The sequence below is a fragment of the Saccopteryx leptura genome, chromosome 4 (genome assembly GCF_036850995.1).
Source record: "Saccopteryx leptura isolate mSacLep1 chromosome 4, mSacLep1_pri_phased_curated, whole genome shotgun sequence".
NCBI lineage: Eukaryota > Metazoa > Chordata > Mammalia > Chiroptera > Emballonuridae > Saccopteryx > Saccopteryx leptura.
This window is the reverse complement of record NC_089506.1, coordinates 191,650,463-191,793,379: the sequence shown is the minus strand read 5'-3', so window position 1 is coordinate 191,793,379 and position 142,917 is coordinate 191,650,463. Positions and strand designations below refer to the sequence as shown.

At 44.7% G+C, this 142,917-nt stretch overlaps 4 protein-coding genes and 1 long non-coding RNA gene across 7 annotated transcripts; 2 read left to right on the top strand and 3 right to left on the bottom strand.

The window, feature by feature from the left end:
• Positions 1–33,311: 33,311 nt before the first annotated feature.
• Positions 33,312–69,942, bottom strand: FKBP6 (FKBP prolyl isomerase family member 6 (inactive)). Its single transcript, XM_066379954.1, has 9 exons — positions 69,892–69,942; positions 69,729–69,846; positions 68,835–68,924; positions 67,482–67,684; positions 65,112–65,231; positions 59,034–59,228; positions 58,815–58,924; positions 55,555–55,650; positions 33,312–33,373 (listed from the first exon to the last, which is right to left on the bottom strand). Exons 1-8 carry the CDS (start codon positions 69,940–69,942, stop codon positions 55,557–55,559), a joined length of 981 nt encoding a protein of 326 aa, XP_066236051.1. The 3' UTR covers positions 33,312–33,373; positions 55,555–55,556.
• Positions 69,943–72,490: 2,548 nt separating this feature from the next.
• On the top strand, positions 72,491–82,349 carry TRIM50 (tripartite motif containing 50). 2 transcript variants are annotated; one of them, XM_066382375.1, is made up of 7 exons: positions 72,491–72,610; positions 73,309–73,725; positions 77,242–77,337; positions 78,247–78,477; positions 78,602–78,621; positions 79,648–79,772; positions 80,575–82,349. In XM_066382375.1, the coding sequence occupies exons 1-7, from the start codon at positions 72,500–72,502 to the stop codon at positions 81,162–81,164; spliced, it is 1,590 nt and encodes a 529-aa protein (XP_066238472.1). In that variant the 5' UTR covers positions 72,491–72,499; the 3' UTR covers positions 81,165–82,349. The 2 variants fall into 2 exon arrangements, with proteins under 2 accessions (XP_066238472.1, XP_066238471.1); XM_066382374.1 differs by having other exon boundaries at positions 78,599–78,621.
• A 7,826-nt stretch (positions 82,350–90,175) lies between these two features.
• Positions 90,176–93,809, bottom strand: LOC136403548 (uncharacterized). Its single transcript, XR_010751150.1, has 3 exons — positions 93,736–93,809; positions 90,640–90,819; positions 90,176–90,532 (listed from the first exon to the last, which is right to left on the bottom strand). It is a non-coding gene; the product is annotated as an uncharacterized lncRNA (long non-coding RNA).
• A 47-nt stretch (positions 93,810–93,856) lies between these two features.
• On the top strand, positions 93,857–103,338 carry NSUN5 (NOP2/Sun RNA methyltransferase 5). Of its 2 annotated transcripts, none has more exons than XM_066382370.1 (11): positions 93,857–93,966; positions 94,057–94,179; positions 94,699–94,873; positions 94,964–95,072; positions 101,432–101,570; positions 101,656–101,771; positions 102,084–102,222; positions 102,544–102,632; positions 102,709–102,849; positions 102,918–103,035; positions 103,145–103,338. In XM_066382370.1, exons 1-11 carry the CDS (start codon positions 93,874–93,876, stop codon positions 103,154–103,156), a joined length of 1,254 nt encoding a protein of 417 aa, XP_066238467.1. In that variant the 5' UTR covers positions 93,857–93,873; the 3' UTR covers positions 103,157–103,338. The 2 variants fall into 2 exon arrangements, with proteins under 2 accessions (XP_066238467.1, XP_066238466.1); XM_066382369.1 differs by having other exon boundaries at positions 102,084–102,262; positions 102,422–102,632.
• Positions 103,339–103,609: 271 nt separating this feature from the next.
• Positions 103,610–135,691, bottom strand: POM121C (POM121 transmembrane nucleoporin C). The gene is made up of 13 exons (XM_066382368.1): positions 135,129–135,691; positions 133,591–133,806; positions 133,118–133,273; positions 129,664–129,744; positions 128,005–128,176; positions 113,869–113,960; positions 112,962–113,035; positions 112,368–112,492; positions 112,142–112,244; positions 111,719–111,895; positions 109,142–110,791; positions 106,426–106,548; positions 103,610–105,830 (listed from the first exon to the last, which is right to left on the bottom strand). The coding sequence occupies exons 1-13, from the start codon at positions 135,683–135,685 to the stop codon at positions 105,733–105,735; spliced, it is 3,624 nt and encodes a 1,207-aa protein (XP_066238465.1). The 5' UTR covers positions 135,686–135,691; the 3' UTR covers positions 103,610–105,732.
• Positions 135,692–142,917: the final 7,226 nt, after the last annotated feature.

Here is a 142,917-nt window from a genome sequence, read left to right as displayed (position 1 = left end):
ATGAGAACAAGTGAAATGTCCATCAACTGATGAATGAATAAGCAAAATTTGGTAGCTCCATACAGTAGACTATCATTCAGCTACAATATGGCTGAACCTTGAAAGCATTATGCTGAGTGAAACAAGCCAGTCACAGAAAGTCACATATTGTATGATTCCATTAAATGAAATGTCCAGTATAGAGAAATCTATAGGAAATACAAAATAGATTAATTTTTGCTTAAGTCTTGGAGAGATGGGGTTTAGGGGTGCAATAGTTAAAGGTTACAAAGTTGTAATTTTTTTTTTTTTTTTTGCAGTTTTGGAAATGTTCTAAAGTTGGCTATGGTGATGATTGCATATTCTGTGAACATACTAAAAAGTATTGAATTAAATATTTTAAATTGTATATCTTATGAATTATATCTCAATGAGCTGTTTTATGATGCAATTCCTAGTAAGATTTTTATGAGATTCTCAATACACAGAACAGAGAGAAGTGGCCTTTTATTAGTATACTTTTTATAGTGTCAAATTATTTACTTATAATAACAGCAGTTATTTATTAAATTAACTTTAACCATAAGTCTTGCTTTCTGTAGTCAAAAATGTTACTTTTAAACAAATGTGTCAAGCATTCAGAAAAGGAGTCAGAAAATAAATTATAGAACCAACAGCTAACATAATCCATTTTATTAAATTGGCACATTTTGCATGATTTGCTTCAGATTTTTCTTTTAAGAAATAAAATATAGCCTGACCTGTAGTGGTGCAATGGATAGGGTGTTTACCTGGAATACTGAGGTCACTGGTTCTAAGCCCGGGGCTTGCCGGATGAAGACACATATGAGAAATAGTCAATGAATAACTAAAGTGAAGAAGCAACTACAGGTTGATGCTTTTCACAGCTCCCCTTTCTAAAAATGAATAAGTAAAATCTTTTTAAAAAAACTTTATTTATTTATTTATTTATATTTTACAGAGACAGTGAGTCAGAGAGAGGGATAGACAGGGACAGACAGACAGGAACGGAGAGAGATGAGAAGCATCAATCATTTGTTTTTTGTTGCGTGTTGCAACATCTTAGTTGTTCATTGATTGCTTTCTCATATGTGCCTTGACCGCAGGCCTTCAGCAGACCGAGTAACCTCTTGCTGGAGCCAGTGACCTTGGGTTCAAGCTGGTGGGATTTTGCTCAAACCAGATGAGCCCGCGCTGAAGCTGGTGACCTCGGGGTCTCAGACCTGGGTCATCTGCATCCCAGTCCAACGCTCTATCCACTGCGCCACCGCCTGGTCAGGCAATAAAATCTTTTAAAAAGAAATAGCCTGGCCTGTGGTGGCGCAGTGGATAAAGCACCGACCTGGAATGCCGAGGTCACCGGTTCGAAACCCTGGGCTTGCCTGGTCAAGGCACATATGGGAGTTGATGCTTCCTGCTCCTCCCCCTTCTCTCTCTCTCTCTATCTTCTCTCTAAAGTCAATTAATAAAATCTTAAAAAAAATAAATAAAATTTAATAAAACCAGTTGAGGCTCTGGCCGGGTGGATCAGTGGATAAAGCCTCATCCCAGTGCACTGAGTCACGGGTTTGATTTTCTAGTCAGGGAAATTTTGAGAAGCAATCAATGAGTGCACAACTAAATGGAACTAAGTGAAACAACAAATTGATGCTTCTCTCTTTCTCTCTCTCAAATCAATAAAAACAAACAAACCCAGTTGAAGTCTTTGTATAAATCTCCTATCCCATTTCTCTCTCTCTCCTGAAGTTGATGCTTATCACTCCCATGAATTATTTTTTACCACACACATATATGTGTCACTATGCAATATAAAACAGGGTTTTGTGTGCTTTTTAATTATGTAAACACTATAACTTTGAATATATTATTCTTCACCTTGCTTTCTTTTCATGCTATGTTTTCCCCCCAAATGTTTACAAAAGAACAGAATATTAAAATGAACCTCCATGTGAACAAAAGCTCCATATCCACACATGCTGCAAATGGCTTCTCCAGTCTACCTGAATCATTACTGGCTAGAAGCAGCAGTCACTGGAACTTGGACATGAGCTGCAAAGTATAGAATGGTGACAACAATTCCAGTGCCATGCGGATTTTTCCTGGATGTGGACTTTTCCTGGACTCCTGCTCCTTGTGACAGATCCTAACAGACTGAACTGTGGTTGGGTTGCATTTTTCAGAGATTTGACATGGTGATGGGGCCAACTTGGACTTGGTGAACATGTTAAGGACACTACTCTTTTATGGATTCTTGCTGTATTGGCCAAGAGTTTGCTTAAAGGCTTTTAATTACTGTAAAAAAAAATAGAAGGCTGGATAAAGAAGATGGGGCACATATACACCATGGTATACTAGTCAGCTAGAAGAAATGATGACATCGGATCACTTACAGCAGATTGGTGGAATCTTGATAACATTATGCGGAGTGAAATAAGCGAATCAGAAAAAAACAAGAACTGCAGGATTCCATACATTGGTGGGACATAAAAATGAGACTAAGAGACATGAACAGGAGTGTGGTGGTTACGGGGGGTGGGGGGAGGGATGGAGGGAGGGGGGAGGGGGAGGGGTACAAAGAAAACTGGATAGAGAGTGACAGAGGACGATCTCTCTTTGGGTGATGGGTATGAAACAGAACTAAATGACAAAATAACCTGGAAATGTTTTCTTTGAATATATGTACCCTGATTTATTGATGTCACCCCATTTAAATAAAAATTTATTTATTAAATAAATAAATAAAAATAAAATGAACCTCCATGTATCCATATCCTAGCTTTGACAATGACAAGTTATGGCTTCACATGCTTCGTTAAAACTCCTTTCCATTTTCTCTCACTCCTCTGAATTATTTTAAAGCAAAACAGACATCATGTAATCTAATATGAAAAAATTGCAATATGTATCTCTAAAAGATAAAGGCACTTTAAAAACCAACACTGTATTTTAGATCTATCTATGTGGATGTGGAGCTCTCCTGTATCATTTTAACTGTAAAGTAAAATTCCTTAGGTTGATTCCACATTTTCATCAAAAACAGTGATGTAGCCTGACCAGGTGGTGGCGCAGTGGATAGAGTGTTGGACTAGAACACAGAGGACCCAGGTTCGAAACCCCAAGGTCGCTGGCTTGAGCATGGGTTCGTCTGGTTTGAGCAAAGCTCACCAGCTTGAGCCCAAGGTTGCTGGCTTGAGCAAGGGGTCACTCTCTCTGCTGTAACTCCCCCTATCCCCCATCAAGGCACATATGAGAAAGGAATCAATGAACAACTAAGGTGCCGCAACAAAGAGTGGATGCTTCTCATCTTTCTCCCTTCCTGTCTGTCGCTCTCTCTGTCTCTGTCCTCCCCCCCCCCCCAAAAAAAAGGGATGTTTAAAAAAAACCCACACACACAATGGTGTAATAAATGTTCTTGTACATGTCTTCTTATGCATATATACAAGAGTTTGGTTACTTATCTGAAATTGCAATGGCTGGGTCACAGGCAGGGAAAACATATGATTCTCTTTCATCCTGAAGAGTATCAGAGAGAGAAAGAGAGAGAGAGAAGAAGGGAGAGAGATGAGAAGCATCAATTCTTCATTGTGGCACCTTAGTTGTTCATTGATTGCTTTCTCACATCTACCTTAACTGGGGGGCTACAGCAGACAGCAGAGCGAGTGACCCCCTTGCTCAAGCCAGTGATCTTAGGCTCAAGCTGGTGAGTTGTGCTCAAACTAGATGAGCCCATGCTCAAGCCGACGACCTCGGGGTTTCAAATCGGTCCTCTACATCCCAGTCCAACGCTCTATCCATTGCGCCACCGCCTGGTCAGGTAATCATGTATATATATATTTTTTACAGAGACAGAAAGAGAGTCAGAGAGAGGGACAGATGGGGACAGACAGGAAGGGAGATGATAAGCATCAATTCTTTGTTGCGGCAACTTAGTTGTTCGATGATTGTTCACTGATAGCCTTCTCATATGTGCCTTGACCAGGGGGCTACAGTAGTGTGAGTGACCGCTTGCTCAAGCCAATGACCTTAGGCTTAAGCCAGCAACCATGGGGTCATGTCTATGATCCCACGCTCAAGCCAGCGACCCCGTGCTCAGGCTGGTGAGCCTGTGCTCAAGCCGGCGACCTCGGGGTTTCGAACCTGGGTCCTCCATGTCCCAGTAAAACGTTTTATCTGCTGCGCCACCACCTGGTCAGGCGGTCATATATATTTTTATTATCTTACTGCATTGGCCAGGACTTTCAGTACAATCCAGAACAGAAGCTGTGGGGGTGGATGTCTTTGTATCATTCTTGATTTGGAATGAATTTTCTGATTTTAAGGTAATATTTCTAATATTCCATTCTCAAGTACAACAATTATTTTAAGCTTTTGGAAGACATTCTTTTTCAGCTTTGATCATTTAGGATTAATTTCAGCTGTAAGTAACAGAAAAGCCCCAAGATACGCTCTTATTTCTCTTTGATTGAAACAGTTCAGATGTAGGCAACCAGGAGCTGGCATGACAACTCTTCTACACGGAGTCCTGAGACCCTGAAGCTTCTTCCAGCTCACTGCTCCTGTCTTTATGGTGTGGCCCTTGTCCTCATGGTTCAAGGAGCCTCTGAATTCTACACAAGATGAAGGACAGTATGGTACAGAGGCAAAGGATGCACACCAGTTATCTGCTAAGGAAGGCTCTGGAAATGTGCCCTTGTCCCCCATTGCAACAGAATTTCGCAGCAAGCCTGCGAAGGAAGCTGGCAAAGTTGGTCCTTATGCTGGTGGTGCATGTACCCAGCTAAAAATTCTACAATCAAAGTAATAAAATGCCCCCAATCAAAGATTAAGGAAATGTCCTTGTGTTGGTAGTTTACTGAGAGTTTTTAAAAAACATAAATGTTATTTTTATCAATTGCTTTTTCTTCATTTTTTGGTATCATATGGGTTTTCACCTTTAATCTGGTAAGATGGTGAATTACATTAATAGATTTTTCTAATATTGAAGCATCTTTGTATACTTGGTATAATTCTCAAATTGGTCATAGTGTCCTATTTTTTTTAGCGTCCTATTTTTTAATTGCTGGATTTATTATGCTAAATTTACTTAAGATGTTTGCGTTTGTGATATAGTCTATGCTATTAAGATTGATTTTTCATTTACTTTTTTTTACTACTTTATCAGCCTTATAAGATGCACCAGTAAGCACTTCCTCTTTTTTTCTTCTCCAGAATATTTTGTTCACTATTTGTATTTTATGTTCCTTGAATATCTGAAATGACTCACCTAAAAAAGCCACTTAAACCTAGTGTTTTATTTATTAAAAATTTTTTAAATGTTTATTTATTGATTTTAGTGAGAGGAAGGGAGAGAGGGAGAGAGACAGGAACATTGATCTGTTCCTGTATGTGCCCTGACTGGGGACTGAACTGACAACCTTTGAGCTTCCAGATGATGCTCTTACCAACCGAGCTATCTGGCCAGGGCCCCAGTGTTTTATTTTTGAAGATTTGAAACTTCCAGTTCATCTTATTGCATGATTAGAGGTCATGGAGCCTTCCTGTTTGGTTTTTTTTTTTTGTATTTTTCTGAAGCCGGAAATGGGGAGAGACAGTCAGACAGACTCCCGCATGCGCCCGACCGGAATCCACCCGGCACGCCCACCAGGGGCGACGCTCTGCCCACCAGGGGGCGATGCTCTGCTCCTCCGGCGCATCGCTCTGTCGCGACCAGAGCCACTCTAGCGCCTGGGGCAGAGGCCAAGGAGCCATCCCCAGCGCCCGGGCCATCTTTGCTCCAATGGAGCCTTGGCTGCGGGAAGGGAAGAGAGAGACAGAGAGGAAGGAGGGGGTGGAGGTGGAGAAGCAAATGGGCGCTTCTCCTATGTGCCCTGGCCGGGAATCGAACCCGGGTCCCCCGCACGCCAGGCCGACGCTCTACTGCTGAGCCAACCGGCCAGGGCCGCCTTCCTATTTTTTCAGGCATCATTTTTGCCTCTAATTTTGGCTATTATAAGTAATGCTGCTATGAATACTCATATACATGTTTTTGTGTAAAAATGTTTTCAGTTCTCTTGGTTCTACAACGAGGAGTGGAATTGCCGGGCCTGTGACAACTCTACGTTTAACTGTTAGCAAAGATGCTACACCATTTTACATTCCTACCAGCCATGTATGAGGGTCCAATTTCTCCACACCCTTGCAAACATTTGTTCTTTTCTTTCTTTTTAAATTATAGGAAATGAGTGTGAAGTGGTATCTCCTTGTAGTTTTATTTGCATTTCCTTAATGATTAATAATGTTGAGCATCTTTTCATGTGCTTATTGTGTCTTTGTATATCTTTGGAGAAATGTCTTTTTAGGTCCTTTGCCCATTTTTAATTGGGTTGTTGGTCTTTTTGTTGTTGAGCTTTTAGAGTACTTTATATCATATATTCTGATTATTAGTCTTTTTATCAGAGATATAATTTGCAATTATTTTCTTCTGTTCTGTCAGTTTTTTTTCATGTTTTTGGTAGTATCCTTTGAAACACAAAAGTTTTTAATTTTGATGAAGTGCCATTTATATACAGTATTTTTTCTTCTGTTGCTTATGCTTTTGGTATCATTTCTAAGATACCCTTGCCAAATCCAAGTTCATGAAGATTTACCTCCTTGTTTTCTTTCTTTCTTTCTTTCTTTCTTTCTTTCTTTCTTTCTTTCTTTCTTTCTTTCTTTCTTTCTTTCTTTCTTTCTTTCTTTCTTTCTCTCTTTCTCTCTCTCTCTCTCTCTCTCTCTCTCTCTCTCTTTCTTTCTTTTTTTTTTGTATTTTTCCGAAGCTGGAAACAGGAGGCAGACTCCTGCATGCGCCTGACTGGGATCCACCCTGGCATGCCCACCAGGGGGTGATGCTTTGCCCATCTTGGGGCGTCGCTCTGCCGCAATCAGAGCCATTCTAGCGCCTGAGGCAGAGGCCACAGAGCCATCCTCAGCGCCCGGGCAAACTTTGCTCCAGTGGAGCCTTGGCTGTGGGAGAGGAAGAGAGAGACAGAGAGGAAGGAGAGGGGGAGGGGTGGAGAAGCAGATGGGCGCTTCTCCTGTGTGCCCTGGCCGGGAATTGAACCCGGGACTTCTGCATGCCAGGCTGATGCTCTACCACTGAGCCAACCAGCCAGGGCCTTCTTGTTTTCTTATAAGAGTGTTATCATTTTAGCTCTTATATTTGATACATTTTGAGTTAATTTTAACTGAATTTTGTTTGTTGAACCACTCTTGTATTTCTGGGATAAATCCCACTTGGTCATAGTGTATCATCTTTTTAACATGCTATTGCATTCAGTTTGCTAATATATATTTTGCTGAGGAATTTTAAACATATTCATAAAGGATTGCAGTTTTCATTTCTTTCTTTTTTAAAAAATAAATAAATTTTTATTTTAATGGGGTGACATCAATAAATCAAGTACATATATTCAAAGAAAACATGTCAAGGTTATCTTGTCATTCAATTCTGTTGCACACCCATCACCCAAAGTCAGATTGTCCTCTGTCACCTTCTATCTAGTTTTCTCTGTACCCCTCCCCCTCCCCCTCCTCCTCTCCCTCCTTCCCTCCCCCCACCCCCCGTAACCACCACACTCTTGTCCATGTCTCTTAGTCTCGTTTTTATGTCCAACCAATGTATGAAATCCTGCAGTTCTTGTTTTTTTCTGATTTACTTATTTCACTCCGTATAATGTTATCAAGATCCCACCATTTTGTTGTAAGTGATCCGATGTCATCATTTCATATGGCTGAATAGTATACCATGGTGTATATGTGCCACACCTTCTTTATCTAGTCTTCTATTTTTTTTAATATATAAACACACCATAATTTTTTTAACTTTTTATTATTTTTTTATTTTATTTTATTTATTTTTATTTTTTTATTTATTCATTTTAGAGAGGAGAGGGAGAGAGATAGAGAGAGAGAGAGAGAGAAGGGGGAGGAGCTGGAAGCATCAACTCCCATATGTGCCTTGACCAGGCAAGCCCAGGGTTTCGAACCGGCGACCTCAGCATTTCCAGGTCGACTCTTTATCCACTGCACCACCACAGGTCAGGCTTTTTTTTTTTTTTTTTACAGTGATTAAAGCCTTTAAGCAAACTCTTGGCCAATACAGCAAGAATCCATAAAAGAGTAGGGTCCTTAACATGTTCACCAAGACCAAGTTGGCCCCAACACCATGCCAAATCCCTGAAAAATGCAACCCAACCCCAGTTCAGTCTGTTAGGAGCTGTCACAAGGAGCAGGAGTCCAGGAAAAGTCCACATCCAGGAAAAGTCCGCATGGCACTGGAATTGTTGTCACAATTCTATATTTTGCAGCTCACGTCCAAGTCCCAGTGACCGCTGCTTCTAGCTGGTAATGATTCAGGTAGACTCGAAAAGCCATCTGCAGCATGTGTGGATATGGAGCTTCTGTTCTCCTCTGCCTGGAGAGATGAGACCAGGTTGCTTTTCCCTGGAGCTCTGTGACTGTGGCTTGGTAAAGAGAACCTTGGGATACACTAAGTTCTCGCCACGCGAGTCTCTCCCAGCTGCCATTCGCTCCAGGGAGCTGGGCAGCCCTCTCCGCGCTTCCGCTTTTCCTACCAGTCTCGGTGTGGCTTCTTCAGTGTTCCTTGGTTGAAGAGTTGCAGTTTTCATTTCTTGTATGTCTTCATCTGGCTTTGATATCAGGGTAATGCTGGCCTATAGCATGAATTACGTATATTCAGACCCATGGATTATTTAGAAGTATGCGGTTTCATTTCCAATTGTTTGAATATTTTCCTGTTATTATTTTGCTACTGATAACTAATTTAAGTACACTATGGTCATACTTTGTATGGTTTCTCTTCTTTTATATTTGTAAAGATTAGTTTTATGACCCTGGATATAATCTATCCTGGTGAATGGGCACTTCAAAAGAATGTGTATTCTGCTGTTGTTGGTAGAGTATTTTACAAATATTTTTTTTTTTTTTTTTTTTTTCTGAAGCTGGAAACGGGGAGAGACAGTCAGACAGACTCCCGCATGCGCCCGACCGGGATCCACCGGCACGCCCACCAGGGGCAACGCTCTGCCCACCAGGGGGCGATGCTCTGCCCCTCCGGGGCGTCGCTCTGCCGCGACCAGAGCCACTCTAGCGCCTGGGGCAGAGGCCAAGGAGCCATCCCCAGCGCCCGGGCCATCTTTGCTCCAATGGAGCCTTGGCTGCGGGAGGGGAAGAGAGAGACAGAGAGGAAGGGGGGGGGGTGGAGAAGCAAATGGGCGCTTCTCCTATGTGCCCTGGCCAGGAATTGAACCCGGTTCCCCCGCACGCCAGGCCGACGCTCTACCACTGAGCCAACCGGCCAGGGCCTACAAATATTAGTTGGCTCAGTGGTAGAGCATCAGCCTGGCATGTGGATGTCCTGGGTTCAATTCTCAGTCAGGGCACACAGGAGAAGTGCCCATCTGCTTCTCCACCCCTCCCCCTGCTTTCTCTTCCCCTCCTGCAGCCATGGCTCTATTGGAGAGAGTTGGCCCTGGGGGCTGAGGGTGGCTCTATGGCCTCCACTTCAGGCACTAAGAAGAGTTTGGTTGCTAGGCAAAGGAGCAACACCCCAAATGGGCAGAGCATTGCACCCTAGTGGGCTTGCTGGGTGACCCCAGTCAGGGCACATGTGAGAATCTGTTTCTGCCTCCCGTCCTCTCACTGGAAAACAAAAAGGCCAGTTAGATCCAGTTGGGTGATGGTATTGTTCAGTTCTTCAATGGCCTTTCTGATTTTCTGTCAACTAGTATTACTTACTGAGAGAGAAGAACTATTAATATAGTCTCTAACTATACTTGTGAATGTGTCTATTTCTCCTCTCATTCTATCAGTTTTTGCTCCATGCACTTTGAAGCTCTGCTTTTAGGTACATATACATTTAGACTTAATAGGTCTTCTTGGTAAATTAACTTGTTTCTTGTCATTTTCTTTGTTGTGAAGCACACTTTGTCTTTTTTTTTTTTTTGGTATGCATACATGAGCATGTGAGAGAGAGAGAGGGAGAGAGAGAGGGAGAGAGATGAGAAGCATCAACTCGTTGTTGTGGCACTTTAGTTGTTCATTGATTGCTTCTCGTATGTGCCTTGATGGGGGGCTCCAGCTGAGCCAGTGACCCCTTGCTCAAGCCAGTGACCTTAGGCTCAAGCCAGTGACCTTTGGGCTCAAGCCAGCGACCATGGGGTCATATCTATGATCCCATGCTCAAGCTGGTGACTCGGTGCTTAAGCCAGTGACCTTGGATTTTCGCACCTGGGTCTTCAGCATGCCACACTGACACTTTATCCCCTGCACCACCGCCTGGTCAGGCGAAGCACACTTTGTCTTATGTTAATATAGGCACTCCAACTTTTGTTTGACTGTTTTCTGCGTGGCATTTTCCCCCATTATTCTACTTTTAACCTATCTATACCATTATATTTGAAGTAAGTTTCTTGTAGACAGCATGTAGTTAGCTAGGTCTTGTTTTTTTTGTTGTTGTTTTCATCTTTCCTGACAATCCCTCTTTATTGATGTGTTTATCTACATTTAATGTCATTATTTATCTATTTGGATTTAGGTCTGCCTTTTATTAATTTTCTGTTTTTTTCTTGTTTCTCTATTTCCCTCTCCTGTCTTCTTTTAGGTTATTTAAATGCTTTTTAGCATTTTATTTTAACTTATCTATTGTGCTTTGACTATATCTTTTTGTATAATTTTTTTCAGTGTTTTCCCTACAGAGCACAATATAAATACTTAACTTTACAAGTCTTCTTTTTTTATTGATATTTAGAGAGAGAGGAGAGAGAGAGAGAGAAGGGGGAGAAGCAGGAAGCATCAACTCCCATATGTGCCTTGACTACAAGTCTTCTTAAAATCAATATTTTACCACTTCAAGTGGAATAGATCCCTTTACTTTCTCCCATTATGTTGTGGTTATCATATATTACACTGATATATCAAATATATTGAAAATCTCATCAAACAACATTATAATTTTTTGCTTTCAACCATCATAGTTTTTAAAACTCAAGAGAAGAACAATAGTCTATTATATTTTCCTAGATGTTTACCATTTCTGTGCTTTTCTGTAAATTCTGATATTCCAAGTTTCCTTCTGATATTATTACCCTTCTGTCTGAAAAACTTTCTTTAGTAGACAGCAAGAAGGTATGCCGGGAACAAATTCTTTTTTTTTTATTATTATTATTATTTTTTATAGGGACAGAGAGAGAGTCAGAGAGAGGGACAGACAGACAGTAATAGAAAGAGATGAGAAGCATCAATCATCAGTTTTTCATTGTGACACCTTAGTTGTTCATTGATTGCTTTCTCATATGTGCCTTGACCGTGGGCCTTCAGCAGACCAAGTAACCCCTTGCTCAAGCCAGCGAACTTGGGTCCAAGCTGGTGAGCTTTTGCTCAAACCAGGTGAACCCACGCTCAAGCTGGTGACCTCAGGGTCTCGAACCTGGGTACTCCACATCCCAGTCCGACGCTCTATCCACTGCGCCACGCCTGGTCAGGCTGGGAACAAATTCTTTTTGTTTTCCTTCATCTGAGAATGTCTTCATTTCACCTTAATTACTAAAGGATATTTGCACTGGATATAGAATTATAAGTGGACAGTTCTTTTCTTTTCACACTTTATTGTTTCACTCTCTACTGGCCCTCAGGGTTTCTAAAGAGAAATTCTCAGTTTACTTAAATTGTTGTTCTCCTCTAATAATGTATGTTTCCTCTGGCTTCTTTCAAGTTTTGTTGTTGTTGTTGTCTTTCATTTTCAACAGTTTAATTAGAATATGTTTGGGTGTGAATTTGTGTTAATCCTGTTCGTGGTTTGCTGAGCTTATTGAATTTGTAGGCTTATATCTTTCACCAAACTTGGAAAGTTTCCAGCCATTATTTCTTCAAGTGTTGTTTTTATTTTTTTCAAGTGTTATTTGTTTTAATTTTATAGCTTTATTTTATGGAAGAGAGGGACTGAAGTAGGTTATTCCATCTTATCTATCATCTTATCTGGAAACAGACCCTTAAGCCAATTTTAATTAATATTAATATGACTACACCATCATTTTTATATTAGAACTTACCTAATAAAAGTTTTCCCATTCCATTACTTGCAATATTTCTGTTTCCTAATATTTATGTCTTTGTCTTTTGCTTAATTATTTAATCTGACACTCTCCTTTAACCTGTGAATTTTGCCTATTTACCTTTATTGTGATTAATTATATGTTTGAATTGTGCTATTTATTTATCTTCCTTTTTCTTTATTTTATTTTTTTCTTTATTGTTTTTCATTAGATTTTATTAAGTATTCTGCTTTCTCTTCTCCTCAGCACCAGTTCCATACATTGCTGGAAGTTATACATTCTACTTTGTTCCCTTTGCAGGAACAAATTTTAACTTGCATACTTGAACTAACAGTGTCTACAGTATATGTCTACCTTTTTGACTAATGTAAGAAACTTAGTCACCTCTTAGTGTCCAATAATTTAATTACATCTTTTTACACCCCTAGATGTTTACCATTTGTGCTTTTCTGTAAATTCTGATATTCCAAGTTTCCTTCTGATATTATTACCCTTCTGTCTGGTTTTTGTTGTTTTCTTTTTTCTTTTTTAAATTTTTATTTATTTATTTATTTATTTATTTATTTATTTATTTCAGAGACAGAGAGTCAGTCAGAGAGAGGGATAGACAGGGACAGACAGACAGGAACGGAGAGAGATGAGAAGCATCAATCATTAGTTTTTCATTGCACATTGTAACACCTTAGTTGTTCATTGATTGCTTTCTCATATGTGCCTTGACCGCGGGCCTTCAGCAGACCGAGTAACCCCTTGCTGGAGCCAGCGACCTTGGGTTCAAGCTGGTGGGCTTTTTCTCAAACTAGATGAGCCCGCACTCAAGCTGGCGACCTCGGGGTCTTGAAACCGGGTCCTCTGCATCCCAGTCCGACGCTCTATCCACTGCGCCACCACCTGGTCAGGCTGGTTATTGTTGTTTTTATTAGATTTAATCATGTTTACTGATTTTTATTTGTGTTTTTGTATATCATTACATCTTTCTTCTCACCATTTCCTCCTGGTTTATAATGTATATTATATATAGGAGATATATGTCATATATTGGATATATGCTACAAATTATATAAATAATAGATAGCTCTGTATATCCATATATATATATACCCAATCCATAAATGTCTCTCAGTTTTTATAAAAAATTACCTTTTTTTTTACCCTTGCTCTTCAATAATGATTTAGCTAAATAATTTCCATATCACTCTTATTTTCTCTTAACACTTTTTTTTTAAGTGAGAGGAGGGGAGATGGAGAGACAGACTCCTGCACACACCCTGACCAAGATCCACCCAGCAACCCTCAAATCAACCGAGCCTCAGTGCCTGGGGCCAACACTCAAATCAATCAAGCCACTGGCTGTGGGAGGGTAGGAGAGAGAAGGGGGAGAGGGAGGGGAAAGATGGTTGCTTCTCCTGTGTGCCCTGACTAGGACTCAAACCCAGGACTTCTGCCACTGGGTCAACCGGCTAGCACTTTGGAGATATAATACTTTCGAGGTATTCTTCTGACTTCTAATGATGCCAACAACAAATCAACTGGCAGTATAATTGTCATTTCTTTGGAGGCAATCTGTCTTTTCTCTCTGATTGCCTTTAATGTCTTTTTTATGGTGTTTGGAAGTTTACAGTGATTTATATAGGTGTAGATTTATCTTATATGGAACCAGTGCTTTTTGAAGATGAGATTTTACATTTTTTCACAAAAACTGAAATTCTGTGGACATTATCTCTTTGCATATGTCCTCTCCACTATCTACTATTCTCTTCCCCATGGAACTCCTTTTATTTATTGATTGATTGACTGACTGATTGATTTTAGTGAGAGAGAAAGGGAGAGTGAAGGAACATCAATCCATTCCTGAATGAGCCCTGATTGGGGTTTGAGTTGGCAACTTCTGTGCTTCAGGACAAAGTTCTAACCAACTGAACCATCTGGCTAGGGTATCTTGAACTCCTTTAGATGTATGTTCTCATTCTATTCATATTTCTTACTTTCTCTGTATCAGTAAGCTTTTGCAGTATAAAAAAATAATCCCAAAATGTACTGGCTTAAAATAACCACCATTTATTTAGCTCATGATTCTGTGTACCATCAATTTGGGCTAAGTTCAGTTGGGTGGTTCTTCTGGTCTTAGCTGAGCTTGCTCATGCACATGTGGTCAGCTAGGGAGTAGCTGGTCTAGAATGGCTTCAGTTGGCATGGCACCTCTTTGTTTCACATAGTCCTTTATCCTCCAGCAGACTAGTCTGGGCTAATTCACTAAGGTTTTTAAGAGAATGAATGAAAGCACACAAAGTCTCTTGATGCCAGAACTCAGAACTAGTATCATTTGTGCTTAATTTTATTGGTCAAAGGAAGTTGCAAAGGCAACCTAAATTAAAGAGGTAGAGGATGGAAGACTCTACTTCTTTTTAAACATTTTTATTAATTTTGAGAGAGGAAGAAAGAGAGGAAACATTGATTTGTTGCTCCATTTATCTATGCATTCGTCAGTTTATTCTTGTATGTGTCCTGACCAGGAATCAAACCCACAACCTTGGCAACTGAGCTATTGGGCCAGGGCACTATTCCACTTATTTATGTATCTATTGGTTGATTTTTTCTTTTTCAAAGATTTTATTTATTGATTTTAGAGAGAGAACAGAGAGACAGAAAGGTGGGATGGGGAGCATGAATTCATAGTAGTTGCTTCTCATATGTGTGTTGACCAGACAAGCCCAGGGTTTTGAATCAGCAAGCTCAGCATTCCAGGTTGGTGCTTTATTCACTGTGCAACCACACATCAGGCCATTGGTTGATTCTTGTATGTGCCCTGACTGGGGATCAAACCTGCAACCTTGACAAATCAGGATAATGCTCTAACCAACTGAGCTACTTGGCCAGGGCAAGACTCTATTTCTTGATAGTAGGAGCTGCAGCTGTAAAATCTCATGGGGGGAAATTTGAATTTTAGAAAATTAAAAATAATATTTATTATACTTCTTTATGCCTTGTATATGAGTAGTTTCAAGAATAAACTGGGATCAGAGTATAATAATTTTGATCATTTTTGCAAGCAATCACAATATTCCGTGTCATGGTTATTTTTATTAAATTCTGTATTTCTCTATGGGGATATTATCTAGTTCACTAAATTTCTCCTCAGCTATGGGTAATTTGCTGTTTAACCATCCACTGATTTTTTTTTATTTAAATGACTATTATTCCTTACTAGATGATCTATTTGATTTTTCTCTCATCTGTCTATTCTTTTTTCATAGTGTCATTTTCCTCTCATGTTTTTTACTCTTTCCTATTGTCATTTTAACTTATTTTATAGTCTCTATCAGATTGTTTTGAGGTGTTTAATTTTGCTGTTTGTGTGTCTTCAGACTTTTGATTATGGTTGAGTTTTCTTCTGTGTATGATTAACTTATCATCAGCGGGGCTTTGTCTGGGGAAGTCCTGTGTGGCCTCAGTGGAGAATCTGTTCCTTGAGAGCAAGTTTTGAGTTTGTTTCTGTTCAGTATCCCATAGATATTACTATGCTAATTTCTCAGTTTTAGGTCTGTAGGGTAGAGACAATTTGAATCTAAAATTAGTGTGAGCACTGGCTCATCGTAGCAAACTCTCAAAAGGAATTAAAAAAAAAATTGTACCAGCTGAGTTGAGACAAATTTCCTTCTTGTCTTTCTGTGGCTAAAGATCTATTTTTTTCTTTTCTTTTTTTTCCTAGCACATTATTTCACTGAGCATATAGTCCCAGCTTTAGTTGGGGTCTCTGTTTTAAGCTCTACTTTGGGTAAGTCCAAGGTCTCACCTTTGGATGACAGCTTCCTCCCATTTCATGCCTGTGCCTTCAACACAAGTCCCTTTCCTCCCCTTAGGGCAGCTGTGGCCAACTTATTCTCATCGCTCTCTTCATTTCTGGCTCTTGGAGATTTCTTTTTGTTTGTTGGAGGATTTTGTTTGTTTGTCATGATTTTTGTTATTGTTTTAATCTAGCTTCCCTACATGTGTAGAGTAGGACGGTTTTCAGGTTATCTAACCTACTGTATTGCTCAATATCGAAATCCAAATAGAAACAAATTATTCTTCTTCTCTTAAGAATCAGGACCATAAATCTTCAGAGCCCCAAGGCAGGCAGAAGTTCTGCACAACACAATTTGAAAACTGCTGGGGCAGAAGAGAGAACTGAGGCTTCCTGACACCTGTTTCCACAATCCTAAGCCCCTTCATGCTCTGTGACTTGGGGCAAGTTATTTAGTTTCTCTGAGCCTTCCTTTGCTCTTTTGGATGGATAATAACAGCTAACTCCCAGGGCCTGGGAGCATGTATGGAGAGCCCTGGCCTTGTGGTGCTTGAGGTGGGGGTCTCTCCAAATGGCAGTCTTTGGTATAATCTGGAAAATCACATTGGGTGTAACACCCCTCTGCCCAGCCAGGTGAACAGCTAGCTGGCTGGTGGTGACAGGTTTCCAGACTTGTTTTAAGCCCACACACAGGCATCAGTACAGAGTATAGTCTCTCCAAGCAGAACCTGGGATCCAAGGGTCCCCATCTTCTTTCCCATCCATTTCTGGGAGGACAGCCCTGGCGAGTCACATTTAATGACAGTGCTCTCTGACTAGCTCTCATCAGGGACCCCTCAAGAAATCACCCCACCCCCTCTCCACTGACTTCGATTTCCAAACTGCCCATTCATCCTGGGGTGGGTGTGCGGCCGGGGGGTTAGGATAGGGGACACCTCAGCCGAGGTGGTGACGCCCGGGGAGGCCCCTGCATAGGAAGGAGGCATTTCTGTCTCGCTCTGAATCCGCCTCGGGTTTCGCACTTTCCTTCCCCAGGACAATCTCGACCTTCACCGTGAAGGGCCTTTTGCAAACACACGCACGCACATGTATTTTTGGAAGAAGGGGAAAAATTCCAAGAGAACCCCTGCTCGGTTAAAAATGAAGTGAAGATTATATTAAGAATGAAAGCCGAGCGGGGCCGCTGGGGCGCAGACAGAAGGCCCTTTCATCGCGCCCGGCCGCGCGCCGCAGGCAGCTGCCAACACAAACGCGGGCGGAACAGAAGCTGCGGAGCCGCCGCCACGCTGCCAGGCCGCGTCCCCGCCGGGCCTGGCTCGAAGCCCGTTTCCGCTCTGCTGACGCGCCCAAATCACCCGGAGGACGCCGGGGACCCGGGAGCCGCGCGGGAAGAGCGCCCGCGGAGGGCGCGTAACTTCCATGCCCGGCTTCACCTGCGCGCCCCCAGCCCCAGGTGGGGCCCAGAGTTTCCGGTCTCCGCACATCCAATCACACCACTGCCTGCCACTCCTCGCTGGGACTGTCCTCTGCCCCTGGGATGCTCCTCCTCATCCCAGTCCCCAGAGCATCCTGGGTGCTCAGTGAGATGAAGGCAGCCTCCTGCGTGAAGCTTGCCTGGGTCATCCTGAGCTGTATTCCCACAGGCCATACCTGGGTCTTCCTAGAGTCCCCTGCTAGGCTGGAGCCCCCAGCAGGGTCTGGGTCCTGCCTGCAGCCCCTCACCCAGTGTTAGCCTCTGCCACACCCCAAAGGTGTTGTTGGGCAGAATCAAGGACCCATTCATGTCTGCCACCTGACCTGGACACCCAGTGCTGGCTTCTTATGGAAATCCCCTTTGGAGAATGGGCAGCCTAGTGGTTTGCCAACTGGGGACTCCAACTTCCATTAATGTTGTGAAAGCCATTGAACCACACCTGTAAAATGGGCACAGTCAAGTCATCCTTCCCTACTTCTGGGGCTTATGCGAAGCTGAGGAAAGAGGCTGTGGAGAGGTAAGGGCAGCTTGGCACTGCAGGGTGGCCAGCCTTTCTCTATGAGACACGTACCCCCCGGTCACTGCCCAGATCTATCCTCTCATCCTTTTCTTTCTTTTTTTTTTTTAAATAGTGAGACGAACATCAATATTCTTTTTTTTTAATTTCTTTTTATTTATTCATTTTTAGAGAGGAGAGAGAGAAGGAGAGAGAGAGAGAGAGGAGAGAGAGACAGAGAGAGAGAAGGGGGGAGGAGCTGGAAGCATCAACTCCCATATGTGCCTTGACCAGGCAAGCCCAGGGTTTCGAACCGGCGACCTCAGCATTTCCAGGTCGACGCTTTATCCACTGTGCCACCACAGGTCAGGCTCCTCTCATCCTTTTCCAAGGCGTTGCCTCCCACCACCTTACAGGAGGCTTAATCACTCTCTGTTCAGCCCCAAGACTCCTTTCTTGAAGTGAGAACGGTTATGTCAGTTGTATCTTGGCCTCTGAGGGTTCTACCTTGCCAATTCTTTCTCATTACTCTGCTCCCTCTCCAATGCACAAGAGGGTACGAACATGGTTGGCCAATTAGAGGCTATATCCATCTCCTGATTGGTTCAGGGAAGGGCAGTGGCCTACTCTAAGCCAATTGAAGCTTTCTGTACAGAGTCAGCAGTGAAGCTCTGGGTCTTGGAATCTGGAAGGGTTCCCTGGACCCAAGGGGGAAGCAGAGTGAGAGATGCAGTGGATGAGAGGTGAGAGAGAGGGAAAGAGAGAGGGAGACCCAGAGAGACAGACATAGGGAAATCCTGCTAGGTCCTCAGGACCCCACTGGCTGTAGTGCAGAGACAGCCACCTCAGGGTCACATGACAACAGCCAATCCATTCTCTTTTGATTTGGGCCAGTTCAAGTTGGGTTTCTGTCAGCTGGAATTTAAAAAGTCCCACCTAATAGCCTCACCATACCTGAAAAGTAAAGCCTGAGCCCTTGCACTTGGTGTTTGTGGCCTTCACAGTCTACATGCAGCCAGCTGCCTGTTCTGGCCTTGCACTGCCTTCAGCTTACCCAGCACTTTACCATTTACAAAGGATTTTTACAACCGCGATTGCAGATCATCCCCACCACAACCCAGGTGTCAGACAAGGAAATTGAGGCTTCTGTATTAGGTGCCATTTCCAAGGTCACAAAGGCATAAGGGATGTGGATGGGATGCAGCCACGTCATCTCAGAGGCCAGCTAGAGTCCCATCTGCACCCGGACATACTCCCTTCTGTCCTCCCTCCCACCTTGGCTAGGGCCGATTGCTCCTGACCCCCACACTCAGCTGTCTTCACGGCACAGGGTGGCTCTGGTCCACCCTCCTGCTCTCTGCTGACCTCAGTCATTCACAGCTCAGTGCGTGCCTGCTTCCCTCTGCCCCTGCTCTGAGCTGCAGCCTGCATTGGCCACTTGGCATTTGTGCTTTGGATGCTGCAGTCTGGGTTGCTGCACTCCCACCTTGCTCCCCATGCACAGAGTCAGGAGCTGAAGGCAGGAGCCTGCCCTACTTTTGAATATTTAGAGGGCAAGAGGAAAAGGATGTGGCACTGATGAGACTTCGGAAGTAAGGGCAAGAGAGGGGAGTCAAGCATGGTGACCCCTCGGTTTGCTTCTGGCTGGTGTGCTATCACTAACCAATCTCAGGAACACGAGAAAAGGCTCAGGTTTCTGAGATGAGAGGAGGAAGAGGTGGTCTCAGACCCCTGGGGGTACAGCACTGGAGGTCCAGAGAGGATGGGGTTGGAGGGGGAGATTTGGGAGGGTCAGAGGTAAAGATGGAGGCGGAGGCTTTGGGAATTGATGAGTTTACCGAAGATGAACTCATTCATGTGGAAGAGAAGATGATCAAGAACAGAAACCTGCCTGACCGGGCAGTGGCGCAGTGGATAGAGCGTCGGACTGGGATGCGGAAGACCCAGGTTCGAGACCCCGAGGTCGCCAGCTTGAGCGTGGGCTCATCTGGTTTGAGCAAAAGCTCACCAGTTTGAGCCCAAGGTCGCTGGCTCGAGCAAGGGGTCACTCAGTCTGCTGAAGGCCCATGGTCAAGGCACATATGAGAAAGCAATCAATGAACAATTAAGGTGTTGCAATGCGCAATGAAAAACTAATGATTGATGCTTCTCATCTCTCCGTTCCTGTCTGTCTCTATCCCTCTCTCTCTCTCTCTTTCTCTCTCTCTCTCTCTCTCTCTCTGTAAACAAAAAAAGAACAGAAACCCAACATATAAGGCACTGGGGGAAGGTGAGGGAGAGGGGAAGAGGAGGAGAAAAGCAGCAGGGTCAGTGAGGCATACAGACAGAACAAGGAGAGTGGTTTGTGAAAATGACACAAGAAGGAATTTTAAGAAAGAAGTGTTCATATGTGGCAAATGATCCCAGAGGACCATGGAAAGAAGACTTTTTTCCTGAAGGAAGGTGCTCACTGGGTCATCAACTAAGGGGCCCTGAGGACCTACGTCAAAGTAGTGTCCATAGAGTGGTGACAATAATGGTCCAGGGGCAACTGATGGAGGAGAAGCTGAGAAAGCAACTGCAGACAACTAGGCTAAAAGCCTGGCCAATGTGAGCTTGACAAAAAGGAGTTTTTACTGCCTTATGTTTTCTTACAGGATTTTTATGGTTTCCAGTCTAATATTTAAGTCTTTAATTTTGAGTTTATTCTTGTGTATGGAGTCAGAAGTTGATATAGTTTCATTTTTTTGCAGGTATCTGTAAAATCTCAGACACCTCTTGGAGCAATATTTTTTCCTGATATATCTCTTTGGGCAAGGGAAACAGGAAAAATAAACAAGTGGGACTAAATCAACCTAAAAAGTTTTTTCACAGCAAAGGAACCTATCAACAAAATGAGAAGACAACCCACTGAATGGGACAACATATTCACTCTTACATCTGATAAGGGCTTAATATCCAAAATTTATAAAGAACTTATAAATCTCAACACCAAAAAAACAAACACTCCAATTAAAATAATGGGCAAAGGACCTGAATAGATACTTCTCCAAACAGGACATATGAAACAATGCTCAATGTCACTAATCATAAGAGAAATGGAAATTAAAACCACAATGCAATATCATCTTTCACCTGTCAGAATGGCTATCATCAATATATCAACAAACAAGTGTTGGTGAGGATGTGGAGAAAAGGGAGCCCCTAAGCAGTGCGGGTAGGAATGTGGACTGGTACAGCCACTGTAGAAAGCAGTATGGAGTTACTTCAGCCTTATGACTCAGTGATTCTACTTCTGGGAATATATTCAAAGAAACCCAAAACACTAACTCGAAAGAATATCTGCATTCACTGCAATGCTGTTTACAATAGCTAAGATTTAGAAACAACCCAAGTACCCATCAGTAGACGGGTGGATAAAAAAGCTGTGGTACATATACACAATGGAATACTACTAGGCCATAATAAAAAGCAAATCTCCCTCTTTGTGACAGCATGGATAGACCTGGAAAGCATTATGCTAAATGAAGTAAGCCAGTCAGAGAAAGACAAATATCATGTGATTTCACTCATATGTGAAATCTAATGAACAAAATGAACTAACAAGAAAAATAGAGAGACTCAGAGATAGCAGACTGACAGCTGTTGTGTAGAGGGGGGCGTTGGGGGATTTGGTGGGATGGATTGAGTAAAAAAGAAAAAAGAAAAAAAAATCATGGACATGGACAACATGTGGTGATTGCTGGGGGAGGGGTGTGAGGGGAGGTGGAGGAGGACATGGGGGAGAAATGATAATGGAAGAAGACTTGACTTGGGGTGCTGAACATACAATACAGGACACAGATGATGTGTTGTGGAGTGGTGCACCTGAATCCTATATAGTTTTCTTACCTAGTGTCACCCCAATAAAGTCAATGAAAATAAAAAAAAGGAGCAGGATACACTGAAAACTACAATATCATTAAAAGAAATGAAAGATCTAAATGGAAAGGTATTGATGGTCATGAATTAGAAGACTTAATATTGTTTACATTTTTTTGTAGAAATCAACAAGCTGATTGTAAAACTCATAGGAAAAAAAATGCAATAGTTAACTAGAATAGTTAAGACAAAATGGGGGGGGGGGAGAACAAAGTTGGATAACTCACAATTCCTGAATACAAAATTTACTACAAGGCTACAGTAACCGAGGCTGTATGGTAGCGGCATAAGGACAGACACATAGATTAGTGAAATAGAACTGAGAGTCCAGAAATAAGCCCATACATCTACAGTCAACTGATTTTTGACAAGGGTGCCAAGCCCATTCAATGGGTCTTGAATAGTCTATTCTATAAATGGTGCTGGGAAACTAGATACCCCTATACAAAAGAATGTAGCTGAACTTACTTCACACCGTGTATAAAAATTAACTCAAAATGGATCAACAACCTAAATATAAGAGCTAAAGCTATAAAATTCTGAAAAGAAAACATAGGGATAAATCTTCATGACCTTGAATTAGGCAGTGGTTTCTTACATGACACTAATAGTATAAGTAACAACAAAAAAGAGATGGACTTTTGGACTGCATCAAGAAAAGGAAAAGGCAATCAACAGAATGGGAGGAAATTTTTATAAATCACAAATTTGATATGGGACTATTCCAGAATATATAAAGAATTCTTTTAACTCCACAATAAAAAGACACTGACCCAATTTTAAAAAATGGTCAAAGGATCTGAGTAGATATTTCTTTAAAGAAGATATACAAATGGCCAATAAGCACATGAAAAGATGCTGACTTAAATTGTCACTAGGGAAATGCAATCGAAAACCACAATCAGATAGCATTTTACATGCATTAGGATGGTTATAATCTGTGAAAAAAGAAAGTGCTAGGGTGTACAGAAATCAGCACACACATGCATAGCTGTGAGGATGTAAAATGGTAAAGCTGCTGTGAAAACCCTATGGCAGGTCCTCAAAAAATTACATATGGAATTTACCATGTGACCCAGCCATTCCATTCTTAGGTATCTACCCCAAAGAATTGAAAACAGATGTTCAAAAATATTCATAAATGTTCATAGTAGCATTATCTATAATAGCCAAAAAGTGGAAACAAATAAAATGTCCATCTACTGATGAATGGATCGACACTGGAATATTACTCAGCCATAAAAAGGAATGAAGCACAGACATGTGCTACCACATGGATGAGCATTACGCGAAGTGAAAGAAGTCGGACTGAAAGGACAAATAGTGTGGGATTCCACTTACAGGTGTATTAAATATCTAGAATATGCGAATGCATAGAGAGAGAAAATAGATTGGCGGCTGTTAGAGCCTGAGGTGAGAGAAGACTGGGGTATGACTGCTAATGGGTATGGTATTTCTTTTGGGGGGATCAAAATGTTCTCAAGTTATTTAGGGTGATGGTTGTGCAACTTCGTACATGCTAAAAAACTTCACTGAATTATATATCTTAAAAGAATAAAATTCATGGTATGTGAATTATATCTCAATTTTTTTTGTTTGTTTAGAAAATGGAGGATGAATATCTGAAGATAACCTCCTGTAAAAACTGTTAACTCTCTGGAAGGATTAAGTAGGAAACTGTCAACAGCGAGAGGGGACAAGGAATAGAGTGAGGAGCAAGGACTGACTGAATAGATTATATTTTCAAGAAGTAAATAAATAGACTACAAGAAAAGGGGTCTAGCTCGGGGGAAAAAGAGGAGTTCTATTAGGAAGGAGAGACTGGGCCATGTTTGGAGGCAGAAGGGAAGAAGCCTATGTCATGAACGGAGGATGGCTGATGAACCTGATGGGGCCAGGATCAACTGCACAGAATGTGGCAAGGGATGGGCATTTCTACCCCCAAGGACGCAGAGAAGGAGGGGAGGTGGGCAGATACAGAAGAGGTAGTGGTGTGGGGACCGGGAGCCTTACTTCATACCCAGTGGCCTTTCTTTTTCTCTGGTGGAGGAGGCCATGGCAATGGGCCTAGAGCAGGGGTTGGGAACCTGTGGCTCACGAGCCAGATGTGGCACTTTTGATGGCTGCATCTGGCTCGCAGACAAATCTTTAATAAAAAAAATAATGCTAAAAAACATTATAAACATTCTCATGTATTACAATCCACTCATTTCCTACTGCTCATGTTCATGGTTGCGGGTGGCTGGAGCCAATCACAGCTGTTCTCCGGGACACCACCAAATTTTTATTGGATAATGCATAACATACACGGGTCATTGTATGGCTCTCACGGAATTATGTTTTAAAATATGTGGCGTTCATGGTTCTCTCAGCCAAAAAGGTTCCCGACCCCTGGCCTAGAGAGAGGAGAGTGTGTGTGTGTGTGGGGGGGGGGGCAGTGCTCAGAGGGAAAGGGGACCTGAGAATCAAGGGTGAGGTTAGGAAGGGCCTCCTCATGGAATCAAAAAAAGAACCAGTGACGCAGGAAAGGGCTGCTGAGTAATTCTGAGGTTGGAAACGCAACTTGATTTTCACATCCATTCCATGGCGCCTGAGTAAGACTCTTTGTGTGCTGGGAGACACTGTGCTATTGATGGCTGGCAGCTATCGGCTGTGCCTACACAGGGCCAGCCCACCTCAGTGTCTGTTTTACACTCCAAATGCCAAGTGTGGTGGGGGAAGGAGGGCCCTTGAGGGGTGGGGCCCCTTGCAGGGCACGTGAGAAGTGGGGGTGGCGCCCTGGAAGAGAGGCACAATGTGAAGGCGCCCCCAGGAGTGGGACCATGAAAAGAGGTGGCTGACATCGCAGGGGTCTTCAGGCTTCCCAGGCACTTGAAGTTTTCTGACAACTATTCACAACTAAGTTTGACACCCGCACTGCGTTTCCAGCAAACTAGCTGCATTTGCTTTGGCCCCAAGGGCTCTCCTGACCCGGACGATAGGATTTGGCGTTCACAACCAGCCTGGAGAGAGGCTGCCTCACTGGTAGAGCGGAGCAGTGAGGCACAGAGCACAACTTGTCCACGTGCCCTCCGCCCTTCTCTGGGTCGGTGACGTTCTCAGATCTGCAGCCTGTCAACCTGCCTAGGGTCCTGTGACTGGGGCATAAGCCGGCCCAAAGCACAGCTCTCACCTGCCTTGATGGATGCTGTCCCCCAGCCTGCCCCCACCAGCACTTTCCCTGCCATTTTTATCAGTCACTGCACCTCCAGGCTCATTCTGAGCTCACGGTCACCCTAGGTGTGTCTTTTTTCTTTTTCATCAAGGGTCCTTGAATCAGACTTCCTTGACAGAGCAAACAAACGCAGACTTCATTCTAAGCCACTAATTCTGCATTTTTTTCCCTCTCTCCAGTTTATGCATGTATTTTTTCCTCTCTCCAGTTTTTGCATGTATTTTTAGCTGCCTTATATGTGTGGTTTTTATATAAAGAAATTACAGTGGTTTTTAAAAATGAGAAAAAAATTTTAATACCAGGCAAAAAGAAAAGTCTTTGATTTTGTTTGCTGGACTAGACACAGAAGTCACTCTTATAGTGGTCCATTTTGCATGATGGTTGGGACAGCCAATAGTTAGCTGGGGACATATCAGTATTTTGACTCCCAGTCCTGCCACTGTAGGCTTTGAGCTGTGGGGACTTCGGCTCAGGTGAGCTGAGCTTTGGAAAAGGAGTGGCAATGCAGCCCAGGCCCAGCACCTGAGGAGGCACAGAGGTGCGGATGGGGTGGCCATTTAGGAACCACAAGTGGCTTGGTGTGGCTGGAAGGCAGGGAGCCTGGCACAGAGTGGCTGGAGGGGGGCCAGGCTTTCTGTGCTAAATTAGGGAGTTTGAACTTTATCTCAAAGGCTACTGGGAGCTACAGAAGCGAGGGCAGGACAGGGCTGGTTGCTGGAGGAGGGCTGATGCCGCCAAGACCGCAACTGGGAGGCTGGCTGGAAAGGCGTGGCAGTGATCAAGGTGAGAGATCTTTCCTGATCCAGGCACGGAAGAGAGGGTGAGGCAGGGGTACGATACAAGGGACATTACAGAGGCAAAACCCTCAGCCTTGGTGACTGATGAGATGAGACTGAGTAGGAGGGGGGAGGACTGCTCGGGCCTGGGCAGGGGGACAGGAGCAGTGCCGCTTGAGGGAAGTGCCTTTCATTTTCCCCATGGGGAGGGCTTTGAGGTACACTGTGTGTGTGAGGGTTTCATATGCTATGTAAGAGTCCTCCCAATACAAACCAAACAAACACAATAGGTTTGGCAAGCCTATTCTTCAAGAACAGATGGTCCCAGCATATCCCCACCTACTTACCCATTTTACAGTTTACCTCAAAAGGTTCTTAGAAACCAATGTGAGATTTTGCATCAGGAATTTGAGTTCAGATTCGGCCTAGCATACAGGAACACCTATCACCATGTAGATGACCCCCTCTTGGCACTGGCCCCCGATCAGGTCACTGCAGGGATGCTCAGTCTCTTGGCAGGAGTAAGTCTGGGGCTCTTTCTGGGACATGTAGCCTCTTTCCCAAAGCAGGCATTTGGAGTCTGTCTCCTGCTGCTGATTTTGTTTCCTGGGATTTTTCAAAGAGCAACCGCAAAGCCACACTCACTCCCCCCCAACCCCCCAAGTCCTTTCCGTTTTTGGACAGTGAATTTTCTGAGTCTAAAAATCTCTCCTCCTTTGAAGGGCTTTTCCACCTTGATCTGAGGGATGAGGGCAAAGGGAGCAGGGGGGCGGATAATGAGGGTTGGACTCGCCACCTCCCACCCGCACTTTCCCGTGAAGGATTATGAATTAAGAATATCACATTCATAAAAAAGAAATCATTTCTTGGTTACAATATTTATATCATATTGTATTGCCATCTGCTGACATCTCTTTCTAGAATGTTTTCCTCCTAGGCCAAAAACATGAGTGTGTGCATGTGCAAATACACATAGGTGTTTTTGCTTAGCCTGTGCCTTGGGTAAGTCCGACTGTTCCCTTTATGATGTCACTATCATGACTAAACTGACCGAAGTGATGGGAGAGGTCAGGGTCAGCTGCCTAGTGAGGTCAGGAGAGCAAGCTGCGGGCAGAGCACAGCTGGCTCTGCAGCCAGCAGGCAGCTGGTGTCCAGGGCTGTTTCCACCTGGGGAGGAGCCTCGGGATGCCCCGGGCTGCCAGCAGGGTCTGATTCCTCAGATTGACACACACCGCCTTCTGGAATCTGTCCCATCTGCCCACATGCCCTCCACGTGAAGAGACATCATTTCCTCAAATGCACAGGCCTCTGCTCCCTCTGCTCTCCCCGCCGGAGCGGATACTTCAGACTATGTTGTGACAAGGCTGTTCAAGTCACCTCCCTGCAAAGCCTCTCCAGCCCCTCGCAGCCTTGTGCTTACGACTGACTCCTCTTGCTGCCTTTTCCTCCTCTTTGAGTACAAGGGCTCAACTCCTGAGGCTGGGTCTCAACACCCAGCACACAGGTCAGACTTTACTGAGGAACCATGTTGAGCACCTGAGTAGAGAGAGAAAGCCCACAAACCCAGGTCATTTGCTGTGGCACAGGTGAGCCACTTTCTCTGGGGCCACCTGGCTTGTCCAGAAAGCATCAAGTGGGTTATGTCGCCACCTATTGCTCAGTTTGCTCAGCAAAAGTCAGCCAGGGCCTTCTAGCCTTCCAGAGACAGAAGCTCAAATCTTCTTTCCAAAGACAGCAACTGGCCTTACTTAGGGGGAGGGACTTAGGGAGAGGTCATTGATGACTTAGTGGAAAGGACTTTGTTCTAAGTTCTAACCAGGTCTTAACTCAGCACTAACTGCATGGTCTGGGGCAATCCCTCCTCTCCAACAACCTTCTATCAAATGACACGGTAAATTGTCGGTGCTGCTGGTAGATGCCAGGGAGGGGGAGGGGGGAATAAGGAAAACAAGGCTTCCAGAGGGCAGACCACCTTTGGAGAGCCAGCGGCCCCATCCAAACCAGTCCTGGCTCCAACACGGAGAGCCAGGTGGCTCTATGTCAGTTTCTTACCCCCTCTAAGTCAGCTTTTCCCTTCCTTGGTAAGTGCAGGGCCACCACTCGCCTCAGAGTTGTCGGGAGAGTGAACTGAAGCAGTGCTGTCAGGGCCCAGCTGGCTCCACAGATGGCAGCTGGCATTACCCTGACACCACACTGCCCAAGGTGCCACGGGGAGGCTGGCTTCATAAAACCTCCCATCACACATTTTGTAGAAATGCATCTGTTGGTCAAATAAGTTTGTAAACTGATGTATGTTTGCTCGCTTATAGTTTGCATTGGGTGTGGGGGACAAGCTGTAAGCAGGCTGGGTTGTTATAGCCTGAGGCTTAGTTTTAAGACTAAGCTTTTCCCCACACCCTTGACTGTTGCATGATGTGGGTGGTACACTCTCATGAGGAATCCCATTATGTCTCAGATAAGTGACTTTGTATCGGAGACTTCCTTGTTTGTATATTGGATTAAAAGGTTTTGATTTCTATACTATAAAGTGGGGCAGACTGGGAGCCTGCTCTCTCTCAGTTCCTGCTATCACCATTGCAGGGGCCTCCCTGGTCCCTTCCCCTTCATGGGAAAAGCAGGTTTTCTGCTTTTCCCTTGGCTTCTCTTGTGGCTTGCCTATCTTGGTTGAGACACCAATAAACAGAATGGCCCACTATCTTCCGACTCTGCCATTTCTTTACTGTCTGCCTGAATCCAATGGGAACCTGCATGTGAACGGCCACGATGGCGGCTCCTGGCCATACAGCATCCAAGACAAAGACATACATGAAACACATTAACATGGTTGCCAGTGGGGAGATATGGGGATACAAGAGAATAAGTATTTAAAATAGGAGGCCCTTGCAGATTGGTGGTGACAACGGGCCATGACTGAGGAGCATAATTAACTCTATTTTCTGCACAAGGTTAAAAAGGGTGAATAAACCCCAAAACCCATTTATGGTGAAAAGTGGTTTACTGAGAACAAACTGTGTGAGGTGGCTAGATGAAGTCAGTGCCACCTGAAAGCCACCTCAGTTGCCACATGCTGCCCACCTGAGTGGGAAGCCCTTCAGAAGTTCTTTTTTGGAGATCATCAATAAAGAAGCTGGTTTCCTTGCTCTTTTGGGGCCACATGTCTTCCTGGCAGAAGCAAAAGACATCACTGTCCCACTCAGACATACATGTGGTGATTAGGGGGCGCCAGCTGGTCTTCCCTCAGTCTTCCTCGTATGCGCTGCCCATCATGTGCTGCAGGTCCAGCCCCGTCTTGCTCCTCCAATTCCTCTCCACGGTTTACACTGCACCCAGCTGCCTTTCATCTAAGTTTTAAATTGCACCAACAGCACACAGAAGCCCTCAGAACAAAACATGGGAGCCTCCTTTGTCTCCCATGCTGCATTCGCCAGAAGTAATCACTGTTAAGTTTGGAGCCCATTCTCCCAGTCCTTCTTCTATTTAAACACACCAGTATTCAGATCCCAGGTGTTACTCCCCAGTCCTATCTTAGCCCTTAAAAGCCATCACGTGTCCCCAGCACAGCTGTACTGAGATTTCTCTCACTGCTTCCCTTTGAAGTGCTTACAGTTATTCTCAACTTTGCCATGTCATCAACAGTGGTGCAATGCTTTTAGTTCACAAGTATAAATGGTTTTGAAGGACAGAGTCCCACAAATGGGTTGAAGAGTGTATATTTTTAAACCTTTAATTCTTTCAAACTGTCTTCCCCAAAGCTCGTACCCCAGAGTAATCTGCCAGAAACACCAATCTCATGACAATCCTCTGCTCAAGTTCCTTCAGCAACTTTTTTCCAAGATAAAGCCTGAAAAGGAGGCCAAACAGAGGGTGAGCAGTGATGGGTCAGCTCCCACCACTGGGGGGTAGTGTGTGCACCCTCCACTGTGTGTGTGTGTGTGTACGTGCATGTATGTGCATTTTTGGGGTGTAAAGCCAGTGGCCACGGCCAGGGCCACCATCAAAGCAGCCTGGCCCATGCAGGTTCGCATTGGATTCGGACAGTTGGTAAAGAAACAAAGGAGCCAAAAACTGATAGGCCATTTTCTTTAATTCTAGCTTGCACCCGGCGGGCAAGTAAAAACACACACTGGGCTCCAAAACCCAATCACATTCAGTGCTCACAAAGCCACTGACTTATCCGAGTTTCCTAGAATCAAAGGTTTCTAGCTCACCAGACTTATTCTCCTCAGTTCCCCATCTCCTTCCTTATCCCAGATACAAACTCTGCACAAACTGGCATCTCACTCAGCACTCCACCATCTTGGCTGCTTCTCCTGGCCACATGGCCTCTTTCCGCTGCTCTCTGCTCTGCTCCCTCTGCTCTCTCATGCTAATCATCCCAGGAACCAAGAGAGCAAACTCTCGTTCTGCCCCATTTTATATTGTAGCTTCACAACCTCTAATCCAATATACAAAATAGGGAAGTCTCTAATACAAAGTCACTTCTCTGAGGCATGATTGTATTGTACCACCCCACATCAAAAAGGGTGGGAAAGGCTTAATCCCAAAACCAAGCCCCAGACTACAAGGATTCTCAACACACAATAATATCACCTGGGCGACGGCCTCACGTGGGCAGCGCCATTTTTAACAAAGTGAGCATAATACATTTTATCTGCCCAACAGGGGGGTGGAGGAAAGGTTGAGGAAACAAGTCAAATGGCAAGAACTGAGGCAGAAGAGGTCAGTGAAGACTACGGTGTGAAGACACCCGAGTGCCACACAAGGACAGCAGGGCTGACTCTTGGGACTGGTTTGGCTGTAGGGCCGCATCAGAGGCTAAAGAGGAAAGAGACAGGCAGCAGTTGGGTGATCAACCTTGCCAATTGCTGAAACAAGACTTGGCAGAGCTGACTGGACAGTGTGTAGGGTAAGGAGATGGTTCTATCTGGGCCCTTGTTGGGCAGATAAAATGTATTATGCTCACTTTGTTAAAGATGACGCTGCCCACGTGAGGCCATCGCCCAGGTGATATTAATGTGTGTTGGGGCAGGCAGGATTGTTGTAGCCTGGGGCTTGGTTTTGGGATTAAGCCTTTCCCACCCTTTTTGATGTGGGGTGGTACAATCCAATCATGCCTCAGAGAAGTGACTTTGTATTAGGGACTTCCCTACTTTGTATATTGGATTAGAGGTTGTGAAGCTACAATATAAAATGGGGACGGAGCGGGAGCTTGAGCTCTCGGTTCCTGAGGTTAGCATGAGAAAGCAGAGAGAGTAGAACCAGCAGCGGGAGGAGGCCACGTGGAGGAGGCCAGGAAAAGCAGCCAAGATGGCGGAGTGCTGAGTGAGATGCCAGTTTGTGTAGAGTTTGTATCTGGGATAAGGAAGGAGATGGGGAACTGAGGAGAATAAGGCTAGTGAGCTAGAAACCTTTGATTCTAGGAAACTCGGATAAGTCAGTGGCTTTGTGAGTACTGAATGTGATTGGGTTTTGGAGCCCAGTGTGTGTTTTTTACTTGCCTGCCGGGTGCAAGCTAGGATTCAAGACTATGGCCCACCAGTTTGTGGCTCCATAGTTTCTTTACCGACTGTCCGAATCCAATGGGAACCTGCATGGGCCGGGCTGCTGTGATGGTGGCCCTGGCCCTGGCTGCTGGCTTTACAGCCCTCCAGAATCCAGAGGGACTGAGGAACGTCTGATCCTAGGGGAACCCGGGCCATGGTCATGGTCTGGAGGTGGACACGGAGAACCATCAGCAAGGTTCTCATGGCCTCTAAAAAACCACTCTTCTGAGGCTACCATTCTGGCAAGCCAGGTTGAAGGAATCAGCCAGGAAGGGCAGCAGGCTCCTGGGCAGGCCTCTTTGCACCCTGGCCCCGGGCAGCACTACCTTCACCCTCCTTCCCCAGGAAGAGGCAGGGCCTGGCCTGCTCCGGAAGGACTTGGTTTCTGCTCTCTAAGCAGACCCTGTCAGAAAGGGAGGCGCTGAAAGGTGGGGGCACAGGCCAGGTGGATGCCTTCCCAGTCAAGGAATATGCCCAGCCTTCCAGCAAAGCCCGAGGTCTGGGTTGGGTCACTTGTCTAAACCTCACCATTGAATGTCTACATTACATATGAAATACTCTGAAGTGCTTTTGAAGGGTGAGAGGTAGGAGAGGTGGCAACAAGTAGAGAGAAACCAAAAGGTGGCCCAAGGGGTAGAAGAAAATCCAAGAGTGTGGAAGATTGGAAACTCAGGGAAGATAGTGTTCCAGGAAGAAGGAAACTTCAAAGTACAAAAAAGATCAAGTACAGTAAAGACAGAGAACTTGATCAGGCAGTGGTGCAGTGGGTAGCGCATCGGCCTAGGATGCTGAGGTGCCAGGTTCGAAACCCCGTGGTTGCTGGCTTGAGCAAGGGGTTACTGGCTCAGCTGGAGTGCCTCCCCCCCCACCAAGGCACATATAAAGAGCAATCAATGAACTAAGGAGCTGCAACTATGAGTTGATGCTTCTCATCTTTCTCCCTTCCTGTTTGTCCTCTCTCTAAAAAAAAAAAAAAGAAAAGAAAAAAAATAGAGAAATGGCTGCTGGATCAGAGCCGAGGGGCTGTGGTGAGATGGCCTGAGGGCAGCGGGCTGAAGAATAACAGGCAGTGGGAGTGGGGAAAGCCAGTTAGGGAAGACAGGGAGGGGAGGGAGAGAGGACACGGCTGATAAAGGATCCAAGGGCAGTGTGGGTGTTGGGAAAGGATCAGGCAGTTTATCTGCTGATGGTAACACACAGCTGTGGGCTGGATGGCAGGATGGAAAGCAAAGCCAAGGGCAAAGGGTGTGCGGCCAGTGCAGGAAGAGGGCACGCAGCACGGGGTGGCACGAAGGCTGCCCCGCCAGGGAGTCAGGGCCTGGCCCGAGAGGTGCAGGAAGCCCTGGTGTACAAGTGCAGGAGGACTAACTCCGAGGTTTCCAATTAACTGCCCAAAACAGCTCCCACAGAAGGGAGCTTGGTTTCAAGGGAACCCCAATCCAAACACACAAGCATTTTACTGTTAGATAAATAGAAAGGAATTGCTCTGGCTCTAGAAAACAAACCTAAGAACTCCTCTTGCTGATCCAATAGGTCTTAACGAATGGCTGTCCCTCACCCCACCTACTGACTTTACGAGTTTAGTTGAATTCACACAATTAAATTTATACTGGATCTTGCAAGGACAAGGAAGTGTTTTATTTATTTACAACAAAAACACTTGTAACATAATTCTCCCTCTTCAAAACAGAGAACCCTATAAAATACACACAGCAATCTGTACTTGTATTTACCCAGGGACATTAGCAGCTGGAAGGGGGGGAGGGTTAGAGACTGGGAGAAAAGCCAAGGACTAATTCCATTAAAAAAAACAAACAAGAAACTACCTTTTAAAAAAAGAGCATTTTTCTACTTGTCAGTAGCAACACTTTCCCCAACTATGGGTATGAAAATGTAGAACAGAAAACAGCACCTGTGAAAACAGGGTTCATCAGCGGCAGAGATGAGGCAATGGCCAGGGCTGTGGATTCCAGCCACTCTTCCAAGCAGGCCACTGTGTGCCCTGAGGAGTCCTTTCTTTCCAGAAAGACCCCTCCCCCAGTACCAATGGAGAACTCCAGCAGCCTCACTCCTCTTGCTTGCAGTTAGTTGAAGAATCTAGGAATCAAGCACAGCAGTTAAAACACATGGAACTCAAGTCAACTACAATCTGAAGGTGCTGCCCTGGTCATAGCCACATGTCAGGGGGACCCAAGGCCACTTCTGGGTCTGCAGTGCCAGCACTAGATGGGAATCAGGAGACAGATGCCAGCACTGCACAGCCCCTACTGAATGAGTTCTGGGAATGGTTACCAACGAATATGGTGGCTTTGAAACTTCAAATCAAGAACACAGGACATGGCTGCAGAAAGTTAGAACAGAAAGGACCTAAAATCATCCAAATCAACTTCTCTTCTTCATTTTTCAGATGAAGCCCCAGAATAAGTGACTAATTTCTGAATGCAGATAAAGCTTTATTCATTAGTCTTTTTCAACTGTTCCACAAGGAGTGACTTCTTTAACCATTAAAAGATGTGAATGACACCCCCAAAGAGCCAAACATAAGCAGCTGCTTTTCAATGGGCTAGTACAAACACCTGAAATAAACACCGGGCAGCACAAGCCACTCAGGATGTAACCAGATGAGAAGCCTGGACAAATCTTTCATGGGCAACTCACATACAAGTGACATCTTACCATCCAGAGAGGTAACATATCCATATTGATGGCAAAGAAACAGCGTGGTGGTTTATCTAGAACCTGGGACTCCTAAGGCCTACTATGTATTTCCTGTTCTGTAATCCTGGGTGAGTGACACTCCTTAGTTTCCTCATCTATAAAATGTACACGATATGTATTTCACTGAGCTGTTACAAGACCAGTGTGACAGTTATCTGAAGGAGGGTTCATAGTGAAAACTATTATAATGACCTGTTGATGGTTCTGCAGTTATTGCCTGCCTACCACCTCTCCTCCCCAATTTCCTGGAGCCCAACACTGGCCTCCGAGCCATGTAACATGCTGGTACACAAAGGGCACTGGCTGGCTGGGCCTCCCCAGCACTGGCATACTGGTGAGTGCAGCTGTCTGGGCCATCCTGGGGGGTGGGGTTCTAAGTAAGAATACTTCCCTCCCCCTTCTTGCAGAATAGCAGTTTCTGAGGTAAGGAGAGAAACCTGCCCTGTGCCACTCCCGTCTCCTCAGCCCTGGGCAACTGCAGCAGGTAGGCCCAGTGCAAAGAGGAGGGGTGGGCAATGCTTCCTTCTCAAGTTGTCTATGGTGCTTATCACTTTAGCAGTTCACTGCTTCTCATATGTGCCTTGAGGGGGGGTGGGGGCTCCAGCTGAGTCACTGACCCCTTGCTCAAGCCAGCGACCTTTGGGCTCAAGCCAGCGACCTACAGGATCATGTCTATGATCTCACGCTCAAGCCAGTAACCCCATATTCAAGCTGTTCACCCCACACTCAAGCCAGAGACCTCGATGTTTCGAACCTGGGTCCTCGGTGTCCCTGGGCAATGCTCTATCCACTGCACCACCACCTGGTCAGGCCATAGTGCTTCTTATTTAAACCTAGTGTGAAGAGTTGTTTTTGTTTTTGTTTTGGTGTGCCCATAAATACTATGGTGCCCTGGCCTGACCTGTGGTGGCGCAGTGGATAAAGCGTCGACCGGAAATGCTGAGGTCTCCGGTTCGAAACCCTGGGCTTGCCTAGTCAAGGCACATATGGGAGTTGATGCTTCCAGCTCCTCCCCCCCCTTCTCTCTCTGTCTCTCCTCTCTCTCTTTCTGTCTCTCCCTCTCCTCTCTAAAATGAATAAATAAATAATTAAAAAAATACTATGGTGCCCTGCTGATTAAGCCTTTGTTGGCTGGTTTTTATAACAAATTATAGAAAAATGCAGTACCAGTGAAATTCATCTTATAAATCTCAAAGTCACCACTCTTATGGAACTCTTTTTAGTGGAATAAAGAGATGAATAAACAACAAAAAAATACATGCTATGAAAAAAAAGTAGGCTATGGGGACACAGAATGACATAGGTTTCTGTTTCACATAAAGTAACTGGGAAACCCTCTCTGCGGAGGAGAAATTTAAGTAGTTTGAACTCTGTGAATAATCAGAAGGGCTTTCTAAGATGTAGAAATATTGAGGCAAAGGCCAAGAGTCAGGAACATGATCAGAGTGTGTGAGAAACATGCAGAAGCCAGTGTGGCTGAGGCGGAGGGAACACCGGGAAGAAGGGAAATGACACTGGAGTGACAGCAAGGGGGTCTGGTCATGCAGGGCCACAGAGGCATCAAGGACTTTAGGTTTTGCTTGGAGCTCAATGAAAACCACTGGAGGTTCTGAATAGAGAGATGACTTTTTTTAAAGAATTTATTTATTGGTTTTACAGAGAGAGGAGAGGGTGGGGTGAAGAAATGAGACGCATCAACTCATAGCTGCTTCACTTTAGTTGTTCACCGATAGCTTGTCATATGTGCCTTGACCAGGCAAGCGCAGGGTTTCGAACTGGTGACCTCAGCGTTCCAGGGTGATGCTCTATCCACTGTGCCACCACAGGCCAGGCAGAAATGAATTTTTAAAACAAGATTTTTCTGGCTACTTTGTGAGAAGGATATTATAGGAGCACAAGAACAGTAGCAGCGAAAGCAGCCCCTTTAACCTGGGCAGGTTAATACAGTGCTCTGCCCAGTACATTAAGTTGTGATGCTGTGCCAGCTTCCCGGTCCAGGCTTTTGGAGACTGGCACCTCACTTCCCATTTATTCGTCTTTTTTTTTTTTTTTGTCTTCTTCTGAAGCTGGAAACGGGGATAGACAGTCAGACAGACTCCCACATGCACCCGACCGGGATCCACCGGCACGCCCACCAGGGGGCGATGCTCTGCCCACCAGGGGGCGAAGCTCTGCCCCTCCGGGGTGTCGCTCTGTAACAACCAGAGCCACTCTAGCGCCTGGGGCAGAGGCCAAGGAGCCATCCCCAGCGCCCGGGCCATCTTTGCTCCAATGGAGACTCGCTGCGGGAGGGGAAGAGAGAGACAGAGAGGAAGGAGAGGGGGAGGGGTAGAGAAGCAGATGGGCACTTCTCCTGTGTGCCCTGGCCGGGCATCAAACCCGCGACTTCTGCACGCCAGGCCGACGCTCTACCACTGAGCCAACCGGCCAGGGCCATCCATTTATTCGTCTTTAAACCCAAGCTGCCACGTAAGTCCAAGTATTCTAAGACCTTCATGCTACAGAGGCAATCTGTGGGCTCCAGCAGACAGTCCATTCCTATGCCTTCCTGACCAACTCCAAGCAAGCTCCTGGAGAACCAATGTACAGGCAGTAATCTCATGACGATTTGTGATGCAATTAGACTGAGAAATGTCCAGCCTTGGGGCCAAAACCAATTTGATATTCCCTTTGATCCCCTGAAACTGCTGTCCAGCTTGAGTTCCAACAGGACTGTCAGTGTTGAGACCCAGAAACTACTGGAGAACCAAGACAGAGCTCAAGCCACAGAGTCAGTATAAAAGGAGAGGGAGGCCCATCAGAACACGGTTGTGGAATCATCCTGCTATCACTAATGGGATTCAATTATTCCACTACTCACGCCAACGTGTTGTTACACAAACATGCAGTACTCATTCTATCATTAAAGTGAAAAAAATGAATTAATTTTCACCTATATAGATTCTAACCCTTTGTTCAGGGTGTCATATATGTTATTTTAAGTCAGTAAACAGGTTTTGATACAACTGTTTAAACATTTGAATAAAAGTTATCAAATTTTGCTTCAAATTAAGGATTTAACCAGACTGCCTATAGCTTAAAAATCTAAACACAAAAAATAAAATTATAAAAGTACTAGCAGGAGGGGGGGGAGGGGTTGAAAAACAGTTGGTCACTTCTCCTGTGTGCCCTGACCGAGCATCAAACCCAAGACATCCATATACTAGGCTGACATTCTATCACTGAGCCAACCAGCCAGGGCTCCTGCTAGTACTTTTATAGTTTTTTTTTTGTTTTGTTTTGTGTTTTTTTTTGTATTTTTCTGAAGTTGGAAACGGGGAGGCAGTCAGACAGACTCCCGCATGCACCCGACCAGGATCCACCCGGCCCACCCACCAGGGGGCGATGCTCTGCCCATCTGGGGCGATGCTCTGTTGCAACCAGAGCCATTCTAGCACCTGAGGCAGAGGCCACGGAGCCATCCTCAGCGCCCGGGCCAACTTTGCTCCAATGGAGCCTTGGCTGCGGGAGGGGAAGAGAGAGACAGAGAGGAAGGAGAGGGGGAGGGGTGGAGAAGCAAATGGGTGCTTCTCCTGTGTGCCCTGGCCGGGAATCGAACCCAGGACTCCTGCACGCCAGGCCGACGCTCTACCACTGAGCCAACTGGCCAGGGCTACTTTTGTAGTTTTATTTTTTGTGTACGATAACCATGAGTCTAGAACATCCAGGGAAGCAACTGACATACCTAACTGACATAACTATCAAAACACTAAAACATTCAGAAAGGTGTTTGGTTACAGAGAAACAGTCAATTTACTGACTCTGTAAGTGTGTGGAAAGATGACTGATCAGAAATATGTTAATTCTAATCATGAGATTCCATTTCAGATGCAGCCAATGGGCAAAGACTAAAATGTTTAACAGGAAAATGATGGCAAAGCACAGAACAAAACCTCTGACACCATAACAGAAGACAGAATGGTACAGCCAATTGCGAGATTGAGTCAGCAATAAATACGTCGTTCAGTTCAAGATACACATACCACCCAGCGGTATGACATTTAAGTAAATATCACAGAAAACTCAGATGTGCAGATAATAGCTATATTAGCTCCTATCTATTAATTACTGTTAAGAATACATATCATGATGCCTTCCTGGATGGTCTGCTCCTCAATCTTTTATTTTTCTTGCAAGAAATGGGGGAGCGGGGAGGGAGGGAGGGGGAGAGAGAGAGAGAGAGAGAAAGGGAGAGAGATGAGAAGCATCAACTGGTAGTTGTGGTACTTTAGTTGTTCACTGAATGCTTCTCATATGTGCCTTGACTGGGGCTCCAGCCAAACCAGCTGGACTCCTTGCTCAAGCCAGCCACCTCAGGACTTTGAACCTGAGTCCTCAGCATCCCAGGTCAACGCTCTCTACCCACTGCGCCACCACCGGTCAGGTTCAATCAATTTTTTTAAAATGAGGTCGTTCTTTGTGTACTGACTTAGAAAATACCCCAAATGTATTAAAAAACACATTATAGCCTGACCAGGCGGTGGCGCAGTGGATAGAGTGTTGGACTGGGACGCCGAGGACCCAGGTTCGAGACCCCAAGGTCACCAGCTTGAGCAAGGGCTAATCTGGTTTGAGCAAAGCTCACCAGCTTGGACCCAAGGTCGCTGGCTCCAGCAAGGGGTTACTCGGTCTGCTGAAGGCCCGCAGTCAAGGCACATATGAGAAAGCAATCGATGAACAACTAAGGCGTTGCAATGCGCAATGAAAAACTAATGATTGATGCTTCTCATCTCTCTCCGTTCCTGTCTATCCCTCTGACTCACTCTCTGTCTCTGTAAAAAAAAAATAAATAAATAAAAAAACCCCACATTATAGTACAATATGTATAAATCTACTTTGGGGAAGATTACATATACACCCACATTCTCAAATATTCATCAAAAAACCCTTCAGGAAGGACACATGAAACATCAACAGTGTTACTTCAGGAAGTGGGCTTGGGGACCCGGAAGCATTTACTTTTACCTTTCTTGTTTAAACTATAGGCATGAGCATTATAATTTTAAAAAATGTTTGCATGCAGCAATTTTATAGTTTAAATTTAAATACTCACAAAAAGTTGCAGGGCAGAAAGAGGAAACAGAGCAGCAGAATGCTGGTGATTCCAAGACGGGTAATGATTCCAAGATGGGTAATGAGTGCAAAGACAGTTAGGCAGGCTATTCTTTCTACCTCTAAGTACGTTTAAAAAGGTCCACGTTAAAATGTTTAATATTAGCCAAGTAAGAAAATAAAAGCTGTTTCAGTTTAGTCTGTGTTCCATGAACTTAGAAATAAACCTGCAATCAGTCTTCACTCAGCTTGAACACGTTCCCAGGAAGGCAGATGGGCGGAGATAACCTCCAAGATCAGACACTGGGATTTTATGAGGTTCAGTTAGTTGACTTTTCAAATTGAAACCAACAAAAAGTAACACATTAACATAAGTGAAAATGTATTAAAATAGAAAAGTTTACACTACACTTTGAAAATCCAATAATCTTAGCACACTGAAGTGCAAAGTCAGAGGACAAAAGCTGTCATGTATCTATAGCTCAAGGAAAGATAAGCCCGCAGAGCTACAAAGACAAAGGCAGTCAGACTTAGGCAGGGAATACAGACAAAGGTCCAACAGGGCAGATGCCAGCTGAATATATTAATACTAAACAAGCTGCTTCCAATGAGAGCAAACCCCAGGTCTGGGGAAAAGACACAGTCAATGTGAAATAGAAACTCATGCAATGATATGATCAGTGTCCACATAATGAGCAGTAATCAAAGAAGAGTGTGAAAATGTAACAGAGAAGACAGAGAAGTGATGTAATCCTGGAACCACAAGCCGGAGGCAGCAGAGCCCAGGATGCTTCTGTTGGAAATTCGAAGACAAAGAACTGAGAATCAGGGCAGGGTGAGCCGAGTTCCCACGGCCGGCCGTTTTGCAGCCCCATCCTACCGCACTTTGCTCCAGCCTCACCATATTGAACCAGAGTGAACTGTCAGACCTGTTCCAGAAACAGTGGAGTCTTACCTTTCTACAGTCAGGCAGCCCTTTGAAAAAACTGATGAAAGCTATGGATCCCTCTCCCAAATCCCAGAAAATGCACAAACATACATAAAGGCAAAGATTCATAGACGGTCCCTGAAGCATTTAACCGGTTCCCTTTCATGAAATGCATTATTCCATTAGAAGAACCTAGTCTCTCACGTAATTCCAACCGAGGGAGAATTCTAGGAGCCCTAAGCTCATTCACACTCTAGGATGTGATGTTCTGGTTACCCCACTAGGCTGTCTTCTGGTGGATCTGGTCCTCTATCGGAGTCTATCCTGCCCCTCCTGCCCTTGCCAGCCAGCCTGCTGTTCAAAGCTGACACTTGTGAATCTCTCCCTTCACCTGTCACTCTCCAGCTAGGCCCTGGTTCTCTGGTGGCTTGCTCCACACTGACTCACCCTCCCTGCACCTGCCCCTCCCTTGGCTACACCCCTCTATCTCTTCTTACTGTTGGCATGAGTCAGCCATCATACAGTGTTTCCTACCTGCTGGGAGCACACATCAAGCTTTCTGAGTGGTCCCCTAAAACCACCCCTTTCTAGGCTGAAAGTGAACAAAAGAACACTCCAGGCCTCTACCCGACTTGGGGGTTGGCAGGATTCACAGCACAGCCCTGCTGCACTTCCTCTGATGACCACTGTCAGATCGCCATTTGCCTCTTGCCACAGTGCTACGGTCAAGGCAGCAGGATATGCATATGGTCAAAGAGCGGTCACAAGTGTCACCAAACTGCCACCCTTATTTCAAAACAAGGTTTACATTATTTAATGTTTCTATGTAGTCACATCCGACCTTGCTGAATCTGAACCTCTAGGGAGAGACCCGGCAGCTGTTCTCCCAAGCCCCACAGGAGATTCTGATGAGGCTAAGATTCCAGCAGCACTGGCTTATACTTCCTACACCCTCACTTCCGGCTCACCATTCACCTAGGGCAGTCTTGTCTTTGTTCCCACCACTCCACTGTTGCCACAGGTCACCATGAGCTGCACACTGGCGAGTCCAGTGAATAATATTCAGTCCTTCTCTTTCATATCCTTGGTGCTGTTGGATTCGTCACTGCTGGTTCCTCTTTGAAATTTGACCTTCTAGAGATTTTTTACCTTTTCTGGTGCCAGAGACCCTACTTGGGAAGTTGATGGCAGCCACAGAATCTATATATATGCACAACTATTCAGGAGTTCATGGCTCCCTGAAACTCACCATGGACTCCCAATTAAACCTCCCATTCTATTTTCTTTTTATTAATTTTTTTTAATTTTTATTTTTTTTACAGAGACAGAGAGAGGGATACATAGGGACAGACAGACAGGAACAAAGAGACGAGAAGCATCAATTATTAATTTTTTGTTGCAACACCTTAGTTGTTCATTGATTGCTTTCTCATATGTGCCTTGACCGTGGGCCTTCTGCAGACCGAGTAGCCCCTTGCTCAAGCAAGCAACCTTGGGATCAAGCTGATGAGCTTTGCTCAAACCAAATGATCCTGTGCTCAAGCTGGCGACCTCGGGGTCTCGAATCTGGGTCCTTCCGCGTCCCAGCCCGACGCTCTATCCACTGTGCCACCGCCCGGTCAGGCGCATTCTGTTTTCCTGGTTTGTTTCCCTTCCCCTTCCCTTTCCTTTCCATTCTTTTCCTTTCCCTTCCCTGTGAGAGGTGGGGAGGCAGAGAGATAAACTCCTGCATGTGCCCCGACTGGGATCCACTGGGCAAGCCCCCTATAGGGTGATGCTCTGCCCATCTGGTACCACTGCTCTGTTACTTGGCAAATAAGCTATATTTTAGCACCTGAGGCGAGGCCATGGTGCTATCCTCAGTGCCCAGGGCCAACTTGTTTGAGCCATGGCTGCAGGAGGAGGAGGGGAAGGTAGAGGGGGAAGTGGGGAGGGGGAGGAGGAGGGGGAAAGGAGGAGGGGGAAAAGGAAAGGAGAAAGAGAGGAGGAGAAGGGGAGGAGGAGCGGTGGAGAAGCAGATGGTTGCTTCTCCTGTGTGCCCTGACTGGGAATTGAACCCAGGACTTCCCTACTTTCCTGATTTTCATGGTGGTTCATTCTCGTGGTTCCTGACCTCTTTTTTCAGTTCCATGTTGGTGTTCTCAAGGTGAGTTCTTATCCTACTGTCTTCCTCTTTCTACATTTCCTCCTGGGTGACTTCACTCACATTCCTAGATGTTACTGCCCTGCAGATACTCATGGCTGCTCCACACTCTTCAAACAGGCCTCTTCTCTGACCATCAGACTCATACTGTCTGCCAGCCATCTCTACATAAATGTCCTGCAGGTACCTCACGTTCCTTAAGCCCCAAACTAAACATACCTGTCCCAAACCTACTTCAATTAGAAATACCTCCATGGGCCCAGCTAGCAAACTGGAAATCTGGGGATCCTTCTGGATTCTTTTCCCTATCCCAACACCAAATTATAGGATTCTGCCATCTAAAATAGCCTCTGAATTTTCCCCTTCCTTTCCACTCACCCCACATCTGTGTTCAGCTCTTGAATGTGATAGTCTCCTGGGTCCAGTCCTCTCCCCTTCTACCCAATTATTTCTCCAATCACCAGAAGGAATTGCTACAAGAGGAAATATTCTAAAGAAAGCTGTTATGGCCTGACCTGTGGTGGCGCAGTGGATCAAATGTTGACCTGGAACTCTGAGGTCGCCGGTTCAAAACCCTGGGCTTGCCTGGTCAAGGCACATATGGGAGTTGATGCTCCCTGCTCCTCCCCCCTTCTCTCTCTCTCTCTCTTTCTCTTCTCTAAAATAAATAAATAAATAAAAATAATAATAATAAAAAAAGCTGTTATGTTGATCTTATTTGGGATAAAAAGGGATTAAGTAGAGAAACATTTAAAATGTATGGTTCTGGCCTGATCTGTGATGGTGCAGTGGATAAAGCGTCGACCTGGAAATGCTGAGGTCGCTGGTTTGAAATCCTGGACTTGCCTGGTCAAGGCACATATGGGAGTTGATGCTTCCAGCTCCTCCCCCCTTCTCTCTCTGTCTCTCCTCTCTGTCTCTGTCTCTGCCTCTCCTCTCTAAAATGAATAAAAAAATAAATAAAATTTAAAAAATAAAAAAAAATGTATGGTTCTAAGTTCTCTTTAATTAAAGAAATTTTAGTGCCTATAGATAGATGTTAATATATTAGGTATGATAAAATAATGTCCCCCTGTCCCTGCAAAGATGTCCATGTTTTAATTCCTGGAACCTGGAACTATGTTAGTATACATGGCAAAAGGGACTTTGTGGTTAAATTAAGGATCCTGAGATGGGAGGTTATCCTGGATTATTTGGGTGGGCCCAATGTACTCAGAGGATCCTTATAAGAGGGAGGCAGAAAAGACACAGAGAAGGAAGCATGATGTCAGAAGCAGAGGGGAAGGAGGGACTGAGGGAGAGACACTGAGGCAGGAGAGCAGGGGGGATATTTGAAGATGCTATCAGGGTCCACTAGCCAAGGCATGCAAGCAGCCTCTCCAGGCCATTTATTACAGCAGCAATAGAAAACTAGTACAGAGGTTCACTTACATTCATGCCTATTAACTAAGCTCACCAAAATATATGTATCAAACCCTACAACATCCCAGGGAAAAGGAATTACAAAACAAAGGCCTTCATCTGTCTCCCACAGCCTTTTCTGTTCAGACTGTGACAATGACTGCTGTAGATACTGTCACAATAACAGGGCAGACCACACCCTGAACATATACTTGTCCTCTGTGCTACAGACAATATTTGCTCACAGCTATTCACTCCCTTTGTCTAACAGATTTGAAAACCCTTCTCTGGGTTCTTTTTTTTTTTTTACAGTGACAGAGAGAGAATCAGAGAGAAGGATAGATAGGGACAGACAGACAGGAATGGAGAGAGATGAGAAGCATCAATCATTAGTTTTTCGTTGCGACACCTTAGTTGTTCATTGATTGCTTTCTCATATGTGCCTTGACCACGGGCCTTCAGCAGACCAAGTAACCCCTTGCTCGAGCCAGCAACCTTGGGTCCAAGCTGGTGAGCTCTGCTCAAACCAGATAAGCCTGTGCTCAAGCTGGTGACCTCCGGGTCTCGAACCTGGGTCCTCCGCATCCCAGTCCTATGCTCTATCCACTGCACCACCGCCCAGTCAGGCCTTCTCTGGGTTCTTGAAACTTGTAGGCTCATCGCAGTTCATTTCAGCTTCATCCTGGTCTGTGACCTCTCTGGCAGAACCATATACAGAGAGTGCTCAGGAAAACCAGGCTGACTCCTATCTCCTTCCTCATGTGTCTCAAGGCACTAAGACACTTAACTTGATGTTAATTCCTTGTTATGTAGGCTCACTTCCTTTACTATTTGCCTGTTCCCTGTTTATCGAAATCATGTCTGGGATTACGTACGCTTGGAGGCAGGGCTCATGCACCTAATTATAAACCCAAGAAATTAAAAACAGACTAAGTGAACATCTGATGGAACCTAAGGAAGTACAGAACCACCTTAAAGATCTGATCACTTCATCCTACAGATGATGAAATGAAAGCCCGAAGGCGTTAAATGACTTGGCTAAAGTCACAGCTAGAGAGTTAAGACTGGGAAACCGAATTTTCCATCTTTCAACCCTGTAATGAATGGTAAAGGGAACTTCAATAATCACTGATTTTGAAGTTTAGAAAAAAGAACCTAGTTATCTCCTGAAATTTAATTAAGTTACCCTCATTGATATCGCACCCACAAAGAACACAGACTCAGCTCCAGTAAACCTTAGCAGGAAGCCGATTTGGGCTCATTACGGCTACCAGGTGAGGATGCAGAGAGAGGTGAAGGGGCCAAAGAAACTCTACCAGGGGAAATGCTTTCCCTGGAAGGGGTACAATGAAAAAGTGCCAACCTTACTGAGGGTATTTATAGTCACACAACAAAGGGATGACTTCAATGACACCTCCTGAGCTGGGAGAAAAGGCATTTCACAGATATCCACATCAAGAGACTGTGTCTAAAAGTTTGCCTGGAAAATGACATGGCCCTCCTCTGACAACAAGAGAATGCCTGCCTGGCCCAGTTACCCTTGAGAAAGTACAACTCCATTCTGAGGAGAAAAAAAAAAAGAAGATACAGGGAAAGAAAATCGGAAGAATTAAAAATACATAAAATTTTAAAAAATACAATGAAAGAAATTATTTGTCCAGGATATTTTATGGAGGCATAAAACATCTTTATAGACTCAATAGTTGATCTAATAGTTCTACCTTTTTGGGCAGAGGGGATTAAATGGAGTCTCTGTTTAGGTCCAGTCACATGCTGTGAGAGATGACGATCTGCTCCCTACAGCTTCCTGGCAGCTGACCAGTTGGGCCCAGACGCAGGAGGGCTGTGTTGGAACGCAGGAACCCCTGCCCCCAGAGGACACCCCAAGCCGTAGCACTGGCACCAGCCGCTGCGGGCCCTACTGCTCCAGTGCTTACTCGGGCCAGCTCTTGGAACCAGGACTAGACCCCAGGATCTCAACGGCAGGAGTGCACTCTCCACAGCCTGGCCTTTATTTCCACCTAAGTCTCCTGGGAGCTGCTTTGACTTCCCAGAAAACATTCTTAAAAAGTCTGTTAAGATACTCTTTCCCTAAGGCTGGCTAAGCAATATGGTTCAATTCTCTTAAATTTTATAGCCCAAAGGCTTCAGTTTCTCTTAAATTGGAAAGGGAGTAAATTCCAAAACATCTAAGAAAGAGGTAAGAACCCATGGCCACATAGGGGTCACACTCCCACTGAAGAAAGAACCTGAATATACATATATAAAGCTTCAGATACCATCTGGGGTTTATATTTCAAACCAAATAAAAAGAGCCAGTTGTTTACATATATGCATAAAGACCTCCACAGTTAAAGGGCTTAATTCTCTGAGCTTTAAATTCCTTCTCCCAATCTGTAAAATGGAAATAATTATTTTTCCCTCAAAGAAATATTGGGGACTTTAAAAAATTTATGGACATTATAAAGCACTACAGACATGGAATGATGCTTAGACTCTAGAAGAACTGTTAAAAAAAAATTCTATACCACCTGACCAGGTGGTGGTGCAGTGGATACAGCATCTGCCTGGGACGCTGAATTCCCAGGTTCAAGAACCTGAGGTTGCTAGCTTGAGTGTGAGATCATAGGCATGACCTCAGGGTCGCTGGCTTGAGCAAGGGGCACTAGCTCAGCTAGAGCCTCCTGATCAAGTCACATATGAGAAGCAATCAATGAACAACTAAAGTGTCACAACTAAGAGTTGATGCTTCTCATCTCTCTCCCTTCCTGTCTGTCTCTCTCTCATTCACTAAAAAAAGAAAAGAAACTCTGTATCCCAAGCATCGTGCACTCTTTAGAGAGTATCTGCCTCCTCCCATGGATAGGTCAAATGGCTAGAACATGGACTCACCAGCTTGAGATGGGGTCTCTGACTTGAGCATGGGGTCATCAACATGATCCTAAGGTTGCTGGATTGAGCCCAAGGTCACAGGCTTGAGCAGGGGTCATTGGCTTGGCATAAGCCCGAGGTCAGATTCCCCACATATGAGAAGAATCAATGCACAACTAAAGTGAAGCAACTACAAGTTGATGCTTTTCACTCTGTCTCCCTTCTTCTCTCAAAAAAAAAAAAAAAAAGAGAGAGAAAATAGGCAACCAAGAAACACCAACTACTTATTGAAAGTTTGCAACATGGAAAAGAAAAAGGGCAAAACAAATAAGCTAAAGAACACATATTCCAGGGAATAAGTGAAAATGTGAAAGAATGGTCCTTCTCTTTTAGAGATACACAGGGAAATACTTGTGGATAAAATTATGTAATTACTGGGATTTGCTTCAAATTAATCCAGCAGTGCTGGGGGTAGGGGAGGAGTGGGTGGGGTCACAGAGGAAAACACTGGCTTTATATTAATAATTGTTAAAGCTAAATATTGAGAACATGGGGGAATCATGATACTATCCTCTACTTGTTTAAGTTTGAGATTTTTTATTATACAAATAGGAGGGAGAGCCTGACCTGTGGTGGCGCAGTGGATAAAGCGTCGCCCTGGAAATGCTGAGGTCTCTGGTTCGAAACCCTGGGCTTGCCTGGTCAAGGCACATATGGGAGTTGATGCTTCCTGCTCCTCCCCCTTCTTTCCCTCTCTCTCTCTCTCTCCCCCTCTCTCTCTCCTTTCTAAAATGAATAAATAAAATTAAATTAAATTTAAAAAAATGCCTGACCAGGCAGTGGCGCAGTGGATAGAGCGTAAGACTGGGATGTGAAAGGACCCAGGATAGCCAGCTTGAGCATGGGCTCATCTGGCTTGAGCAAAAAGCTCACTAGCATGGACCCAAGGTCACTGGCTCGAGCGGGGGGTTACTCAGTCTGCTGAAGGCCTGCGGTCATGGCACATATGAGAAAGCAATCAATGAACAACTACAGTGTTGCAACGAAAAACTGATGATTGATGCTTCTCATCTCTCTCCATTCCTGTCTTTCTGTCCCTATCTATCCCTCTATCTGACTCTCTCTCTGTCCCTGTAAAAAAATAAATAAAAAAGAGAAAAAAAAATAGGAGGGAAAGAGTGGGATATTATGAAAAAGAGATACCAAAAAAGAGCAACAAAAGACAATAGAAATGTGAAATCTGCACCAAATAAGAGGAAAACTCTCCCAGTTTCATACATATTCAGTGCAGTTCGATGTGGGCTCACGCACAGATTTTTTAGGGCTCCTTAGGTAGCTATCCCATATAGCCTCTACAGACTCGTCACTGACTGATGGCCTACCAGAACTGGGCTTCTACACCAAACTGCCGGTTTCCTTCAACTGCTTATCCCATCGAGTAATGTTATTCCTATGTGGTGGCGCTTCGTTATAAACATGCCGATATTCACATTGCATTTGGTCACGGATTCGAATTTAGAGAGCCACAGAACACACTGAACTTTCCTCTGTACTGTCCACATCTCGACTGGCATGGCCGTGGACTGCTCCGCTGTATACACGGTGTTAAGTCATCATCTGCGCATGCGCACATGCTGCCACACCATCCTACAGAAACTGGGAGGCTTTTCCTTTTATTTGGTGCAGATTTCACATTTCTATTGTCTTTTGTTGCTTTCCTGTGACCGGTCAAAAGTGCACCTTGACTTTACGGACACACTGTATATAACTATATTCTTATTCAAGTGTGAATTGGACATTTAAGGAGTTGGAAATTTTCTCTTATGCATCCAATTTTTGGATATTACTCAAAAATATAAGAACAAGGAAATAAACCAAGAAAAGGATCCAAGAAAGAATGGATTCAATCCAGGAACTAAAAGAAGTCCCAGAATGGCAGCTGTGTATCAGGCCTAAGGGACAATCTGTGCAGACTGTTATACGAATATGGAGATTTCCAAGAGGGAGGTCCCAGAAAAGAAAGATTCAGACTACATAGTACCATAGTTTTTGAAAGGATAAAAGCAAACAGGTCAAGGTAAAAAATAAAGAAAGAAAGAAAAATAAAAAAATGCAACAGATGAAGGAAAAAGAAAAGATAAAAAAAGAGCATAGCATTGGCTTTTCAGTTAGCAATAGTCTCATCATACAAAGTACAGTATCGAAAATAGTGTCTTTAGCTTATGAAACCAGAAACATCAACATCAATGAGTCTAATTTTTCATTACATTAACCTAACAGAGGGTCTAAAAGTAGTAACAGAACTATGAGGGGAGGAAAGAGATAGTGCTGTATCATATCACAGCAGGAAGTACAGAGACACATGTCCAAAACAGATAAAGATCGAGAATTGCCACTATCAACAGAATATTTAGCTATATGGAACATAAAGTATTTAGCTATATGAAAGAATTCCCAGAAGAAGCAAAAGTTAAAGTTGGTTTCTTCTGATGAACCCTTTTGTATTGATTGTTTTTCACCTTGGTGGCTCTGGGCCAAACCTCCACAGCTGGAATCCCTGGCTCTATCACTTGGCAAGTTAGCTTCTTCATATCGAATGCATCATCATACTATAGAGATAATATCTATATTATAGAGATGTTATATTAAAGACAATCCACATAAAACATGTAAAAGAATTTCTGGCATATAAAAATATATATATATTTGTATTTTTCTTAAGTGAGAAACAGGGAGGCAGGCAGACAGACAGACTCCTGCATGTACTTGACCAGGATCCACCTGGCAAGCCCACTAGGGGGCAATGCTCTGTCCATCTGAGGCTGTTGCTTTACTGCACTGGAGCCATTTTAGCACCTGAGGTGAGACCATGGGTGCCATTCTCAGCGCCATGGCCAACTTGCTCCAGTGGAGCCTTGGCTGTGGAAGAGGAAGAGAGAGATAAAGAGAAGGGAGAGGAGGAGCAGTGGAGAAGCAGATGGTTGCTTCTCCTGTGTGCCCTGACTAGAAATTGAACTCAGGACATCTACACGTCAGGCTGACACTCTACTGTTGAGCCAACCAGCCAGGGTATAACACATATTGATAAAAATTAATAATACAGCCTGACCAGGTGGTGGCGCAGTGGATAAAGCGTCAGACTGGGATGCCGAGGACCCAGGTTCGAGACCCCGAGGTTGCCAGTTTGAGCATGGGCTCATCTGGTTTGAGCAAAGCTCACCAGCTTGGAACCAAGGTCGCTGGCTGGAGCAAGGGGTTACTCCGTCTGCTGAAGGCCCGCGGTCAAGGCACATATGAGAATGCAATCAATGAACTAAGGTGTCGCAACGAAAAACTGATGATTGATGCTTCTCATCTCTCTCTGTTCCTGTCTGTCTGTCCCTATCTATCCCTCTTTTTGACAATCTCTCTGTCTCTGTAAAAAAAAAAAAAAAAAAAGAGAGAGAGAACAGATACTTTGTTTAAAAAAAAATTAATAATACACATTAAAAATAAAATGAATCAATGGTGAACAATGCTATTGAAATAATCTAGAAGAAAATTAAATACAACCAACCAAGAGCAAAAGCATTAAAACTCTGCCTAGGTAAGATGACCATGGGTGAGTTCCCTCTGTCTGTCCAAGCCTACCAAATAGCCTTATGAACTCACTTGAGTTCTGCCTTCTCCTCTGGAAGATTTCCGTCACTCCTAGTACACAGTGATCATCCCTAACTCCTAATCTGCACACTCTCCATTCCAAGCCACCTCTTTCCATTAGCAGATGCTTACATACACCACTTAAAGTTTCTCTTCTGCGGAATAAATAGCTTCAGTTCCTTCCACTATTGGCCATGAGTCACCTTGTATACCCTTTGGCATTATGGTCATCCTCTAATTCTCATATGCCACTAGAATTCTTTTACCTGAAAGCACCTTCTCATCCATTCCCGGTGGGAGGCCTCATGATCCTGTTCCCTTTCCACTTTTGCTACTGCCTTTACCTCTAGGCTGTCATGACCTCTCAGACATCTTCTACCCACCAGACTTGGCACCTCCAGTGTGCCCTCCACCATGCCCCTTCAGCCCCTTCTTACACAAGCCTGGCAGATCACTTTGGCTCCGATCACATCTTCCCTTCCTCTGGTGTCCACAGAACACAGCCCACACTCCAAACAAGACTGAAATGCTAGGACAACATCTGGTCTACATCTGACCTCAGCACTGAATTCCTCGTCTTCTCCATTCACCACCCCCTCCCTCCCTGTGCCCAGTGCTGCCCTTTGAAGCTTCAGGACTACCTCAGTAAAGCTTCTCTCTGATCAGGATGTTTCTCTCATGGCATCCTTCATGTGTACTCCGTGATTTAACCCTTTTAGTACAAACATTCACGTATGTCATCGTGCCTCCTAACCATCCAGAGTATGATCGAGTATTTTAAAAATGTGTAGGGCAACATGAAAAAAAAAGGCAAATGTATGTTCTTCTTGTATCCATAAATTGGTTATCAAACAAACATGATTTTAAGTTAATAAAAATGGAACTGGAACTAATTTCATTTTTTGAAGAGAAACACTCCCGGGGGGTCAGTGCGCATGGAAAAGACTCACTACTCAAAGGGTTAACCAATTTTCTTGTCCTCCCTAGAAGAGCACCAGCCCTGCAGACCAGCACTGCAGGAGCAAGGCTGGACTCCTCTTCACATGCCACACTGCACCTACCACAGCGCCTGAAAACCACCAGCTGTCAAGCGGCACTCAGGGAAGGGTGAGTAATGAAGGGGGCTGTCGGTGGTGGTGCAACGGGACCCTCTTCTTCCCTCGTCCAGGATGCTATTTTCTTTGGCACCCATGCTCTAACATTTGGTACATTCTGAACCAGCAGGCAACAACATCTTTGCTCCTAAGCCAAACCAGGTCCCTCCCACTTCCTGTCCTGTGCGGCTTTTCTGATGCCGAGTGCAGGACTTCATATTCCATCTCTACTAGAAGTGCTTTAGGATGGAAGCTGCCGCCCTCTGCAAGTCTGCAAGAGCCTGGTGGTAAAACGTTAGAACTGGAAGGCTCAGAAAGGTCATCTAATTTCACAGGTCTCTTTTCCACCTTCAAGTGGCCCTCTAGTTCTCAGAAAGACGCTAACAGCTAACAGGGAAGGCACCAGCTCCTAAGATGGCCCACATCTCTGTGGGACACAAAAGCTTGGCCCAGGAGTATATGCTCCCACAGGCCATTCTCAAAAAGCAGTCAGAAGTGGCACTTTTCTGTGTGCACTCCCAATGCTAGAAGAGCTTAATGTCACTTATGGTAGGACAATTAGTAAATCTTTCATATCAAACCAAGTTTTGTCTACCTATTAGATCCACTTGCTGGTCCTGCTCTTTGGAAACCACAGAATAAATTCACCTATTATATGTTAACCATTTCAATATTTGAAAATAGCTCTAGTGCTCACTTCACAGTCTCTTCTCCAGACACAAAGTATGGCAAGGGCCTCAGATACTAGCATGTCAGGATAGGAAGGACATAACTCGAATCAAGATGACAATGAAAAGTACAAGAACAGAATTAAGAAAAATGTTAGAACACAATTCCAAATGTTTCTAACTATGACAGCATCTGTTATAAAAGCTCTTTGGTGCCCCTGGTAAAATCGCTACTACTGTGTGTGGATGGAGCAATGTGAGGCCTTAACCAAGCAGGTAGTTAGAAAACATCCATTTATAAAGTTTGATTGTAGTATACATCATATATAAACACAGGAATACTACTTCCAATGCATCGCAAACCACAGGGAAAGCAGTTTCAAAGCAGCTTATCAAATATTAGCTTGGGGTATGCTATAAATCTCTAGGTCTTCTGATGTACGTAGTGAAAACATCGACTTCATCTTGACTTTTTAAGCTGATCCCCAAGAATACTCCCATCCAGAGGTGTGTATTTTTGCTATGCCCTCTGAAAATCCAAACTAAGGAAAAAGACTGTGTGGCAGAACTATGGATATATTTGCTCTTGCCACTATTGAGCCCTCAGCAGCAGGAGCTGCAAGAGATTCCTAATTCACCTAACCGGCAAATGACCCACTGCTCTGCCACAGCAAGACTCAAGCTGACAACTCAGCAGAACAGCGAGTGGCTGTAATAGCTAAATACCCTTTAATGAGCCTCTTCCCCTTTTCCCATTGTCTTCATTCTCTTGATTCTGGGGAACAGTAGCCTTCTTCTTTCGAACAATCATTGCTCCCCTAGTTCCTAATATGTGGCAATAGGAAGGGATGCTACACATGGGACTCCACATACCCCAAAGCAGGCCAGAATCCTGCCTTAGGATTTATTTTTCAAACTGGAGATATGCTTGGTACAGGAAGAGGAGGGAGGTGTGGGATAAGGAAAAGCCCTCCCTCAAATAGAAAGGCTGTGCAAATGGATGTCTCAGGATGACCTGAGCAGCAAAGAGACCAAGACCGTGAGGCCCTCAGAACTCGAGGAACCGGAGTATTTATTGCCTGTTCAACTCCTCTGATTCAGTGAGGTGCCCCAAGGATCCCTTCTGTCAATCTCTTTTTTGGCTGACACTAGATAAAGACGGGTTTCTGTCACTGGCACTAACAGTCCTGACTGCCAATACAAGAGCCAGCTTTTAGAGTATGGTTTCAGAGACTAGTCTATCATTTTGGCTATTTTACACTTGATTCAACCAACATTTACTGAGTGCTAATAATGTGCCAGCCATGGTCACAGATGCTAGAAAATACAAAGATGAACAAGACATCGCCTTTGAGCTAAAAAAAAAATTCAGTCTACTACAGTCAAAGGCCTAGAACACCCATCCTACCAGAAGTGTCTAACATCTTAGAAGACAAGATGAAGACAAGTCAGAAGTATCTAACGTCTGAGAAGAACACACTTTAAATGGTCCCACTTAGTCAAAACTAGGTTGCCAAAAGAATTTAAAAACATGGACATTTTAAGTGACTGAGCACAAGTTCAGAGAAAAAAAGGGGAGCAGAGAGAACACCCAAGACACAAAAGCCAAAATATGTTACAACTGCAACAGCACAGGAGTGTGACATGCAGGGCCACTGTAGACCCCAATACATTCACTGCTCATGATAAGCACTCAAGATTTAGAAATACACGGGAAACCATCTAAAAATCACTAGGCTCCAGCCTGACCTGTGGTGGCGCAGTGGATAAAGCGTTGACCTGGAATGCTGAGGTTGCCAGTTCAAAACCCTGGGCTTGCCCGGTCAATGCACATATGGGAATTGAAGCTTCCTGCTCCTCCCCCCTTCTCTCTTTCTCTCTCTTCTCTCTCTCAATCTCTCTCTCTCTCCTCTAAAATGAATAAGTAAAAATAATTTAAAAAAAAACCAACAAAAAAACCCCCCTGCACCTGTCTGGTCAAGGCACATATGGGAGTTGATACTTCCTGCCCCTCCCCCCTTCCTCTCTCTCTCTCTCTCTCTCTCTCTCTCTCATTCTCTCTCCTCTCTAAAAAATGAATAAAAAAATAATTTAAAAATCATTAGGCTCCAAAAAATCTGACAAACAGAGAAAACTAAGATGATGGAAAAGGAACTTGTTACCCTGCTGGGTTTTCCTAGATCTGTTTGTAGGACAGACCCTGGGAGAACTAAATATTCATTAAGTGGCAGGATATACCAGGTCACAGTCTAAAATGTCTGGCAAAAAGCCATCAGGCCTCCATTTGTACTGGACACTAACAGCAGCCAAATAAGGGAAGTCCTCTGGCTCACATCTCAGTCCAAACCCTCCAATGTCCCTGAAAGACCTGAAGGCCGGGGTCACAGGGTCAGGGTCAGTGATGAAGGCAACATTTATTTCTGATGCTGACAGGTTGTTTCTGACAGGGCGGCCAGCAGCAGTTTGTAGATCACCTGTGAAAAAGTCTGGGATGAATAGGCCTTTTCACTGCCTTCTTCTCTCAAGCTCTTTTGTAGAGGGATGTAGGTAGCAACAAAGGAGAGATTTATCACCAGGAGCCCGTTGGGCAGCTGTTTTCTTGTTGTCCCTTGTTTAACTTCTCTCAAGAGAGCACAGTTATCTACCCAGCTAAGCAGGTGTTTAAGGCAGGTGATTTTGTTTCCATTAAGTTTCTTAAGTAATAGTAAACCAGACCAGAGGGTTATCTCATGTATTCATGGGAAACCTTAACCCTGTGCCTGCTAAATCACAGGGCATATGCTCTGGTAGAAATGTTACCTTCTGTCCCCTGCTGGTTCTAAAATCTTCAAATCGTTCATTCTAACAGTAAGCAGAACTTGACAGTCACTGCCCATCCCTACCCCTCAACATCTGAATTTTGTCTGCTTGAACAATGTGTTAAGTGTGAAAGTGAAGATGCAGGCCTTTAGGAAAAACCAGATGAGAAGAAGGATCGCTCATTTCAAAGCTCAGATAAACCATCACACTAATGACTATTACAGTTTCATGTTCCAAGCTACTGTGAAGGAAAGGTTAACATAAAATTTGAAGAAAAAATTTGTTTTCATTTTGAAGCCTAAGGCTTCTAACCTCTAAATTTAGCCACTAGCTCAGCAGTAGAGTGTCGGCCTGGTGTGTGGAAGTCCTGGGTTCGATTCCTGGTCAGAGCACACAGAAGTGCCCATCTACTTCTCCACCCATCCCCCTCTCCTTCCTCTCTATCTCTCTCTTCCCCTCCTGCAGCCAAGGTTCCACTGGAGCAAAGTTGGCCCGGGGGCTCAGGACAGCTCCATGGCCTCCGCCTCAGGCGCTAGAGTGGCACAGGCAGCAGTGGAGCAACTCCCCAGATGGGCAGAGCATCGCCCCCTAGTGGGCTTGCTGGGTGGATCCTGGTCGGGCGCATGCGGGAGTCTGTCTGACTGCTTTCACTTCGGAAAAATACAATAATAATAATAATAATAAGTAAATTTAGCCACTAGCTCAAGACTGACTTTCCAATCTTCTCTATGATTTTCTCTATGAGAAGGCCCACAGTGTGCACTCTGCACTTGACTTGTGTTATTAGCTTTAACAGGAATTTTTCTACTGCCATCCATTCTCTACTGTGCTACCCACTATCCACTGGGGGGCCAAGGAGAACCACCACATTTTTATATATGCCAGACAAAATCCTGAAGCCTTTTATGCTTTAGTCCTTTGATTACCTCTAATTTCCTCCTGCTGTAGAGCCATTATCATCATAAGGAACGAACATCCGATGGCACATTTCTTTCTCTTTATCCATGTAGTTCTTGTAATGACTGTAAACAAAAACACACGGGAGTTAGAGAAGGTCTGTCTTTGTAGGAGGTGACATCTGGTGGCTGGAATTCACTCAGATCCTGAATTTTATTTATTTATTTAATTTTTTTTTACAGAGAGAGTCAGAGAGAAGGATAGATAGGGACAGACAGACAGGAACAGAGAGAGAGATGAGAAGCATCAATCATTAGTTTTTCGTTGTGACACCTTAGTTGTTCATTGATTGCTTTCTCATATGTGCCTTGACCGTGGGCCTTTAGCAGACTGAGTAACCCCTTGCTCGAGCCAGCGACCTTGGGTCCAAGCTGGTGAGCTTTTGCTCAAACCAGATGAGCCCGCGCGCGACCTCGGGGTCTCGAACCTGGGTCTTCTGCATCCCAGTCCGACGCTCTATCCACTGTGCCACCACCCGATCAGGCCAGATCCTGAATTTTTAAATAAATTTTTTAAAAAATTTTAAATTTTGAATTTTTAAATGAATTTTTTAAACTGGGCTTTACACTGAATCAGGAGGGGATAGAAGCAATACTGGAGGGGTAGGAGAGACAGTGGAGACTTCCAAGAACTGTTAAGAAAGCTCTTGGACAAAAAGCCCACTTCTGAAAAGATGGTAGCCTTGAAGGCTAGGAGCCAGTGATGTTGCCAGGTGGTCTTGACAAGTGACTCCTCACACTCAGTAGCTACTAACTTATCTTGAGACTTTCTTGCTAAAGAATGGTTACATTCCAAAAATTTTTACTTATAACCAGAGAGAATACTTATAAATACCAGAAAGGAAATTGCTGGGAAGTCCTAAAAGACTCAAAATGCAATAACTGGTATCAAATAGTATAAGAGGTGCATATACCTCAGACATTTTTTTCCTATTTTTTATAAATCAGTTTGTGGCCCTGGCCAGTTGGTGTGTTGGCCTGGTGTTTGAATGTCCCGGGTTTGATTTCTGGTCAGGGCACATAGAAGTGACCATCTGCTTCTGTCCCCCCTCATCTCCCTCTTCCCCTCCTGCAGCCAGTGGCTCGATTGATTCGAGTGTGGCCCCAGGCGCTGAGAATAGCTTGGTTGATTTGATCATTGGCCCCAGAAGAGGGTTGCCCGGTGAATCCTGGTTGGGGCAATGTGGGAGTCTATCTCCCCTCCTCTCACTTGAAGTGGTATATTCGTAGGATGGTTTCAAGTAGGGAGATTTTAAATTTTGCTAGTAAATAGTTGCTCCTGGATGCACTGATTTATTTATTTTAGAGAGAGAGAGAAAAGGAGAGGGAGGCAAGAGATGAGAACCATGAACTTGTAGTAGTTGCTTCACTTTAGCTGTTTATTTATTGCTTCTCATACATCCCTTGACTGGGGGTTCTAGTCACCAAATTTGGGTTCAAGCCAGTGATCTTGGGCTTCAAGTCAATGATCTTGGGATCATGTCAATGATCCCATGCTCAAGCTGGCAAGCCCACACTCAAGCCAGCAACCTTGGGGTTTTGAACCAGGGACCTCAGCATCCTGGGCTGATGCTCTATCCACTGCACCACTACTGGTCAAGCTTTTTAAATCATTTATTTTTCAATTACAGTTTACCCATAATATTATATTAGTTTCAGGTGTATTCCTTTATCAGGTTAGGAAAGTTTTCTGTTATTTTTTCATATATGTTTTCAATTTCTTGCTCTTTCTTCTCCTTCTGGCACCCCATGATGCATGTGTTAATACGCTTGAAGTTGTCCCAGAGGCTCCTTACTCTATCTTCATGTTTTGGATTCTCCTTTTTTTTTATGATTGGGTGTTACCTGCTTTTTTATATTTCAAATTGCTGATCTGACTCTCAGCTTCATCTACCCTACCGCTGATTCCCTGTAAATTATTCATTTCAGTTAGTGTATCCTTCGTTTCTGACTGGTTCTTTTTTTACAGTTTCTATGTCCCCAACTAACTTCTTTGAGCATCTTTATAACCATTGTTTTGAACTCTGTATCTGATAGTTTGCTTGCCCCCATTTTGTTTAATATCTCCTGTTCTTTCATTTGGGACATGCTCCTTTGTCTCATTTCTGCTGCTTCCCTCTGTTTGTTCCTATGTATTAGGTAGAGCTGCTACATACCTCAGACTTGGTAAAGTGGCCTTGGGTATGTGTCCTATAGGGCCCAGTGGCACAGCCTCCCCAGCCACCTGAGCTGGGCACTCAGGTGCGCCCCTATGTCACTGTGTGCACTGTCCTGTTACAGCTGAGTCTTGACTGCTATTGGTGTCACTGGAAGGTACTGACTGGCTGTGACTATAGTAGAGGAGCTGCTCTGCATGAGTTGATCCTATGAAGCAGAACTTGCTTCTTTGGGGCTTTGGTGCTCACGGCCCTGCTGGGGCCACCTGGTATAGCCAGAGTGATGTGCAGTTGGCTGCTGTTTATTCTGGGCTTGGAGGTACGCAGGAGAGGCCAAGCTGTGAGCCAAGGCCAGCTGCCGCCAGTGCCATGGCTGGAGCCACTTAGCAAGAGGAAGAGGGAACACAGAGGCCAGATGCTGCTTGAGAGATTTTTAAAAAGTCTAAAGCATAAGACAAGAGAGACCATTTGAATGGAAAAGCCACTGAAATGGCTTTAGTGGGCTTGCAGGTAGGGTGGGGTCTCAGAGAATCACCAGGACAGGCATATAGTGTGAGCTAGGTTGATGGGACTCAGCTATGGCGCCTGCCTACTGGCTGTGTGTGTGGGATTGGGGGTGGGGGACATCTCAGAAAAGGAACAATGGCCTCTGCCAGAACTTTTAACTGGCAGAAAGCTATTCTTCCCATATGTCCCTGGCTCTTTTTAAGTTTCTGCCCCAGTATGCTGGAGCTCATAGGGAGTGAGTTTTCTGTTTGTGGCAAGTACAAAAAATATCTGAATAAGTCCCTTTTGAAAAATTACATTAGCCCTCCTCCTTGGGGGGTGCTTATTTGCAGGGAAAGGGGTGAAATAGGGAGGTGGGAAGTGATCCAGACAGATGTAGTTTGGAAGTCTATCTCACTTTGCCACTGGGAGCTACTGGTTTAGAATTCCAAGGATTTCAAAGAACTAGCTCTAGGGGGTGCTGCCTTATAACATGTGCTGGACAACAGACCCAGGTGGAGAGACCAGAACTACAGATGCATCACATATCTCTTTCTCTGTTTGCAGGAGTACAAACAGAGGTCTCACCAGGCCAGTTTCTTCAACTCGTTATTGATGTCATGATTGAAGGGCTGTTCCTTCTGGGCTCGGACAAGAAAATCCCGGGCCTTCTCATACTCAGTCATGAAGAGACAAGCCTGTCAAAGAACAGAATTTTAAAGGCATACTTAGGAAAGAGCATTTCTCCAGTGCCCACTACCATCCCTTCTTAAGTGTTTGTTCCCAAGTCCCTGTCCTCCAACCGACCTGTCCACACCGGAAGAGGGCTTTGGCATTCTTCTGGTCAATGACCAGAGCCTGCTCTCCAAAGTGCAGGGCCCTGGCGGGTTGCTCCAGCTTCAGGAATGTCAAGGAGAGGTTGAGGAGAACAAGAAGCTTGGCGGCCTCCACCAGGTGCTGCTCTTCAGGGGGTGCTGATCGCTTGCGGAGTAGCACCAAGGCCTGTGAGGAGGAAAGACAGGTGGTCAAGAGGAGTGACAATCTTAAATACAGAAAACCCTAAGAATCCATACACATACATAAAAACCCCTTAGGGGAAAAAATCCCTTAGAGGTAAAAAATTAGTTCAGCGAAATTTCAGGACATAAGATCAATATGTGAGTTAGCTATATTTCTATACTCTAGCAATAAACAATCTAAAAAGAGGAATTAAGAAGACTCCCCTTACAGTATTATCAAAAAGTATAAAATAAGTAGCAATAAATTTAAAGTGCAAGACCTGTACAATGAAAACTACAAAACATTGTTGGAAGAAATTAAAGACAACTTAACTGAATGGAAAGACATCTCATGTTCATGGGTCAGAAGACAATGTTGGTAAGATATATTTCCAAATTGATCTACAGATTAAATGCAACCATACCAAAATTTCAACAGCTTTTTTTGCAGAAATGGTCAAGTTGATCTAAAAAGTCATATGAGCCTGACCTGTGGTGGCACAGTGAATAAAGCGTCGACCTGGAAATGCTGAGGTCGCCGGTTCGAAACCCTGGGCTTGCCTGGTCAAGGCACATATGGGAGTTGATGCTTCCAGCTCCTCCCCCCTGCCTCTCTCTCTCCTCTCTCTCTCTCTCTCTCCCTCTCTCTCTCCTCTCTAAAATGAATAAATAAAATAAAAAATAAAAAAAATAAAAAAATAAAAAGTCATATGAAAATTTGAGGGATCCTGAATAGTAAAATAATATTTAAAAGAGAAGTTGAAAGATTCATACTTTTTTTTCTAAATTTTTTTTTTTTCAGAGAGAGAGAGAGGGAGATAGACAGGGACAGACAGGAACGGAGAGAGATGAGAAGCATCAATCATTAGTTTTTCATTGCACGTTGCAACACCTTAGTTGTTCATTGATTGCTTTCTCATATGTGCCTTGACCGTGGGCCTTCAGCAGACCGAGCAACCCCTTGCTGGAGCCAGCAACCTTGGGTTCAAGCTGGTGGGCTTTTTGCTCAAACCAGATGAGCCCGCGCTCAATCTGGCGACCTTGGGGTCTCGAACCTGGGTCCTCTGCATCCCAGTCCAATGCTCTATCCACTGCGCCACCGCCTAGTCAGGCCTTTTTTTTCTAAATTAAGTGAGAGCTTGACCAGGTGATGGCACAGTGGATAGAGCGTCGGACTGGGATGCAGAGGACCCAGGTTTGAGACCCTGAAGTCACCAGCTTGAGTGCGGGCTCATCTGGTTTGAGCAAAAAGCTCACCAGCTTGGACCCAAGGTCTCTGGCTCGAGCAAGGGGTTACTCGGTCTGCTGAAGGCCCGTGGTCAAGGCACATATGAGAAAGCAATCAATGTACAACTAAGGTGTCTCAATGAAAAACTGATTATGCTTCTCATCTCTCTCCATTCCTGTCTGCCTATCCCTCTCTCTGACTCTCTCTCTGTTCCTGAAAGAAAAAAAAAACCCACTAAATTAAGTGAGAAATGGGGAGGTAGAGAGACAGACTCCTGCAGGTGCTCCAACTGGATCCACCTGCAAGCCCTACCGAGCGATGCTCTGCCCATCTTGGGGCCACCATTTTGTTGCTTGGCAACTGAACTATTTTAGTGCCTGAGGTGAGGCTATGGAGCCATCCTTAGCACCCAAGGCCAACTTGCTTGAACCACTCAAGCCATGGCTGCAGGAGAGGGGAAAAGGGAGAAAGGGAGAGAGGGAGAGAAAGAGGGTGAGAAAGAGGGAGAGAGAGAGAGAGAGGAGGGGGAGGGGTAGAGCAGATTGTTGCTTCTCCTGTGTGCCCTGACTGGGAATCGAACCTCTACCGCTGAACCAACTGGCCAGGGCTGGACTCATACTTTCTAATTTCAAAACTTATAAGCCCTAATAACCAAGCCAGTGTGGTAATAACGTAAGGACAGACATATAGATCAGTGGAATAGAACTGAGCGGCCTGAAAGACCGAAAACAAACCTAGACACCTATAGTCAACAGATTTTCAACAAGGCTGCCAATACCATTCAATGGAGAAAGAGTAGTTTTTTGAATAACTGGTGCTTGGACAACTGGATATCAACATGTAGAAGAATGAAATTGGACTCCTACATCTCACACTATCTATAAAAATAAACTCAAAATGGATCATAGACCTAAATGTAAGAATTAACTGTAAGACTCTTAGAAGAAAACAAAGATGTAAATCTTCGTAAACTTAGACAATGATTTCCTAGATAAGACACCAAAAGGATAACCAAAGAATAATTATATAAATTGGACTTCATCAAAATTAAAAACTTTTGGCCTGACCAAGTAGTGGCACAATGGATAGAGCCTTGGCCTGGGATGCAAAGGACCCTGGTTCAAAACCCTGAGGTTTTCGGCTTAAGCACAGGATCATAGACATTGACCAATGGTTGCTGGCTTGAGTCCGGGCTCGCCAGCATTAAGCATGGGATTATAGACATGACCGCATGGTCACTGGTTGAGTCCAAAGGTCGCTGGCTTGAGCAAGGGGTCACTCACTCTGCTGGAGCCCCCCAGTCAAGGCACATATGTGAAACAAATCAACGAACAACTCAGGTGCCACAATGAAGAATTGATGCGTCTCATCTTTCTCCCTTCCTGCCTGTCTGTCCCTATCTGTCCCTCTCTCTGCCTCTATCGCTTAAAAAAAACCCAAAAACCCTCAGCGGTAGAGCGTCGGCCTAGCGTGCGGAGGACCCGGGTTCGATTCCTGGCCAGGGCACATAGGAGAAGCGCCCGTTTGCTTCTCCACCCCTCCGCCGCGCTTTCCTCTCTGTCTCTCTCTTCCCCTCCCGCAGCCAAGGCTCCAATGGAGCAAAGATGGCCCGGGCACTGGGCATGGCTCTGTGGCCTCTGCCTCAGGCGCTAGAGTGGCTCTGGTCGCAATATGGCGACGCCCAGGATGGGCAGAGCATCGCCCCCTGGGGGGCAGAGCACCGCCCCTGGTGGGCGTGCCGGGTGGATCCCGGTCGGGCGCATGCGGGAGTCTGTTTGACTGTCTCTCCCTGTTTCCAGCTTCAGAAAAATGAAAAAAAAAAACAAAAAAAACAAAAAACAAAAAAAACCCCAAAAACCTTTTTAGACATGCAAAAGTGTGCTTTATCAAAACAAGGAAAAAAACTGAGAACAACAACAGAAAGTCCACAAAACAGTCAGCCCTGGGACAAGAGCTGTGCCGCAGGCCCAGAGAGCTCAGCCTGACATGGAGTTCCAATGGAGACATCCTGAGAAAATACAGAACCGCTAGATGATGAAGGCATGATCACATGCAAAGTAGAGTTGAATGAGGCTTTCTATGGCTGTGAGAATGTTTAGGAGAAAACAGTGATAGCTTTAGAAAAAACTATGTAAAAAAGTGGCAATTCAAGGGGCAGAGGGCACTGCTACACAAACAAGCATAATGAGAGCTTGGCTCAGCAGCTATACCACTATACAGCCTCAATAGTGTAACACTGAACACTGATTCTTAAAATTATGACAATACTGGGAAAGCAGAAGTAAGAACCAAAGCCTCATCTTCCGTAATGAGAAATTAAAAATGTCAAAAAAAAAGGCAACTAAAGCATATCATTTATAAATGCAGAATACCAGAAAAACAGCAGATAGAATAAAAAAGTGAATGCTTCAGGGGATCAGAGCTAGGAAATAGGCAATGGAAGGAGTGTTTGTTTTTTCCAGAGAGAGAGAGGGAAAAGAGAGCAAGAAGCACCAACTTGTCGCTTCATTTTAGTTGTGCATTGATTGCTTCTATGTGTCTAGACCAGGGACCACACCTCAGGCTTAAGCCAAGCCAACAACCTTTGGGATCATGTCAACAATCCACACTCAAGCCAGAAATCCTGTGCTCAAGTTGGTGAGCTCAGGGTTTTGAACCGGTGACCTCAGAGTTCCGGGTTGACGCTCTAGCTACTGTGCCGCCTCTAGTGAGGCAGAAGTGGTCTGTTTTTTATGGAAAAATATTTTTCAAATGAGAAGGCACTCAACAAACTTTAGCTTGGTTGAGTTTCGTCCCTGTGTACAAAAGTTGTGAGTTTGATTCCCAGTCAGGGCACATACAGGAACAGATTGATGTTTCTCTCTCTCTCTCTCTCCCACTTTCTCTCCAAAATCAATAAAAATATTTTAAAAGCATCAAAATAAATCTTAAAAAAAAAACCTTTATAAACAGTATCCATACTACAACCTAACCATAAGCCAAAATCTGTACTATACAAGTTTAAGGACCTGATTTTGCCAGGGTTCCCAAAGACACACACATGCATGCTGTCCATCTTTCTCTCTCTGAAGCATGCTCATATAAGCTAAATGTGGCAGATATTTAGATACTAACCCAATACCTATTCCCCTCCTCTTCTCTTAACTACTCATTCCATTTGAAGCAACAATGTACTATAGTAATTTAAAAAGTACATTTCCACCTGACCTGTGATGGTGCGGTGGATAAAGCATCAACCTGGAAACACTGAGGTTGCCGGTTCAAAACCCTGGGCTTGCCTGATCAAGGCACATATGGGAGTTGATGCTTCCTGCTCCTCCCCCTTCTCTCTCTCTTTCTCTTTCTCTCTCTCTCTATCTCCCCCCTCCTCTCTAAAATAAATAAATAAAATTTAAAAAAATAAAATAAATAAATAAATAAAAAGTACATTTCCCAGCTTCCTATGCAGCTAAGGGTGTCCACTGAACATGGTCAGTGAAATATAACACACCAGATTCTTCTCCGCTCTCTTCTTTCTGCTCAGATAATCGTATGATGCTACAAGATGAATAATCATCTTGGGGGGAGAAAAACAAAGACACTTTTTTTTTTTAGGTGAGAGGAGGGGAGATAATAAGGTAGACTCCCGCATGCACCCTGACCAGGATCCACCTGGTAACCCCATCTGAGGCCAATGTTCCAGTACTGAGCTATTTTTAGTGCCTGAGGCTGCTGTGCTCTGAGAAAGCTATCTTCAGTGCCTGGGGCCATGTTCTAACCAACTAAGCCACTTAGCTGCTGGACGGAAAGAGGGAGAGAAGGGGGAGAAGAAGAGGAGGAAGGAGAAGCAGATGGTCATTTCTCCTGTGTGCCATGGCTGGGAATCAAACCTGGACATCCATACGTTGGGCCAATGCTCAAACTACTGAGCCACTGGCCAGGGACAAACAAGGTCACATTAAGGGTAGCTGAGCAGAAAGACAGAAGGAACCTGGAACCCTGGTGGCTATGCAGAACTGCTATACAGCCTTGGACTGCCTCCCTTATGTGAGGAAAAATTAAATATGTAGTTTACTTATAGAACAATTTTTCAGGATACTGTTGCTTGCAGCTGAGTGCAAATGAAATGTAAAATCAGACTACCCCTAGACTCTATAAACGCTGTCCTGTTTGTGTCTGGCACACAGAAAGTGCTCATAATATTTACTGAATGAGTTACAAAGCACAGTGAACTCCTGTCAACATAATCTACACAAGAAGCCAAATCATAATCAAAAGCTTGGTGAAGAAAGAGTCAACTCAGAGTTATGAACCTCCACTGTCAGACAGGGTATGAAGACAGCAAACTTTACAGAGATGGGAGTAGAAAAATCAGTTGGTAGAGGACCTACCACTAAAATGAAAATTTTAAAACCTTTTTACGAAACACATATACACATACACAGGTAAGTATAAAAATAAGTGTACAACTTAATGAATTTTCACAACCTGAACAAACCCACGTAATCAGCTTCCAGTACAAGACACAGAATACCAGGCTCCCCCCAAATACCTTGTCCCCTCTCCCAGCTATCTGGCACAAGAAGGTTAGTGAGATTTTCCTTAATGGCTGCATATAAAGATTTGGGAAACCGAGCAAGGTTTTAAACAAGGAATTGTTCAGGGTTTAAACATACTTACCCGTTTGTATCTGTCTTTGGCACCATAGAAACGATTTTGGCGGAAAAGGTAGTTGCCAAACTCCCGTTCAGTAGCTGCCACTTTAAGGACCTTCTCAAGTGGAAATTCATCTTGTTGCTCCTGAGGACCAAAGACAAGGCTACCCAGCAAAAAGAAACTGAAAGCCACAATGCCATAATGCAAGTATAATTACACCTGTTCTGTTTTTATCCTTCAGATTACGAACTTTTGTTTACGGCTGTATGTGCACCAAGCATTGGGCTAGGTGCCTCTGCGGAGGTCATCTCTGTGACTACCAACAGAAGCCAGGCAGTCTGGTGTTATCACTGCCCCCATCTTTACAACCTGAAGTCAAAAGGTCTACTTCTATATTCTTCCCATGGATGCTCCCTAAAGCAGCCGTTTTCATGGAATTAGAAACTGATGGAACTTGTCAAGCACAAAAATCAGGACCACCCTGGCCGGTTGGCTCAGTGGTAGAGCGTCGGCCTAGCGTGCGGAGGACCCGGGTTCGATTCCCGGCCAGGGCACACAGGAGAAGCGCCCATTTGCTTCTCCACCCCTCTGCCGCGCCTTCCTCTCTGTCTCTCTCTTCCTCTCCCGCAGCCAAGGCTCCACTGGAGCAAAAAAATGGCCCGGGCGCTGGGGATGGCTCTGTGGCCTCTGCCTCAGGCACTAGAGTGGCTCTGGTCGCAACATGGCGACGCCCAGGATGGGCAGAGCATCGCCCCCTGGTGGGCGTGCCGGGTGGATCCCGGTCGGGCGCATGCAGGAGTCTGTCTGACTGTCTCTCCCTGTTTCCAGCTTCAGAAAAATGCAAAAAAAAAAAAAAAAAAAAAAAAAAAAAAAAAATCAGGACCAATTATGCACCAAAATTTAACAGGTCTTGGTCTGTCTGAGGCCCTACTGGTCTTTATGGCCACAGCGCACTGCCTTGGGCACATACCAAAATCACCCATACAGACTCTTTTTAAACACAGGTGTCCTGTCTCCCCCCAACCCAGAGATTCTAAATCAGTACACCAGAGGTGGGACCCAGGAATCTGCAAGAATCTCTGTCATGCCTAACCAGGCGGTGGTGCAGTGGATAGAGCGTCGGACTGGGATGCTGAAGACCCAGGTTCGAGACCCCGAGGTCGCCAGCTTGAGCGCAGGCTCATCTGGTTTGAGCAGGAGCCCACCAGCTTGAACCCAAGGTCGCTGGCTCGGGCAAGGGGTTACTCGGTCTGCTGAAGGCCCGCGGTCAAGGAACATACGAGAAAGCAATCAATGAACAACTAAGGCGCTGCAACGCGCAATGAAAAACTAATGATTGATGCTTCTCATCTCTCTCCGTTCCTGTCTGTCTGTCCCTGTCTGTCCCTCTCTCTGACTCACTGTCTCTGTAAAAAATAAAAAAATTTAAAAAAAAATAAAAAGGATTCTTCTAAAAAAAAAAAAAAGAATCTCTGTTGTGTGCAAAGATGAAAGGTAAGATCCATTTCACTTGGGGTACCGACGGTTTAGCTGGACAGACGTATACAGATACAAACAAAGGGTGAATGTCTAAGGTCACATATACAGTCAGTGTGATATAGACTGACAAGAGTGCTTAAGATGACTAATGAGGTTAGAGGCCCTTTCTCTATAGGAAGGGTTAAGTAAAGGCAAGGTTGCTGGCTTGAGCGTGGGCTCATGAGCTTGAGTGTGGGATCATAGACATGATCCCATGGTCACTGGCTTGAGCAAGGGGTCACTGGTCAAGGCACATATGAGAAGGCAATCAATGAACAACTAAGGAGCTGCAATGAAGAATTGATGCTTCCCATCTCTCCTTTCCTGTCTGTCTGTCCCTATCTGTCCCTCTCTCTGTCTTTCTGTCTGTCTCACACACACACACACAAATTATGAGAACAGAGGTCATATGTCCCCCTTTGCCTGGGATTATCCCAGTTTACACCTGATATCCTGATATTCTATCAAGTTACTAGCTCCTTTCACTCTCAGATGTCCTGGGTTGTATAGTGAATTATATGGTCACCCTAGTTATGAGCTACCAAGTCTTGACTTGTTAGAAACCAAACTTAATGTTGAGAAGCAAATGATCATTGTCTTGCAAAGAGAAGCAACAGGTGACTCAAAGATCAGCTCAAATTGCTGGTCCATAACAAACACACTGCCTGACCTTGGCCTAGAACAGTTACCCACACACAAGAGTCAATATGAGACAGACAGTACTAGGAACTGGGGGAAAACCACCACCATCACCACCATACAGGCAACTCGGAGATGGAACCTGGCCCGAGACTCATCAGTAGTGTATGATAATTACCAAAAAACACACCCAACACTCTCTCCATAAAGTGCTGACATTTGTGCTCCAGAACTTACAGCTGATAGGGCACAAAACTTGTCTGATTCAGCAGAATCCAGAAAGTCAAGTAGCTCAATCTCGAACAAGACTGTGGTGTTTGGGGGGATCAAGGGCGGGCAGCCCAGTGTTCCATAAGCATAGGCCGGTTTGAACAGAAACCTGGCCAGCTCTCCCCTCCGCATGGTCAGAAGACCCAGCTCCATGCCCCAAAGTGTAATATCTGGAAGAAGGGACAAAAACTTGGTTGAAGCTTGCTCAGTAACCTATTTCAATGCTATCAATTTCTTCCTCTTTACATCCAAATCTCTCCACATGATATTCCAAGCCTTCTGCATTGTGGTCCCAACTCACTTTTTAGCCTTGTTTCTACCAACTCCATGATTCCAACTCTGACTTCTCTAGGCTTTGCAGTATTCTAGCCTCTACATCTTTGTTCACACAGTTCTTTCCTCCTGCAATATCTTCATTCTTACCCTATGCCCAACTTCTGCCCTAATTGAAATTTTAGTCAATCTTCAGGGCTCATTTCAAATGCCCTTTCTTTCATAAAGCCTTCCCTCATCTTCCCAGATGGAATTAACAGTGCCTTCATTAAGTATGCCTACAACACTGCTACTATCTCCTAGGAACTTATCGGATTCAACCAGGTTAGGGTCTGAACAGGTCAATCTCCTCTACCATATTGGCTGAGATGTTCTAATCATCTAATCTAATACACCATGCACTGTGGGCAGTAAGCATTCAACAGATGTTTACTTAACAAACAAACACACAATGCCCAATGGTTAAGTCAAGATGTCAGCTAGGGCCCTGGCTGGTTGGCTCAGTGGTAGAGCATCAGACCAGCATGTGGAAGTCCTGGGTTTGATTCCCAGTCAGGGCACACAGGAGAAGCAACCATCTGCTTCTGCACCCCTCCCCCTTCTCTCTCTCTCTTCTCCTCCTGCAGCCATGGCTTCATTGGCTTGAGTGAGCTGGCCTCAGGTGCTGAGGATGGCTCTATGGCCTTGCCTCACTAAGCTCCAGTTGCAGTGGAGCAACGGCCCCAGATGGGTAGAGCACTGCCCCCTAGTGGGCTTGCGGGGTGGATCCCGGTCAGGGAACATGGGGGAGTCTGTCTCTCTGCCTCATCTCCTCTTACTAGAAAAAAAATAGAAAATTAAAAAAGATGCCAGATATGACATCTCCCAAATACCTAAGTCTCAAGGGAAAACACAGGAGAGAACTGGCTGGTTTAGCAAAACCCAACCTCAGAAAAACTGACTCAAAGAACTGTCTGTGCCCTGGATAGTTTTCCAGTCCTAGGGTATTGTCCCTCAGTGATTCTCCCGAACAATCCCCTTCTTTCCCAGCTCCTAATATGAGCTTACCCTTTCCAAGCTTCATGAGCCGAAGAGTTTTCCTAGAGCAATTAGAATCGAAAGGCTTGTCCATGTTCGCCAGATACCCAGAATATTTCACTAGGGCAGAGGAAACAAACAGAAAAAATGGACCAATACCCTCCCTTCTGTAACTTTACATCTCTTTAATTATCACATATGAAAAAAATAGGCCCTGGCCGGTTGGCTCAGTGGTAGAGCATCGGCCTGGCGTACAGAAGTCCCGGGTTCGATTCCCGGCCAGTGCACACAGGAGAAGCGTCCATCTGCTTCTCCACCCCTCCCCCTCTCCTTCCTCTCTGTCTCTCTCTTCCCCTCCCGCAGCCAAGGCTCCATGGGAGCAAAGATGGCCCGGGCGCTGGGGATGGCTCCTCGGCCTCTGCCCCAGGCGCTAGAGTGGCTCTGGTCGCAACATGGCGACGCCCAGGATGGGCAGAGCGTCGCCCCATGGTGGGCGTGCCGGGTGGATCCCGGTCGGGCGCATGCGGGAGTCTGTCTGACTGTCTCCCCGTTTCTAGCTTCAGAAAAATACAAAAGAAAAAAATAGACTCAGATGCCCTTCAACTGCCCCACTTCCTGGGTGATAGCAACAATTTTTTGTTTAACGTTTGGATGCCTGCCCTTTGGCTCTGAGGTTGAGAAACTGGGCCTCAGAGTGTTTCTTACTGACAGCGCCATCATGCAACGGGGACATGGCGTTCCCTCGCTTTCCCTTCAAATCTTAACTCTAACAAAGCACATTCTACCAGATAAAAATGCTACTGTATATATTTTTTTAAACATAGCCTTTCCTCCCCCCAAAGTAAAGAACCACGAAACCTCGCCAGTCCTCTCCCATGGCCCGCCAGCTTCCCGAGGACAGACGGCACCGGGCCACGGCCGTACCTAGCACCGAAGCGTCCTCCGTCACCAGCTCACCGACACCCTCTCGGATGATGTTCTTCAGCACGCCCCGGTCCCCCGAAATGTCAATCATCCACTTACTTAACTTCTCGTATGGAGACTTGTGGGGAATGAAACAGAACAGACCCGGAGCCCTCAGATGCACCTCGACTCCGGCGCCCCGCTTGCCTCCCGGAGCTCGCGCGTTCCCTCCCATGTCCACAAGGACAAGCCCGGCCACCCTCCCTGTGCGGGAGACGCCAGGGAATTCCCGAAGGCTGCAGTTCAGCCGCCCCTTCTACCTGTTTGTTTGCTCTGGACCTCGGCATTCTGTTCAGAGGCCGCGACGAGGAGATCACGGCTTCTCTCCAACAGCAGCCAGGGACCAGGAAGGGCGTGGCAGGGCACGTGACTGGGGCGCGCAGAGCACCATGGGTCACATGCTGGGGACTGTTAAGTTGCAGCACGTTGTGGGGCACGTGATGGGGGCGGGCCACTCAGTGGGTCATGTGCCTGGAGCACCCGTGAGCCAGTGGCTCCAGTTTTTGAGTTATTTCCACCGTCCTTCTTTCTCATTTGTTTTTTGGGTTGTTTTTTTTTTTGTATTTTTCCGAAGCTGGAAACGGGGAGGCAGTCAGACAGACTCCTGCATGCGCCTGACCGGGATCCACCCGGCATGCCCACCAGGGGGCGATGCTCTGCCCATCTTGGGGCATCGCTCTGCCGCAATCAGAGCCATTCTAGCACCTGAGGCAGAGGCCACAGAGACATCCTCAGCGCCCGGCAAACTTTGCTCCAATGGAGCCTTGGCTGCGGGAGGGGAAGAGAGAGACAAAGAGGAAGGAGAGGGTGAGGGGTGGAGAAGCAGATGGGCGCCTCTCCTGTGTGCCCTGGCCCGGAATCCAGCCCGGGACTCCTGCACGCCAGGCCCACGCTCTACCACTGAGCCAACCGGCCAGGGCTCTCATTTGCTTTTTCAAGAAGCCAGGACAGGACTTTAGAATCAAACTACCTAGTTCCTGAGAAAATAAGGTGATGTCCCTCACTTTTCCATCAGCAAATCAACAAAATCTGCTGCACCTGTGCCCTCTTGGTGCAAAGGAAGGATAGTCCTGTGTTGGTAAAATAGCTGTGTTAGGCTTGCTCACTTATACTTTGCCCCATTAGTGCATGAGCACATGGCAGCACCACGTGTGCAGAGTCTTGGTAAGGCTATGGGTGCATGCCCTCAGGGCAGCGGGTGCAGAATGGCCCTAACACCTTCTGTCTCCACCATCTGCCTGGCTCCAGTGTGGACCTACCTGGCCTCGGCCACTGGCATTACATCCTGGGTCCCGTCCCGCACTCTTGGCTACTCTAGCACTTTAGGTCGCCCATCTCTCCTGCACCACTCTTGCCTGCATTAGCAGATCGGTTCCTTCTGCTTATGTGCTGGAAAATGTCCTAACAGCAAGGTAGTGAGCCTCCCTTTGTCATCTCAGTCCTGCTACAAGTGGCTCCACTGATCCTCTTCACAGAAAAGCATTTCAGAAGAGTGGCAAAAGCTCTTTCAACTACTCTTTTTCTCTGCCAGTGCCCCAAACACAGGAAGAGCTCACTTGTTGCTGGGTTTCTTAATTCCATCTGTGGCCAGGGGGCCTTTCCCTACAACCTTCACTTTTAGTTCCTTGAGTTTGTTCTGCTCCTCCTTTTGCTTTTGCTTGAATGCCTTCTCTTCCCTGTCCATCTCCTTGGGCTGCTTCTTGCCACCTTTGAGGCTGGACATGGCACCTGCCACTCCTTCCTGAGAGCCTGCCACCAAAAACTCCAGAGCTCCTGTTTCTTAACATTCCTGGAGAGCCTCTCCAGCCTGTCTTTTCCAATCAATAATTTCCCACCACACTCCTGGGATATGGATAGTATTTTATGGCCTGTATCTTATATATTCAACATAGGTAGTATATTGTTAACTGTGAAGCAAAATGCCACTGAATTTCTAAACCTTTGAAAGACTTCATATAAAAAGTTATTTTTTAAAAATTATTTTTATTTATTCATTTTAGAGAAGAGAGACAGAGGGATAGAGAGAAAGAGAGAGAGAGAGAAGGGGGTGGAGGAGCAGGAAGCATCAACTCCCATATATGCCTTGACCAGGCAAGCTTAGGGTTTTGAACCGGTGATCTCAGTGTTCCAGGTCGATGCTCGATCTACCGCGCCACCACAAGTCAGGCCATATAAAAAGTTCTTAATGTGATCATATTGAATAAAGAAATTAGACACAAAAGAGTACATACTCTGTGATTCTATTCATTTGAAATTCAAAACCAGACCACATTAATCTACAAAAATATAAGTCATGAGATTTGCTCTCCTTGTTACAGATCCTGACTAGGGGACAGCATGAGGGAGGCTTCCTCGTATTAGAAATGTTCTGTATCTTGATCTTGAGAATGTGTATATAGAACGTGTACATTAAATATGTGGTTAAGATTTGTGCACTTTTTAGAAGATATAATCCAATTTTAAAAATCAAAGTAAATAAAATTAACTTTTAAAAAGAGAGAGATTCAGAAAGATTGTGTCAAAGCATAAGTTCATTCCCTTTTGGGGTTTGTAAGGTGTGCACGGGTACCCAGTCGGACTCCACCCCTTCCCCTTGCCTGGCCAAAGCAAGTACCTACATGTTACAGTTATCAGAGCCGGCCCAGCAGAGGCTGCCACCCCCAGTCCCGTGATGTGGCCCGGTTTCCACTTGATTCTGGGTGACCTTGAGGACATGGGGGTGTTGCTGGGAAATGGGAGGAGGAAAGGGGAAGAGATTAGGTGGTGGAGCAGGCATTCAGCTGCAGTTCCCAGGTCTCTGCTCCTGCTGTTCCATCCTGGGGAGAAGAGGCCAAGCCCATCAGGTCAGTGATGCTGGTTTGAGGCCCCAGAGGGAAGTTCATTGGACCCTAAGAAGCCAGATAGCTCCATGTGGGGCGCTTCCTGGGTCTGCTGCCTAATTCTAGCTCGGTGCTTCTCCTTTCTCAGTTCTCAAAGGAGAACGGGGTGGGAGATTAAGCTATAACTCTCCTAAATCTCAGACTTTTCAGAACAATGTTGTTCTAAGACAACTCTCTGCTTTAGAACAATCTGGCAGTGTCTATTGTAAATGTAGATTTCTGGGTCTCCATGGAGATGTGTGAAGTGGTGACTCAGGAATCTTTGTTATGACTGTGATTCCAACACTTGCTTGCCAGTTTGAACACTCATCTAGAAGGAAGAAACTTTGCTTGTTTTTGCTGCCCCGTTCTAGGTCAGGATGCCTGCTGAGGCTGGAGTTTGCATTATCTGTGTCATTGCAAATGATATTAGAGATGACCCCTTTCAAGTTTACCTACAAATCTGAGTTAAAATGTAGAATCATGTATCTCGAAGTGAACTTTTTTTTTTTCATTTAACTCGTTTTTTTAAAAGATGGGAAAGAGGCCCAAGGTCATAGGGGGTCAGGACTGGAATCCAGGACTGCTGTCTGTAAGGCCCTCTATTTCCAGAGGTTCTTTCCATGTGAATGTGGGCAAAGGGAGTGGCAGCAGCAGGCTCAGGAAGGCGTCCTGTGTTACAGCCTGCACCGTGGTTGGCCTGGAGGGTGAGCATGGCCGAGCTGGAGGACCACCTTCAGTGCCCCATCTGCCTTGAGATCTTCAAAGAGCCCCTAATGCTGCAGTGCGGCCACTCCTACTGCAAAGGCTGCTTAGTGTCCCTGTCCTGTCACCTGGATTCCGAGCTGGAGCTGCGTTGCCCTGTGTGCCGGCAGGAAGTGGATGGCAGCAGCTCACCACCCAACATCTCCCTGGCACGAGTGATCGATGCCCTGCGGCTCCCTGGGAACCTGGAGCCTAAGATCTGCACGCACCATCGGGACCCGCTCAGCCTCTTCTGTGAAAAGGACCAGGAGCTCATCTGTGGCCTCTGTGGCCTTCTGGGCTCCCACCAGCACCATCAGGTCACACCTGTCTCTACCGTCTACAGCCGCATGAAGGTGGGTAGCCAGGCTGCTGGAGGGCGGGGAGCCAGGCTACCCTGGGGCCTACGCAGCCCAGCTCCTGCGCTCTCTGGCACCATCACCCAGCACAGAAGGGTCCTGGGACAGGACTTGAGTTCTCTCCGGCCCTGGAGCGGAACTCGGGGAACTTTGAGTTCTTAGCAGGTGCTGGGGATTACAGTGGAATGTGAGATGGAGAGTGCCTCTCATCACGTGCTAGCCCTTCCCCCGCTTTATTTTTCTTTGCAGCGTTTCTTGAGGAGTGATTCTGGGACTGCACTCTCAGGTACATGAGGACAGGAACTTTATTTTGTTCCTTGGGGTTTTTTTGTGCTTGGAGCCCTGCCTGGCATAGTAAATATTCAAAATGTATTTGTGGAATCAATGGATTCCTGCCCTTCCGGATCTTGGTCTCAAGTCTAGGAGATCATAATTTAAGATAAGTAATAATACTAATAATGATACCATTTTAGGTTAGTTAATATGCTGATCTAAGGTTTATGAAGGGTGGAGTTGTTATTGTATTTTACAAATGAGGAAACTGAGGCTCAGAGAAGGTAAGGGTCTTACCCCAGGTGACACAGCTTGTCAGTGGCAGAGGTAATACTCAAACCAAGGCCAGTTTTCTTTCCACTGACAACAGATAGAGAAAGGGCAGGAAGGGCCCTTGGAATGGCCTGGTATTTGAGGGGAAGGGGGCATAAAGGTTAAGAATGACAAAATTACAAGTGAGGAGCCAGGAAAAGGAAAAACAAGATCTGCAGACGGAGGGGCCCTCTGTAAGTTGTTCCCAGGGCCTCCTGGCTGAGTGCTCTGGGCAGCATTTCTGTGCTCAATCCTGGGAAACAAGTAAGATAACGAGCACAGGGCCGGCCAGGTCATCCACCAGCCCCTCCTCTCCACAGCTGAATCTGTGCGAGTGTCCATGGCACAGTAGTGGGGAAGAGGATCTCCCTACCCTGAGCTCACAGTCTGGGGGAGTGACAGAGAGTCCTGTGTGTCAGGTGCTGCTGTCAAAGTTAAATACAGTCTCCGGGTGACATTACCTGGAACATGGCTGCTACGTGGTCTTGGGTGGTCAGGGAAGGCTCTACTGGAGGGAGAAAGACTGCTAAGCCAAGACTCAAACCACCAGGAGGATTTGATAGAAAAAGAAGGGAAGGGAAAGTCATCCAAGTATAAGGACAGCACGTGCAAAAGACCAGGAGACAAACAGCATGGTACAGTTGAGGATTTATAAGTCATTCTATAAGGTCTACCGGAAAGTTCTGTCCGTTTCTATCACAACAAGTTTCGACATGTAAGCACATGTTTATTTGGCGCATGTGTGCCTCTCTATTTTTATCATTTAATGTATACATACTGATGTAGCAAATTAACTAAAACAAAGTTGATTCACGTTAGTCTTATGTGTGAAGCGATAGTGTACCCATGGCTACTGATAAAGTTCATTTACTCCACTGTATTGTATATGAATTTCAACAAGGAAGAAATGCTACAGAAGCATGTAGAAATTTATTGAAAGTGTTTGGTGAAGGTACAGTTTCTGATAGGACATGCAGAAGATGGTTTGAAAAATTTGAAACAGGTGATTTCAACCTTTCTGATAAGCCACATTCTGGGCGACCATCTTTGATCGATGACGATGTTGTTAAGACCATGTTGGAACAAGATCCTTTTCTGACAACATCGGAGATCGCAGAAAGGCTTAATTCAGCTCAGCAAACCATTTCGGACCATATTCGGAAGATAGGATTGGTGTGGAAATATATTATTTAATAAAGTTTATTGACGGTAAGAAAAATTTGTATTTTGTTTTATTCCAAAAACGGACAGAACTTTCCGGTAGACCTTATATTAAGCTAAAGGAAGAATGAGGTAGGCAGGGGCTGGGTCATGGAAAAACCTGTGTGACATGTGTTGAGATTTGTAGTTTATTCAGAGAACTATGGTTGTACAGGGGTGGGCACTGGAGGTTTTTTAAGCTGATTTGTGATATATTCCTATCCATCTGCCGAAGGGGTAGATTGGAGAGTGAGGCTAGGGATAAGAGATTGGGAGTAGGAGTCTGCAGAGTGGTAAGGGAAGAAACTGATGGGGCCCCAAGGAGTACCAGTGTGTAAAGTTTGGGTAGAGTGAGAACCCCAAAAGGGGATGGAAAGAGTCAACAGAGGGAGCAGGAACACTGGCTAAATGTGGCCTCCTGGAATGCAGAGGAGCGGAGCGTTTCATCAAGAACAGGATCAGTTGTGTGAAATGTCTGCTGGGGGTTGAAAAGCCTGTCAGCTTTTGAACAGGGTTGAAGAATGGGTTACCTTGGCAAGGGTAGTTTTAGAGGAGTGTGAAAGGAGGAAGCCCAACAGCAAGGCAATGAAATTGAGCCCACACTTTATTCGCAGACAGCTGCTCAGGAGAGAAGGAGACACTGGGAACTTGCTCATCATTTCTGGCAAGGAGCCGGGGCCCTTGGTCCTGGTTCCAGATGTGGTTCTTTTTGGATTCCCAAGATTCTTCTGTGTGATATGACTAAACTACATTTGTTGATCAGATCCCTGTAATGCATTCCTGTCTTCTCCTATTGATTGAGATCTTGAGATGCTTTATTTATTTTCATAATTCTGTTTCCTCTCACTGTGGCTCAGTTGCTGAGAAAGAACTAGTCCCATCTCCGCCTTATGAGGGTTACACCCTTTGTTGGGCTGCTGTGAGAGCTGATGCCTCCTTATCCAGAGCAAGGACTCTGTGTCCATTTATTCTTCACCCAGGTCCCTTCCTGAAAGGCTCTTGCAGCTGACTTCTCCTTGGGAACTTTCTAAACCCGAATTGGTACACTCCATGGGCATAAAACCACAGGGCCCCGGTCAAATAGTGCAGGCTGATGGTGGTCGGTAGTCCTGCTTGGACCCCAAAGGATAGGTCAAATTTGGGGCCAGGGCAGCCTAGGAGAAGTGAGTTTACTTCATCCTTGGGAAGGGGCAAATCTAGTCTGGGTCCAAGACTGCTGTGGATGGATTCAGATCTTTAAAGAGTTTGGAGACTCACCAGGTGCAACCTGGGCCACCACAGGCATCATGGCCTCACTTGGGGACAGTACTTTTGTAATGACTCTTGACCTCCTGGTGACTAGTAAGAGTTCACTTGGTGGGTACCCTACAGGCAGCGTTCCATGCAAGGAATATTGGCTTCAGACTGGCAATCACCTCTCTTGGATGTTGTGTGGTGACATCCAGGTGGCTGTAACATTTAGCACTTTCTCCATCTCTTGGAGAGGGATGACTTGGGATTCCTCTTCTACCTGGGCAGTTCCTACCATCAGTGTGGAATATTCTTGAATAATCTTAACTATTTTGAGGTCAAGGGCACATGAGTAGCTCTGGTGCCTATCCTGGTTCCACCGAGAGCACCAGTGGCCATTGGGATGCTCCCTAGATATGTGAGGCCCAGGGCTGGCCCCAAGAAGTTAAGACAGTAAAGGGGTCAGCCACTCACAGGACCATGGCACGCTGCCCGCAGGAGGAACTTGCGGCTCTTATCTCTGACCTGGAGCAGGAACAGAAGAAGGTGGATGAACATATCGCCAAGCTGGTGAACAACAAGACCCGGATTGTCGTGAGTGCCCTTTCCCTCTGCCCCTCCTCTGGGACCAGCCCCCTTCCTTTTCCTACAGAGTCCGGTTCTAATTTGTCCTCTACAGGAATCCACGCCTGCCATAGAAAGCCAGAACTCAAAGCATTCCAGGGCAGGGTGGGGAAGGTGCAAATCTTCTCCAGGGAATTCAACCCAGTTGTCGGGACTGTCTCTAAGTTGGCTTGTGTTCCCCATGTCCTTGCGACTGAGATAACCCAGAACCTAAGTCCCAGAGGTAAACAGCCCAAAGTATGGGCATGACTCGCCAGCCCCTGCCTCCTGTGTCTGCTTGACCTTGACAGTCTGTGTGGTGCCTGCTGAGTACCTCACAGCACAGGCTCGGAAAGGCCTGAGGCGCCCCCTGGCTGCCTACTTTGCTCAGTGAGAGGCCCATTAGGGCTGGGAGGATATGGAGACCAGGCCCTGTAGGTGATTGTGAAACGGCAGGGCACACTACCCTGTCAGTCCCCCTCAGCCCTGAGAGGGAGGCAGCATCACCTTGCATAGTGAAGACAGAACTCCAGTCATACGGGAATCCTGGTTATCTCACTCCAAAGCCTGCCCTCCTGGCGCTTTTCAGACTTTTTTCAGTTGTGGAACCCTGTGATAAAGCAAAATCTTACTTGCACATTTAATAGTTGAAACAGGTGATAGCAGAGCTACTGCCTTGTAATGGGACCCGGCCTCTGCCCACCACTGTTGCTCACTCCTATTGTCCCCCACGGGACCTCCAAGCACAGTGTAAATGCCTGGGCAGGACTCAGCCCTGGGACTCAGGTACCGGGACCAGCCCAGTGAGGAAGGCTCAAGCTGCCGGGTCTCTGGAGACATGGAGGTCAGCCCTCACCACTCCAGTGTGGCTTCGGCCATGACCGGCCCTCTCTGTCCTAGAACGAGTCCGATGTCTTCAGCTGGGTGATCCGCCGTGAGTTCCAGGAGCTGCACCACCTGGTGGACGAGGAGAAGGCCCGCTGCCTGGAAGGGGTGGAAGGTCACACCCGTGGCCTCGTGGCCTCCCTGGACATGCAGCTGGAGCAGGCCCAGGGCACGCAGGAGCGGCTGGTCCAAGCCAAGTGTATGCTGGAGCAGTTTGGTAACAAGAATCACCATGACTTCATCGGCGTAAGTGGACAAGGGAGTGTCCCCCATGCCGAGGCCCCCAGGGCCTCACTAGCCTCCCCTTTCTAATGGCTTTTGCATAGCCTCTGCCAAGGCCCTAACCTATCTCCCTCTTGTCTTCCAGAAGTACCACTCCATGGTCTCTAGGTAAATAACCTGGGAGCTCTCAGCGTGGGTCTGGTGGTTGTGGGCACAGGCATCTCTTCTCTACTAGTTCCTCCCTTCAGTTTCACTTGTGCCTCAGGAGCAGCTGCCCACATCTGGCTCTGTACTGGGGCCAGGGGAAACAGGTGAAGCCATGTCCCGGCCTTCAGGGCTTTTGCAGACAGTGAACTGTGGTTACCTACTGTGAGTACCTAGGACAATAGAAGGTGACAGAAGCTACAAAAATAACACAGAGGAGGAGGTAACTGTGGGAGGCGATTAGCAAAGACAGTGTATGGGGGGGCATAGCTGAGAAGAGAGAGCATGGGTTTGCCAGGCAAGCACAGTAATGTGAAAGTATGTGGACTTGGGAGTATTATGAGTCCAGTATTGCTGGGCTGCGAAGTATGACACAGGGTAACACAGGAAATAAACTGGGAGAGGTAGGCAATGACCAGAATGGGAGCTTTGCTCCTGCACTTTGGCTTCTGGAAAGGGATTGGACCCATGTTCTAGTCTCAATAAGTGAACAGTCTGTGTAGGTCCTTCAGCTTTCCTCAGACTCTGTTTATGAGACGTCTTTTCTCAAATTTTCTTTCGTCTCAGGGATAAGTTGATTAGGAGCATTGATTTAAACGGACAGAGAATTTGATTGGCTCTGTACCAAGGTCACAAAGTACAAAGAAGTAGTCTTGAAACATTAGTGTGCATCAGAATCAACAGAGGGCTCATCACTGCGCCCCAGTAATCAGTTTCTGATTCAGCAGGTCTGGGGTGAGACCCAAGAAAATGTGCATTTCTAATAAGCTTCCAAGTGCTGCAGCTGGTCTAGGACCTGTACTTTGAGAACCACAGCTATAGAGTATGTCTCCTTCCAGGAAGGAGGGAGGTCCCCTGAGAGGGGGCTGGAGGGGAGGAAATGATAGCATCGTGAGTGCAGTGTTCTGGGCTGTGGATTGTCTGACGACTTGCACATGGGTGGGGCACACAATACGCTGCTTCAGCATCGCTGCCAATTGTTGCCTTCAGAGCAGAGCACCAGCAGGCCCGACCTTTGGAAAGCACGTTCAGCCCCATCTCCTTCAAGCCAGGCCTCCACCAAGCCGACATCAAGCTGACCGTGTGGAAAAGGCTCTTCCGCAAGGTTCTGCCAGGTGAGGCCTCACCCCATCCTTGTTCCTGAGGGCTGCTGGTATAAGGTACAGAGAACCAGAAGGGGGGCATGCATAGGCTTGTGGTGAGAGCACAGAAGGGCCGGCTCAAGGTCAGCTCCATCTCCTACTAACCAGGGCAATTTGTAAATTTCTGAGCCTCTGTTTTCTAATCTGTATAGAGAGGGTATTAATGCCCACCTTGCTAGGCTGCATATTTATAAATGGGTATGTGTGTATATATAGTTTAGTGCTTAATAAATGTAGCTGTTACTCTGTTAAAAAATGCTCAAAGATATCTAATTAACTCCTTCATTACTGGCATATAAGAGAGCTCAATTAGTAGACCAATTTCATCCAACAAAGATAAAAACAGGGTTTATATCAGTGGTTTTCAACCTCCAGTCTGCTGGGCCAGTGCCTGTCCACAAAAGAGTTAACCACCTTGATGTTAAATTTCTGGTGGACTGGTGGTTGAAAACCACTGGTTTATATCATAGAAAAACAAGGAGAGAAAAAAACATATTCTCTGAACCATGAATGTTGTTTGCACATTTTTTGTGTGTAAACTGATTAGCTGGCAGCTCGCAGAGGTCACTTAGGAGTTTGTCCTTGAATATGCTGCTAGGGTATCGAAAGAAACAACTTCAGTTGTTATGGATTCTCCAAACACCTGTGGAGTATAGCTGTGGGGCACACATGGCAGCTGTCTTCCCAGTCACCTCCTCCTCAGGCAGCCTCCCTTGGGGCAGGGTCTGCTGCCTTCTGTGTGGCTTGAAAACAGGTCTTCTCTAATCTTTCCTAGCCCCGGAGTCACTCAAGCTGGATCCTGCCACAGCCCACCCTCTCCTGGAGCTCTCCAAGGGCAACACAGTGGTGCAGTGTGGGCTCCTAGCCCAGCGGCGCGCCAGCCAGCCTGAGCGCTTTGACTATAGTACTTGTGTCCTGACCACCCGGGGCTTCTCCTGTGGTCGCCACTACTGGGAGGTAGTGGTGGGCAGCAAGAGCAATTGGCACCTGGGGGTCATCAAGGGCACAGCCAATCGCAAGGGCAAGCTGAGCAAGTCCCCAGACCATGGCATGTGGCTCATTGGCCTGAAGGAGGGCCGGGTATATGAAGCGTTTGGCTGCCCAAGGGTGCCCCTGCCTGTGGCTGGACACCCCCACCGCATTGGAGTCTATTTGCATTATGAGCAGGGAGAGCTCACCTTCTTCGATGCTGACCGCCAGGATGACCTGCGGCCGCTCTACACATTCCAAGCTGACTTCCAGGGCAAGCTCTACCCCATCCTGGACACGTGCTGGCATGAAAGGGGCAGCAACTCACTGCCCATGGTGCTGCCCCCACCCAGCGGGCCCAGCCACCTCACCCCTCCACAGCCCACCAAACGGTAGGGGTGCCCACAGGCCTTCCCAAGTGGGCATGGGGACTTGAGAGGTTCTGCTGGGTAGAGCAAGCAGAGGTTACATCTTTACTGTGTCCTTCGAGACATTAAGTGATAAGGCGAAGAGGGTCACAGTCCCTTCCCCACCAGCCAGAGTGTGTTTATTAGCTTACTGACAGATAATTAGCCCGCTTCTCAACTAGCAAAACTAGGCCTTGGTGCCGTGGGCTTCCCTGGTCCCTCCTAACCATGCTTGTTGCTTATTCTTCCAACTGAGGGTGGAAACATTCCCATCCATAATTTTTCATTATTGTGAACTTAACATAACTTTAAGGGCAATAAATTTAATATTATTTCTTTTCTCTTTAAATGATTTACAAGTATTAATTGCTGTACAGAACTGTACAAAGCTTGCTTCCACCCACTGACCACTGGTCTGTGGTTAGTCTCACATCAACCACTCCATTAACTGCTCTGTCCCTAAAGACCTTTCCTGACTTTCCTCTCCGTTAAATGAGATGGAAAAGACACCACTTTAAAGCAGAAGCGAGCAGGGGCCAGACAGGGGCGCAGCCCATCTGTGAAAGCTGCCACGCACGTGAAGGAGGGCCCAGAGCCTGTGTCTGTTCATGGTGAGCCTGCCCCTGGCCACAGCTAATGGTGTCCATCCCAGACCAAGGCTGCGACAGCTTAATTCCCTCCCAAGGGTCTGAAAATTAGAAGAGAAAGAATGGTTGGGACCCAGTCATGTAAGACTTGGTGCTTTAGAGAGCCCCTCAGCCTTGTGTAGCTGAAGTCTGTAAAGCCACCGAGAGCCTTCCAAGGGGAAGAGCTCCACACTGGTCCCCTGGCATGTATCCACATAGGCCACGTGGGCAGAGGCTTGGCTGACAGCCTGAGTGAGCCTCCAGCAACAGGAGAGGATGGGAGGCTTGCTACCTCAAGGCCATGTGTACCCACCTCCTTGTCCCACGGAAGACTGTCAGAAGGCATCAGCTCCTAGGCTCTCTGATAAAGAGGGAGGCTTTCTCCTTCCAGAGCGGCAGACTGTGAGACAGGTTAGCTGCATTTAGAACAGGCTCCTCATCAATGGGAGACCCCACGACTCATGCTGCAGTCATCAGTCCCTTGATTTCCACATTATCCTTTTTGGTGTATTCAACAAGGACCGCGTGGACCTGGCACCTCTGGCTAATCTTCCTTCTGTCTATGTAAGCAATAAACTGTCTGAATCAAATGGCGCTTGTTTTATGTTTACTGGCTGAATCTGTCAGGCCTTGGCTTTGGTGGTTGTGTGCTTGGCACAATTCAGACCTGGTTTTTGGTTATGCAGCAATTCCTTCAATCCCAGGACTGAGCTGAAGAGTGTCTCCCTTCTCTCTCCACTCCCCACCCTTCTTCATCCTGCTCTGTGTCCTGGGAGGCTGGCCCTGATGGAACGCAAAGCAGAGTCTGGATTCCTGATGGGTTCAGCTGATGGGAGGGACTGGCAAGAGATCCAAGGACAGGAGATCCCGGGAGTCTGAGGTCTTCATTTTCCTGGTTTCCTGCCTACTGGGCTCTGGGTTGGCAGCTTCCCTCTACTTCAGACTCCCAGCAGGTGACCCTCTCCTTCTGTTACTGTTCCCTTATTCCTCAGGCCTGGCGGTGAGCAGTGCTGCTGCTGGCCCTGAGGACTGCACCGTCCCCTGGAAGGCCCTTTAACTCTGACCAGTCCCTTGTTGTTAACGTCCTCAACTACTTTCGTTCTTTTGTGTGTACCTTCCTCTCTCCAGCCAGACTCTAACAGACACAATGGCATACTTCTGCACCCATTTAATAAATTCTGCTTGGCTAACCAGTTAGTGTTTGCAACCAAAATATTTTTATTTTATTTTATTTATTTTTTACAGGAACAGAGAGAGAGTCAGAGAGAGGGATAGACAGGGACAGACAGACAGGAACGGAGAGAGATGAGAAGCATCAACCATCAGTTTTTCGTTGCGACACCTTAGTTGTTCATTGATTACTTTCTCATATGTGCCTTGACCGTGGGCCTTCAGCAGACCGAGTAACCCCTTGCTTGAGTCAGCGACCTTGGGTCCAAGCTGGTGAGCTTTGCTCAAGCCAGATGAGCCCACGCTCAAGCTGGCAACCCCGGGGTCTCGAACCTGGGTCCTTCCGCATCCCAGTCCAACGCTCTATCCACTGCACCACTGCCTGGTCAGGCGCAACCAAAATATTTTTTGAAAAACTTTAAAAAAATGTAAATCAAGGACATTCTCTTACATAACCATATGCAAATGTGTCAAAATCAGGAAATTAACATTGATAAAAAGTTATCCAACCCACAGACATGAACAGATTTGACCCCTTGTCCTATGTGTCCTCTGTAGTATGGGTATTTCATTCAGGTCCTGGAGCCAGTCCAAGACCACCGGTGACATTTTAGTTGTCTCGTTAGCCTGTCTTCAACTAGTTCAGTCTTAAGTCTTTCTCTGTCCTCTCTACTTTGACATTCTGAAGAGATGGGGCCAGTTATTTTATAGAATGTCTCTCGCTTTGGTTTCCTCTGCTACTTCATTCGCTGCAGGTTGTGCAGAGAGGGCAGGAATACCCCAGAAGTGATGCTATGCTCTTCTCATTGATCCTGCCAGGTGCAGGAGACTGTGACCTGTTCCCATATTGGTGATGACAGCTTTGATTACCAAGTCCTGGACATGTCCTCCAACTTTCTCTACTGTCAGGTTACTATTTTCCCCTTTGTAATAAGTAACTGACCTGTGGGGGGATTATTTGAAGTTATGTGAATATCTTGTTCCTTATAATCCTTGATGGTTCTTACCCGAATGAAATTACTATAATGAATGCCAGAGAGTGATTTTAAAAGTCTATCATTCCTTCTGCATTTATTATTTAACATTTTACTCTAAGGCCTTTTCTTCTCCCTTATTGACCTGTCAATATGGATCCATGGATTCTGACTTGATTCAATGGGTTATAATCCATCACTATCATTACTTACTTGGATGCTCAGATGGTCCCAGATTTGGCTAGTGGGAGCTCCTTCAGGCTGGCTCCTGTGCCTGCCGTTCCCTGAGCACATTCTTACGTCTGGTACGAGACGGTCCAGGTTTACTCTCCCAGCCCCAGACTCAGCCATTTTGCTGAGGACCCCTGACTCTTTAGTGGGGAGTGATATTAGAACCCAAGATCTGGAAGCTAAGTGTGCTCACTGCCACTGAGGTGTCATCACAGAAACCAGAGGACAGACGGGAAGAGAGCCATTTCATATCATTCTTGCCTTTCACCATTTTACATTTGTAGCTTCTTTCTCTCCCTGTGAAAAGCCTGCCTCCAACATCCATATATTTACTCCTTTGCTCAATTCTACAGTGTACATAAACTTGTTTCAGAATTACTTCACCCACAGCACTATTAACAAAAAGCCTACTGCCTGACCTGTGGTGGCACAGTGGATGGAGCGTTGGCCTGGGATGCTGATGTTGCCAGTTCAAAACCCTGAGCTTGCCCAGTCAAGGGACATATGAGAAGCAACTACTGAGTTGATGCTTCCTGCTCCTCCCCACCCTCTCTCTTTCCTCTAAATCAATAAATAAAATCTTTTTTAAAAAACCCACTAACATATTAAGTCAAATTTAAGTTTTCTTTTGGTCTTTTTATCTTCAGATGGGGAGGAGTGAATGTACTGTAGCTAAAAGTTACTTGGATACCTTTCCCATTTTCTTAATATGGTTGTTACCCATTTAATATATAGTTAATTTATCTGTTTCTGTTTGTTTCCAACTTTGAAGTAAAAAAAAAAATCCTTGTTGATTTCACTTTTTGCATTTTAATTATGAGGTGTCTGGGTGTGGGTCTCTTTGGGTTCATCTTGTTTGGGACTCTGTGCTTACTGGACCTGGAAGTCTGTTTTCTTCACCAGGGTGGAGAAATTATCAGCCATTCTTTCTTTTTCTTTTTTAAAAGATTTTATTTATTCATTTTATCGAGAGAGGAAGGGAGGGAGCCAAAAGTATCAATTCATAGTTGCTGCATTATCACTTTAGTTGTTCATTACCTGCTTGTTCTATGTGCCTTGACTGGGCAAGCCTAGGGCTTCGAACCAGCAACCCTAGCGTTCCTTAGCATTCCAGGTCGACGTGCTAGCCACTGCACCACCACCGACCAGGCATTTTATTTATTTATTTATTTATTTATTTATTTATTTATTTATTTATTTATACAGAGACAGAGAGTCAGAGAGAGGGATAGATAGGGACAGACAGACAGGAACAGAGAGAGATGAGAAGCATCAATCATTAGTTTTTCGTTGCAACACCTTAGTTGTTCATTGATTGCTTTCTCATATGTGCGTTGACCGTGAGCCTTCAGCAGACTGAGTAACCCCTTGCTCGAGCCAGCGACCTGGGGTCCAAGCTGGTGAGCTTTGCTCAAAACAGATGAGCCCGCGCTCAAGCTGGTGACCTTGGAGTCTTGAACCTGGGTCCTCCGCATCCCAGTCCGACGCTCTATCCACTGTGCCACCACCTGGTCAGGTCCATTATTTCTTTTTCTTTTTTTTTTTTTTTTTTACAAAGACAGAGAGAGAGAGAGAGAGAGAGAGAGAGAGAGAGAGAGTCAGAGAGGGATAGGTAGGGACAGACAGGAATGGAGAGAGATGAGAAGCATCAATCATCAATTTCTCGTTGCGACACCTTAGTTGTTCATTGATTGCTTTCTCATATGTGCCTTGACCGTGGGCTTTCAGCAGACCAAGTAACCCCTTGCTCGAGCCAGCAACCTTGGGTCCAAGCTGGTGAGCTTTTTGCTCAAGCCAGATGAGCCCGCGCTCAAGCTGGCAACCTCGGGTCTCGAACCTGGGTCCTCCGCATCCCAGTCCGACACTCTATCCACTGTGTCACCACCTGGTCAGGTCCATTATTTCTTTAAATAGATTTTCTACCTCTTTCTCTCTTCTCCTTCTGGGACGCCTATGATTTAAATATTGTTTCTCTTAAGGTTGTTCCAGAGGTCCCTTAAACTATTCTTATTTTTTGTAATTCCTTTTACTTTTTTGATGTTCCAATTGGATGTGTTCTGCTTTGTCTTCTAAATTGCTGATTGGATTCTCTGCCTCATTTAATTATTGATTCCATTTCATATATTCTTCATTTCTGACTGGTTCTTTTTTTTATGTTTTCTATCTCTCTGTTGAAATTCTTACTGAGCTCACTGAGCATCCTTATAACCAATGGTTTTGTTTGTTTGTTTGTTTTTTGTATTTTTCTGAAGCTGGAAATGGGGAGAGACAGTCAGACAGACTCCCGCATGCGCCCGACCAGGATCCACCCGGCACACCCACCAGGGGCGGGACGCTCTGCCCACCAGGGGGCGATGCTCTGCCCCTACGGGGCCTCGCTCTGTTGCAACCAGAGCCACTCCAGCGCCTGGGGCAGAGGCCAAGGAGCCATCTCCAGCGCCTGGGCCATCTTTGCTCCAATGGAGCCTCGCTGCGGGAGGGGAAGAGAGAGACAGAGAGGAAGGAGAGGGGGAGGGGTGGAGAAGCAGATGGGCGCTTCTCCTGTGTGCCCTGGCCGGGAATCGAACCCGGGACTTCTGCACGCCAGGCCAACGCTCTACCACTGAGCCAACCGGCCAGGGCCTATAACCAATGTTTTGAACTCTTTATCTGATAGATTGCTTGTCTCTGTTTCACTTAGTTTTTTTCTTCTGGGGTTTTATCGTTTGGAATGTATTTTTCTGTCTGCTCATTTTGGCTGTCTCTCTGTGTCTGTTGCTATGAATTAGGCAAAACAGCAACCTTTCCTGGTCTTGAAAGAGTGACCTTGGATAGGAGCCACTCCTCTGTAAACTGCGTGCCAGGTGTCTTTGGCAGGTCAACTGGAGTATGCATAGGCCACAGAGAGTCCAGGGATGGGGGAAGCCAAGGCTTACCAGGGCTTGGAGCTAAAGCTGGATCAGGTGTGAGCTGGTGGGATTCCCAGAGGCAAGCTGCTGGGGCTATAGCTGAAGTGGGTCTGGTTTTCAGGAAGCCCCTGGGACAAGCCTCCTCCCCCTCCCCAAGCCACACGAGAAGGAGTTATAGCTAGGGCAGTGTGAGCTGAGGGGATTCCTGGGGGCAAGTCACTCAGCTGGAAGCTAGAGCAGTCTCCAGGGAAACCTGTTTCTGTGTGGTCTCCCATGTTTGCTGTGCAGAAGCTCTTAAGTAACTCTCAGTTCTTCAGGAAGTTCTCTCTCTGAAAGTATAAATTCGATGTGTGCCTGGGAGGAGGTGATTTCAGGGTCTTCCTATGCTGCCATCTTGGGCCAGAAGCCTGCAACCAAAAGAGCTTGACAGATACATATGCAGTATGGAGAAGGCAGAGGAAAAAGCAGTTCATTCTTACTGTGGAGTTAGCATTTAAACATAAAGAAGTGGGATGCAGGCAGAGAAGAGCCTTTGGGGTTTAGGTGCACGGAGGGATGCTGAAGCTGGAGCTAGAAGGTGGGGGCTGGAAAAGGGAGAGTCACTGATGCTATTCTAGTGTATATGTTATAACTATCTTTTGTAGTAATGACAGTGTTGAGGTGGGTGAGTCTCCCGGGAGGGGGGAACAGCAGAATGGTAGAAGGGAGGCCAGAAGATGCAATACCAGAACCTAAAGAGCAGCTTAAAAAAAGCTGCCAAGAAAACAGAAATGATCAGAGAAATGGGAGGGTAGGCCAGCATGAGAGGCCATGGAAGCCAAAGCTTTACAACAAAGACAGTGTACGCAGCAGTGCCATGAAACCACACATTTGGCTGGAAAAGCCTGAGGAATATTAGGAAATTCTCTCTCTTTTTTTTTTTTTGTATTTTTCTGAAGTTGGAAACGGGGAGGCAGTCAGACAGACTCCCGCATGAGCCCGACTGGGATCCACCCGCACGCCCACCAGGGGGCAATGCTCTGCCCATCTGGGGCATTGCTCTGTTGCAACCAGAGCCATTCTAGCGCCTGAGGCAGAGGCCATAGAGCCATCCTCAGCGCCCGGGCCAACTTTGCTCCAATGGAGCCCTGGCTGCAGGAGGGGGAGAGAGAGACAGAGAGGAAGGAGAGGGGGAGGGGTGGAGAAGCAGATGGGCGCTTCCCCTGTGTGCCCTGGCCGGGAATCAAACCCGGGACTCCTGCACGCCAGGCCGACACTCTACCACTGAGCCAACCGGCCAGGGCTATTAAGGAAATTCTTTATGGCCTTGGAGGGAGTCATCTCAGTGGAGTGGGGTGGAAGACCTATTGCAGGGAATTCAGTATCAGCATGTGATGAAGAAGCAAAGGCAATGAGTGCTGGTTCTTCTTTTTAAAAGTTTAACGGGAAGGAGACCTTTGCACCAGTGCAGGAGAAGATGGAGTCTGCAGCTTGTGGGTGGGCCCAAAAACCTCTGCCCTAAACAGGTACTAGGCCTGGAACAAATTGCAAGAGGGGGAAATCCTCTCTCTGACCCCAACATTTTCAAGCATGTCCTGCTGGCCTTACAGTGAACACGGAGAGATGCTTTATAAAGGAGTCTTAACCAAGAGCAGCACTGTTCAAAGTGTGTCCATGGGCTAGTGCCAGTCTGTGATGATATGAGTGCAGAAACAAAGAGGTATTTAGAAAAACATATGCCAATTTGACTGACATATCATGTTTGTTGCAGCTAATAAAGGGGTGATATTTGATAAGTAAAAAAATAAATAGCCTGACCAGGCGGTGGCGCAGTGGATAGAGCATTGGACTGGGATGCGGAAGGACCCAGGTTCGAGACCCCGAGGTTGCCAGCTTGAACGCGGGCTCATCTGGTTTGAGCAAAGCTCACCAGCGTGGACCCAAGGTCGATGGCTCCAGCAAGGAGTTACTCGGTCTGCTGAAGGCCCCCGGTCAAGGCACATATGAGAAAGCAATCAATGAACAACTAAGGTGTTGCAACGAAAAACTAATGATTGATGCTTCTCATTTCTCTCCGTTCCTGTCTGTCCCTATCTATCCCTCTCTCTGACTCTCTCTCTGTCCCTGTAAAAAAAATAAATAAAAAAAAATAAAAAATAAATAAATAAATAAAGTTTAATAGGCCTGCCCAGGTGGTGATGCAGTGGATATAGGGTTAACCTGGGACACTGAGGACACAAGCTCAAAATCCTGAGGTTGCCAGCTTGAGCATGGGCTCACTGGCTTGAGTGTGGGATCACAGACATGACCCTATGATCGCTGGCATGAGCCCAAAGGTCACTGGCTTGAAACCCAAAGTCACTGGCTCAGCTGGAGATCCTCCTGGTCAAGGCATGTATGAGAAAGGAATCAATGAACAACTAAAGCGCCGCAACTATGAGTTGATGCTTCTCATCTTTCTCCCTTCTTTTCTGTCTGTCCCTCTCTCGCTAAAAAAAGTTTGATGGTAAAAAAGAGACTAGGTCACGAGTCTGAGAGAAGGTGGGATTGAGAGAAGGCATTTTTAAGATAGTGGAGACACTAAAACAGACCTATAGAATAGTGCTATCCAATAGAAATATACAATGCACACATGGAAGTTTAGGTTTTCTAATTGTCCCAATTGAAAAATTGAAAGAAGTCACCTCGTGCCCAGATCTTGCTTTCTAATACCACTCTCTAATGGTATCAGAAAAAAGGAACCAGGGGCTCCTTGATTCTAAGACTAGGTCAGGAAATACACAAGATGAGTTTTGAGTATCCTGTAGGGCTAGAAGGCAAGGAAGTGCTAAAAAAAATCCCGCAAAAAACACACAAACGTACAAAACCCCTCCAATTATAGGAGTCTGTCAAAGGATGTAGCCACTCCAAGTGGCCAAAACAGGATAATTTAAACAACAAAATATAGTACTGGACTAGAACCTAAAGTATAAAATAAATATCCAAGAATTGATACTGATATAAAAATGATTAATTAAATAAATAGGGTGGAAGAGACAAATCTGTGTAGAATTCCAAATAATTTATTTAGCTACTCCATCCCCAAGGAGGGGGGACATAACCGCCAACCCCTTGGAAGTAGGGACTGTGCATAGTGACTTCTTTCCAGAGAGGACAGTGTTATAAGTAGGCTTTACAGTGGAGAAACTTGACAAACACTACCTCCGCCAGGTGATCAAGGTCAACATCCACAATGTCGTGTTGATACTATGTGTCCTTGATGTGATGAGAATGGCCCTCTACATGGGGTCTTTCCACAAAAACCCATAACCCTTGTCTAATCATGAGAAAAACAGCAGACAATTCCAACAGAAAGATACTCTACAAACACTGACCAGTTCTCCTCAATACCATCAGGGTCTTCAAAACAAAGTCTAAGAAACTGTCACATCCAAAACAAGCCTAATGAGACATAACAACTGAATGTAATGTGCTATCTTAGATGAGATTCTGGGACAAAAAAAAAAAAAGACATTGGTTAAAAACTAAGGATATCTGGATAAATTGTGGACTTACATCAATTATGGATTTGTATGGTACACCCGTTACCCACTCACCTGGGGGATTGTTTCAGGATGGGTCAACTCCGGCACAATTGGTTTTCCAGCACCACATCAATCTGTGCTCCATTTATTCATTCCTTCACTCACTCAAAATATTATATATGTATTAGGTCTTTATTGTGAGAAACACTGGTTGAGGAGTGCTAAGACAGAGAACAGTTTGCCTTCATAGAGCTATTGGGGGTGACAGAATAAATCATAATCACATATGTAATAAGTGCTATAAAGAAATAAAAAGGTGATGTGATTCGATGTGAGGGGGTAAAGGAGTTCCACTAAAAGATCACTTATGAACTAACCTAGAGCTATAGAAGGAGGTGGTGAAATCTTTAAACAACTCAGTAATTTTAAGGTAGACTACAGTCAACCCTCTTGCAAAATGCAAAATACTTGACCATGAGCTATTAACATTACAGACTATATAGTGCAATACTCTAGTCCACGGAGTTCTGTTTAGTTGAATGTGTGGGTTTATTCAATCAACCTACAGTGTGTCCGTAAAGTCATGGTGCACTTTTGACTGGTCACAGGAAAGCAACAAAAGATGATAGAAATGTGAAATCTGTACCAAATAAAAGGAAAACCCTCCCAGTTTCTGTAGGATGATGTGGCAGCATGTGCGCGTGCGCAGATGATGACGTAACACTGTGTATACAGCGGAGCAGCCCACGGCCATGCCAGTCGAGATGTGGATGGTACAGAGGAAAGTTCAGTGTGTTCTGTGGCTCACTAAATTGGAATCCATGACCAAAGTGCAACGTGAATATCGGCGTGTTTATAATGAAGCGCCACCACATAGGAATAACATTACTCGATGGGATAAGCAGTTGAAGGAAACCGGCAGTTTGGTGGAGAAACCCCGTTCTGGTAGGCCATCAGTCAGTGATGAGTCTGTAGAGGCTATACGGGATAGCTACCTAAGGAGCCCTAAAAAATCTGTGCATGAGCCCACATCAAACTGCACTGAATAGGTATGAAACTGGGAGAGTTTTCCTTTTATTTGGTGCAGATTTCACATTCCTATTGTCTTTTGTTGCTTTCCTGTGACCGGTCAAAAGTGCACCATGACTTTACGGACACGCTGTATTAAATACCTGTAATAACATGGGTGCTGGGGACACAAGAAACAAATACAATTTGGAAACAAAGAGCCCTTCCTCACATCATGTACCAAACTGAATTTTAAACAGATTAAAGATTTAACAAGAAAAAATGAAGCCATACTGAGTTCTATATTGTAGGAGTGTGAAGGAGTTTCCAAACATGACTCCAAAGGCAGAAACCATTAAAGATTTAAAAAAAAAAAAAAAAAAAAAAGGCCCTGGATCACTGGCTCAGTGGTAGAGCATTGGCCTGGTGTGTGGATATTCCAGGTTTGATTCCCAGTCAGGGCATACAGAAGAAGCGACCATCTGCTTCTCCACCTTCTCTCTCTCTCTCTCTTCCCCTCCTGCAGCCATGACTCAATTGGTTCAAGCCAGGTGGCCTCAGGCACTGAGGATGGCTCTATGGCCTCTGCCTCAGATGCTAAAAAACGGCTCTGTTGTTGAGCAATGGAGCAAGGGCCCCAGATGGGCAGAGCCCCCTAGTGGGTTTGCCAGGTGGATACCGGTTGGGGGGGACATGTGGGAGTCTGTTTCTCTGCCTCTCCTCCTCTCACTAAAAAATAAAATAACATATAAAATAAAATAAATAAAATAAAATAAAATAGAAGAAGCCTGACCTGTGCTGGTGTAGTACAGAGCATCCACCTGGGGTCACAAGTTTGAAACCCTGGGCCCGCTCAGAGCACATTGGAGAAGCAACTACTATTGAGTTGATTATCTCGGCTCACCCACCACTTTCTCTTTTTTTCTATTTCTCTTCTCTCTCAAAAAGAAAAGAGGCTTAGGCTGTTGGCTCAGTGGATAGAGCCTGCGCCCTGTGTATGAATGTCCCGGGTTTGATCCCCAGGTTTAATTCCTGGTCAGGGCACACAAGAGAAGTGACTATCTGCTTCTTTCCCCTGCCTCTCCCCATTCTCTCCCTCTTCACCGCCTGTAGCTAGTGGCTCCACTGGTTCCAGCATTGGCAGGGCACTGAGAATAGCTCTGTTGGTCTAAGCTGGTCAGCCTCAGGTGCTAAATACAGCTCAGTTGATTCATTGGCTCCAGGACAGATTGCCACGTGGATCCGGTCTGGGTGCATGCGGGAGTCTGTCTACCCTCCTCTTATTTAACACACACACACACACACACACACACACACACACACACACACACACACTAAAGCAACAATAAATGAAAAATATGGCAATACCTAAGACAAGAGTATATAAAGTTAATATATAAAGGGCACTAAGAGAAAGATGGTAATACATGTGATTGAGAAAGATATTAACATGTTATCATAACAGAAGAAATACACAAGACCAATAAACATATGAAGATATTCAAACTCAATAACGAAACAGCAGTCAAGTTAGCCAGATAGCTGTTGGTTGGAGCATCATCCTGATGCACCAATGTTGTAGGTTTGACCCCTGGTCAGGGCACATGCAAGAATCAATCAACCAATGGGCCTGGGCAGGCTGGCTCATTGGTAGAGCGTCAGCCCCAGGTGTGAAAGTCCCAGGTACCATTCCTGGCCAGGGCACACAGAAGTGCCCATCTGCTTCTCCACCCTTCCCCCTCTCCTTTCTCTCTCTCTTCCCCTCCTGCAGCCAATGTTCCATTGGAGCAAAGTTGGCCCGGGCGCTGAGAATGGCTCCATGGCCTCCACCTCAGGTGCTAGAATGGCTTCTGTTGCAATGGATCAACGCCCCAGATGGGCAGAGCAATCTCCAGACGGGATTGCTGGTGGATCCCGGTCGGGCGCATGCGGGAGTCTGTCTCTCTGCCTTCCCGCTTCTCACTTCAGAAAAATACAAAAAGGAATCAACCAATGAATGCATAAAGTGAATTAAAAAAAATAAAAAAATAAAAACACAGCAGTAGATACCTATCGTTTGCCTATAAGACCAGCAAAAATTGAAAGAAAAAAGTGAAGACCTGTCAATAAGTGGAGAAGTGCACTCCCAACGTCCACCTCCCCATGTAAGTGTGAACTCACATTCATCTTCAGAAGCTAGCGCGGAACTGGGGATTCCGGCTCGCCCCTCCGCGCCTTCTGACCGCGGAAGTCTGGGCAGGCAGCGTCGCAAAGCCGCGCACGTTGCGACAGAGCCGTAAAGGTGCGCGGAAGCGTGCTATGGCGCTGTATGCTGCGGCAGCGGCAGTGCTGGCAGGCGTTGAGAGCCGCCAGGGCTCCATCAAAGGGCTAGTGTACGCTAGCCGTTTCCAGGTAGCGGGGTTCGGGGTTCGGCAGGGCGGGGTGGGGGGTTAGCCTGGGCCGGGTCCCCGCCTCAGCTCGTGTCGCTTTGGCCACGCGCAGAACGTGAAGCAGCTGTACGCACTCGTGTGCGAGACGCAGCGCTACTCTGTCGTGTTGGACACCGTGATCGCCAGCGCCGGTCTCCTCCGCGCGGAGAAGAAGCTGCGGCCGCACCTGGCCAAGGTGACTGGCGGCGTGGGGTGGTGTAGGGCCGGGCAGTGAGTCCCTCCTAACCTGGTTCCAGCTCTGTACCGTCCATGGGGTGACTGGAGTAAGTCACTCCTCCGAAATTAGGATGTGCCCCTCCTCTCTTGAGTATTGAATTGAGGTGGTGGGATGAAAATGCTTTAATTTCAAACCTTGTGTGAAAGATTAAATACGAATAAAAATACACAGTAGTAATGGTAGGGACTCTTGGTAAAACGAAAGGGTTGATGTTGACGAGGAGGAGGGTTGAGATCCTGAGCTCCGCTGGTGAGTGGCCAACCACACGGAAAGGGTTCAGGACTGGGGAAGCAAGTCATCAGGTTCAAAGCCTGTGTCTACCATTAATTCTATGTGATCTTGGACAAGGCACTTCACTTTTACCTGTTACCGTTTGGACAGGTGGTCTGTTCAGCTCGTCCAGTCCCAACAGTAGGAAGTTCAAAGGCACTAATGCTTAGGGTTCTTCTCTCTTGGTCTTCATCTCTTCATCTCCAGGTGCTAGTGTATGAGTTGTTGCTTGGAAGAGGCTTTAGAGGTGGTGGAGGCAAATGGAAGCCTCTGTTGAACCGGCACCAGGCAAGGCTGAAAGCTGAGTTGGCTCGGTTGAAGGTTCATCGAGGTGTGAGCCGAAATGAGGATTTGTTGGAAGTGGGATGTGGGCCTGGCCCAGGTGAGCTGAGTTGTGGGGGTGGGGGATAGCCATCAAACTTTAAAAGGAGAGGGCTTTGTTTCCGCCCACTTACTTCTGATTGCTTCCTAGCTTCCCAGGTGCCCCGATTTGTGCGGGTGAACACTCTCAAGACCTGCTCTGATGACGCAGTTGATTATTTTAAGAGGCAAGGTTTCTCCTACCAGGGTCGGGCTTCCAGGTGAGTTTACAACGCTGCCCAACTGCATTAATCCAGAGAGGTGCCTGGGGGCACTAGGGAAACAGATGGGAAGAGAGAGGTGGGGTGGTTGTGACTGCACACCCGGCTTTCTGCTTATTTTCATAGAAGTTTCTCCGTCCTCTTCCAAGGCCTGCCTTCTTCAATCCCTTAAATATTGATTGTTCTTGGAGTCCCATCGATAGTCTTCTCTCTCTCTCTCTTTTTTTTTTTTTTTTTTTTTGGTATTTTTCTGAAGCTGGAAACGGGGAGAGACAGTCAGACAGACTCCCGCATGCGCCCGACCGGGATCCACCCGGCACGCCCCCCAGGGGGCGACGCTCTGCCCACCAGGGGGTGATGCTCTGCCCCTCCGGGGCGTCGCTCTGTTGCAACCAGAGCCACTCTAGCGCCTGGGGCAGAGGCCAAGGAGCCATCCCCAGCGCCCAGGCCATCCCTGCTCCAATGGAGCCTTGGCTGCGGGAGGGGAAGAGAGAGACAGAGAGGAAGGAGAGGGGGAGGGGTGGAGAAGCAGATGGGAGCTTCTCCTGTGTGCCCTGGCCGGGAATCGAACCCGGGACTTCCATACGCCAGGCCGACGCTCCACCACTGAGCCAACCGGCCAGGGCCATCAGTCTGTTTTTTTGAAAGATTTTACTTATTGACTTGAGAGAGAGGGAGGGAGGGAGGAGGCAAGATCATATATACTGCTCATAAAAAATTAGGGGATATTTCAAAATGATTATGAAGCGATAAAATATCTCCTAATTTTTGTGAGCAGTATAGTTGCTTCATTTTAGTTGTTCATTGATTGCTTCTGGTATGTGCCTTAACCTAACCTGCGACCTCAGTATTCCAGGTCGACACTCTATCCAGGGCACCACGACAGGTCAGGTGCAACATTTTTCTAATGTATCCCTCAATTTCTTCTCTAGCTCTGAACTCCTAATTCTGCCCAGATGATTCTTGTCTCTCATTCTAGACTTCCCGCTTGTATTCACACCCTCAAGTTCATATTAGTCAGTGCTTTAGATACCACAATCATAGCATGTGTCAAACTGAATTCATCCTTCCTCTGAACTTTGTACCTTTTTTGTTGTTGTCATGTTTATTCAGAACTCAAGATTTAAAAATAGTTCTTCCAAAAGATGTGCTTTTGAAGTTTTGGATTATTTTGAAGCATTCTTTTTTTTAAATTGAGGTATAATTGACATATAACACTGTTAGTTTCAGGGGTATAATGAAATGAACTATTTGATATTTTGTATATAATGCAAAATGATCACTACAGTGAGTTTAGTTAACATCCTGCCACCAAACATAGTGACAGTAATTCTTTTTTTTTTCAACAATTTGGTTTTTTTAATTATTATTATTTTTTACAGAGACAGAGTCAGAGAGAGGGATAGATAGGGACAAACAGACAGGAACGGAGAGAGATGAGAAGCATCAATCATCAGTTTTTTGTTGCGACACCTTAGTTGCTCATTGATTGCTTTCTTATATGTGCCTTGACCGTAGGCCTTCAGCAGACTGAATAACCCCTTGCTCAAGCCAGCGAACTTGGATCCAAGCTTTGCTCAAACCAGATGAGCCCGTGCTCAAGCTGGCAACCTTGGGGTCTTGAACCTGGGTCCTCGGCATCTCAGTCCGACGCTGTATCCACTGTGCCACCGCCTGGTCAGGCAATAATTCTTTTCTTGTGTTTTGTATTCTCTTAGCCACTTTCTAATATGCAATACAGAATATTAACCATAGTCACCATACTGTACATTATATCCTCATGACATTTAATAATTGGAAATTTGTAACTTTTGACTACCTTCACTCATTTTCCCCCTGCTCCCCCCCCCCCCCATTTGTTATTTGTATCTATGAACTCTGGGGGTATTTTTTGTTTGTGTTTTTTGAGAGAGAGAGAGAGACAGTAAGGGAAAGAGATGAGAAGTACCAACTTATAGTTGTGGCACTTTAGTTGTTCATTGGTTGCTTCTCATATGTGCCTTGATCCAGGAGCTTCAGCTGAGCCAGTGACCATGGGATCATGTTGATGATCTCATGCTCAAGCTGGTGAGCCTGCAACACAAGCTGGATGAGCCTGTGCTCAAGTCGGCGACATCAGGGGTTTCGAACCCAAGGACCTCAGCATCCCTGGTTGATTCTCTCTTCACTGTGCCACCACCAGTCAGGCTGAGCTCTGGATTTTTGATTTTTGTTTTAAGATTCCACATATAAATGAGATCATATGATATTTGTCTTTCTCAATCTGACTTTGCCCTTAAGGTCCATCCATCTTGTCGAAAATGGCAAGATTTCATTATTTCTTATGACTGAATAATAGTCCTCTGTGTTCATGTCACATTTTCTTAATTTATTCATCCATTGGTGGACACGTAGGTTGTTCCCATGTCTTGGCCATTATAAATAATGCTGAAGTGAACATGAAGGGGCATATATCTTTTTGAATTATTGTTTTCCTTTCCTTTAGGTAAATACCCAGCAGTAGAATTGCTAGATCATATGGTAGTCTGTTTAAAAATTTTTAAGGAGCCCTGGTCGGTTGGCTCAGCGGTAGAGCGTCGGCCTAGCGTGCGGAGGACCCGGGTTCGATTCCCGGCCAGGGCACACAGGAGAAGCGCCCATTTGCTTCTCCACCCCTCCGCCGCGCTTTCCCTCTCTGTCTCTCTCTTCCCCTCCCGCAGCCAAGGCTCCATTGGAGCAAAGATGGCCCGGGCGCTGGGGATGGCTCTGTGGCCTCTGCCCCAGGCGCTAGAGTGGCTCTGGTCGCAACATGGCGACGCCCAGGATGGGCAGAGCATCGCCCCCTGGTGGGCAGAGCGTTGCCCCTGGTGGGCGTGCCGGGTGGATCCCGGTCGGGCGCATGCGGGAGTCTGTCTGACTGTCTCTCCCTGTTTCCAGCTTCAGAAAAAAAAAAAAAAAAAAAATTTTTAAGGAACCTCTATATTCTTTCCCGTAGGCAATTTACACTTCTACCAATGGTGCATAAGAGTTCCCTTTTCTCCGCATCCTTGCCAATACTTGTTATTTTTTGTCTTTTTGATAATAACCCTTCTAACAGGTGTGAGATGGTATCTCATTGTGATTTTGATTTGCATTTCCCTGATGATTAATGTTGTTGAGCCTCTTTTTGTGTATGTTGGCCATCTGTATGTCTTCTTCGGAAAAATGTCTATTTAAAACCTCAGCCCTGCCTGACCTGTGGTGGCGCAGTGGATAAAGCATCGACCTGGAAATGCTGAGGTCGCCGGTTCGAAACCCTGGGCTTGCCTGGTCAAGGCACATATGGGAGTTGATGCTTCCAGCTCCTCCCCCCTTCTCTCTCTCTGTCTCTCTCTCTCTTCCTCTCTCTCTCCTCTCTAAAAATGAATAAAGAAAAAAAAAGATTAAAAAAAAATAAAACCTCAGCCTTTTTTTTTTTTTTTTTTTACAGAGACAGAGACAGAGTCAGAGAGAGGGATAGACAGGGACAGACAGACAAGAACGGAGAGAGATGAGAAGCATCAATCATTAGTGTTTCATTGCGTGTTGCAACACCTTAGTTGTTCATTGATTGCATTCTCATATGTGCCTTGACTGCGGGCCTTCAGCAGACCGAGTAACCCTTTGCTGGAGCCAGCGACCTTGGGTTCAAGCTGGTGGGCTTTTTGCTCAAACCAGATGAGCCGGCGCTCAAGCTGGCGACCTCGGGGTCTCGAACCTGGGTCCTCTGCATCCCAGTCTGACACTATCCACTGCGCCACCGCCTGGTCAGGCTCAGCCCGTTTTTTAACTGAATTGTTTGTTGTTTGCTATTGAGTTTTATGAGTTCTTTATGTATTTTGGATAGTTATATGACTTGCACATGTTTTCTCCTATTTAGTAGGTTGCCGCTTCATCTTGTTGATGGTTTCCTTTGCTGTGCTTTTTAGTTTGATACGTTCCTACTTATTTCTTTTCACTTTCGGTGTCAAAACCAAAAATCTTACCAAGAGCGATCTCAGGGAGCTTACCACCTGTGTTTTCTTCTAGGAGTTTTAGGGTTTCTGGTCTTACATTCAAGCCTTTAATCCATTTTAAGTTGACTTTTGTATATGGTATAAGGAAGTGGTCCAGTTCCATTCTTTTGCATGTGGCTGTCCAATTTTCTCAACACCATATATTGAAAAGGCTTGTCCTTTCTCCATTGTATATTCTTGGTTCCTGTCATAAATTGGTTTGGGTTTATTTCTGAGTGCTCTACACTGTTTCATTGATCTGTGTGTTTATTTTTATGCCAATATCATACTGTTTTGATTACTATAGCTTTGTAATAATATTGTGTGAAATCGGGGAACATGATGCCTCCATCTTTGTTCTTCATTCTGAAGATTGCTTTGGCTATTTGGGTCTTATGGTTTCATACATTCTAAGATTTTTTGTTCTATTTCTGTGAAGAAAATGCCACTGGAATTTTGATAGGGATTGCTTTGATCTGTAGATTGCTTTGGGTAATATGGACATTGCAACAATATTCTTTCAACCCATGAGCATGGAATATTTTTCCATTTATTTGTATCTTCAATTTCTTTCATAATCTTTTTATTTTTTAGAGAGAGACAGAGAGACAGGAACATTGGGTTGTTCCCATATGTGCCCTGACCGAGATTGAACCATTAGTAATATCTTATTTGGTTTTCAGTGTACAGGTTTTTCACCTCCTTGGTTTTACCTCCTTCTGAGGTATTCTTTTTGATACAATTGTAAATGAGCTTGTTTTAAAATTTCTTATACTTCATTACTAGTGCATTGAAATAGACCATATTTTTGTGTATTGATTTTGTATCCTGCAACTTTACTGGATTTGTTTACTAATTCTAAGAGTATTTTTTGGTGGAGTCTTTAGGGTTTTCTATATGTATGCTATTTGCAAATAATGACAGTTTTACTTTTTCCTTTCCAATTTAGATGCCCTTATTTCTTTTCTTGCCTAATTGCTCTGGCTAGGACTTCCAATACTGTGTTGAATGCAAGTGGTCTTGTCTTATTCCTGATCTTAGAAGAAAAGCTTTTAGCTTTTCACCATTGAGTATGTGATTAGCTGTGCGCTTGTCCTATATGGTTTTTATTATGTTGAGGTATGTTCCCTAAAACAACTTTGTTAAGAGTTTTTGTCATAAATAGATGTTGAATTTTGTTAAATGTTTTTGCTGCATTTATTGAGTTATTTTTATCCTGCATTTTGTTAATATGATGTATCACATAGATTAATTTGAACCATTCTTGTATCCATGAACTTAGCATCCTCTGCATTCCCTATTTTAACCTAACGTATAACTAGGCACCCATTTGGTCAAACCAGAAACTGAGTCATCCTAGATGCTTCCTTCCTCTCCCTCCAGTCATTCACTACTTTGTCTTCAGAAACTTTCTCAACTCTTTCTTTTTGCCTTCCTGGACATTACCTAGGTTTAGGCACTGAACATTTCCTACCATGATTGGCTGAATTTGATTGGCTGCAGAGAGATTTGAAACCATATCCAATGTGCTACTCCCTGCTGAAAACCCTTTTTTGGCTCTCCATTGCGCTGTGCCCCCTGCCCCCTCACCAGGCCCGTCTACTCTGGCACTCCATGCACCTGTTGTCCCCACAGCAGTTGCTGCTGTCTGCCCTGTTACTGCCCCACCTCCTCCCGGACTCACTTTGTCCTCCGGTCTGTCCTTTGACAGGTTTAGAAAGCCTCTGCTCCCTCCCTCACCCCCGTTTTAGGTGTTCCCCCTTCTGTCTCCAGCATGTTGCTTGGAGACCAGGGTGGTAGAGAAGAGAGTGGCTGTGTATGGGTTGGAATTTCAGCTCTGCTACTTGATAGCTTTCTGAATGGAGACAGTATTCTATTCTGTAGGCCTGTTTCTATGTGGGTCAGGTGGAGTGGACAGTGCTGCTTTGCAGAGTTTAGTGAATGTAGTTTTCATCTCAGCTCCTCATGTTACTACTCACTCATCTATCAGGAGTCAGCTCAATACTTATCTCCTCCTTGAGGTTATGCTTCAGCAGTAACTGAGTGCCTGATTGGTGCCATGTGTTTTTATAAATAATTGCATGTAACTCATTTAATCCTCATAGCTACCACTTTCCAGAAGTGTAAACAGGCTGAGACAAAAGCACTTGCTCATGCTCTTACCGCCAGTAAATGGCTGAGGTGGGAGCCTGAAACCAGTCTGGTCTGAGAACCTAGACTCTGTCTTATCCTGTTTATTTCTTCATAGCAGTCTTAAACATTTGTTGCATGAATGAATAGTTAACATGTGAGGTAACATGTAAAATGCCCAGCCTGCTTGGCATGGAAGACTTCAGAAACTGTTGAATGGTTCTTTTTCCTTGGCAGTCTTGAGGACCTACGGGCCCTCAAAGGGAAGTGTTTTCTTCTGGACCCCTTGTTGCCAGAGCTGCTTGTGTTTCCTGCCCAAACAGATCTGCATGACCATCCACTATACCAGGCCGGTCACCTTATCTTACAAGACAAGGTAGGGAAGGTGGGTGAAGGGAAGAATATGTGGGAGTGACTGACTTGAAGTCTGTTCACCCAGCCATTGTGCTCTGCCCTGCCAGGCAAGCTGTCTCCCAGCCATGCTGCTGGCTCCGCCCCCGGGTTCCCATGTCATTGATGCTTGTGCTGCCCCAGGCAATAAGACCAGTCACTTGGCTGCTCTTCTGAAGAACCAAGGGTGAGTGTCATGGTCAGACAGGGAGGGAAATGGGGTCTGATCCTGTGTTGGTGAGAAGGAACTTGTTTTTCCAATAGGTCTGAAGGCTGAAAGGCAGATTTTCCTTTAAATATTTCCTTCCAGGACAGTTACCAGTATAACCCCAAGCTAAACTTCCCAGTGGGTTGCATTTGTGAGATTTGAATACTGTAGTTCTTGCATGCCATTTAAATATTTTCTTCGTGTCCTGACAATGTACATTTGTGTGTCAGAGCTGTGGTCTGTTAAATGCTGTATAAACTCAGTTAACCTCAACTCTGCCCTTTTCCCTAGGAAAATCTTTGCCTTTGACCTCGATGCCAAGCGGCTGGCATCTATGGCTACTCTGCTAGCCCGGGCTGGAGTCTCTTGTTGCCAGCTAGCTGAGGAGGACTTCCTGACAGTCTCACCCTTAGACCAGCGTTATCAACAGGTCCAGTACATTTTGCTGGATCCTTCTTGTAGTGGCTCTGGTGAGATGGGGAGAAATCGTGGTCTAAGGATACTTCTTTAGGGTCTTGAGTTTAGTTCTGACTTGAGTCATCTTGTGACTCTGGGCAAATGCTCTCACTTATAGAGTGGGGATTTCAGTATGAAATAAGGCAGTCTGTAATTCAAGCACTCTTCTCTAGGTATGTTGACCAGACAGCTGGAGGAGCCCGGGGCAGGTACACCGAGTAAGGAACGCTTGCGCGCCCTGGCAGGGTTCCAGCAGCGAGCTCTGTGCCATGCGCTCACTTTCCCCTCCCTGCAGCGCCTGGTCTACTCCACATGTTCCCTTTGTCAAGAGGAGAATGAAGATGTGGTACAGAATGCCCTGCAGCAGAGCTCAGGAACCTTCAGGTAGTGGGTCTTCACCAGGGTCTTGGGGAGGGGACTGCTCTTTTTTACCTAGAAGTCTGCTATTTCTTCTCTACAGGCTAACTCCTGCCCTACCTTCCTGGCCCCACCGAGGCCTCAACACTTTTCCAGGGGCAGAACACTGCCTCCGGGCCTCCCCTGAGACCACGCTCACTGGTGGCTTCTTTATTGCTGTACTTGAACGGGTGGAGGTGCCAAGGTAAACAGGGTGCCTGCTGGGAAGAGGCTGGAAGACTGGGACACATCTAACTTGTACTTTTCTTCTAGCTCAGTTTCACAGGCTGAAGTGTCAGCACCAGAACTTAGACCCAGCCCAACTCCAAAGAGAAAGAAGAGGCGGAGAAAAGCAGCAGCCGCTTCTAACACGCTGCCTTGCACACAGCAGGTGCTCAAAGCTTTTGACTTCTTGGGTGGAAGGAAAGGAAGACTAGTTCTCCCCTCAGCTTCAGGCAGCAGTTTTGTTTCTGAAAGGTTCATTCTTTGTGTTGCTATAGGAAGGACACTGATAACCCTGTTTCTCCAGCTGGAAAGATGGAGTGGATTTCTTTGTCCTTTGGGTTCCTTCCCTGGTGAGAGACATGCAACCCACAAAAATAAAAGGCAGGACATGGCCTGACCAGACGGTGGCGCAGTGGATAGAGCGTTGGACTGGGATGCAGAGGACCCAGGTTCGAGACCTCGAGGTCGCCAGCTTGAGCAAAAAGCCCACCAGCTTGAACCCAAGGTCGCTGGCTCCAGCAAGGGGTTACTCGGTCTGCTGAAGGCCCGTGGTCAAGGCACTTATGAGAAAGCAATCAATGAACAACTAAGGTGTTGCAATGTGCAATGAAAAACTAATGATTGATGCTTCTCATCTCTCTCCGTTCCTGCCTGTCTGTCCCTGTCTATCCCTCTCTCTGACTCACTCTCTGTCTCTGTAAAAAATAAATAAATTAAAAAAAAAAAGGCAGGACATGGTCTACGATAGATCACAGTTTTTTTTAATTCTTAGTGACATAAGGAGATAAATCTCACATTCATACTAAAAATTCCAACTAGACTCACAGGAATTAAGTCTTTGTTTGTAATGGAAAGTCCCAGCCTCCCGTTCTGTCCAGTGCACGTACATGTACACACACACACTTACACACACACTCGGGCCTTGCCAGGACACCCTCTTCAGGGGGTTCCTGGACCAGTTGTTCTGCGTGTGGAGCTGAGGTAAACTAGATCAGAGTACTAAAACTAAGAGGGTCTACCTTATGCAAGGTATAGGTAGAAGTTTGATTTCTAGGCCCATGCCCCACCCCACCCTCTAATTCCTAGTAGGTATGTGGGACTTGAGGTTCAGGCTCCCTCCTCAGCTCCACAGACAGTTAAGTATTAACAGAGCTCTTCTTGGGGGTGGAGAGGAACAGCTAGCCCCTTGCCACAAAACATTCAACCTCAGTCACAAAGGGGGAGGGGGACTAGATCTACGTCACATTATTTATAAAATAAGAGTTACATTTTACATAATGTGTCCAGAAGGAGCTCTAGTCCCTCAGGAAAGCTGCCTGGGACAGCACTGAGCCTCTTCTTCACACAGGCATAACTTAACTATACTGCTAATTCCTAGTCAACAGCATGTATACTTAACCACCTCAATGAACCAAGCTTGAAGGAATTTAAAAGGCAATTTAGCTTAAATACAAAAATAAATTTTTATTTTGTTAAAAAATGTTTAAATATTTTTTTCTTTTAATTTAGACACACACATTCATACTTCTCCCAAAGAGGATGGGCATGGCAGCAAGGCTCTTAGGCCTGGGTACTCAGTTTCAGAACAAAAGAAGAAAAGAAAGGTTGGAAGTCTTGTTTGGGGTAGAGGTGAGAGACTAAGAATTTTAAAGTATGGTTTATTAATTTAGGTTTTCTAACATATGCTAGGGGTGATCTAACCTCTTGTGAAGTCAGGTAAGTAGGAGAGAAACAGCAGAGGGAAGAGGTCTTTGCTTCCCCTTGGCCCTATCCTCCTGGGCTGCCAGCCCTTAAAGTCAAAACACCATTTGAAAATCCAGGAGTTGGCACTTGTAGCTGTAAAGTGGTGCTACTTTCCACATTCAATTAGCTAAAGTCCCAGAAACTTGAAACAGTTAAGTCCGGCACTACCAACATGCCGCCACTCATACAATTCAATTATTCCTCCAAACTCGATTCAAAGAGTAATAGACATGAGCATCAGACAAAGCTACACAGGACAAGGCTTTAAACATACAATCCTGGAGAGGCAGACATGCCCAATGAGGCCAGCAGGAAGGGTGGGCGAGGAAGCAGCTGAAAGCGGTGGGCATCCTGCCTACTCCAAGAGCTTCTGTCCCTCGAGTGAGGGATCGCCCCTGGATCTGCCAGGCTAACAGTCTTGAGCCACCAAGCTTTTACGGGCCAAACTGGCAGATAGGGTTGGGGACAAAACACTGACTCAGACTTGGCAGGAGAAAGTGAAACAGCAGGAACAGCATCCACTGGGGTCTTCAAGGCAAAGCTTGGAATAGATCCTGCATGGAACCAGTTGAGGGACAAAGCAGCAAGAAATGGGGTAACAGTCCCCTAAAGGGACTAGAGAACCACTTGATATAGCCAAGCCAAGCAAGGTAAAGCTTTAGGGATAATCCACCTCCTCTAATCCCATCAAATTCATGAGAGGGGGAGGTGTGGGCAGGGCTCTGGCGCTGCCTGCTACCCTACAGCTATATAGCTCTGGGGAAAAGGCGGGAAGCGAGGCCGCCTGACTAAGCTTATACACTAAACAAGTCAGGGAAGTAAGTGGACAATATGTACAGATGTTTCTTTAGTTCTCTCCAGCCTCACCAGTGGAACTGTTCAAGTAAAGGTATCAGGCTTCTGCCCTGCCACATCGTGCCTGCCCCTCCCCCAAGAGGCCTGAGGCTTCAGCTTCCTTAGAGGGAAATGGCCTCCAAGGCTACACTATCTCCCTGGTGGCTGAAGCCAGAGGTCTGGGGTAGGTTTGCTTCACGGAATTAGATGGGCTAGAGGCTCTTCCTAGCAGGTGCCAAAGTCCAGATTTGGGCAGGAGGTGGGGGGAATGGAGGCAAGGGACAGATTATTTCTTGCGGGTATGCTGCCTTCGGGCCTGCAGTCGCTGTCGTGCCCCTGGGGTCTTGGATCCTGCACCAATGGAAAATGAAGGGGCCGCCGATCCTGGAAAGATTCAACAAAATCTAATCAGGGCAGCTACCTGAGAACACTTCTTTGGGTGCCCTAATCTCTGGAAGGCTATGCCAACAGACCTCTCTCTAGGGCAGGGGTCTCAAACTCAACTCAGCATGTGGGGCGCAGAGCAAGATCACAGCCGTTTGGCGGGCCGCACTAGGTCTACAAAAGGCAACTGTTACGCAACACTTTTCTCACTGCAGTTGAAAAAAAAAAAAAATCAGTACAAAATTGTTCGGCGGGCTGCATGCGGCCCGCGAGTTTGAGACCCCTGCTCTAGGGGCTTGAACAGGGCTTCCCAAACTGTATCAATTACTTTAAGGCAGGCGCCTACTGAAAACACAAAACCCCAGAATCGGTCTGGGAGAGGTCCACGAAGGCCTTTGTTCCTGGCTTTCCAATGATCCAGGAAATTCTGCCCAAAAAAGCTCCTCTGCTCTCTGCTGGACTCTCAGCCTGACCACCTGATCTTCTCCAGATAGGACTCAGAAAGCCAGGAACCTGCCAGCCCCGCCTCCCACCCCGCCCCCTCCTTTTGAGGAATAAGCAGGTCATGCGGGCAACAGAGACTTGCCAAGCTTACCGAAAGGTGGGACTCCAACAAAGCCTTGGGTGGGTGTTGAGGATGCCCCAAAGGAGAGGTTGCTGCCTGATGTGCCCACCCCAGGGGCAGGGGTGTTCTGACCAAAGGAGGGTGTGGAGGAACCTAGAATGGAGAGAGAGCAGAGAAAGGTACAGACTAGGCTGGTGAGTGGAGCGCATTAGGCAGTGGGTAATGAACCTTGCAAGACCTGCTCTCCACAGGGGCACTCCCCATAGGACACCTTAGCCCTCAACCACTGTTCTGGTTCATCCACTGAAAGGAATTGCACAGGATAATGAAGTCTTAACAGCTGGTGCTCCAGGTGACCTACCTGTCTCCTAGCATGCTAACTACTGTCCTGCAGCAGATAAAGAGCTTCAGTGCCAGAGGGGGACACTCAGTGGACCCCCACCGTCTAGCTTGTCCAGGTACCTTCTCTTCTACCAGGACTAATCATGTTATGCCTCTTCTGTTTACCTGAACCCTCCACTCCAGAAACCCGAGCCTTCCACCAAACTCACCACCACTCCCATCTACCCTGTCGGTCCCCTAGTCTGCCCACGGGGTGGGCCCTAGTGGAACCCAGTCAACAGCAAACTCCCTTGCCTTCACCAAATCCTGATGCCCAGTACAGACACTTTCCCTACAGCCCTTTGCAGGAAAGGCTGCCTTCTCTCAGCCTGATGTGGTATAGGCATTATTTTTGCTCCTTGAGGCCCTGGCCTTGCCCCTCCAATCTATTCCTCTATCCAGTCTTACCACCCACTCCTATGGTCACACCTTCTTACCACCAAGAACTGCTCTGGTACCCAGATCTTTTTTTTTTTTTTGTATTTTTTCAGAAGTTAGAAGCGGGGAAACAGTCAGACTCCTGCATGCATCTGACCGTGATCCACTGGCATGCCCACTAGGGGGCGATGCTCTGCCCATCTAGGGCATCGCTTTGTGGACACTGGAGCCATTCTAGTGCCTGAGGCAGAAGCCATGGAGCTGTCCTCAGTGCCCGGGCCAACTTTGCACCAATGGAGCCCTGGCTTCGAGAGGGGAAGAGAGACAGAGAGGAAGGAGAGGGGGCAAGGTGGAAAAGCAGATGGGCACTTCTCTTGTGTGCCCTGGCCGGGAATTGAACCCAGGACTTCCACACACCAGGCTGATGCTCTACTGCTGAGCCAACCGGCCAGGGCTAGCACCCAGATCTTAATTGCAACTACTGCACTCCTCCTTACAGCTCCATTTCTAGTAGTCCTGTATTTCCTTTGTCTCAACAAAACCTCCAAATTCACTGCCCCTCCTGCTATTTTGCTTGAGTTTAAACAGGTTGGATTTTTACCAGCTATCCAATTAATTTTAGTCTACACATGAATGACTGAATGTTGCTGGAGAAAAACAACAGAGCTAACTGGCCTCACTTTAAATTCATAACAACTTTCCAGCCTTCCAAAGTGCCTGGCAATTCTACTGCACTTTCTCATTATGTTCCTCTCCACTCTCCAAAATGACTATTTTAAGAGGCCCTACTTTGTACATAATTTACCCTAATCTCCCAAGATTGTTTATATTTAATGAAATAGAAGCTATCAGGATTGAAATTCCTAATTCATCTTTCACATGGCAAGTCAGATCACTTCATTCTTCTGTTTGAAATTCTGTAGTAATTTCCCTTAGCACTTTAAAAAGCCCAAACAGGCCCTGGCCGGTTGGCTCAGCGGTAGAGCGTCGGCCTGGCGTGCGGGGGACCCGGATTCGATTCCCGGCCAGGGCACACAGGAGAGGCGCCCATTTGCTTCTCCACCCCCCCCTTCCTCTCTGTCTCTCTCTTCCCCTCCCGCAGCCAGGGCTCCATTGGAGCGAGGATGGCCCGGGCGCTGGGGATGGCTCCTTGGCCTCTGCCCCAGGCGCTAGAGTGGCTCTGGTCACGGCAGAGCGACGCCCTGGAGGGGCAGAGCATCTCTGGTCGTGGCAGAGCGACGCCCTGGAGGGGCAGAGCATCAGGGGCGTGCCGGGTGGATCCCGGTCGGGCGCATGCGGGAGTCTGTCTGACTGTCTCTCCCCGTTTCCAGCTTCAGAAAAATACAAAAAAAAAAAAAAAAAAAAAAAAAGCCCAAACATTTAAGCCTGGCCATGAATGATCTTAACTGCCTGCCTCTCAATGACTTTTTACACTAGTTACATTTTTTAACTTCCAGCCTCACCTTGCTTTTCTGTTCGTATCAGGCTTGTCTTTGGGCCTCTTCAGTAGCTATCCCATGCCTGCAAAGCTCACACACCCCTAACCCCTATACTCACAACCCCTTTTGGTCACAAATACCTGGCTTAAATCTATTTCCTCAGAAAGGCCTTCCTTGACTACCTAAATAGCTCCTCCAGTTAATTTACATATTTTAATTTTATCAAGATATTTATCGTGCCTGACCAGGGTCACTCTGTCTGCTGTAGCCCCCTGGTCAAGGCACATATGAGAAAGTAATCAATGAACTAAGGTGCCGCAACGAAGAATTGATGCTTCTCATCTCTCTTCCTGTCTGTCCCTATCTGTCCCACTATCTCTGTCTCTGTCATACACACACAGAAAGATATTTATCGCTACCTGACACTGTATATATATATTTAATGCCTGTCTCTTCACAATACTAATGTGAAGCTCTGTAAGAGTGGAGACTATGCTGGCACTTAATACAGTGCCTGGTACAACAGACCAATCAATTCCTAGTCTCACCTCCAAACACAGGCTTGCTCTCAGGCGTGCTGGCCACGTTGAAGGCAAATGCTGTGCTCTGGCTGGGAGCACCCAGTGTGTTCTGACTCAAGCTCCCCCCAAAGGGGGCTGTGCTGCCAGTGGTCCCACTCTGTCCTCCTCCAAAGCAGAATCCTCCAGAAGTAGAGCTGGTGCCTGGGGTAGCCACATTGATCCCAAAACCCCCGCTGCCAGCCGGGGCTGCTGAGCTCCCAAAAGTGAAAAGTGATGGTGCTGTGCTGCCAAACACTGAGCTACTGGTCCCGCTGCTGGTGGTCTGGGTTGTAGCTCCAAAGCCAGATGTGGTGGCTGCACCGAAGGGGAAAACAGCTGTGGTGCCACCAAAGGCTGGCTGGGTGCTGGCAGGGGTGCCAAAGGCAGAGGCTGTGGGCTTCAAACTACCAAAAGCTGACTGTGCAGTGCTGCCAAAGGCTGGCTGGGTTGGGGCTGGCACTGGAGTTGCAGTCGGGGCTGGGGATGCAGAGTTTCCAAAAGTGAAAGAACTGCCAAAGCTGGGGGCAAGGGTCGGCTTGGTAGCCCCTGGTTGCTGCCCATCAGTGGCCCCAAATGCAGGCTGGGGGTTGGCTCCTGGATATGATGGGAGAGGGGCCTTGGTGCCTGAGCCAAAGGGAATGTTGAATGCTGGGGTGGTAGTGCTATTGAACGTCAGGGTAGGCTGGCTGGTGGTGACCGGGGCTGAGGTGGTAAGGGCGCCACCAAAACCGCTAAAGCTGGTGGCGCTGCCGCTGGCGGCAGTCTGCACGGCACTGGGTAGAGACTGGCCAAAGGTGGTGACAGTTGTTGAAGCAGGCATGGTAGGAAGCTTGCTAAACTGGAATATGGAGTCTATGGCTGGGGTAAAGCTGGCACCAGAGGCAGGGGGATTCCCGAAAAGGAAAGGCTGGGAGGTGGAAGTGGTGGTGCTCGTCATGCTGCCCATGCTGCTGGCCACACTGCTCACACCAAAGCCAAAGGCAGGCTTTGCGGCCGAGTCTGCAGAGGTGCTGGCTGTGGCCATGGAAGCCAGTGCTGAGGTGGCACTGGCCTGGCTAGTGAAGAGAGGGGCGTTTGTGGTTGTGGCTGGAGTAGTTGTTTGATTGAAGAAGGGAGTTGGCATGGGCACAGATGTAGGTGGCCCCATGTTGCCAAAAACAGGCTTGAAAGTAGGAGGTGAGGTGCTGGCAGGAGTGGGGAGGGTGGAGCTGGAAGATGCTGCAGTTGTGGCCTTGGAAGGGCTACATGGCACGGGGCCCTCATTCTCGCTCTTAGGCGGGGTCTCAAAAATGGGCTTGAACACGGGAGATGCTGAAGACACAGCAGGAGCTGCAGAGGCAGAAGGGTTAGCAGGTGGAGTGCTCAGCATTCCAAACAGAATACTTTGCTTGGGGGTGGGGGGTGGGGCAGCGAGGGCTTGGGATGGGGCAGATGTTTCAGCCTGAGAAGACAGAAGTGATTTGGTGTCAGTGACTGGTATCGTGGAAGAAGTAGGGGTCAACCCCAAGAAAGTGACCGTGGACTTGGAGTCTGAGGAGGTGCTTGGAAGGGGTGCTGACTGTGGAGAGCCAAGAGGGCCCAAAAGGCTGGGTGTCTTCGGAGGCGAATGGGCCTCAGTGGTTGCCACTCCACCTGATTCTGGGGAGAAAAGCAGAGAAAGTGAATTCTGAGTACCTCCAATGTGATGACACTGTCATATGTGATGATGCTTCTACATCCTCCCTCTGCCCAGCACAGCGTCGGGTATTTCAGTTAACAAATATGACTAAATCTATACCACAAACCTTTAAAGTATTCATTCCTTAAAATCAAGGAAGTGTTCAACATTTCTACCCTTCATAGATCATAATGAAAATAGAAGGGGATAAAAGCTGCCCTAATTGGGGCTAAATGTGTGGAAGCTAAGGAAGATCCAATCACCCGAGCAAGTACAATTAATAAACGAGCTATACCTTATTCACCTAACATAGATTCATTATATTGGCCTACCACATGCTAAGTGCAGAGCATATAACTACGAATGAGAGAGTCTCTGCCCTTGAGCCCTGGGACAGGCTCATGCTAACATATACTACTGCATGATAAAGTGCACTAACAGGAGTGTGTATATATGCAGTGCCATGAAGGCAAGGGACTGGAACAGTCAACAGACCCTTTGAACCTAGAGGGAAAGTAATTAAAATATTATCTTGTGCCTGTGGTCTAATAAGCATGTGTTAAGACATCTTAACTGTATAATCACATTTACACTTCAGCCATACTTCATGAGGTAAGCACTGTTTTCATTTTTCAGAGCAGCTAAGGAACTGGGTTTCAAATCAAGAGCCATTTGATTACTAAAACTAAGCTTTCTTTCCCAGCTTTAAGTGTTCCAGCTCCCCTTCCCTAAAATTTCCTGATTATAGAATGCTGACGCTCTTAAATGTGTATCAGGTCAGGTCTGGTCAGCCAGAATAGTTTCAATCCTTAAAATCTGTAGTGACTGACAGGCATAATGCTTTTACTTCAACCTCAATGAAGGTTGATGATGTCATTATGTGCTCTAAGGGAAACTCTCCCACTCACCTGGGAAGGATGGTAGACTTGGGGAATTCTGCATCTTTTTCAAACTCTCCAACAGTGGGTTAGTGCTGGGGGCTGGGAGAGAGGTGGGGGAGGGACCAGCCCCAACAGTAGGCAGGGTAAAAGTAACGGAAGCCTGAGTGGTTGGTGGGTTGTCAGTGACAGAGCTCGAGGCAGCATCTAAGGAAGAAAGAGAAGATTCAATTGTCCTCCCTGGTTTGGAAATTACTTCCAGTGGCATATCATGGGGAATGGGGATGCTCAGGGTCTCAGTATAACTCACTTAGAAATGCTTCCCGTTACCCTCAGTGCTCACTGTTCTCCAAATTCTACTTAGGCCCAAATGGATTTCTCAGATGAGAAAAACCAAAATAAAACCAAAGAAAACAAATCCTCTTCAGAGTGTGAAAGATCTTTATCTCTTACCAGTCTTATCTTCCAAAACCTTGTTAAACCATTGTAAAGAAGCTTTCTTTTCCAAGTCTAGGTCCTCAGCAGTAACTGAATAACCAAGCTGGGGAGGTGGAGGCTACCCAAGAGAAAAAGGAGAAGTCGAGTTAACCAGAGAAACTGGAAGAAACCCGTATTTAGCCTTCTTAAGGCTTAGAAGCGCTAAGTGGGAGTGGGCAGGGGTAGATGGACAGGACCATACCAAAGTCAGCTGGTCCCCTCGCCTGGAGGGCAGCAGCTGAATCTTCCTTTTACGCTGCCCAGAGCTGCCAGGTGTAGCTGGGGAGTTCTGCAAGTTCTGTTTCTTCCATGTGGTTGTATCTACAACTAAAAAAAGAAATACAGTCTTCTTCCTTCCCTTCCAAAAATGCATATAGGTGTATGTATTATTTATCCACCTGGTTATTAACACTGAATTTTCACTGGGTATCTCTGAAAGATTTTTATCTTCCATGGTTTGGGCTCTTGGATTCTGCTTACAAGATTATGTCTAATAGTCAAGAGGATATAAAAAGAGATTTAATCCAGATGCATGCATGCAACTGCTAGACAATAATTTGTGGATTGTTCACAGATACCTCAACCTAAGCTTATCCCTATCCCATGGTATACTGTATTTGATTTTGTCACCTTTTTCCTTACTTGACTACAAACCTCTGAAGACAGGAACTTCTGTCTCTGTATCTACTGGAGCCTCTATACAGCAATGCCAAAAGCGTGTTTCAAGTAGGTAGTAGTCTATATCTCCTTCTTAAACACTTTGACCACAGCTACTCTTGTGTGTTTATCAACCTACCCTTTTCTCCCTGGGACTCCTTGTCAGTTACTAATGGAGTTGAAGAACTAGAATGATGAGAAAGTTCCTCTTCTCTGTAAGAGAAAAACAGAATTAAGTTTAGAGAGACCTCCTGACAACAAATACTGAATAACTTATACTGTCCTAACTACCACTGGCCAAAGTCTAAACAACCATGATTTGAGATCTCAGTACGCCAGGACAAAAATAAAAATCAAATAAGTCAAAAGAAAATTCCTACAGAAATGAAGAGAAGTAGTTCATGGAAACCAGAGAAGCCACTGTCTTAAAACAAGCACAAACAACTATCTTCAAAACCAGGGGTCCCCAAACTTTTTACACAGGGGGCCAGTTCACTGTCCCTCAGACCGTAGGAGGGCCACCACATACAGTGCTCCTCTCACTGACCACCAATGAAAGAGGTGCCCCTTCCAGAAGTGCAGCGGGGGGGGGGGGGCACAGATAAATGGCCTCAGGGGGCCACATGCGGCCCGTAGTTTGGGGACGCCTGTTCAAAACCTTACTTACAATCTGCCACATCACTGAGAGTTTTAGTCACAGATATAATCCCTAAGAGAGTGGCATTCTAGTCAATTGTAGGTAGACCCAGCAGATCAGCTGAGGTCCAGAACATGAAGTCTACTGCTCACTGACATTATTCACTCTGTTCACTCTATTCTACTCTTATACTGGGTCACTCATGCAATAGAAGAGAACCAGAGGCCCCTACAGTCAGTGCATCAAGAACTGTGAGTAATGGGAGCCAATTCTGGTGGGTACTTCACAGTCCTTCTAGATGTTAATTTATTTGATTCTCCAAATTAAGAGTTACAGAAAAGCTTAAGTGCCAAGTAAATTTCCCTCCTTTCCTGACCAATAATCCACAGAGCAAATAATAACTGATTACCTTATTTTCTTTGCTGGTCTCTCTGGTGTCTGGGAGCGGGATGAGGCCGGGCTGGAAAAGGGTGATGAACCGGGACCACTTCTCTTCCATAGCTAAAAGTCAAACAAAAGCAACATGATTGATGCTAGTTGATAGTTTAGCATTCAACCTTCAATATAATTGTGTGTTCTACTCATACTGCATATAAAGTCTCCTTATGACTAAAAATACATAGTTCTTTGTGAAGAAGGCTCCTGAAAAGAAAGTCAATTACCAATATTAGGTAAGTATGGGATAAAAAAGTGTGAAAAAGTAATAGAATGCTAACTAATAAATGTAGAAGGAATTAAAGTACTTTTTGCATATATTAAAAAGTGAAACTTTACATTCAATTATGGTTTAGAGCTATGATGCATACATTAACTCTATATTGTCTATGGAAATGATCAAAGTAAAGTAAGAAACTGTTCCAGTGAAGCCTGACCAAGTGGTGGCTCAATGGACGGAGCATTGACCTGGGATGCTGAGGACCCATATTTGAAACTCCGAGGTTGTTGGCTTGAGCATAAGCCAAACCAGCTTGAGCGTGGGATCACAGACATGACCCCATGGTTGCTGGCATGGCCCAAGTTCACTGGCTTGGCTGGAGCCCCCAATCCCTGTCAAAGAATGTATGAGAAACAATCGATGAACAATTACAGTACCACAAGTATGAGTTGATACTTCTCGTTTGTGTATCTCTCACTAAAAAAAAAAAAGAAAAACTGTTCCAGTGAAGATAAGCTTTACACTAATTAATTAGTCTTGCTTTCATTAAGTTTTCATTTTATATATTTTTTTAAGTGAGACAGAGAGAGGGACAGACAAAAAGGGAGAGAGATGAGAAGCATCAATTCTTCGTTGCAGCACCTTAGTTGTTCATTGATTACTTTCTCATATGTGCCTTGACAGGGAGGCTCCAGCCAAGTTAGTGACTCCTTGCTCAAATCAGTGACCTTGGGCTTCATGCCAGCTACCTTTGGGCTCAAGCCAGTGACCATGGGGTCATGTCTATGATCCCACATTCAAGCTGGCAACCCCATGCTCAAGCTGGTGAGCCTGCACTCAAGCCAGATGAGCCCACACTCAAGCCAGTGACCTCGGGGTCTCAAACCTGGGTCCTCAACATCCCAGGCTGACACTTTATCCACTGTACCACCTCCTGGTCAGGCACTTTAATTTTTAAAATATGTATGATGCTAATAACTTTTACAACACCTATGGTACTTATTGTTACATGAGAATTATCCATATACCTGTCTCTTCTACAAGGTAGTCCCTTACAGCAAAGATTGTGTCCTTCATCTTTGCCTCCTTCAAAGGAACCTAGCAGCAAAGTAACTGACAAAGAGAAGCACTCTGCAAATAAGTCTTCATTCTCATTATGAAGATACTAAACTATCAATTTTTCCTACTGAGAAGCTTATTTTTTTTAGATTTTTATTCATTTTCAGAGAGAGAGGAGAGAGAAAGAGAAAGAGCAGGGGTAGGAGCACGAAGTAACAACTCCCAAATGTGCCTTGACCATGCAAGCCCAGGGTTTCAAACCAGCGACCTCAGCGTTTCAGGTCAACACTTTATCCACTGCGCCACCACAGGTCAGGCTTCTAGTGATTTCTTACTCTGCATCAGTAAGCACAAACAGGGAGACAAGAGTGCTTAATTAAAGTTCAAAAAAAAGAAAAAGATTTAAAAATCAAAGCTAGGTGGTAAAACAGCAGAACTGTTCCCTAAGGAAGACTAATATCAGGAAACCCAAGGCTCAGAATGACTTTGAGCAAAATGCTAAAATCAATAATGGTTTTTTTGGCCTGACCTGTGCTGGCGCAGTGGATAAAGCGTCGACCTGGAAATGTTGAGGTCGCCAGTTCGAAACCCTGGGCTTGCCTGGTCAAGGCACATATGGGAGTTGATGCTTCCAGCTCCTCCCCCCTTCTCTCTCTCTCTGTCTCTCTCTCCTCTCTCTCTCTCTCTCTCCTCTCTAAAATGAATAAATAAAAATTAAAAAAAAAAAAAAATAATGGTTTTTTTAATGTTACTCTCAGGTGAAAAACAAGAAAGGACAGTCATCTGAAAAAAAAAAAAAGGCGGAAGCCTCACATCTTGTGTTTTTAACAAAGTGCCAAAGTGGTTTTAATGGTTTGCTAAGGTTGAAGTCAACCTGGGTTCAACACTTAGGGGGGAAAATGTTATATCTTTACTCCATAGAGTATACCTGCACACATAATCCAGATGTAATAACAATTTACATGTAAAAAAGTTTAACAAAAGAACTAGAAAACAATAGATGAATTGTTAAATAACATAGGGAAGAAAACAACTTTCTATGCCAGACACAAAAGAGCCTGACCAGGTGGTGGCGCAATGAATAGAGCATCGGACCGGGACGCAGAGGACCCAGGTTCAAAACTCTGAGATCGCCAGCTTGAGCACGGGCTCACCAGCTTGAGCCCAAGGGTCGCTGGCTTGAAGCCCAAAGTCGCTGGCTTGAGCAAGGGGTCACTTGCTCTGCTGTAGCCTCCCAGTCAAGGCACATATGAGAAAGCAATCAATGAACAACTAAGGTGTCACAATGCACAACGAAAAACTAATGATTGATGCTTCTCATCTCTCCGTTCTTGTCTGTCTGTCCCTGTCTATCCCTCTCTCTGACTCTCTCTCTGTAAAAAAAAAAAAAAAAAGATTAAAGGGAGAAAAGTCATTGAAAAAGACTAACTTCTGCAATTGGGATATGAACACACGGCATAAAGAGAGGGGGAAGGGACTGAACCTGCACAGGTGAATAAAGATAAAATGCAATCAGAAGGAAAAGAACTACTGTATATGTGAAACATTTTTTAACGTAAACCTAATGGTAACCAAAAAACAAAAATCTAGAGCTAAGTCATGTAACAACAAAAGAGGAAACGGGGAAAAAATCGTAAACCACCACCAAACTAAAATAGCAGACACACAAGGGAAAAGAAATAATGGAGATACAGAGCAACCAGAAAACAAAAGACAAAATGGCTATAATAGTCTTCAAATATCAGTAATCACCCTAAATGTAAATGGACTGAACTCACCAAACCAAAGGCACAAAGCAGCAAAATGGGTTAAAAAACAAGACCCAATTAACTATATGTTGCCTTCAGGAGATCCATCTCATCTATCTACAAAGGCAAACACAGGTTCAAAGTGAAGGCGTGGAAGATGATACTCCAAGGAAATGGCATTCAGAGAAAAGAAGGTAAAGTTATACTTAAAACAGACAAAATAGATTTCAAGATAAAAAAGTAACAAGATTTATAATGAAAAAGGGGATAAGTCTTCAAGAAGACATAACACATCAATATGTACACAGCCAACCTGGGAGCACCAAAATATATAAAGCAATTATTAATGAACCTGAAGGGAGAAACAAAAATACAGTTATAGTAGGAAACCTGAATACCTCATTGACAGCAATGGATAGATCATCTAAAATGGAAAGTCAGTAAGGAAATATTGGCCTTAAATGGTGCATTAAACCAAATGGACATAATATTTACAAAGCTTTCGATCCTAAAACAATCAAATACACATTCTTCTCAAGTAAACACATAACATTCTCAAGGACAGATATGTTGGGGCATGAAAGCAGTCTCAATAAATTTAAGAAGATAGAAATAACACCAAGCACATTTCCAAATACAACGATATGCAACTGGAAATTAACTACAAGAAGAAAGCTAGAATACAACAAATACACGGAGATCAAACAGCATGCTATTGAACATACTAGGTCAAGAAGAAATAAGAGATCATACACATAGAGCCCTGGCTACATAGCTCAGTTGGTTAGAGCATTGTTCCAAAGTGCTGAGGTTGCTGGTTCAATTTCCAGTTAGGGCACATATAGGAGCAGATCAATGTTCCTGTCTCTCTCTTGCTCTCTAAAGTCAATACAATAAACATTAAAAAAAAGATACATAGAGACAAATAACAATGACAGAATGACATATCAAAATTTGGGGGATGGGCTCTGGCTGGTTGGTTCAGTGGATCAAGCTTCAGCTTGGTATATGGACGTCCAAGTTTGATTCACAATCAGGACATACAAGAGAAGTGACCACCTGCTTCTCTCCCCTTCCCACTCCCTCTTTTTTCCCTTATATGTATGGCCAGTGGCTTGACTGGTTTGAGCATTGGCTCCGGGCACTGAGGATAGCTCATTTGGTCTGAGTATGTCAGACTCAGGCACTAAAAATAGCTTGACTGATTCCAGCACTAGCCCAAGACAGTAGTTGCTGGGTGGAACCCAGTTGAGGCACATGTGGAAGTCTGTCTCATTATCTCCCCCCCTTTCACTTAAAAAAAATTGGGGGAATATACCTAAAGTAGATCTAAGAGGGAAGCTTATAGCATTACAGGCCTACCTCAAGAAACAAGAAAAGTCTCAAATATACAATCTAACATGATATCTTAAAAAACTAGAGAAAGAGGAACAAAGCCCAAAAAGCATAGAATGATATACAAATTAGAGTCAAATTGAGTCAAATAGAAAACAAAAAGACAACAGAAAAAAATCAGTGAAACAAAGAGCTTGTTCTTTGAAAATATAAATAAAATTGACAAGTCTCTGGCTAGTTTCACTTAGAAAAAGAAAACCACTCAAAATCTGAAATGAAAGAGAAGTTACAACACACACCACAGAAATACAAAGGATTATTCAACAATGCTATGAAAGACTACACTAACAAATTTGATCATCTAGAAGAAATGGACTTCTTAGTAATATATAATCTTCCTAGACTGAATCATGAAGAATTGGAAAACCTAAATGGATTGAACAGTAAGAAAACTGAAACAGACGTTAACCACCCTCCCACAAAAAGTCCAGGACTGGACAGCTTTACTAGTAATTTGGACAAATATTCAAAGAAGATTTAATATCCATCCTTCTCAAACTCTTCCAAAAAATTGAAGAGGGAATATTTTCTAACTCATTTCACAAGGGCCACATTATCCTAATATCAAAACCAGTCAAGGACAACACACGCGCAAAAAGAAAATAACAGACCAATACATCTGATGAACATAGATGCGAAAATGCTAAACAAGGCCCTGGCCAGTTGGCTCAGTGGTAGAGTGTTAGCCCAGTGTGTGGAGGTGCTAGGTTTGATTCTCAGTCAGGGAACACAGGAGAAGCGACCATCTGCTTCTCTACCCCTTCCCCATCCCCTTCTCTCTTCCTCTTCCACAGCCATGGTTCCAATGGTTCGAGCAAAGTTGGCCCCAGGCACTGAGGATGGCTCCATGGCCTCACAGCAGACACTAAAATAGCTCAGTTACTGAGCAATGGAGCAGTGGCCCAGACAGGCAGAGCATCGCCCTGTAAGAGGCTTGCCGGGTGGATACTAGTTAGACACATGCAGGAGTCTGTTTCTGCCTCCCTGCCTTTCACTTAAATTTTAAAAAATGCTAAACAAAATACCACCAAATCAAATACAATAATACATAAAAAAGAAAATACAACACATTCAAATGGGGTTCATTCCAGAGACACAAGGATAGCTCAATATATGCAAATCAGTTGATGTGACACATCACAACTAAATGAAGGATAAAACTCATATGATCATATCAATAGATAACAGAAAAAACATGACAAGATACAACACCCATTTATGATAAAGAACACTCAATAAAGTGGAAATAGAAGAAAAATACCTAACATGGTAAGGGCCATATATGGCAAACTTTCAGCTAATATAATCAATGAATAAATAAAAGCTCTTCCTCTAAGATCAAGAACAAGACAAGGATGCCCACTTTCACCACTGTTATTCAACATAGTACTAAAAGTTCTAGACAGAGCAATCAGGCAAGAAAAAATTACAAAGCATCCAAATAGGTAACAAAGAAGTACATTTGTCACTATTTGTAGATGACAGGATTCTGTATACAAAAACCCCTAAATATTCCATCCAAAGATTATTAGAAATAAATACAGTAAAATTGCAGAATACAAAATCAAAATACAAAAATCTGCTGTGTTCCTATATATTAACAACAAAATATAAGAAAACAATCCAATTTATAGTTTCAAAAACCTAAGAGTAAACTTAAAGGAAGTGAAGAACCTATATACAAAAAAACTGTAAGCCACTGTTGAACCTGAAGAAGACATACAGATGTGGTACATACTACAAGGAAATACTACTCAACCATGAAAAAGATGACATACTGCCATTTGCAACAATATAGAGCATCTTCAGTATCATGCTAAGTGAAATAAATCAGATAGAGAAGGACAAGAACCACATGATTTCACTCACATGTGGGATATAAAACAAAAAGCAACAAAAGAACAAAACAAACTCAGGCTGACAGACAACAGTACTGTGGTTACCTAAGCAGAAAGGGAGTGGGGGCAGTATGAACAGGGTAAAGGGGGTCAAATACATGGTGACAGAAGAAAACTAGACTTTGGATGGCGAGCACGAACGGAAATATATAGATGTACTATGAAGTTGTATACCTGAAACTTACATAATGCTATTAACCAATATTACCCTAATAAATTTAATTTAAAAAGAATGCAATGGACAGGGTCAAATAGCAGATTCCACAAAGCTGAAGGAAATTAGTAAACTAGAAAACAGAAGAAACATATACCTAGGAATAAATTTTAAAAAGATACATAAAACTACTACACTAAGAAGTTAAAGCAAATGTAAATAAATGAAGGATACACTAACCGGGAGCTTAAAGGCAATCACAATCAGTATCTCCACAAGTATTTTTTTGGTGGAAATTGACAAGTTGGTTCTAAAATTATATAGATATGCAAAGAGCCAAGATCCAAGATTCTGAAGAGAAATAAGAGAAATGAAAAGTTGGATAACTTATTCTACTAGATATCAAAACTTAAGAGACTGCGTAGCACAAACTGGATAGGAATAGAGTAGAAAAACAGATCAAGGAAACAGAATAGAATCTAGAAATACATCCGCATCTATATGGTATACAGCATGACAAAGGTGGTGTTGTAGAGCATCAGGGAAAGAATGGTCCTTTCAATAAATGTGACCGGGAGTGGTGCAGTGGATAGAGCATTGACCTGGGATGCTGAGGTCCCAGGTTTTGAAACCCTGAGGTTGTCAGCTTGAGTGCGGGCTCAATGACATGATCCCAAGGTCGCTGGCTTGAGCCCAGGGTCCATGAGCTTGCTTCAATCTCCCAGTCAAGGCACGTATGAGAAGCAATCAATGAACAACTAAAAATACCACAATTATAAGTTTATGCTTCTCATATCTCTGCCTTCCTTTCTCTCTTTCTTTTGCAAAGAACCCCCCCCACAAAACAGCATACAGAGGGCCCTTGGGTTACGTTAGTCTTGACATATGATGTTTTAAGTTTACGGTGCTCACTCCTATAAAAACTTTAAAAAATTGAGATGTGTTTTGGCTTCTGTCATTACTGTCATATTAATGGACTACGTGGGCAAGTTAGTTTGGTTGCATGTGGTGGAAGAATATTCAGTATTTTTCTGTGGCTTACTTGTGTTATTATGTTCTAGATTATGATTTTACAACTGTGTTAGGGTAGGTAAGCGACTTAGGATAGGGTGTGTTTAGACTTACACCAAAAGTCGGCTTACATCACTGTTGTAGGAATGAAATTGTGTCATAACCCAAGGATCCCTGTATAGTAGGGGTCGGGAACCTACGGCTCGCGAGCCAGATGTGGCTCTTTTGATGGCTGCATCTGGCTCGCAGACAAATCTTTAATAAAAAAAATAATGTTAAAAATATAAAACATGGCCCTGGCCAATTGGCTCAGCGGTGGAGCGTCGGCCTGGCGTGCGGGGGACCCGGGTTCGATTCCCGGCCAGGGCACATAGGAGAAGCGCCCATTTGCTTCTCCACCCCCACCCCCTCCTTCCTCTCTGTCTCTCTCTTCCCCTCCCGCAGCCGAGGCTCCGTTGGAGCAAAGATGGCCTGGGCGCTGGGGATGGCTCCTTGGCCTCTGCCCCAGGCGCTGGAGTGGCTCTGGTCGCGGCAGAGCGACGCCCCGGAGGGGCAGAGCATTGCCCCCTGGTGGGCAGAGCGTCGCCCCTGGTGGGCGTGCTGGGTGGATCCCGGTCGGGCGCATGTGGGAGTCTGTCTGACTGTCTCTCCCCGTTTCCAGCTTCAGAAAAATACAAAAAAAAAAAAAAAAAAAAAAAAAAAAAAATATATATATATATATATATATATATATATATATATAAAAAACATTTTCATGTATTACAATCCATTCATTTCCTACTGCTCATGTTCATGGTTGCAGGTGGCTGGAGCCAATCACAGCTGTCCTCTGGGACAACACCAAATTTTTATTGGATAATGTGTAAGGTACACAGGTATTTTATGGCTCTCATAAAATTACATTTTAAAATATGTGGTGTTCATGGCTCTATCAGCCAAAAAGGTTTCCGACCCCTGCTATAGAGCAATGAAAGTAAAAGACCTATGCTACAAACATGGATGAACCTCACAAGTAATATATTGAGTGAAGGAAGCCAAACACACATAAAAATCATATCATATGTGTCCCTTATATAAAGTACAAAAACAGAAAACAATATAAAGTTCAGTAATAAAGAAGGGAAGGAGCAGTGATTGGGAGTAGGTAAAAGAGGGGCTTCTGGGGTGTAGAAAATGATTTATTAATTGACATGGATGGTGGCTACATGGAGCTGTACATATGAATTTATTTTCCTGTACATAATACTCTACTAAAAAAAGCCATTAAAAAAAGAGATAGATTACATGACATGGAATTTACAAAATATATGATTTAAAAAGATGCAAAAGAGTAAATATCTGTTTGCACACAAAGTATCACTGTTAATAATAGGTAATAGGCATGGAGATGGGATGAGGACAGGAATAGTCAGAACAGGGAAATCTTACTTTTTATTTAACAGCTATAACTAAAACATTTTTTGAAACCAGGAAAGGTAATACTTGTAGAACATGTTACAAATTCCAACAAATAGAGTATATAGTAAAAAGTAAGTTTCCCTCCTATCTCAATAGCTTATTACAAGTTTCTAATATACCCTGTCAGAATTATTCTATGCATATTAAAAGATTAAAGAAACAGCAGCACAACTGATAGAGGACACTACAGAGTTCTGTACCTTGCTTTTTGTAAAAAAAACAACATATATATATATATGTATTTTTGTGTGTGTGTGTATGTGTGACAGAGACAGAGAGACAGAGAGAGGGACAGACAGGGAGACAGATGAGAAACATCAACTCCTAGTTGTGGCACCTTAGTTGTTCATTGATTGCTTTCTCATATGTGCCTTGACTGAGGGGCTGCAGTAGACTGAGTGACCCCTTGCTCAAACCAAATGAGCCCACACTCAAGCTGGCGACCTCAGGGTTTCAAACCTGGGTCCTCAGTGTCCCAGTCCGACACTCTATCCACTGAGTCACTGCCTGGTCAGGCTGTAAATATATTTTTGAGACCATTCATGTAAGTGCCTGTTAAGCTGCTTTATTCTTTTTAATATTTACAAAGTATTTAAACTTATGGAAATACTGTAAATTATTCAGTCTACCCCCTGAAAATGTACAAATACATTGTTTGCAAGCTTCTGGTATTAAAATGCTGTTAAAATCAACATCCTTGTACATGTCTTTGAGTAGGATTAATTCCTAAAAGTAACCTGCTGGATCAAAGAGCATGTGTATTGCAGATGTTGATAACTACTGCCACAATACCCTCTAGAGCAGGGGTCGGGCACCTTTTTGGCTGAGAGAGTCATGAACACCACATTATTTTAATATGTAATTCCGTGAGAGCCATACAACGACCCGTGTACCTTATGCATTATCCAATAAAAATTTGGTGTTGTCCCAGAGGACAGCTGTGATTGGCTCCAGCCACCCTCAACCATGAACATGAGAGGTAGGAAATGAATGGATTGTAATACATGAGAATGCTTTATATTTTTAACATTATTATTTTTTTTATTAAAGATTTGTCTGCGAGCCAGATGCAGCCATCAAGAGCCACATCGCAAGCCATAGGTTCTGGACCCGTTCTAGAGAATTGTACCAAATGACACTCCCACCAGCAATGTGTGAGAAGCCTGTTTTTACAAATGCTTTATACGATTTCTATTTTACATTTAAATCTTTAGTTTATTTGGAATGTGTTTCTCTAATATATGAAAAGCTACTCAAACTTACTCTTAAGAGGCACAAATTAAATACTATTCCTTACCTGTTAAGAAGAAATACCTAAAAAATGAAAGCATATCAAAACAGCTGACCCTTGAACAACTTTACTACAGTTTGAACTGTGCAGTTACACTTACATATTTTCTTTCTTTTTTTTTTGGCAAGACACAAACACACACGCATACATACAGAAACACAAAGAGAGAGAGAGAAAGAGAGAGAGAGATGAGAAACATCAACTCATAGTTGTGGCACCTTAATTGTTCCTTGATTGCTTTCTCATATGTGCCTTGACCAGGAGAGCTCCAGCAGACCCAGTGACCCCGTGCTCAAGCTGACAACCCTGCACTCAAGCCAGTGACCTCAGGGTTTTGAACCTGGGTCCTCAGCATCCCAGGCCAACACCATCCACTGCACCACCGCCTGGTCAGGCTTATATACAGGGGTTCCTTGGGTTACAACCAAGTTCTGTTCCTACAACAATGGCATAAGCCAAATTTTGGTGTAAGTCGAAACACACCTGAGCCTAAGACACTTACCTACCCTAACATATTTGTAAAATCATAATCTAGAACATAAAAACACAAGCCACAGAAAAATACTGAGTATTCTTCTGCCACATACAACCAAACTACAATAGCTTGCCCACGTAGTCCATAAGTACGACGCTAAAGGCATAAGCCAAAACACTCACGTCTCAATTTTTTAAAGTTTTTATGGGAGTGGGCATTGTAAACTAGAAACGTTGTATGTCAAGACTGTCCTAACCTGAGGAACCCCTGTATATCCTTTTCTTTTTGTTTTTTTTTAAGTGAACGGGGAGGCAGACTCCTCCATGTGCCCCCACCAGGATTCACCTGGAAATCCCCCTACCAGGCAATGATCTGCCCTTCTAGGGCCACTGCTCACTGCTTAGCAACTGAATTACTTTTAGTGCCTGATGATCCACAGAACCATCCTCGGTGCCCAGGGCCAACTTGCTCGAACCAATAGAGCCATGGCTGCAGGAAACAAAGAGGGGGGTGGGAGGGTGGAGAAGCAAATGGTCACTTCTCCTATGTGCCCTGACCAGGAATCGAACCTAGGACATCTACATGCTAGGTGGATGCTCTACAACTGAGTCAACTGGTCAGGGCCTATATATTTTCAGAAAATGAAGGTATAATGAGTCCTCTGTATCTGCAATTTGTATCTGCAGATTCAAGATAGTATATTTTCTGCAGACGTGGAGGGCTGACTAAAGTTATATGTGGATTTTTCAACTATGTAGGGTTTTGCATTTCTAGCCCCCATGTTATTCAAGAATCAACTATATATATCAAGTTGATGTTGTAACTAACTGAGAACAATTAGTTCATATTACTTTAAAACACATTATTTTGACTGTATATTGCCAGTATCCATTGAGGGATATATATTAATAACAAAATAAACCACTAATAATTCCTAAGCTGATTACATTAAGTCTTACTGTTAATAATGACTGATAATTATAAGTACTAGGATCAATCAAATAAGTAATTATGAACCAACATTTTTGCACGTAAAAATACTAAACCAAAAAAATTATCCAAAACACTGTAATCCTAAATCTGAATTTGAAATCTTAAAAAAAACAAGACTACCTGAAGAATAGCCAACTTCAATCTGGGCTAGAAATGTACAAGATGGATTTGTTTTTGGCCAAAAAGCAATGAAGCTATCAACGACTCCTGGGATCAAAATGAAAGGATACAAGAGCCGATTTGAAAGGGCTCCTGCTGGTCAAAGCCAAAAAACTTTGTGCACCAAAAGGAATAACTACAATGTATTGAGGATCGTGAAATGCTTACAAAAATTCATACGTTCATAAAGATAATAACAGCAAAAACATCACTGGCCACCTCTGGAGTTAGCTATGGCATCAATGTCTTCTTATCCCATCATTGTTAGGGCAGTGGTCGGCAAACTGTGGCTCACGAGCCACATGTGGCTCTTCCACAAAATACCATGTGCAGGAGCTACCTCGATAAGGAATGTACCTACTATATAGTTTAAGTTTAAAAAATTTGGCTCTCAAAAGAAATTTCAATCATTGTACTGTTGATATTTGGCTCTGTTGACTAATGAGTTTGCCAACCATTGAGTAGAGCATGTTCTTTTACATAAAATTTCAGTTAATAAATGTAGAGGAAAAGATAGAATTATAATATCACCATTCTGGAACCTAATAAAATAATGGACCTAGGCAAAATGATGTATGCCTGATAAAATTTTCAGATTAAAAGCTCATTCAAAAATTAAAATGAAATTATCAGATGAACAACACCTGAATCTAGTGATCAATATTAACACCACAAAAGGGAGACAGCATGTGCTCCTGATGTGATGCAATGCAAGTGACAGTATCATCTATGCAATATTCTGCTATAATTGAATTTGAATCTAATCAAGCCTCAGGATCCAACTACTCATTTACAAGGAAAACAAGATAGAGTACAAGTAAAAATGACACAGTGATAATACAAACTAAATCCAGAATTTGGGGGCTTCTATAGAACAAAATGATCTAGTTTTTTCAAAAGTAATATTATAAATTAAAAGAGCCTAAAAGACACGAGTCAAATGTAATGAATTGATTTTTGGTCCCTGATACAAAGTACTAAAGACAGTTTTGGATAATAGTTATCCAAACCTGAGGACCTCCATGAAATGATATTAACTGATATTAAATAATTATTATTGTTTAAAAGGTATAATGGTATTGTGGTTATTAATGTTAAGGAAGTTTAAAAACACACTGAAGTACATATACAGGTGAAATGACATGTTTACAATTTACTTGAAAACACAAGAGTAAAAAAAACCAAAGGTGGCAGGGGATGGGTATTGATGAAACAGGACTGACAGAATGCTATTAACTGAAGCTACATGAAACTTTATCATATTTTCCTTCCTTGTGTGTACATTTTAAATTTAACACACACAAAAAAAATTTTAAAAATAGGGATAATGGCTATTCCACACATTTTTTTTTCTAGTACTATGTAATTGGGTACCCACTTTACTGACAGGTACTGTAATAGGAACTCTTCAAACATTACCTCCAATCTTTACAACAATTCTTCCGAGATGAGAAAAAGTATTTAAGTTATTTACTTGCTCAAGGCCTTATAGCTACTAAGTATCAGAGTCAAAACTGAACCCAAGTCTGCCAGGTAAGCAAAGTCTGCTCTGTTCACTGGGCTATGGAATGTAACATCATCTTTCTAAAAAAAAGAATTACAACCATTTGTTTTTAAAACTTTCACTAAATTCGCAACATAGTATAAATTTCTTTTATGATTCAATGAAATCCAGACTCAATCTACCTTCTCAATCCAATTAACACCATTTACTGAATTCTTTTTTTTTACCATTTTTTAAAATTAACTTTAATTTATTGTGTTAACATGGATTCAAGTGTCCCACTCAATATAACACCCTCATCGCTCACCCCCGTGTCCCCCATTAAACCCCCTTTGCCCCCTCCCTCCTTCCCTCTGGGATTTGCTGTCCTGTTACCTGTATCTGTGTGTTATGTATATATAATTTCACTAATCCCTTCACCTTCTCTGATCCCATCCCCTTGTCCCCCTTCCCTCTGACAGCTGTCCCTCTGCTCCCTGTGACCCCGTATTTATTGAATTCTTTATCCTATGTCCATTTATGTGCAATAATGGCTCTGTCCTCTATCAGGTTTCCACATATAAACTGGTTTACATTTTTGGCTTTCTAGTCTGTTCCAGTGGTCTATAATTATTATTCTAGGATTTGTATCTTCTGTTAAGTTACAGGTAATCCCAATATCTGACAGAAGATGGTTAGTAAACACTGACCAATTAATTAATGCTGGGAACCCACTTTGCCCATGCCATCCACAAGAAGAATGTACCTGAGAGAAACCTCGCGTAGAACTGTAAGAACTGGTAATGGCATTGCGGCTGGAGCTAGGAATGCCACCTGTGTATGTGCTCGTCATGGAGCTCACAGAAGAGGTACGGGATCTCTTATTTAAGTGGTCATCTGCACTCTGAGAATTGAGACCTCTTTTCAGAGATCCAGGCCTAATAAAAGGAAGAAAGATAGTCAGATGTGCTTATGAAGGTAACATTCTTTTAAGCCTTCATCTATAATTACAAAATCTTTCTTAAGTAAACTGAATAAAAAAGGATAATGCTCTTAATTTTATAGTTAACAATTCAGTTGAAAATACCTGACAAAGTCAAGAAGGGAAAACCAAATTATTTTCAAAATTAAATGCATGATTCTACTTAAATAATATTCTAGAAAATATACAATAATCTCTAGTGACAGAAAGCAGATCAGTGAATGCCTGGGGATGAAGGCAGGATCGGAGGGAGATATTACTAAGGGACTTTGGGAAACTTTTGGAGGCGATGTTATGTTCATTACCTTGACTATGGTGATGGTTTCAAAGGGGTATACATGTCAAAACTTATTAAACTATATAAACTTTCAACATACAGTATATTACATGTCAATTATCCCTAATAAAACTGTTAAAAAAATCAGTTAAGAGGAACCAACCATTTTTTCTGTTTCCAACTGAAATAGAAATTCTCTGTACATCTTTCTTGTAGAATAGTCATCTAACCTCTGTTACAATGTAGACAGACAACTCATTACCTCCTAGAGTGATGAATGTCAAATGTGGATCCAGTTTTTTCTTACATTGGATGAAAACATATTTCCTCTAACATTCACACATGGATCTGATCTGGTGCTATACTGAGCAAGTTGTTTTCCTTTTCTTGTTTGATAGTCCTTCAGCTTTTTGGAGACCACTGTCCTTCCCGCCCTCATTTCCTTATTCTCATTGAGATTTTTCTCCTCTGGCCTAGTACTTATATACCTTTGAACTCCCCTCAGCCACCACCACCACCACCCCTTAACATATTAGTTGCTTCACTTGAAATGAATTTCTGTTTGTGTACATCCTCGTTTCACAGTGTAGTACACCAAACCAAACACAGGGCTCCATGGACAATCTGAGCAGAACTAAGGAAAGCAGGACTACCACTTACCTGACTCATTCTAGTCTTTGTTCTATCAGCACAGAATAGGAGCATATTAGCTTTTTTGGCAGCCATGTTATACTGCTGGCAAAAATTAAACATCTAAGTTACCCCAAGTCTTTTCACACACATTTCTGAGCAACCTTCCCTCCCATCCACTTCTTTCTCAAAAGTATTTAAACTCAAATGTAGAAACTTATCACTCATTTAAATTTCAGTGTTACATTTTATCCATTGTACAAACCTCTGTGATCTTTTTGTTTACATACTTGATTATTAAATATATCTGCAAACCCTCGTAGCCTTTTTATCCGATATTAATGAAAAAAATATTAAAAGGAAATAGAAGAGAGTTATTGTGACAAGTTACCCAAGTGTTTCACTCTGATTTCAAAGATTTGAATCTGAACAAATAAGCAATGCAAAAAGCAAAGAGGAAAATCTAAAGGACAATAACTTTGACAATGCCCTTTTTCTAAATAGTGTATATATCAATCAGATGGATTTTCACTTACTTAGGCACAAAAGAAGCAGGGACTCCATTGGCTACCAGGGGCTCAAATGCTGAATGTCCACTTCCACTACTATCATGGCGCCTGTGATAAATAAAAAAACTCTCAATTAAATGAAATGACTTTTTTTTTATCTTAAAGCATATTCTCATATATTTTGGAGACCTTACACTATTTCTATGGAGCACAAGTTCCATGGTAAACAAGAAAAAGATTGCTTCAAATTTCAAAGATCCCAAAAGATAGCCTGACCTGGTGGTGGTGCACTGGATATGGAGTCAACAGGGGATGCTGAGGTCCCAGGTTTGAAACCCCAAGGTTGCCAGCTTGAGTGCAGGCTCACCAGCTTGAGTGCGGGGTCACCTGCTTGAACATGAGATCAGTGACATGATCCCATGGTCCCTGGCTTAAGCCCAAAGGTCGCTGGCTTGAGCCCAAAGTCACTGGCTTGAGCAAGGGGTCAGTGGCTCAGCTGGAGCTCCCATCAAGGCATGAACGAGAAGCAATCAATGAATAACTAACGTGCCGCAACTATGAATCAATGCTTCTCATCTCTTTCCCTTCCTAAAAAATAAAAAGAGGGCCTGACCTGTGGTGGCGCAGTGGATAAAGCGTCGACCTGGAAATGCTGAGGTCGCCGGTTCGAAACCCTGGGCTTGCCTGGTCAAGGCACATATGGGAGTTGATGCTTCCAGCTCCTCCCCCCTTCTCTCTCTCTGTCTCTCCTCTCTCTCTCTCTCTCTCTCTCTCTGTCTCTCCCTCTCCTCTCTAAAATGAATAAATAAAAAATAAAAAATAAATTTAAAAAAATAAAAAGATTCCAAAAGGTAAATTTATTCAAAGATTGTCCTGGCAATAAGGAATGTATAAAAATACAGCAGATCCATATTGTTTCATTATAACATTGATAAGATGCCACAGGAACTTAAATGTAAAATTTCTGACTTTTTTTTAGATTTTATTATTCATCTTTAGAGAGCAGAGAGAGACAAAGAGAGAGAGAGAAGGGGGAGAGGAGCAGGAAGCACCAACTCTCATTTGTGCCTTGGCCAGGCAAGCCCAGGGTTTCAAACCGACGACCTCAGCATTCCCAGTCAACACTTTTGTCCATTGCACCACACCACAGGTCAGGCAAAATTGATTTCTTTATGTTGTCATAGTTTCCAGGAACCTATCAACTACGTTAAGTGAAGGCTTACTCTACTTCAAGACCTTTTGAACTATTCAGCATATCAATTAATACAATCCAAATTTAACACCCTCTTACCCACAAATGAAAAACAAAAAAACCCTTTAGGGGCCAATCCACACATCCCTTTGTGCTTTAGAGCAGTGGTTTTCAACCACCGATCCATCAGAAATTTTGTGCCAATGGTGGTCAATGGAGTCCCTGTTGGGTGCTTAACTCTTTTGTGGACTGGCGGATAAAATCCACTGCCCTAGAGGTTAATCTGGCAAGTCTAAGGGAAAAACTTCACATCTCACCTAAAAGAAGGGCCTCTGCATCTTGTACATAATCACTGCTTATTGTAATTATGGGAATATAATACAGAATCCTCAGTTATAGGTTCACTAGAGTCAAGTAAAACTACCACCATGAAGAACATGAAAAACCTACTTGGACCATAATAATATTTAATTCCTCTCTCACCTCTACACCCCCTGCCTCCTGCCACTCTGCATAGCTAGATGACATTAGCTCAAATTGTTCGCTTGTAAATCACATCTCTAGCTATAACCTGACCTTCCTATGTTACATAAACATACTTGCATTGACTAGTATTTCCCTACTTAATTTTGTTGTTAAAGTATCAAGGATGGCTAACCCTGAACCTATAGGATATGAACAACCTGGTCTACATAATGGGGACAACAATTTTATTTTTCAAGCGTAGAGTTCACTATTTCCTGAGTGAGCATTTCCTTGACCGCCTCATATAAAAAAGCCCTCTTCTCATTACCCTCGGTTATAACACCATTTTAAAATTTTTCTATATACTTACAATCTATAATTATCTTGTTTTAATACCTCTCTCTTTTAGTTTCTCTCCCCCCAACAAGTCCTATAAGGCTTTTTGTCTTGTTCACTGCCCTATCTATAGTACACTGAATAGGCTCTAGCACAGCGGTTCTCAACCTGTGGGTCGCGACCCACAGGTTGAGAACTGCTGCTCTAGCACATTGTGGCTGCTCAATTTGTTGAGTGGTGGCAAAGTGGATAAAGCATCAACTTGGGACACTGAGGTCCTGGGTTCAAAACCCCAAGGTTGCTCGCTTGAGTGCAGATGTGCCAGCTGAGCATGGGATCATTGACATAATCCCAAGGTCGCTGGCTTGAGCAATGGGTCACTGGCTTGGTTAGAGCACCCCAGGTCAAAGCACATGAGAAGCAAACAATGAACAACTAAAGAGACGCAACTATGAATTGATGCTTCTCTACTCTCTCCCTCTCTTCTTTTTAAAAGAGAGTGGAATCCTTAACTCCTTAGAAGGTCCCAAGCAATTTTGTATTCTAATTAGTGACTACAACCTTTATTGCTATGCGCTCAAAAAATAGTTCTTCCTCCATTTTCATTGTTATTGAAAACCAATTAATGAAGTTGGTTTTACTCTCATTACTGATAAATCTACCATACTCTAGTCCATACTTTACTTTGCCAAGCATTTCCTTCAGCACAACTACAACATTTAAGCTGATGGTTACCCAGGTAACTATACAACACAAGACTAGGAGGGGAAGCCTTTGAACATTCACTCTAAAAAATATAATTTAACACATTTATATCAGAGGTATGAGGCTAACATGACTAATAGTTGTTGGCTTATCCCAATACTTACAGAAAAGGTAAATTATAACATTTATCTCACTTGTGCCTAAACCTGAAATGAACAGCATTAAAGCCTCTGTTACTAAGGTCTTTCCATGAAAGCCAAAGAAGGGGACCTATCAGTCACAAACTGGAGCTGGTCTCTGTATCTTTGGAGCAATAAAAAGTATTTTAACAGGCCCTGGCCGGATGGCTCAGTGGTAGAGCGTCAGCCTGGCGTGCAGGAGTCCCGGGTTTGATTTCTGGCCAGGGCACACAGGAGAAGCACCCATCTGCTTCTCTACCCCTTCCCCTCTCCTTCCTCTCTGTCTCTCTCTTCCCCTCCTGCAGCCAAGGCTCCATTGGAGCAAAGTTGGCCTGGGCGCTGAGGATGGCTCCGTGGCCTCTGCCTCAGGTGCTAGAATTGCCCTGGTTGCAACAGAGCAATGCCCCAGATGGGCAGAGCATCGCCCCCTGGTGGGCATGCCGGGTGGGTCCTGGTTGGGTGCATGCGGGAGTCTGTCTGACTGCCTCCCAATTTCCAACTTCAGAAAAATACAAAAAAAAAAAAAAGAAAAAAAGAAAAGTATTTTAACAAATCACAGGAGTCCATGTGGGAAGCTTTTTTAGTACTCTGCTGGGCATGTTACCTTCTTTTATTTTCCTGGCCATCAGTGAGTATTTGTTCTTCCTCCTCTGCTGTTCTTTTTCTTCTCTCTTTAAGGGCATTCAACACAGTCTCCTTTGCACATGGGTCTGGAGCATTACTTGGTGAGGGCAATGTTGAGCTTATTAACTGCTCTGGTCTGCAATGAAAGACAAGATTTTAGCATTAAGATACTTTAATTACCATGTCATAGAGCATAGACTTCATTGAAAATCAGAAGCTAACCAACAAGCAAAAATGTAATTTATACATTCACAGAAAATGAATCCCATTAGCAATTAAAAGCAATACAAGGCAAAAAATAAGATAATTCAACAACTAAAATTTGAGATTTCTCATTTAAATAAGCTGGGACTTTCTTTTTTTTCTTTTGCTTTATAGTTGGTCTTGTCAGAAAACAACCATAGAATAAAGTGGACAGAAAGAGGCGCCTAGTCTTCCAACAATAATACTTACATTGGAGAACGAATCAATTTGCTATCAGGAGGAGCAATCCTCACTGTCACTGGGCTGCAAACCATTTTGGAATTATGAGGAGATAGCACAGTCTTCTTGTGACAACCATTCCAACACACTGTGGGAAGTACCCCCAGAAAGGAATACTGGGCTTGCTGAATTGGATATTGTCTTCGAGGTGTTATTAAAAACCGATTTGATAAAGCCCCACAATTCCTATGGAGAATAGGAGACATGTTATGGAACCAAAAAAGCTTAAAAGAATGTCAGAAAATTTAACTGACTAAAAAACCATGTGGGTTCAGATATTTTCCAGAAAGCTTTCTCTAAGCAACACAGAACACAGAACTTTTTTTTCTTTTTTTTCCAAGTGAGAAGAGAAGAGATAGATTTCCACATGCTTCCCTACTGGCATTTCTCTGGCATCCCCCATCTTGGACGGGCACTCTACAGATCTTGGGACCATGCTCGCAACGAAGCCATTTTTAGTGCCTGAGGTAGAGGTTCCATGAAGCTATCCTCAGCGCCTGGGGCGATGCGCTGGAATCAATGGAGCCTTGGCTGCCAGAGAGGAAGAGTGAGAAAGAGAGAGAAAGGGGAGCAAGAGGGGTGGAGAAGCAGACGGTTGCTTCTCCTGTGTGCCCTGGCCAGAAATCGAACCCGGGACTTCCACACGCAAGGCTGACGCTCTACCACTGAGCCAACCGGCCAGGGCCTAACACAGAACTTTTATACCAACTTATCACCACGTCACCTAAGGACAGAAAGTGGCAGCTGCTTAACAGTCATCCCTACAAGACTTGAACAATTTGAGAAACTGAAAACCTTGTCCGCACATTTACAATGAAAACATCATAATACTACAATGGAAAAAGTGTATATTAGGGACACAAAGGGAGAAACTTCCCAAGAATCCTCCAATCTTCTCAATAAGTCATCAGTAATATACACCCAAAGTCAAATATTTTTTCAACCCCTAAATGTTCACCTTTTCAACTAAATTTACTTATCAAGAACATACTATTTTCACCAAAGTTTTGTATTCTCATGTATCCCTCTGCTTTGGGGACTAAATGAAAATGTCTCTTTCATTTGATCAGCTTTATCTGATAAACTGATAGAATTTCTCTTACTGGTTCAGAGAAAAAAATGTATTTTAAAACATACTATATAACAACACTCCATTTTAAAACATACTATATATATAACAACACTCCAAATATAAAGATACTTTCAACTAAAGTAGGGATATGTTAGTGTTAACAGGTATTCTCTAGTAAATCTATACTGTGCTAAAATTCAGACAATTTTACAAACTGTAAGTAAGGGAACAGCTGCGCCGTCGCATCTCATTCCAAAGGTTAAGGCGGGGGGGGGGGGGCAGGAGACGGTTGACATGCACCAAGATGTTTAAAGAGAACAAGACGAAACAGAACCCACGTTGGACTTAATGAAAGAAAACCGGACTTAAAAATCAAGTCCTCAATTCAAAGCCTGTCAACAGAGAGGAGGGGCTGGGAAAGATCAGCGTATCTTACCTGTGGGAAGGCCTACTGGAAGGTCGGAGAAGAGGAGTGGGGTTAGGAGAAGGAAAGTGATGAACGCGATGGGCCGAGTGAGCCAGCGGCGAGGTGCGGGTGGGCGGGCGATTGCCAGGCCTCTCCCGCAGGTCCCCGGCCTCCGAAATCGGGGCAGGCTGCGGGGGGCCCGGCTTGCCCTGGTAACTGCCCACAAGGAGCAGTTCAGCGGGGTCGGGTCTTTGGAGCAGGGTCCGCGGCTCTAGGAGATTTCCGTTTACTGCCGACTTGGCCGGAGGCGAGGCGAGCAGTGGTCGCTGACGCCGCGCGTTCCGAACGAGCGAGAAGGCGCGCGAACCTCGGGGCTCGCGGCTCAGTCCCCACCAGGCCGCGGTAGCCCCCACGGCCAGCCAGGCCAGCGCAGCCGCCGCCGGCACCAGGTACAACACGAGGCCAAGCAGCGACAAGCCGAGGAGCGCCGCCCCACCGCAACCCCAGCCCCGGCCCCGACCGTCCCTGACACCCGCTATCGGCCGCCGCCGCTCGCCTCCTCCAGGCGCCGCGGCCGCCGGAGACATCGCGGCTCCGCGCCGCGGAGACGACTTAAATATCCCAGCGTGCACCGCGCTGCGCGTGGCGTCACCGCTCGCCGGTTGCGTCACTGCGTACGCGACTGGGACGCGCAACCGCGAGGAAAACGCCATTGCCGGGCAACACGGTACAACCGACCCAATTCGAAAAATGCGGCATCCCTGGAATCCGAGTTCTGACTCTCCAGGCCTTCCTGCGTGTACACCCTCACAGCGCCCATCCAGAGGTGAGCCTGTGAAGAATCAGGTTAAAAAAAAAAAAAGCTCCAGAAAGCTACTATTCATGTCATGCTTAACCCATGGTATCTTTCTGCGGGCTAAACTCTTCAAAAGAGATTACCAGGCACTTTTCACAATTGCTACCGGGGGTGTGAGGTTTTCCCAGTTACCCTATTTTTTGCCAAAGTATAAACAGATTAAGAGGGTTTATTTCAACAGAAACAGTGAAAAGTAAGACAAACCCAAAGCAACGACCTTTGTTAAAAATAGATCTAGGTTTTAATAAAGGCCCAAACAGCCTAATAAAACTGCAAATCAAACCTGGAGCTGCGATATAAGTTTGAGTTTCTGAAGTACAGGTTGCTAAAGTGGGACAATTATCTACTTAATTTCACATCATAGTACAATAGGTTTTGAAGATTTGTGATCAGTTTACTTATGTTAAATTTAGTAGTCTGAGAAAGTAGATTAGTGATTGTCTAGGGCTAGGAAGAGTGTGTTCCAGGGTGGGGAATGGAGACTGACTGTTAAAGCGGTAGAGTTTTCTTTTGGGGGAACAAAATGCTTAAGAATTAGATTATGATGTTTGCTTCACAGCTCCGTGAATTGTATCTTAATGAAACTGTTAAAAAATAATAATAAACTTGGTGGTTTGCCAATTCAGACTTTGGTCTAGCTCAGCTTTCTCAGCCATTCAATCACTCATTGATTTATTCATTCTGTTATTGATAATACAGTAAAGACATTAATGGAGAAAAGACAGCTTCTCTGATAGTTGAGTAGTCAAGAAAAAAGTGTAACTTGCCCGACCAGGTGGAGGCACAGTTGATATAGTGACCTGGGACATCCTAATGGATGTTTGTGGGAATAGGAAGGTTGGAAAGGTAACAGGGCTCAGTAAGGATGTATCTGGAGCAACCTGGAGAGATGAGAAAAGTGAGCAAATCTCCTTTTCTCCCACCCACTGCAAGAGCAATTCTACTTCTATCTGTTCATTATGACTTACTTCATATAAGACTTCATTTGAAAAGAAAAAGGGATGGGCTGTGTTGCTTAAGAAAAGAATCAACAGTATCAGTGGAATAGTGGAACAAGAGCCAAGCTGTAGGTTAAACAGTGAAAGGAAGATGAGGAAATGGAGGCAGTGACTGCAGACTTGCTATTCAAGATACTTGGATAATAAGGAAAGAAAAAAGATAATATCTAGCTCATCTAGGATTCTTTAAATTATCATATATTACTGGAGTTAAGAGGAGTTAGATGTAAAAGCCATCCATGTACAGATGCTACAAGATTAAGTAAGATTACTTAGGAATTAATGTAGACAGTTCTGAGGCCTGAGCTCTGGGGCACCCTGCTGTTCAGAAGTCAAAGAAATGGACACAAAAACACAGTTCATTTAATAAAATATAGATAAACATGACTAAATAAAATTTAACACTTCTGTATGGGTAGACAACATAAGCAGTTAAAAGACAAGCCAAAATGGGGGGGGGGGGATCTAATTCATATAACCAAAAAAGGATTAGTAATTAGAATTTATAAGGAATTCTAAAAATCAATAATAAAAAGATGACCCAATTGAAAAAAATAGAACAATTAATATAAAAATGCGTTTATTGACTAACTTGCACATGTAGAAATGTTTAATAGCCCAACAAATCAAATTTTGGCAAAGATGTGGAACAAATGGAACTCATATGCTGTTTGTGGACATGTAGAACAGGATAATCTGGAGAGCAATTTGGCACTATCTAATAAGGTTGAAGAAATATGTGTCTTGTAACCTTGCAATTTTATTTCTGGGTACAAAGATAGTCATTATTACAGCATTATAGTGTGTCCATAAAGTCATGGTGCACTTTTGACCCGTCACAGGAAAGCAACAAAGGAAGATAGAAATGTGAAATCTGCATCAAACAAAAGGAAAACCCTCCCAGTTTTTGTAGGATGATGACATAACACTGTGTATACAGCGGAGCAGCCCATGGCCATGCCAGTCGAGATGTGGACGGTACAGAGGAAAGTTCAGTGTGTTCTGTGGCTCGCTAAATTAGAATCTGGGACCAAAGTGCAACGTGAATATCTGCATATAAATGGAACTGCACAGTTCAATCTCTAGTTGTTCAAGGATCAATGTATTTTTTTTTTCTTTTTGTATTCTTCTGAAGCTGGAAACGGGGAGGCAGTCAGACTCCCGCATGCGCCTGACCGGGATCCACCCGGCACGCCCACCAGGGGGCGATGCTCTGCCCATCTGGGGCATCGCTCTGTCGCCACCAGAGCCAGTCTAGCGCCTGAGGCAGAGGCCATGGAGCCATCCCCAGCATCCGGGCCATCTTTGCTCCAATGGAGCCTCGGCTGTGGGAGGGGAAGAGAGAGACAGAGAGGAAGGAGAGGGGGAGGGGTGGAGAAGCAGATGGGCGCCTCTCCTGTGTGCCCTGGCCAGGAATCGAACCCGGGACTTCCGCACGCCAGGCCGATGCTCTACCACTGAGCCAACCGGCCAGGGCCTAGGGTCAATTGTATTTTTGATCTGCAGTTGGGAATCCATATGTGCAGAAGGTCAATTAAAGTTATGCATGGATTTTCAACTACGCACTAATTGAAGTGAAAAGACAACATAACTAAACTTATGGAATGGTATGAGGGCAGTGCCCAGAAGGAAATGTGTAGGTCTAAATGCCTATACAGGTATTTAAAATTAGGAAACATCTCAAAGCAATAGCCTAACTTTACACCTTGGGGAACTGGATGAAAAAAACACTATACACATAGCTGGTAGATGAAAGAAAAAATGATTCGAGTTGAGATAAATGATACACAGAAATGATATACAGAATAGAAAACAATGGAGGATCAATAAAACCAAAATGTTGGTTCTTTTTTCTTTTCTTTAAGTGAGAGGGGAGATAGACTCCCACATGCGCCCCAACTGGGATCCACCTGGCAACCCTCGTCTGGGGCCAATGCTCAGGCCATCTGAGCTATCCTCCATGCCTGGGGCCATGGCTCAAACCAATTGAGCCACTAGCTGCAGGAGGAAAAGAGGGAGAGAAGGGGGAGAGGATGGGGGAGAGAAGCAGATGGTCGCTTCTCCTATGTGCCCTGACCAGGAATCAAACTGGAGACATCCATATGCCAGGCATATGCTCTACCAACTGATAAAACCAGCCAGGACCAAAATATTGGTTCTTTAAAAATATTTTTTTTAAATGGACAAACCTATAGAGACTGACAAAAGAAAAAATAAATAATTCAAATCAGAAATGCAAGTGGGGACATCACTACCAACCTTACAGAAATAAAAAAGTAGAGTACTATGAACATTTATACACCAACAAATAAGATAACCAAGGTGAAATGGGCAAATTTCCTGTGGTACACAGCTTACCTGAACTGACTGAAAATGAAATGGAAATCACAAACCTATAACAAGTGAAAAAAAGAAAAGACTGACTCAGTGATCAAAACCTCCCAAGACATAAAAAACCAGATGACTCCACTGGTAAATTCTACCAAACACCTAAAGAAGAATTAACACCAACCATTCTCAAAACCTTCCAAAAATAGGAGGAGGGAACACTTTCTAAGTCATTCTTTGAGGGCAGATACCAAAACCAGATAACATCAAAAACGTGTAGGCCTGACCTATGGTGGCACAGTGGATAAAGTGTTGACCTGGAATGCTGAGTTTGCTGGTTTGAAACCCTGGGCTTGCTGAGTCAAGGCACACACAGGAAGCAACTACTACAAGTTGATGCTTTCCCTTCCTCCCCCCTCTTTCTTCTCTCTAAAAATCAATAAATAAAAAATATCAAAAGTTATGGACCAATATCCTTTGTGAAGACAGATGCAAAAATCCTGAAAATACTAGCAAACTAAATCCAGCAGCACATAAAAAGAATTATACATCATGACCAAATGGGATTTATCCCAGGAATGCAAGGCTGGTTTAACACTTGAAAATTAATATAATACTTGACAGTAATAGAATGAAGGGGAAAAAAACTAACATCAATTGATGCAAAATAAAAGGGCATTTGACAGAATCAGATATCCATTCATGATTAATGCTCTCAGAAAACTAGAACTAAAAAATTCCTCAACATAAGAGATATTTATAAAAATTCCACAGCGCCTGAACAGGTGGTGGTGCAGTGGATAGAGTGTCGGACTGGGATGCCGAGGACCCAGGTTCAAGACCCCGAGGTCGCCAGCTTGAGTGTGGCCTCATCTGGTTTGAGCAAAGCTCACCAGCTTGGACCCAAGGTCACTGGCTCAAGCAAGTAGTTACTTAGTCTGCTGAAGGCCCGCAGTCAAGGCACATATGAGAAAGCAATCAATGAACAACTAAGATGTTGCAATGCGCAACGAAAAACTAATGATTGATGCTTCTCATCTCTCCATTCCTGTCTGTCTGTCCCTGTCTATCCCTCTCTGACTGTCTCTGTAAAAAAAAAAAAAAAAAAAAAAAAAAAAAATTCCACAGCTAATATCATACTCAATGGTGAAAGACCAAAATCTATACCTATAAGATCAAGAACAAGACAAGGATACACTCTTGAATTACTGCTGTGGAATATTGCACTAAAAGTTCTAGCCAGAGATAGTAGAGATTGTAGACAAAAAAAAAAAAGGCATCCAAATTCCAAAGGAGGAAGTAACACTATCTCTATCTGTAAATGACATAATCCTATATATTAAAAAAATCCCAAAGAATTCACAAGAAAGCTACTAGAGATAATAAACTCAACAAGATTGTAGGGTATAATAACAGCTCACAAAAATCTATCAGCAATAAATAATCAAAAAAGAAAATTAAGAAAGCAGTTCCATTTACAATAAAAACAGATAAGAATAAAATACTCAGGAATAAATTTAACAAAGGAGGTGAAAGATATGTACACTAAAAACTATAAAATGTTGCTGGGAGAGCTTAAAGAAGGCCTAAACAAATGGAAATATACCCCATGTTTATTAGAAGACTGAATATTGTTAAGATGGCAGTACCCAAAGCAATCTACACATTCATGGATTGTGTATCAAAATTTCAACAGCCTATTCTGCAGAAATGGGAAAGGCAATCCTCAAATACACATGGAATTGTGAGGGGCAATTTGGGATCCAAATAGTGAGAACAAGGCCCTGGCCGGTTGGCTCAGCGGTAGAGCGTCGGCCTGGCGTGCGGGGGACCCGGGTTCGATTCCCGGCCAGGGCACATAGGAGAAGCGCCCATTTGCTTCTCCACCCCCCCCTCCTTCCTCTCTGTCTCTCTCTTCCCCTCCCGCAGCCAAGGCTCCATTGGAGCAAAGATGGCCCGGGCACTGGGGATGGCTCCATGGCCTTGGCCTCAGGCACTAGAGTGGCTCTGGTTGTGGCAGAGCGACGCCCCGGAGGGGCAGAGCATCGCCCCCTGGTGGGCAGAGCATCGCCCCTGGTTGGTGTGCTGGGTGGATCCCGGTCGGGCGCATGCGGGAGTCTGTCTGACTGTCTCTCCCCGTTTCCAGCTTCAGAAAAAAAAAAATATATATACAAATAGTGAGAACAATATTTAAAAAGAACAAAGTTGGAGGACTCATGCTTCCTGATTTCAAAAGTAGCTCAAAGCTACAGTAATCAAAACAGTATGGATTTCAGTTAGCATAAGGGCAGATACAGTGGTCCCTCATCTATCACAAGGGTTAGGTTCCAGAGCCCCCAGCAATAGGCGAAAATCTGCGAAATAACAACCTTATATTATATATATATATATATATATATATATATATATATATATATATATATATATATATATATATATTAAGGCTTTATAAACCCCACACTCTTATAAACACTTTCTCACACTTATTAACCTTTCCCACACTCTTATAAACACTTGTTATGCTCTTAAACACTTTCTACACTTAGACCTACATAATTTTACCTATATGCCGCAAAAATCCCACAATATAGCAAAAAATCCACAATAGAAAATTACATATATACAATTTAAAAATCCGCAATACAGTGAGACCACAAAAAGTGAACTGCAATATGCGAGGGACAACTGTATAAGATCAGTGGAAACAAACCGAGAGTCCAGATATAATACATAATTTATACCCCTGCCTACACCTATGGCCAGTTGATTTTCAACAAGAGTGCCAAGTCCCTTCAATAGTGAAAGAAGAGTTTCCTCAACAAATGGTACTGGGACAACTGTATTTCCACAGAAAAATAAAATGAACTGGAACCTTACTTCACACCATGTGTAGAAATTAACTCAAATTATTCAGTTACCTAAATATAAAAGTGAAGACCATAAAACTTCCAGAAGAAAACAAAGGTAAATCTTCGTGATCTTGGATTTCATACCAAAAGCATTAATAAAAATAAATCTGGTTTCAACAAAATTAAAAACTTGTACATCAAAGGACATCAAGAAAGTGCAAAGATAACCTGACCAGGTGGTGGCGCAGTGGATGGAGCGTCGGACTGGGATGCGGAGGACCCAGGTTTGAGACCCCGAGGTCGCCAGCTTGAGCGCAGGCTCATTTGGTTTGAGCAAAGCTCACCAGCTTGGACCCAAGTTCGCTGGCTCGAGCAAGGGGTTACTCAGTCTGCTGTAGCCCCACAGTCAAGGTATATATGAGAAAGCAATCAATGAACAACTAAGGTGTCGTAACAAAAAACTAACGATTGATGCTTCTCATCTCTCTCCATTCCTGTCTGTCTGTCCCTAGCTATCCCTCTCTCTGACTCTCTCTGTCTCTAAAAAAAAAAAAAATGCAAAGACAATCCACAGAATTGGGGAAAATATTTGTAGATCATATATCTGATAAATGTTTAATATCCAAAATATATAGCAAACCTCTACAAAAACAGAAAGAGAAACAATCCAATTAAAAAATGGGCAAGGGACTCAGACATTTCTCTAAAGACATACAAAATGGCCAACAAGCACATGAAAAGATGTTCAATATCATTATTTACTAGGGAAATGCAAATCAGAACCACAA

Coding starts and splice junctions, on each gene's coding strand:
- FKBP6 (XM_066379954.1), bottom strand. CDS start 69,942: ATGGGAGGGAACGCGCGAGCTCCGGGAGGCAAGCGGGGCGCCGGAGTC. Junction 67,685..68,834: donor GCTCATGAAGCTTGGAAAGG/GTAAGCTCATAT, acceptor CCCTTCTTCCAG/ATATTACACTTTGGGGCATG. Junction 58,925..59,033: donor CCCTCTTCCGGTGTGGACAG/GTCGGTTGGAGG, acceptor GTTCTTTGACAG/GCTTGTCTCTTCATGACTGA.
- TRIM50 (XM_066382374.1), top strand. CDS start 72,500: ATGGGAGGAGGAAAGGGGAAGAGATTAGGTGGTGGAGCAGGCATTCAG. Junction 78,622..79,647: donor TACCACTCCATGGTCTCTAG/GTAAATAACCTG, acceptor TGTTGCCTTCAG/AGCAGAGCACCAGCAGGCCC. Junction 79,773..80,574: donor CTTCCGCAAGGTTCTGCCAG/GTGAGGCCTCAC, acceptor AATCTTTCCTAG/CCCCGGAGTCACTCAAGCTG.
- NSUN5 (XM_066382369.1), top strand. CDS start 93,874: ATGGCGCTGTATGCTGCGGCAGCGGCAGTGCTGGCAGGCGTTGAGAGC. Junction 94,180..94,698: donor TGCGGCCGCACCTGGCCAAG/GTGACTGGCGGC, acceptor CTTCATCTCCAG/GTGCTAGTGTATGAGTTGTT. Junction 102,850..102,917: donor GAACGGGTGGAGGTGCCAAG/GTAAACAGGGTG, acceptor CTTTTCTTCTAG/CTCAGTTTCACAGGCTGAAG.
- POM121C (XM_066382368.1), bottom strand. CDS start 135,685: ATGTCTCCGGCGGCCGCGGCGCCTGGAGGAGGCGAGCGGCGGCGGCCG. Junction 113,961..128,004: donor CTACGCGAGGTTTCTCTCAG/GTACATTCTTCT, acceptor TTTGACTTTTAG/CTATGGAAGAGAAGTGGTCC. Junction 111,896..112,141: donor GGTTTTGGAAGATAAGACTG/GTAAGAGATAAA, acceptor TTTCTTCCTTAG/ATGCTGCCTCGAGCTCTGTC.